General features: G+C 40.7%; 3 protein-coding genes and 1 long non-coding RNA gene across 5 annotated transcripts; 2 read left to right on the forward strand and 2 right to left on the reverse strand.

Moving 5' to 3' along the window:
• Window positions 1–14,509: 14,509 nt before the first annotated feature.
• LOC148149114 (uncharacterized) lies at window positions 14,510–21,012 on the reverse strand. Its single transcript, XR_015758132.1, has 3 exons — window positions 20,938–21,012; window positions 18,358–18,476; window positions 14,510–15,548 (listed from the first exon to the last, which is right to left on the reverse strand). It is a non-coding gene; the product is annotated as an uncharacterized LOC148149114 (long non-coding RNA).
• Window positions 16,712–57,251, forward strand: rad54l (RAD54 like). The gene is made up of 18 exons (XM_043698970.2): window positions 16,712–17,540; window positions 18,398–18,466; window positions 21,490–21,609; window positions 22,768–22,828; window positions 27,610–27,745; window positions 29,635–29,704; window positions 31,411–31,699; window positions 32,344–32,468; window positions 36,801–36,951; window positions 37,214–37,340; window positions 37,880–37,954; window positions 38,840–38,979; window positions 40,284–40,394; window positions 42,377–42,500; window positions 46,069–46,147; window positions 48,572–48,751; window positions 48,912–49,075; window positions 55,634–57,251. Exons 1-18 carry the CDS (start codon window positions 17,538–17,540, stop codon window positions 55,833–55,835), a joined length of 2,226 nt encoding a protein of 741 aa, XP_043554905.2. The 5' UTR covers window positions 16,712–17,537; the 3' UTR covers window positions 55,836–57,251.
• Window positions 57,252–62,872: 5,621 nt separating this feature from the next.
• On the reverse strand, window positions 62,873–83,487 carry lrrc41 (leucine rich repeat containing 41). Its single transcript, XM_043698968.2, has 10 exons — window positions 83,224–83,487; window positions 80,214–80,300; window positions 78,373–78,443; window positions 75,287–76,955; window positions 72,065–72,304; window positions 71,542–71,706; window positions 71,006–71,104; window positions 69,767–69,889; window positions 65,884–65,959; window positions 62,873–63,681 (listed from the first exon to the last, which is right to left on the reverse strand). The coding sequence occupies exons 1-10, from the start codon at window positions 83,345–83,347 to the stop codon at window positions 63,441–63,443; spliced, it is 2,895 nt and encodes a 964-aa protein (XP_043554903.2). The 5' UTR covers window positions 83,348–83,487; the 3' UTR covers window positions 62,873–63,440.
• Window positions 83,488–83,569: 82 nt separating this feature from the next.
• On the forward strand, window positions 83,570–112,065 carry atpaf1 (ATP synthase mitochondrial F1 complex assembly factor 1). Of its 2 annotated transcripts, XM_043698971.2 has the most exons (9): window positions 83,645–83,898; window positions 88,425–88,533; window positions 98,405–98,461; window positions 99,172–99,234; window positions 106,606–106,656; window positions 106,748–106,795; window positions 108,197–108,292; window positions 110,397–110,504; window positions 111,601–112,065. In XM_043698971.2, the coding sequence occupies exons 1-9, from the start codon at window positions 83,660–83,662 to the stop codon at window positions 111,787–111,789; spliced, it is 960 nt and encodes a 319-aa protein (XP_043554906.2). In that variant the 5' UTR covers window positions 83,645–83,659; the 3' UTR covers window positions 111,790–112,065. The 2 variants fall into 2 exon arrangements, with proteins under 2 accessions (XP_043554907.2, XP_043554906.2); XM_043698972.2 differs by lacking the exon at window positions 108,197–108,292 and having other exon boundaries at window positions 83,570–83,898.
• The last annotated feature ends 1,108 nt before the right edge of the window (window positions 112,066–113,173 follow it).

A 113,173-nucleotide genomic window follows, 5' to 3' on the forward strand; every position in this document is an offset into this window, starting at 1 on the left:
ATCTTGTAAAAGCCTGGGGGTGTCCTTCTCACCACCTACTTACTCATTGCCATGTGATAGTGATTTTTCAGGAGCCGAACGAGGCTAAATTGTCTCTTTCATCCTTTTCCCAGATGGGACCCTTTCTAAAAGACTATTCAAGTAATTAGTCACTTAATAGCTACTTCTCCGATCCAACAACCATTTCACCACCACCTATTCCCGTTTCCCCCCACCACCACCACCTCTTCCAGGGAAGATATTTGTTCTTTTTGGTTTTTTTTTTTTAATCCCAAGAATGGTTTTAGGGTCAGGAGTGAAACCCAGCAAATTAGCCTGGATCACAGGTGAAAAATCAGGAGGATTATGGGTCCCATGCAAGCCCCATCCTCCACCTCACCATGTCTGCCCTGCTCAGGTTCCTCTCCAACACACACACTTCAACTCCTGGGTTCACTATGCCTTGTTCTCTGGGACTTGGTGAATTCCACATCTTGTTGTTGGAACAAGAACACTGCCAGCTCCTCAGATGACCATCAGTCCTTTGAGATGGGCTTCCTGTCCAGATGGAGGTTGACGCCAATGAATCTTCCGCAACGTATTAAATGGCTACAAGGCAGCTGTCAAGCCAATCTTTTCTCTGGTGGGATGGGAATTTCTGCCATTCAAAATTTCTGCCCCTTAAATAATTTGTTACATTGTGGAATGGACCAGAGAGCAAGAGAAGAAGGAAGACCTTTAGATTCCTGAAATGACCTCCACTAAAAAGGATGGCAGATGTGATTCCCAAAACTTCCAGCATTAAGTAGGTTTAGATTAGATTCGCTACAATGTGGAAACAAGCCCTTCAGCCCAACCAGTCCACACCGACCCTCCGAAGAGTAACCCACCCAGACCCATTTCCCTCTACCACTACACCTAACACTACAGGCAATTTAGCATGGCCAATTCACCAAACCTGCACATCTTTGGATTGTGGGAGGAAGATTTACAACATTGCCAGAGGTAAGAGCTGGTTAAGTATATTGGAATATAAGATGTCTCTTTCCTATCGCTGGCTATAAAAGGGACAAAAAGGCAAACAGAATTAGCTCCCCCTTCAACGTTGGACACCACCATTACTGCAGCCAATATTTGGAGCAGTGCCTTTTCTGTTGAATGGAGTCTCCAGCTGTGATGTCTACCCCACCTGCCACTAAGAGACCACTGCCATTTCACATATAAGCTCCTGATAAGATATGTATAACCTGCCCAGTCAGCGTTGGGAGAGTGCTCTTAATTGCCTTTGCCAAAGTGTCAAAGCCTACAGTTCCTCCATCGTTGGGCTGCCACTTTGTATCACTGTCATCTCAGGCATCCTGAAGACCAGTGACAGGATGAACCTCTTTCAATAACACAGCAGCTCTCAGGGAAGTTGTGAGAGGAAATGAGGAGGATGAAGAGGGGGACTGTGAAAGAAAGTGGAGAGGGGGGTTGGGAATGGGGTTGTGGGGGGGCTTGGAAAGTTGGGAGAGGGGTTTGGGTTGGGCTTTGGGAGATGGAGTGGGAAAATGGGAAGAGTTGGGAGAGGTGACAGGGAGGGGTGGGTTTGTATGAGAAAGGGCATTAGGATGAAGGGGTAGGATGGAGAATGTTGGAAGGGAATAAGGTTGAGACCGAAGGTGTTGCTTAGGTATTTAAATATGGAATGTATGCTATGGCTGATCAAATAACTATTCCAGTTGTCACTCTGACTCCTGTATAATCACACAGAAAATCTTAATGGAGCAGCTCCAAGGATTTCCCTCCTTTTTCAGACCCACACATCTGCAAAACCTCTCTTTCATCGGCCATTGAAAATACAGCACAATATCACTCTAACTTGTACAATGTACAGAAGACCCACATCTGAGCAGCACTTCCTGGATTCTGAGTCAGAAAGTTACCGCCAGTCTAGAGACTTAAGCGCATAGCTTCAAATGGCATTTCAATATAGAGGTGAGGTGCCACTTCTCAAACAAGGTGTTAAGTATAGGTCTCAAATGGATATATAGGACCTCTTGGGATAACATGAAGAATTGAAGAATTCTCCCAGTATATCCAAGCCAATATTTTTTAATTTGGTTTTTGGGCCAATGGGCTGAGGAGAGGTTAATGGAGTTTAATTTAGATAAATTAGAGGTGCTGCACTTCGGAAAGGCAAATCAGAGCAGGACCTATGCACTTAATGGGAAAGTCCTGGGGAGTGTTGCTGAACAAAGAGACCTTGGAGTGCAGGTTCATAGTTCCTTGAAAGTAGAATTGAAGATAGGTAGGATAGTGTAGAAGGCGCTTGGTATGCTTTCCTTTATTGGACAGAGCATTGAGTACAGGAGTTGGGACGTCATGTTGTTGCTGTACAGGACATTGTTTAGGCCACTTTTGGAACATTGTGTGCAATTCTGGTCTTCCTTCTATTGGAAAAATGTTGTAAAACTTGTAAGGGTTCAGAAAAGATTTACAAGGACGTTGCCAGGGTTGGAGGATTTGAGCTATAGGGAGAGGCTGGATTGGCTGGGGCTGTTTTCCTTAGAGCTTCGGAGGCTGAGGGGTGACCTTATAGAAGTTTATAAAATCATGGGGGGCATGGATAGGATAAATAGACAATGTCTTATTTCCCTGGGGTGGAGTAGTCCAGAAATAGAGGGCATAGGTTCAGGGTGAGAGGGGAAAGATATAAAAGGGACCACAGGGGCAACTTTTTCACACAGAGGATGGTGCGTGTATGGAATGAGATGCGAGAGGAAGTGGTGGAGGTTGGTTCAATTAGAACATTTAAAAGGCATCTGGATTGGTATATGAATAGAAAGGGTTTAGAGAGATATGGGAATGCTGGCAAATGGGACTAAATTAAGTTAGGATATTTGGTTGGCTTGGATGAGTTGGACCGAAGTTTCCGTGCTGTACATCTCTATTGCTCTACATTGTTTCATGGGGCGTGGATGACTTTTATTGGCCATCCTCAGTTGCCTTCAAGAAAAGAATGGTGAGTTGCCACTATGAACCACTGCAGTCCTTGGTGTCTAAGAACATCCATAGCATTTTTAGGAAAGGAGCTGCAGGACTTTGACCCCTTGACAATGAGGTGCAGCGATGTAAGTCTTGAATGAAAATTTGCTAGTAGTGGTGTTCCCATATATCGGCTGCTCTTCGCCTTTCAGGTGGTGGAGATCACATGTTTGGAAGCTGCTATCAAAGGAACTTTGGTGAATTGCTGCAGTATATATTAGACAGTACACACTGCTGCCACTGTGCGTTGGGAATGAAAAGTGAGAATATTAAAGGCGGGGACAGTCAAGCAAGCTGCTTTGACCTTGTTGCTGTCAAGCTTCCTGAGTGTCATTGGAGTTACAATCTTCCAGGCATAGGGACAGAAGTAATCATATGCCTGATCTTTACCTGCAGATGGTGGACTAGCTTTGGGGAAACGGAAGAGAGTTACCTACGTTGATTTGTTACAATTTCTGGGCAATATTGATAGTTGGAAATTCTGCCAGGTTGTTTGTTGGTGATCAAGGGGAGATGGTTAGATTGCCCCTTGTTGGAGGTGGTCACTGCCTGGCACTTAAGTGGTACAAATATTACTTGCCATTTATCAGCTCAAGCCTTAAGATTCAAAAACAGAAATTGCTGGAAAAGCTCAGCAGTTCTTGTAGAATCTGTGAAGAGAAATCAGAGTTAACGTTTTGGGTCTGCTGACCCTTCCTCAGAACTGATGATAGCTAGGAATTTGTTTTTTATGCAGAAGATGAGGTGGAAGAAGGGGATAAGGAGTAAATGAAAGGTGGTGATAGAGCCTAAAGAGAGAAAAGAATATTTGGACAGACAAAGGAGTGGGGGTACGGCTAGGAGGGTGATGTTAATGGAGACTGTTCGTGGCTGACAATATGTTTTGTGTACTTTCAGAATGTGTGATCACAGGGCCTGGTGTGTGGGGGGGTGGGGGCTGGGTTATTGAGATTTCAAGCCCTAAAGTTATTTAACCTAATATTGAGTGAAGGCTGTAGGGTCCCCAAGCAGAAAATGAGGTGTTGTTCTTCCAGCTGACACTGAGCCTCGCTGGGACACTGCAGCAAACCTGAGACAGAGAAATTGCCCAGGCAACAGGGTGGTATGTTGAAGTGGCAGGCAACTAGAGTTCTGGGTCATTTTTGAAGGCAAAATGTGGGTGTCATGCAAAGCAGTCACCCGGTCTATGCTTCATTTCCCCAATGTAGAGGAGATCACATTGTGAGCAGCGAATGCAGTAAACTAGATTGTTGTAAGTGCAGGTAAAGAGCTGCTTAATTAGAAGGTTTATTTGGGCCCTTGGATACTGAGGATGAAGAAGGTAAATGGGCAAGTATTACACTTGGGAGTGAAGGAAAAGTGGACCAGGGTGTCCCAGAGGGAACAGTCCCTGTGGAGGAAGGACAGGGCAGGGAGGGGAGGGGAATGTGTACCTGGTGGTGGCATCTCATTGGAGATGGAAGAAATGGCAGCCAATGATCTTTTGGATGTGGATGCTGGTGGGATGGTAGATAAGGATAAGGGGAACTCTATCGCTGATGTGGGAGGGAACAGATAGGGTGAGGGTTGAAGTACGTGAGTTGGGTAGGACACAGTTGATGACCTTGTCAACAATGACACTGTGAAATCCTTGGTTAAGTAAGAAGGTGGACATTTCTGAGGCTCCCTTGTTGAAGCATCATTTGAACAGAGGACCTGGGAGAATGGAGTAAAGTCTCTACAAGAAGTAGGGTAAGAGAATTTGTAGTCCAGGAAACTGTAGGAGCCATGGGTTTATAGTGGACGCCAGTCTATCCCTCGAAATAGAAACAGAGATGTCAAGGGAGGGAAGTGAGGAGTTTGAGCAAGCCTCAAGGTTGTCCTTTGCTGCATTTGGACATAGATTGCTTCAGTATCTAAGATGTGGGAAATGGTGCTGAACCTTGTGCAATCATTAGAGAATATCCCCACTTCGGGCCTTATGATGGAGCAAAGGTCTTTGATGAAGCAACTAAAGACTGTTGCACCTCGGACACTACTCTGTGGAACTCTTTCAGTGATATCCCAGGGCTGAGATGATTCATCTCCCAACAACCACAACTACTTCCTTTGTACTAGAGTCTTTTTGTACTCAAATCAGTGGAGAGATTCACCCTCGATTCCAATTTGCACCATTTTGCTAAGACTACCTGATGCCACACTCAATCAAATGATGCTTTGATGTCAAGGCACTCACTCCCACCTTACAAACACCATTGTGGTATTTTGCTATGTGAAATTGGCTGCTATATTTCCTTATATCAAAGTAGTGACCATACTTTAAAAGTAATTCATCAGTTAGATAATGTTTTAGGCTATCTGGAGGACATGGAAGATGTTATTTGGATGGGGATTCTTAATAAATTTTCATGTTATTTTTCTCTAAGTGCTCATCTGTGGAATAATTTCAAACTTAAACTACAAGCTCTGGGTTTCCGTTCACTTGTAAGATTTGCCATTTAGAAGTATACATGTAACATCCAAATCTGTGGCAGGTGTTTGATTACTGTAATATATTTGAACTTAATCATATCCTTACAGCGCATGTTATTAGTTTCAGGACATTACTTTAGGTGTTAATTTTCTTTATCCCATCTAAATGACACTCACTTGCCATTATCTACAGTTCACTTCCTTGATCTTTGTACTTGCAAATTCAGCCCCTGTCTTGTCCGGTCTGCTTACGCAGTCGTTCGTGGTACATAGGAGAGTTACATAGCATCAGTAGGCTACATTTTTTACATATTATCCACAGGAAGCTTGTGTCTCTATCCTCCACAGATAATTAAGGTTTGGTTTATTGTACATACATTTAAGGATACTTTCATAGCTCTTGTACTCCATCTAGTGTCAGGAAAAAAATGGCATCTGACAAGATAGGGTATGCCGATGACAACTTGAGATTTGAAACTCAAAAGCATTCTCTTCTCAGAAAAATGCCAAAATTTGTGGAGTCATCCAATTCAACGACAAATGGGTGTTGTTATATTGTCATCTAAGAAACATGCCATGTGTTTAGTTTGCTAATCGTGGTTCTCAGGGTTTACTTTGGGAGCAGACTTCTGCTCTGACCATTACCGAACAGTTCAGAATTCTCACAAAATCTTTTAGGTTTAGTCTTGAAATGAGGGATTATTTGTGCCAGCTTCTACGATGTTAGTGGCTAGTATGCTATTTTACTGTGTGTACACAATGCCAGTCCAGTCCCAATCTGCTCCTTACATTAGAAAGTTAGCAACTACATTTGCAGAGATTCCTTTCCATGTAAGCCACTGGCCTTGTAAGAGTAAGTTTTGTTCAGAATTAATTATTAAAAAGTTACATTGTATCTTCCCAGCTGTGACAAAGAGAAAGGGACTGGTTTTCAGCATAAAATGGGGCATAAACATAGGAATGGACCAGTTAGCCACATAAATGCAGTGGCTGCAAGAGCAGGCCAGAGGCTAGAAATATTACGGTGATTAACTCTGGCTGTAGTATGGCGTGGGCTGGTGTAGTCCAGAGCTGAGAAGGAAAAGTTGAACTCTCTTTAAGTTATCTTTCTTTATTTTATATTTTGTTTTAAGTTAATGGTGACATTACTAAAATTATTAGAAGCATTATTAAAACACTTTGCACTGTATTTTATTCTGATTAAACGTGACAATGAATGATTCAAATAAAACTCAGCTCCTGACTCGCCAAAGCCTGTTAATCATCAACGAGGCACAAGTCAGGAGTGTGATGGAATACTCCCCACTTGCCTTGATGGATGCAGATCCAACAACACTCAAGAAACTTGACACCAACCAGGATAAAGCAGCCGCTGAGTTGGCATCACATTCACAAACATCCACTCTCAGTAGCAGCTATGTGTACAATCTACAAGATGCACTGCAGAAGTTCACCAAAGATCTTTAGACCGCACCTCCCAACCCACATCCACTTCCGTGCAGTAGAACAGGGCAGCAGATATATGAGAACCCCACCACCTGCAATTTTCCCTCCAAGGCACTCACTATCATGACTTGGAAATGTATCATTATTCTTTCACTGTCACTGGGCTAAAGTCATGGAATTCCCTCGATAAAGGTGTCAAGGGTCAACCTACAGCATGTGAACTGCAAGAAGGCAGCTCACCATCATCTTCTCAAGTACAACAAGGGATGGGCATTCAAAGCTTACCAGCCAGTGATGTCCCACATATGAATAAAAAAAGTTGGCCAAATAGTCTATGATTGGTTTGTCTATTTCCCATTAAATAGGTAAAACATAAAATCGATGATTCCAATTTTGAATACCCCTAATCACATCCAGCATCAAATGGATACCAACCTGATTTACTTTTCCATTAATTAGTCACTGACAAAACTCATAGCCAACATTCATCATTGAAACATTTGTAAATTTAAAATAGAGTGCACTGGAGAAACACACATCTGGCAGTGTCTGTAGACAGCAAACAGTGTTAACATTTCAAGTCCAATACAACTCTTCTTTTGCAAAATCCCACATTGCCATTGGGAATGGAAGAAGTTATAGTAATAGATTATAAAAGACCATGGTTCATCTAATTCACTTTCAATCACCTTGAAAATTGTATGGTGTAATAACATATAAACACCACTTTCTTACATAATCAGCCTTAGGCCTAATGAATCTGGGTTGATTTTAAATAATTTATTTCCTTCTCTGGATTTTCTTTTTTCCCAATATAACTTGTTTTATAGATTCATGTTGACAAGAGACAGAAGCACTCAGGTCAATCTATTCCCCCTGTATCCCTAATGGTTATGGAAATTTAAATGTTCTTCCCTCTCTCGCAGTCATTCTTAAACTTTACACCTCATGACTCCTCTGAACAGTATTTCATATCTATCTGTCCCACAAATGTTCAACACAATCTATCCCATTGCATTTGCTTAAGGTTCAATGAAGGAGGAGCACCAGGCATACCAGAAAATGAGGTGTCAACCTGATGAAACTACAATAAAGACCTACTGTGTGCCAAACAGTGGAAGCAGCGTGCTGACAGACAGGACAAAATGATTCCACATCCGACAGATCAGTTCTAAGCACTTCAGTTCTTCTTCATCCTGTCATAGATGGTACATTGACAGTTCAACATGTAAGTATACCCTACCCCATGAATAGCGGAGTCCAATAGGTCAGTGCAAAAGATGAGGCTAAAACATTTGCAACCATCTTCATCCAGAAGTGCTGTCTAGATGATCTACCTTGGACTACTTCTGAAGTCACCAGTATCTTAAGGTACAAGCCTTCAACCAATTTAATTCACTCCAATGTGATGCTAAGAAATGGCTTAAAGCACTGGATACTGCCAAGGCTTTGGGCCTTGACGACATTCCATGAATAGGATTGAAGACCTTTGCCCCAGAATTAGCTGTGTCCCTTGCCAAGCTGTTCCTGTACAGTGATAACAATAAAATGTACTTAGAAATTTTGAAAATGGCCCAGATATTTCCTGCTCACAAAAACAGGGCAAATCCAACACAGTTATCAGAGGAGGTAATTAGTAGGAAAGATAGACATGAAATAGTGTTCAGAGGAGTCCTGAAGGGGTGGGGGCTGACGGGCAAGTTTAAGAATAACTGCTGAAAGATGGAAGAGCATTTGAATTTCCGTTAGTTTATTCCTGACAATCAGCAAAGTGGCAGAAGGCATCCTTTATATTGTTATTATTCAGCAACAACCTGCTTTTTGACACTCAGATTGAGTTCCACCATGCCACTCAACTTCTGACTCTTTGCCTTATTCTACACATGGACTAATGGGTTAAACTCTCAGGCGAAGTGAGACTGACTATGCTTGACAATAAGACAGCATTTAATGGGTATGTCATCAAACCCTAGCAAAACTAGGGTAACTTGATTCCATTCCCCATCAGGATGGTCTTTTGGCTTTCCACTTTTTTCTTGAAACAGACCCCAGCCATCACCAACTGGGTACCACCACCACCCCCCACTGTCAGCATTCCACAGGGACCATTCTTTCCGTGAAACCTCTGGCCCACTCCTCCATCACTCCCCGATGGCACTTTTGCATGTACCTCTTCCTTCACCATCCAAGGATTCAAATGCATCTTCCTGGTGAAACATTTTGCTTATACTCCTTTCAATTGAGTCTACATTTGTTGCTCACAATGCGATTCCCCTTTACATTGTAAGACCAAACACAGGCAGGACGACTATTTGGCACATAGATCCATATTCTCCACAGGAATGTTCGTGACCTTCCAGTTGTTTGTTATTTCAGTAAACCTCCTTGTTCCCATGCTAACATTTCCATCATGTGTCTACTACAGTGTTTCAACTAAGCTCAACAGAAGCTGGAAGAATGACACATCCTTTTCTGCTCAGGTACTTTATACCTGCTAAGACTCAATATTGAGTTCCACAACTTCAGAGTATGACGTTGTCCTCTATTTCCTTAAATTTCCTCATTCCTTCCCCGTCTGCGTCATGTTTGCGTTTGTTTCAGTTTTCCAGCATTTGCAGTATTTTGCTTTTGTTTGAGAACTCTCCAGCGGTTGGAATCATATCTGACAAGAACGAATGTGGATGTGAACGTTGAAGGTCAATCATCTCTCCCCAAGACATTGTTGCCAAGATTCCTCAGGGTGGTGTTCCAGGTGCAATCATCTTCAGCTACTTCTTCAATGACTTTCCTTAAAAAGGTCAGCATAGAGTCATAGAGCTGTCATGGAAACTTCAGTCCAACTCATCCATGCTGACCAGATATCCTAAAGTTATCTAGTCCCATTTGCCAGCATTTGGCCCATATCCCTCTCCCTTCCTATTCATATACCCATCCAGATGCCTGTTAAATGTTGTAATTGTACCAGCCTCCACCACCTGCTCAAGCAACTCGTTTCATTCATGCACAATCCTCTGCATGATAAAAGCTTCCCCTTTGGTCCCCTTTAAATCTTTCTCCTTTCAACCTAAACCATTGCCCTCTAGTTTCGGACTCTGCTGCCTCTGGGATAATCACCTGATGTATTCACCCTATCCATGCTTCTCATGATTTTATAAACCTCTATAAGGTCATCCCCCAGCTTCGGACGCTCCAGGGAAAATAGCCCCAGCCTATTGAGCTCAAACCCTCCAACCCTGGCAATAAAAAAGCAGGAAATTATAGACCAGTTAGTCTGACCTCAGTGGTGGGAAAGATGCTGGAGTCTATTATAAAGGATGAAATTACGGCACATCTGGATAGTAGTAACAGGATAGGACAGAGTCAGCATGGATTTATGAAGGGGAAATCATGCTTGACTAATCTTCTTGAATTTTTTGAGGATGTAACTCTGAAAATGGACGAGGGAGATCCAGTGGATGTAGTGTACCTGGACTTTCAGAAAGCTTTTGATAAAGTCCCACACAGGAGGTTAGTGAGTAAAATTAGGGCGCATGGTACTGGGGGCAAAGTGCTAGATTGGATTGAAAATTGGTTGGCTGATAGGAAACAAAGGGTAGTGATAAACGGCTCCATTTCGGAATGGCAGGCAGTGACCAGTGGGGTACCGCAGGGATCCGTGCTGGGACCGCAGCTTTTTACAATATATGTTAATGATATAGAAGATGGTATCAGCAATAACATTATCAAATTTGCTGATGATACAAAGCTGGGTGGCAGGGTGAAATGTGATGAGGATGTTAGGAGATTACAGGGTGACCTGGACAAGTTAGGTGAGTGGGCAGATGCATGGCTGATGCAGTTTAATGTGGATAAATGTATGGTTATCCACTTTGGTGGCAAGATTATTACCTCAATGGAATCAATTTATGTAAAGGGGCAGTACAGAGAGATCTGGGTGTTCTTGTACACCAGTCAATGAAGGCAAGCATGCAGGTACAGCAGGTAGTGAAGAAAGCTAATAGCATGCTGGCCTTCATAACAAGAGGAATTGAGTATAGAAGCAAAGAGGTGCTTCTGCAGCTGTACAGGGCCCTGGTGAGACCACACCTGGAGTACTGCGTGCAGTTCTGGTCTCCAAATTTGAGGAAAGACATTCTGGCTATTGAGGGAGTGCAGCGTAGGTTCACGAGGTCAATTCCTGGAATGGCAGGATTACCTTACACTGAAAGACTGAAGCGACTGGGCTTGTATACCCTTGAGTTTAGAAGACTGAGAGCGGATCTGATTGAGACGTATAAGATTATGAAAGGATTGGACACTCTGGCAGCAGGAAACATATTTCCACTGATGGGTGAGTGCCGAACCAGAGGACACAGCTTAAAAATACAGGGTAGACCATTTAGGACAGAGATGAGGAGAAACCTCTTCGCCCAGAGAGTGGTGGGTGTGTGGAATGCTGTGCCCCAGAGGGCAGTGGAGGCCCAATCTCTGGATTCATTTAAGAAAGAGTTGGATAGAGCTCTCAAAGATAGTGGAATCAAGGGTTATGGAGATAAGGCCGGAACAGGATACTGATTAGGAATGATCAGCCATGATCATGTTGAATGGCGGTGCAGGCTCGAAGGGCTGAATGGCCTACTCCTGCACCTATTGTCTACTGTATTGTCTATATCCTTGTAAATCTTTTCTGAACCCTTTCAAGTTTCACAACATCCTTCTTATAGCAGGGAGACAAGAATTGAATGCAGTGTTCCAAAAGTGGCCTAACCAGTGTCCTGAACAGGCACAAGAAAAGCTCTGCAGAGATTCAAGGTGATGGCTCAGCACCACATTCTCAACAGAAATTAATAATGGGCAAGGGCATTTTGCTTGAATTCTCTTGAGCGATCTGCTCTCCAATCCTGAACATTCAGGTTTCAAAACCTGAAGGAGGGAATTCCTGAGCTTCCCCCTCCTCCCTTTAAGGCACCTTTAAAACCTGATGAAGCTTTGGATTGCATAAGTTAGCTATGCCCAGAAATCTTGGTATTTAAAATGTTATAATCCTGACAGCCACTTAAAGGATCTACTTCAAATCTTGAAACAGTATTTTAATAAACATTTTAGTGTTGCATATTACTAATGTACATTGTAACCCAACAGCCACAATTTCAACTTGTCTATTTGTAAGGCACAGTGCATCCCCAGTTTATGTCCATCATATGAATATATTTTAACAAGGTACAATTAACACACTTTATCATTTTTGTGTACATCAGAGTTTACCTCTGCAGCTATGCCCTGTATGAGATTTTGGAATTGATTTTGAGTAATCACGAGAAATGACCAGTTCCTGTTGAATTGTCTTGTTTAGTAAGTGCTTTCTAATTGTCATGAACCTGTCATAGTCATAAAGCATGGAAACAGACTCTTCAGTTTAACCAATCCATGCCAGCCATAATGCCAATGTAAAGTAGTCCCATCTGTCTACGCTTGACCCATAACCCTCAAGGTTTCTTATTCATGTACTTACTAAATGTCTTTTAAATGTAACAACCACTTCTCCTGGAAGTTCATTCCACGCACGAACCACATTGTTTTTTTAATTTGACCCTCATGTCTTTTTAAAATCTTTCTCCTCTCACCTTAAAAAGGTACCTCCTAGTCTTGAAATACCCCACCCTAGGAAAAAGACACCTGGTGTTCACCATTTATATAATATATATATTTTATATACCTCATGATTTTGTAAACCTCTATAAGGTCAATCCTCAACATCTTCAGCTCCAGCCTCTCCTTATAACTCAAACTCTCCATTCCCAACACCATCTGATAAATCTTTTCTCAACCCTCTCCACCTTAATAACATACATTTTATATCTTGCATTCCCCCTGCTGTCCGCTGCTCTCCTCCTCCTCCGCTATGCCTTACAGTCTCTCTGTTATCTCTTTTTTGCTTAGCTCTAAGTCAATAGTTAATGTGCACTTGCTCCCCCAGATTTATCCAGTGCATCATCCAGTTTAACCATTGTAATGCATTACTAAAGGAATAATGCACTGTGCTACCATCCTTGGTAGCTGCCTATTAAACTTGTTCCATTGATTCAACTGATTAATTTATTCATGGAAGAGAGAGTTCTGAGTACTCTGGAGAATACCCCTCAACCACTTTTTAAAATAGGTTCACAGTTGTTCATTGTTGCATATTTGGAGATTTTCTCTCGTATGAATTGCATTTCCCTATAGAACACTTGGTGTAGTTATTTTTACTTAAGTATAAAGAATTCATTTGTGATTTTTGAGAAGATTTGTAGCTCAGGTTGAGGGTCATGTTGTAAGTTTGCTTGCTGAACTGGTGGATTTGGTTTTGGGACGTTTTTGTCACCATGTTAGGTAACATCATGTGTCAGCCTTCGGTGAAAAACAGCGGCGCTTCACCAGAGGCTCACTGATGTTGCCTAGCATGATGGTGAAGCATCTGAGAACAGATCTTCCAGCTCTGAGCAAACTTACAACCTGAACATAAAGAAATTATTTATAATTGGAAGTGCAGTGAACAGCAAAGAAGGTTGCCTCAGATTACAATGGGATCTTGATCAGATGGGCCAATGGGCTGAGAAGTGGCAGATGGGAGTTTAATTTAGATAAATGCGAGGTGCTGCATTTTGGGAAAGCAAATCTTAGCAGGACTTATACACTTAATGATATGGTCCTAAGGAGTGTTGCTGAACAAAGAGACCTTGGAGTGCAGGTTGATAGCTCCTTGAAAGTGGAGTTGCAGCTCGATAGAATAGTCAAGAAGGCGTTTGGTATGCATTCCTTTATTGGTCAGAGTACTGAGTACAGACGTTGGGAGGTCATGTTGCGGCTGTACAGGACATTGGTTCGACCACTGTTGGAATATTGCATTCAATTCTGTTCTCCTTCTTATCGGAAGGATGTTTGAAATTTGAAAGGATTCAGAAAAGATTTACAAGGATGTTGCCAGGGTTGGAGGATTTGATCTATAGGGAGAGGTTGAATAGGCTAGGGCTGTTTCCTGTGGAGCGTCAGAGGCGAGAAATGACCATATACAGTAGAGGTTTATAAAATCATGAGGGACATGATAGGATAAATAGACAAAGTCTTTTTCCCTGGGGTGGGTGAGTCCAGAACAAGAGGACATAGGTTTAGGGTGAGAGGAGAAAGATATAAAAGAGACCTAAGGGGCAACTTTTTCGCACAGAGGGTGGTGCGTATATGGAATGAGCTGCCGGAGGAAGTGGTGAAGGCTGGTACAATTGCAACATTTAAAGGCATTTGGATGGGTATATGAATAGGAAGGGTTTGGAGGGATATGGGCCAGTTACTGGCAGGTGGAACTAGATTGGGTTGGGATATCTAGTCGGCATAAACAAGTTGGGCCAAAGGGTCTGTTTCCATGCTGTGAATCTCTATGACTCTGATTAGACTTCGTTGGTCACCATTGCACTAATCCCATGAAAGAGATGGAGTTCTTTCTGGGAAACTGTTACACTGGGTGGGGAGGAGGACTCTCTGTGAAATGGTTAGGGGGGATGAGGGCAAGGTTTTCTCTGAAACGGTTACTCTTGGGGAGTGAGGCTCCCTGTGAAACGTTAAAAAAAAATCGCACAACACCAGGTTATCGTCCAGCAGGTTTAATTGGAAGCACACTAGCTTTAGGAGCACTGCTCCTTCATCAGGTGATTGTGGAGGGCACAAATCTAAGGCACAGAATTTATAGCAAAAATTTACAGTGTGAAGTAACTGAAATTATACATTGAAAAATACCTTGATTGTCTGTTGAGTCTTTCATCTGTTCGAATATCATGATAGTTTCACTTCTTTCAACGAGGAAATCACAAAACCTTTTTTTTTAAAAGTCACATTCTCAGCTTAGCTGTAACAATGGGTATTAGCTAGACAATATGTTGAAGATGTTAGCCCCCCGTGTGTTCTCTGTCTATGCCATGATGTTTAGATTGATTCTAATGTAAAAAGTAAGATAACGGAGTTTTACATGAATTCATGCAGTTTTTGAGCAAAGTACAATGTAATTCTGCAAGTACAAATTTACCCCACAAAATATATGGTTGCATGTGGGTCTTTGTCGGTCTGTGTGTGTGTCTGTCTGGGTTGGGGGTTGTGAGTGTGAGAGGGAGTGTATATTGTGTGTAGTAACTGTAGAGTGTCTTAGGTCTGTGAGGGGGTGGATGTGTGAGTGTGGGAGTGTGTGCGCGTGTCTGGACTGGGGGGTTGTGAGTGTCTGTGAGAGAGAGTGTATATGTGTGTGCATGAGTGTAGAGTGGTCTAAGTCTCTGAGAGGATGCCTGTGTGAGTGTGTGTGTCTGTGTATGTCTGTGTCCGTGTGTATATAGGAGTGTGTGTGTGTATGTAGGAGTGTCTGTGTGTGTATAGTGCAATGATGGTCCTGGTTGAGGCCCTCCCTAAAGGTACCGAACTTAGCTATCAGCCTCTGCTCGGCCACTTTTCGCTGCTGCCTGTCCCAAAGTCTGCCTTAGAGGATGGTCACCTGAAGGTCCGAGGTCGAATGTCCTGGACCACTGAAGTGTTCCCCAACTGGAAGGGAACACTCCTGTCTGTTAATTGTTGTGCGGTGCCCATTCATCCGTTGTCATAGCCTTTGCTCGGTTTCCCCAATGTACAATGCCTCCGGGCATCCTTGCCTGCAACGTATAAGGTAGACAACGTTGGCTGAGTCATATGAGTACCTGCCATGTACAACATGGGAGGTGTCCACACATGTAATGGTGGTATCTATGTCCACACTCTGACACGTCTTGCAGCGTCCACCGTGACAGGGTTGTATGGAGTTGTCCTGAGAGCCAGGCAGTTGGCTACGAACAACGATCTGTTTGAGGTTTGGCGGTTGTTTAAAGGCAAGTAGTGGAGGTGTGGGGAAGGTCTTGGTGAGGTGCTCATCCTCATTGATAATGTGTTGCAGGTCACAAAGAACATGGTGTCATTTTTCAGCTCCTGGGAAGTACTGAACAACAAGGGTACCCTGTCAGTTGCAGCACGAGTCTGTCTCCTGAGGAGGTCATGGTTCCTTGCTGTGGCACGTCATCCCTGTTTAACGTTTCCCTGAGGGCGGGGCTCACTGTGAAACGTTTCCCTGGGGGCGGGGCTCACTGTGAAACGTTTCCCTGGGGGCGGAGCTCCCTGAGAAACGTTTCCCTGTGGGCGGGGCTCACTGTAAGGCGTTCCCCTGTGGGCGGGGCTCCCTGTGCAACGTTTCCCCTGTCGGAGGGGCGCAGTGAGGCGTTTCCCTAGGGGCGGGGCTCACTGTAAGGCGTTCTCCTGGGAGCGGGGCTCCCTGTGAAACGTTTCCCCGGGGGCGGGGCTCACTGTGGGGCGTTTCCCTGTGGGGCGGGGCTCACTGTGGGGCGTTTCGCTGTGGGGCGGTCCCCCGGGGGCGGGGCGCACTGTGGGGCGTTTCCCTAGGGGTGGGCCTCCCTGTTTGCGTTGACTGGGGGCGGGGCTCTCAGTGAAACCTTCCCCTGGGGGCGTGCGATTCACCGTGCACGTACCTCCGGAGGCGGGACTCCCCGTTTACGTGCCCCGGAAGCGGTGCTCTGAGTCCGCGGGAACCTCTGCGGTACCCGTAGTTCGCAATGCGCAGGCGCATTGCCTGGCGGTAAATTTGAGTGCGAAGGAACGGGTGGAGAGGGATTCGAGAGAGATAGAGGAGTATTGTGATTATCTGCCAGTTTTATGGGGACTGGGGCAATACTGTAAGGGGGGGGGGCGTTGGGGTAATGAGACATTAGACATACCGTGAAAAAGAGAGGACCAGAGGAATAGGAGCGAGTGAGAGATAACCCAAGGACAGGGTCACACGGGGAGTGAGTGGGAAAGTGGGTCAGACACTGACACAGGGAAAGTGAGCTTCTCCCTATGGATTTACACAAGCGGACAACTATAATCTCGGGATTGTAACAGTCAAAATCAAATGGGAGAGGAGCTCATGTATAATCTAGATATTGGGACAGTTTGAGTTTGATACACCGCGAATTCACCGCTGCTTTGTTATGTTGAGGAATGAGGCAAATCAAGAATTTTACAGTGACCTGATCAATTAATGGATTGTGAGCTAATTATGTTATATTTGATAGTGGGTATACTATAATTGAGATTAATTATATTTATCGATAAAGAATATTTGATATCAAAATACAAAATTGAGATTGTGAAAATAAATAACACTTATTTAAAAAATAACTTATTGATGAGAGGGGGTGAAGCAGACAAGCTCGATTTTAGGTTGAAGCATTGAAATAGTATTTCTAAGGGCACTGGAGTTTAGCAGTAATTGATGTTAGTCGATGATCATCCAAAAAGACTAAGATATTAAGAGCAAAATCTGTTCGAAGTAAAATTTTATGTAGTGGAAGCTGGAAAAGCTACATAACATTAGACCTGATATTTTGACTCCCTGAAGTACTGAATCAACTTGACAATGGAATAGATGCAATGGAAGCTAAAGAAGTCTCACTGGTCAGTGATTATGACCTAGAAATTGGATGACACAAAGACTCCTGTGTTCACCTATCTCTTCAAGTAAACAACAACAACAACAAATTTTGATGAGAGAGACAAAACTAAAAACCGATTGAATAAGTTGTTGAATTGCATTGAAATCTTAGTTTCAGAAAATGGTAAGTGAGACAATGATCGGGTTGGCAGAGTATTTAAAATTTCCCTTTCAACTGCCCTGTTTTAATCTAATGTCTCAATGTGGTGGTTGTGAAAAGCGTCAGTAGCACAATTTTTTGCTGCTGCATTCATCTTTGACTCAGAGATGAGACACATAATATAGGCTGAACTTGCAGTGCAATGTTCATCCTTTAATGAATTATTAATTTAAGGGCCCATTAGACTTTTGCAGATAATATGGGTATTAAATACCTCATGTCACTATTGAGGAAGAACAAGGGTGTTTTTCCAGTGTCCTGGGCAACATTATTCCCTTAGACGCCCTGACAAAAATTGATTAGCTACAGTTGGTGATGTAGTGCAGTTGGAAGCTACATTAATCTGTATTGTGATCACTGTGGCTCAAATTAATGAATTACATATGTTATACTTAGGAATATTTCTTCTCAATGGGAGATGGTAGTATTTCTTATTATTTCAATATGTTATTTTTATAAAAATAAGAAGATTGGTTATTTATCATTTTTCAAGAGCTTCCAAACACTGACATCAGCTGAAATGTATTTTTAAACTCTGCATGCTGTAGTGATTTGAGGTTTATTGCAATTGATCTTTTCTACTATTTGATATTTCTCTTTCAATCAAATTTATTGTTTAAAAAATCAAAATCTGGTCATAATTGCGTTATTGTTTGTGGGATATATCTGTAATTAATTAGGTCACTACTTTTTCTAGAACAGAATAGTGACAAAACTTCAGAAGTATCTTATTGGTTTAAAGAGCTTTGGAATGTTATAAAAGTGTAGAAGTGTAGCCTACCTTTCTAACGTTTTGTAAATTTGTTGCTTTCATTCCATAGAGAAGAAGTCTAGCCCCGAGTCAGCTTGCCAAACGAAAGCCGGGACAACTATCTGATGATGAGGATGTGGTACGGTAATCTAATGCAAATTCAAAATGAATGAATAATTATCATATTTATGTACTTGTGTCAGCTGCACTTAGTGACATTTTTCCTGGGTGAATGCTACTGCTTCTGATTAATAATATTAATTTTAAAAACAGAATATGTATCCTTTTTAATTTATCAGTCAACATAAAATACTAGTTAAGGATTGGCAAATATAGGGATGAGGCTCACTTTTCACAAAATCAAATTTGTTGATTCTCAACTAAAATTGAAATGTTATTACAATCTTTATAGCAGATGGGACTTGAACCTAGGCCTCCTGACTCGGAGGTAGAGACGCTGCCACTGTACAATAAGAACCCCAAGAGCTACTGTACCTAGTATTCCCAGGTGGTCTCCTATTCAAAGGCCTGAGTCTGCTGAGCTTCCAAGATCGGACAAGATTGAGTGTTTTCAAAGTAATATGGTGGTAGGCTGTATGCAGTTGTGTGGTGTTGCTCCTTTAAGGGAGTAGGTCAAGTGACTGGGTGCAAGAGCTAGGGAGAAGCCGTCTAGCACCTACTGTGGAGATGAGAGGACCCACAATAATGTGTTCTCTGTTCTAGTTGATCCTCCTACATTATATTCTATTTCTGGTTCAGGGAACCATAACACAACTGGCGAAGAGGCTTGGATTCAACAAACAAACTGTGCAAATGCAATTTTGTTTTGTCGGAGGGATGACTTTGCCAGTAATTCTAAAATGGAAAGGACTTGTGGCATTCATGTTGAGGTGGCTGGGTCTGCAGTCGATACTAGGAAAGCACGATGTGCACTGAGGAGTGGGTCGAGAGTAGCAGTCGTGAGGGGATTTGGACCGCAGCTGACAGCTAAAGGGGGGTGCACTCACCCAGGATCTTACTATGGGGAGCAGTTGCAGGAGACTCAGGCTGTGGGTGATGTCAGGGAAGAGGTGGTCTGCTAACACAGTCAGTGAGGGAGTGGTTGGTGTAGAGAGTTTTCACCAAGGGGTCTCAGGCTGCAAACCAGTGGTTGATGCAAAATACTCAGCCAGGAGTCCGGTTACTAGTGGTGTGCCACAAGGATCTGTTTTGGGACTACTGCTGTTTGTCATTTTTATAAATGACTTGGATGCAGACATGGGTGGATTGGTTAGTAAGTTTGCAGATGACTCTAAAGTTGGTGGAGTAGTGGACAGTGGAAGAATGTTGCAGGTTGCAGGGGGACTTGGATAAACTGCAGAAATGAGCTGAGAGGTGGCAAATGGAGTTCAATGCAGATAAATTTGAGGCGATTCACTTTGGGAAGAATAACAGGAAGGCAGAATACTGAGTCAATGGAAAGATTCTTGGTAGTGAGGATGTGCAGAGGGATCTTGGAGTCCATGCACATAGATCCCTGAAAGTTGCCACCCAGGTAGATAGTGCTGTTAAGAAGGCTTACGGTGTATTAGGTTTTATTGGTAGAGGGATTGAGTTCCGGAGCTATAATGTCACGTTGCAACTATAAAAAACGCTAGTGCGACTGCACTTGGAATATTGTGTATAGTTCTGATCACCCCATTACAGGAAGCATTGGAAAAGGCACAGAGAAGACTTAATAGGGCATTGCGTGGTCTGGAGGGAAGGTCTTATGAGGAAAGGCTGAGAGACTTGGATCTGTTCTCATTGGAGAGATGAAGGGCAAGAGGGGATTTGATAGAGGCATACAAGATGATCAAAGGATTAGGTAGGGTAGACAGTGAAAGTCTTTTTCCTCGGGTGATGACGTCAGTTTGTATGAGGGAGCATAGCTACAAATTGACGGGTGATAGATTTAAGACAGACATCAGAGGCAGGTTCTTTATTTAGAGAGTGGTAAGAGCATGGAATGTCCTGCCTGCCAATGTCGTTAACTCAGCCACATTAGGAGCATTGAAACAATCCTTGAACAAGCACATGGATAATGATGGGATGGTGTAGGGAGATGGACTTAGATTAGTTCAAAGGCCGGCGCAACATCAAGGGCCGAAGGACCTGTTCTGAGCTGTCTTGTTCTATATTCTATATGTGGTTAGATAGATAAGAGGAGTATGGAAGTAAAGTGAGAGGCATGTCATGCATGTAGTTGTGTGGTGTTGCCCCTTTAAAAGAGCAGTCAGGGCCTGGGTGAGCTAGGAAAGGCAGTCGAGCACCAATTGTGAAGCTAAGAAGACACTTCAAGTGTTTCCTGGTATAGTTTATCCTTTGTCTACCTCTTGTTCTATTTATGGTTTTAGTGAACCGCGATCATAACAGGATGAGTTTCAGGAGGCCAATGGTTTTCCTCAATCCAAGCTTGTGCCACTAAGAATGTCACATTAAAGCTTTCAAAGAGATTGCACTTAAATTTATTCCCCACTGCTGAAGACAAACATAAATTCTTTAAATATCATAAATAGTCGTGCAAAATTAAATGAGGCAGGACAGGTAGAGTGTAGATTGGCAAAATTTGAAAGTTTTAAGCTTACTAACTTCAGATTAATTCTTGTCTTGTTTTCCCATTTGAGATTAGAGAGTCACAAATCCAAAGAGTTATTTCTGCAGCTCATGTCAGGACGTGATGCAATTCCTAATGCAAATTAGATAGATTATATTAGACTGCCTGCAGTGTGGAAACAGGCCCTTCTGCCCAACAAGTCCACACTGACCCTCCGAAGAATAACCCACCCAGACCCATTTCCCTCTGACTAATGCACCTAACACTACGGGCAATTTAGCATGGCCAATCCACCTGACCTGCACATCTTTGGACTGTGGGAGGAAACCAGAGCGCCCGGAGGAAACCCACGCAGACACGGGGAGAATGTGCAAACTTCACTCAGACAGTTGCCTGAGGCAGGAATTGGACCCGGGACCCTGGTGCTGTGAGGCAGCAGTGCTATCTATTGAGGAGCCACCGTGCCACCTATTATCTTGGTAATTCCTAATGATCTGACAGGAATGGATGGGTGATGGATGAGAAAAGCCAGCATATTTATTTTATGTAAAAGTTTTTTAAAAATGGTATTTACTTTTTTTAAACAGAGTCCAAAGCGCCGCAAGCTGGTATGTGAGCGAGACAATGGAGAAAATTTTGTGTCACCATTTCGGAAACCGCTAGCACAGCTGACTAATCGACCTGTGTGCCTTGACAGCAGCCAGCATGTGAGTGACCAGTGCTACAAGTCATTGATTATGGGGAAGCAACTTGACAGTTTGCAGTTGTCAACTTTGCTGCAATTGGAATAGAATCTATTTAACTGCACAACTATGACACTCTATCACTAACCCAAAAATATTCTCAGCTCCTAATGGCTCACTGCCCTTTCCAACAGGATAAGGCTGAACGCACACTTTCATGGTGAGAAATGAATTGGAAATTCTTCTCTTTTAACCAAGCTGGGTGAATCTTACAATCATTTATGTGTTACAAAATGTCTCTTCAATCCGAGTACAAGCTCCTGCTCGTATTTGATGTTGTATCCAACAAGATCAGCATTTCATCGAATTAGGACAGAGGACAAGCTGTTTCTATCTTTCTTATCTCTCGCATTCTCTTTTTTGCTGTCTCTATTCTCTTTCTCTTTTTTGCTGTCTCTATCTGTGACTCTCACTTTCCAAAACCTTGTAACTAGACAAAATTAGCTATCCCTTAGACTTCCAGCTCCATTCTATCTTGATATTATATACACTTTAAATTATAAACTTTTACAAGAGGTGATATATTGACATTTCCACCACACCCCTTGGAGACCAACAATCTATCCAATGTGAGCATAATTGCCATCATCGTTAACAGGATCTTGCACCTTCTTCTCACTGAGATAACGTGGGCTTCCTTTTAATAGCCATACCATCCAAACGTCTTGTCAGGTAGAATTCACAACAGGTGAAATGATCCCTTTCATTCTTCCATTTCACCTGAAATTAGAGAGTCCAAAAATATACCGGTCTCGCCAATTCATATTTGGGACACCAGAGAAGTCAATTAAGTAAAAATGAAAGTGCAAGTCAGACTGATTGCCTGGCTTTAATGCTCGAATTGTCAAAGGTGGGGAAGAGGGTATATTTTGGGCAATATTGTTCTAGTATTTGTTGTGTCAACTGATCATGGAGTGAGGTTTCCAATTGTTCGTACTGTTCTGAACTAAGTGGCAAAAAGATGGGTTGCCTAGAAAAATGTACGAGTAGCAGAAAATAAGGACAGGATTGAGTCTGGTTACAATGCATTTCAATTTCATTATATTTTGAATTTATTTATCATAAATGTATTAGTAAGATTGATACAACATTGACATTTCTTTTTTTTTAATGCTCCTACAGGAGGCTTTCATTCGTAGCATCCTGGCCAAACCTTTCAGAGTGCCTATTCCAAACTACACAGGTATAAGCTGTTTCTTGTATAGAAAGTGTGCTTTGTGTCTATGAATAACTATTGATAGTTTCAGCTAAGTGTTAGTGTGACTAGATATGATAACTAAACTTTGTATTCTAGAGCTGATGTGCATAACTGCTTCAAAAGTAGGATCTCTTAGTTGGTCTATTAACTTTAATAAATTGTAACTGAATCACTTATGAACATAAGAAGTAGGAGCAGAAAGGCCTCAACCATTCAATAAGATCTTGGCTGATCTGCGATCTCTTTCCACATATGCTCCTCGATTTTGTGCTGTCTATTGAGAGGCCTATAGTAAATACCATCAAGGTGATCATCCTCTTATTTCTGAGTTCGACTCATATAGCTTCACTCGACAATCCACCTTTAGCTGTTTCTAGATATCCAGCACTTCCTCCTCTGTAATATGGACATTTTGCAAGATGTCACCATCTATTTCCCTACAGTGTATATCTTCCATATCTTTTTCCACAGTAAATACAGATGCAAAATACTCATTTAGTATCTCTCCCATTTTATGCTGCTCCACACAAAGGCCGCCTTGCTGATCTTTAAGGGGCCCTATTTTCTCCCTAGTTACCCTGTTGTCCTTAATGTATTTGTAAAAACTCTTTTGATTCTCCTTAATTCTATTTGCCAAAGCTATCTCATGTCCCCTTTTTGTCCTCCTGATTTCCATCTTAAGCATACTCCTTTCTTTATACTCTTCTAAGGATTCACTTGATCCATCCTGTCTATACCTGACATATGCTTCCTTTTTCTTAACCAAACCCTCAATTTCTTTAGTCATCCAGCATTCCCTATACCTACCAGCCTTCCCTTTCACCCTAACAGGAATATACTTTCTCTGGATTCCCGTTATCTCATTTCTGAAGGCTTCCCGTTTTCCAGCCATTCCTTTATCTGCGAACATCTGCCCCCAATCAGCTTTCGAAAGACCTTGCTTAATACCGTCAAAATTGGCCTTTCACCAATTTCGAACTTTTAGATCTGGTCTATCCTTTTCCATCATTATTTTAAGTTTTGCACCTTCTCTAGTAGGTACATCCACATAGTTAATCAGAAAATTGTCTTGTACACACTTAACAAATTCCTCTCTATCTAAATCCTTAATACTATGGCAGTCCCAGTCTGTGTTTGGAAATTTAAAATCCCCTACCATAATCACCCTATTATTCATACAGATAGCTAAGATCTCCTTACAAGTTTGTTTCTCAAATTCCCTACGATTTTTAGGGTATCTATAATACAATCCCATTAAGGTTATCCCTTTCTTATTTCTCTGTTCCACCCAAATAATTTCCCTGGATGTATTTCTGGGAATATCCTCCCTCAGCACAGCTGTAATGCTATCCCTTATCAAAAATGCCATTCCCCCTCCTCTCTTGCCTCCCTTTCTATCCTTCCTGTAGCATTTGTAACCTGGAACAAATTTCTGATTTAGTATGTGGATGTACCTACTAGAAAAGGTGCAAACCTTGACCTACTCTTGGGAAATATCTGGTTGGCATGGATGGATTGGACCGAAGGGTCTGTTTCCATGCTGTACATTTCTATGACTATGACAATCCCTCAGATATATTCTCACTAAATACAGCAGTTATATTTTCGTTAATCAAAAACGACACTCCCCTCCTCACTTGCCTCCTTTTCTATTGTTTCTACAGCATTTTAAACCCCAGAACATTGTACTCTCCCTCCTTCAGCCACGTTTCTGAAATAGCTCTGATATTCCAGTCCCATGTTCCAATACATGCCCTGAATTCATCTGCCGTACCTATAAGACTCCTTGCATTAAAATAAATACTGTTTAATTCTTCAGAGTTACCTTGTTCTCTGATTTGCCGATGGCTGCCTTTTCTATATCACTTGCTCTTCTTTAATTAAGAATCATCCTCATCTGTCTTCTGTTCTCACCACTCCTTAAGATCCCCTCACCCCCTACTCTCTACTAATTTAAAGGCTCCCAAATAGAACTAGCAAATCTCCCCACCAGGATATTGGTCTCCGTCCAGTTCAGGTGAAACCAGTTATTTTTGAACAAGTCTTTTCAGCCCCAGAAGAGATCCCAATGATTCAAAAATCTACCTACTGCACCATATCCTCAGTTATTGATTTTTAACTGGCCTGTCTTCTTATTCCTACTCTCATTAGCACGTGGCACCAGGAGTAAGCCAGGGATTACTACCATTGAGATTCTCCTTTTCAATCTCATACTTAATTTCCTAAATTCACTCTGCAAAGCCTCAACCCTTTCCCTGTATATGTCATTCTTGCCAAAATGTACAATAATTTCCATCTTATCACACATATCAACATGTTTGACAACATGTTGCAACTTCTTTGAGACATCCTTTACCCTGGCACCAGGGAGGCAACATACCTCCTGAATTCTCACTCACGTCCACAGAATCTCCTGTCTGTGCCCTAACAAGAGAGTCCCTGAAAGTAAGTACTCTTTTGAACCTTGAAAAACCCTGCTTAACATCAGATTCATTCTTGGTGCCCAAGATCTGGCTGCAAATTCTATTTTCTTCTGAGAGATTATCCTCTCAAACAGTATCCAAAGTGTTGTATCTTTTTGAGAGAGGAATAGCCACAGGAGACTCCTGAACTACTTTCCTGCCTCTCCTGATAGATGCCTAAATATCTGACTGACTCTGCAATGTAATCACCTTTCTATATCTACTAACCATCACAGCCTGCCTCCTGTATGCTCCTCAGTGACTCTAACTGCCTCTTCAGCGGGGTCTGATATGAGACACCGATCCTGCAGACATAGTCTCCTGGGACAGTCAGCTGTTCCCTAATCTCCCACATCCGACAGGAGGAGCAAACCAGACTAGGGGCTACCATCACTGCCCACTAAATACTTGCTCACAAAGACCCACACTTTTCTCAAATCCAATGGAAAAATAGGTTTGTGACGTTTGAAGGAAAAATATTTGCCAGGACACTGCTATTAACCTTCCTGCTCTTGTTTGATATAATGTCAAAGGATGTTTTATGTCCATCTGAGAAAGCTGACAAATTCTCAGTTGAAACTTTCATCTGAAAGATGGCACTTCTATCGGTTGCAGCATTATCGCAGTATGGCCATGTAACGTCAGATTAGATTTACGTGCTCAAGTCTCTGAACCCTCGACCTTCTCACTCAGAGGCAAGAATTGAGCCACAGCATCTCTTAAGATCAATTCCTGAGTGTGAAATTTAGGAATGACTATAAATATGGGATGCAGTCTTGGATGTATAAAATGACAAAATTGAGGTCAGGGAAGGGATGCAGAAACAAAGTGAGTGTTTTTGTTTTACTTTTGTTTAAATTGAGGGTTCGTTAAATAGTTGTTTAATGGATAGGAGTGTTAAAATGGGTGGAGAAGAAAACAATAATGGAATTGTACTAGTTGGTCCATGATGCAACAGTTTATGTTCAATATGTTTGCTTACTAAAATGGCAATAAACAAGTTTATGGAGGTAAAGCGGTGGTCACTTAATTTGGGGCCTGTTTGGAAACCATGTATACAATGTCCGTCATTACACACGAGTAGTTTTAATTCAGGTTTTACCTGGGACTGTCAGTTAGAGATGCCTTATCAAGGGTAAAAACACAAGCGTATCATAACTTCTCCAAAACATGAATACATGCGTAATGTTTGAGTATTCAGTGCTATATACACATGTACAGCTGAACAAATATATCAGTTTGACTAATATTTTCATCTCTAAGTTAGAAGATGGTAAGGTTTAAGATTGTTATTTAGTCAACTAATTCAATACAATAGTAAGGAATTACAGATTGTCAGAGGAGCTATCTTCTGGTCAGATATTGAACTGTGGTTCCATCTTTTGACGTTAAAGATCCCATGGCTGTATACAGAGAGGAACAAGTTACTCATCTGGTATCCTGGCCAACATTTAATTCTCAACAAACAACTGAATATCCATTTTATTCCTAGTCATGGAATGTTGTCAGCACAGAAAGGACTAGTGTTTATATATGTAATGGTCACTGCATTCATCTTAAATTACTGAACCCAGTACTGGATGCTGGAAATTTGAAATAATATCTGATAATGCTGTAAATACTCAGAAGTTCAGAGAGCATCTATGGAGAGAAAAACAGTAATAAAGGCCAATCAACATTATAGTGTGGAAACGGGCCATTAGGCCCAGCAAGTCCATACTGACCCTCCGAAGATTATCCCACCCAGACTCATTCCCCTACCCTATTACTCTACGTTTCCCCTGACTACCTAACCAACACATCCCTGAACACAATGGGCAATTTAGCATGGCCAATTTGCCTAACCTGCACATCTTTGGACCGTTGGAGGAAACCGGAGCACCCAGAGGAAACCCGTGCAGACACTGGGAGAATGTGCAAACTCCACGCAGACAGTTGCCCAAGGCTGGAATCGAACCTGAGTCCCTAGTGCTGTGAGGTAGCAGTGCTAACCACTGAGTCGCCGTGCCATCCCCAAACGTGATGTCACTTGACATGATGTCACTAAAACATGTTATTTTTCTAAAAGTTAATTATTAAGGAGTTGTTTGGTATTTTTCTGACAATCATCCACATTTCATCACTTTCAGGATTGTTTTGTTATTAACCATAATTTCGAGGTACGTGAAGGTTGAATTTGCTCAAGGTACTGGTTGTCATTGTTCAAAGATGTTAAAGTGTATGAAAGCTTTACTTTTTTCTGTGTCAGTGTTATGTAAAATTTGTATTTTTAACTAATTTTTTGCATGCATTGTCATATTTAAGGTTCCCTTGGGCTGAAGGCATTGGGAATTAAGCGTGCAGGAGCCAGGCGATCTCTTCATGATCCATATGAAGAAGATGCTTTGGTACTTTATGAACCTCCGCCTCTGAGTGCACATGACCAACTAAAAGCTGACAAGTGAGTAACTTCATTCCTCTTTTGACAGAGAATTTAGGAGTGTGGCCATATCCTGGTAATATCATTAACATCAACCTGATTGAGAATGCTTTGTGCAAGCAATCAACAATAGTGAGTAAAATTTGTGACAATTGATTCCTTTTCCTCATTTTGGCACATGGAACCTGTTAAATAGCTTATCTTCAAAATGTCTGATCTGTAGATCCATTCTCCAACTTGACATAAAAGCAAGGAGGGTGCAACATCTGTACACGTAGCAGACTCCAAGAAGCAGCTGGTCACCAAAGTTTTAGATGTCAGGATTATAATTGTGCCTTAAACTGTACAATTTAGTTTGGGCAGACTGTTTCAACTCTTTCCAAAGAAGCATATTGTATTCTCCATTTTGCTAATAAATATTTTGGAATGTGTGACAGAAACATTTTTTTAAAATTGGTTTTGGCTAAGGAACATTTTTAAAAATTCTGTCATGAGTCAAGAGTTTTTTTTTAACCGCTACAATTAGTTTCTTATCCTAATTTTCTCAACACTATTCAGTACAAATATTACAAATTTCACTGCTTGTTTCCTTGAGAGAGGAGCCACTCTAATTCCAACTCTGCCTGTATGGTTGTTTAAGTCTGTCTAAGCCATGGGGTAAATAGCTATTTTCAAATATGGCAGACTATTCCAATCTGGAAATCCTGACAAAGTTCTTTAAATAACCCTGAAGACCAATGTTCAAACCTAATATTAAATTTTACAATTCTATAAAAAGTACCACAGCTTCCACAGTGTTAAGAAAGTCACAGAAGCAGTCCTTAAAAAGCTATCTAAAAAGAAATTAAGTAGCTTAACATTTGCATTTTAATCTTTTGTTGCTTTGGTCTCAAAGAGAAAAATAGAAGAATTACTCCTGTAAATATGTGTTGTCATTATTACAGTCTTATTCATCTTTTGTTAAATAAATTTACTTAATACTTGAAATAAAGCCGGATGTTATGATTTTTTTACAGTTTCTGGAAAGTGAAAGTTTGATCCTATGGAAGTGCATTTTAGTGGCTAAAATAACTTAATGCAGACTTTCAGATATATTAAGACCAATGTTTTTAATTTTGAAGAAACTGTTTTCAAAAGGGAGTCCTAATGTAAATATGAAGGCTGAAACTGTTGAAGTCATAATATAAAAAACCTAAAAATGTGTTGGAATTCACTACTGGATTCATGGATTTAAAATTGTCACCATGTCAGCTGTATAAATGATGGTCTTTCTTCATAAAGGACTTTAACAGTAAGAATGAAAGTAGAGAAATCTCAGATAAGGACGTTGGCCTTGTACCCAAAATCTGACTTAACATGATTGTACTGATTTTTTAAATTAAGTAAGAATGGAAAGAAAGGATTCTAAACATATTAAATGAAACCTGATCATACAGATCTGGAGACATAGCTTTGAAAATCTTTAATACAACAAATATATTTGAAGTATTGAGACAGTAAAAGAATTAAAATTGCCTTGCAGAGCCCTTCTTACTGCTAATTTTAAACATGCAAATATCATTAAGAAAAATATATAAATAGTTACAAGAAATACAATAATGACGAGTGTCTGATAAGTAAGGAAGGTTGCCATAGTCCCAGAGTGCAGCTGTCATTAGACAGAGGCAACTGGTGGTGGTTTTACCTGAGGTTCTCCACATCTCAGGCGAAGGGAGGTGTTGAAAAGGTGAGACCTTCACGGTAACCTCAGTTGGTGCGGGAATTGAATTTGTGCTGTTGGCATCACTCTGCAACTTAAACCAGCTGTCCAGCCAGCTGAGCTTTTCTTCCAATATATTGAGGAACAATATCAAAATTGTGCAACATAATTACTGAAATTCTGTTATTGTGTTTTCTCCTGCTTTTGTCAGAGAGAAGCTACCAGTACATGTGGTGGTCGATCCTATCTTATCCTCTGTTTTAAGACCACATCAGAGAGAGGTGAGGCATATTTTGATGTTAATGGCATTTGTGGATAACAAAATGTATTCTTTGAACTACCATGCACATTAACATAAAATATTTCATTGCATAAATAAATGGACAAAACCTTAAATCATGGGATACTGGCATTAATTAAGTCCATCTTAGAATTAGAATAGGCCACATGACTGTATGATCCTGGAATCAAATATCAGGAATGGTCCTGGAATAAAACAGTGAGAATGGGGGCTTCGATTAAGCAGCAAGAGCAGGAAATTGTACTAGAGTGAAAGTTGAGATGCTCGACAGTGACCACTTAATTTCCTGGAGGACACTTCAGGCTGGCCTGGCCAGCCTTTATTGCCATCCCTAACTATCCAGTGTAATGATAGATGTTCCCTGTTGGTTCTTTGACTAGTGGGTAAGATCTCCATTGGCCACATAAAATCAGGTCATTAATGTTACTTTGTGTTGAGAATCCAAGTTAAATGTTATGGTGTCTCAGATCTTTTGAAATGTCCTCCACTGCCATGAATCTGGCCATGTGCTTATAGCTTCACTGTACTGTCAGTTGTTGATATTCACTCTGTCAACAGGAAGTGCTCCCCTGCAAAGTGAAAATAAATTAACATGACTGGTCCAAACAGATTAGATTAGATTAGTTACAGTGTGGAAACAGGCCCTTCAGCCCAACAAGTCCACACCGACCCACCGAAGCACAACCCCTTCATCTAACATTACGGGCAATTTAGCTTGGCCAATTCACCTAACCTGCACATTTTTGGACTGTGGGAGGAAACCGGAGCACCCGGAGGAAACCCACGCAGACACGGGGAGAATGTGCAAACTCCACACAGTCAGTCAGTCGTCTGAGGCGGGAACTGAACCCGGGTCTCTGGCACTGTGAGACAGCAGTGCTAACCACTGTGCCACGGTATTTTTTTTTTCACTTGTTCGTGGGATGTTGGTGTTGCTGACCAGGCCACCATTTATTGCCATCCCTCGCTAACTGAAGTCAAACACTGTGCTGAGGGTGTAAAGCCGTTTGTAGGCCAGACCAGATACGAATGGCAGATTTCCTTCCCTAAAGGTCATTAGTGAACCAGATTGGTATTTACAACAATGCTGAGTCGTTACCAAGTTGTTGTTAGGCTAGCCTTTTGTTCCAGAATTTGTATTAAATTCAGATTTCACCATCTGCTGTGCTAGGATTTGAACCCATGCCTCCAGAACATTTGTCTGAAATTCTGGGTAGTTAGTCACATGACAACTACACCACATCCCTTAACATCTTACTATAACCTGATAGTAATCCATCCTATCAGCTACAGAGATTTGTTGGCATTGAGAGATGAAATGGGAAGGGGTTTGCGGGGGAGAGTCAATTAAAAGCAAAAACAAATCCTAAAAACAGCTGAATAAATCTGAATATTCTACTCCCCTCAGGCTCTGTAACAAAAATGATCGGGGTGACCTGCTCCTGAATCTCTGGTGATGCAATTAACGACCTGACTACAAGTGGGTTTATGGGCATAGAATGAAGTTGGCACTTTACACCGTTACAAAGACCAGGCCTTAACTCCATCCTCCATCAGTCAGCAGATTAAGATTTGGATTTGATTGAAACCATGAATGTAGATGTGTATCTTTTCACTTAGGATCCCAAAAATAATTTACTGCTTGTGGCTAGTGTAAAGTATTGTTAAATGATGTCTATCTTTCAGGGTGTGAAGTTCATGTGGGATTGTGTGACAGGTCGTCGTATTTCAAATGGCTTTGGCTGCATTATGGCAGATGAGATGGGACTGGGGAAGACATTACAGTGCATTTCCTTGATGTGGACGCTCTTGCGACAAAGCCCAGATGCCAAGCCGGAAATTGAGAAAGTCATTGTTGTGACTCCATCCAGTTTGGTGAAAAACTGGTATAATGAGGTTGAGAAATGGCTGGGAGGAAGGTTACACGCATTGCCTATTGACGGAGGAACTAAGACAGAGATTGACCAGAAACTCGGTGGGTAAATTTATATTTTTTTCTTTGTCAGTCAGTTGTTTGTCAAATTAGCTCAGCTTTATTTCTGGGTCAGGTTGTAACTTTGAACGGCGTATTGAATTAACTGGGGTTGGAGGACAGTCCTGAGGGTGTACTGTCTTTTAGGTGAAATGTTGAATCAAGATCCCCTCTATCCGTCAAGGTGGATTTGTTTTGAAAGCTTCAACGAGATGATGGTATTCCAGAAAGCAGCAAATATTTCCTGGTGGCTGGCTGGCATTTATTGGTTAATGAACAACTTTATTCACAGTAGGGATTTCCAGGCAAAAGGAGATTGCAAAGGTAATGAGGAATGAGGCCATGTTTACACACCAGAGTGAGGATTTTAAATTTGAGCTGCTGGCAAACTGGAGGCTGATGTTGGTGAGCAAGGTTGATGAGTAAATGGAACTTGGTGTAAGATAGGATACAAACAGCAGGGCTTTAGATTAAGTATACAGTTTTCCTCAACTAGGAGAAGTTTTTGGATGTAGCATCATACTGATAAACCTCAAAGCTTCTGAATACTCAAAGTTGACAGATCTCCATTGTCATTTCCTGCTCTAGATAGCAATTTATATCCTGACTGACTTAACTTCATTGCCATTTTTTCTTTCTTTGCACAGCCACATTCATGAACCAGCACGGGTTACGAATTCCAACTCCAATCCTCATAATTTCTTATGAGACGTTCCGGCTACATGCTGATGTGCTCTGCAAGGGTTCTGTCGGCTTGGTCATTTGTGATGAGGTAGAATACCATGTTAAATAATTTAACTTTCCAGTTATTCTACTAAAGAAGTGCTGTTGTTTTTTGTGGAATCTGTCCAATTTGGGTCTGTTTGATGCTTGATCAGCAACATTAGCTTCTTAACTTCCTATGGTAACTGTGTCTCAATGTATGTATGTGACAGAATATACATAATTCACAGACTTACAAAACAAAAGGCAAGGTTGTTTGACACACTTGAATATGTCTCAGAGAGATGGATGATGACTAATGAAGGATTTGGATGAAGGGGGCAAAGGTATGGTTGGTAAATTTGGTGATGGCATCAAGATTGGGAGGAAAGTAAATTGTGAAGAGGACCTAAGGAGTCCACTAAAGGATGTAGATGGATTAAGTGAGTTCGCAAAGATTAGGCAAATGGAATATTTTATGGGAAAATGTGAAACTGTCCATTAAGCAGGAAGATTTTTCTTTAAAAAAGCATTATTATCTAAATAAGAGATTGCAGAACTCTGATTGCAGGGAAAATTGTATGCGAAATTGTGGAAATTATGCTTCAGGTATACAGGCCAGGGAGATCACATTTGGACTACTGTATATGGTATTAATCTGTTTAATTAAGGAAAGTTATAGATTCATTGGAAGCAGTTCAGGAAAGACTTACTTTACTCATATCTGGAACAGGTAATTTGTCTTCTGAAGACAGTTTGGATAGGCCAGTCTTGCATCTGCTAAGTTTAGAGTTGTAAGAGGCAGTGCTAATATTTAGGGTGGCTCAGTGGTTAGCACTGCTGCCTCACAGCGCCAGGGACCTGGGTTCGATTCCATCCTGGGATGATTGTCTGTGTGGAGTTTGCACATTCTTCTCATGTCTGTGTGGGTTTCCTCCCACAGTCCAAAGATGTGCAAGTGAAATGGATTGGCCATGCTATATTGCCCATACTCTCCCGGGATGGGTGGGTTGGTTGGGTTAGCCATGGGAAATGCAGGGTTACAGCAATATGATAGGGGTTTGGGTCTGTGTGGGCTGCTCTTCAGGGGGTTGAATGGCCTGCTTCCATACTGTTGGGATTCTATGATTAATAATTGTAAAAGGCAAGTCCAAGATGGCGGTGGGGGCAGGGTACGAAGTGGTCAGGCTCCAGGGCCAGTCTGCTCCAGCTTGCCTGGCCAGCAACATCCTCTTTTTAAAAAGAATTTCACTTACCTTTTGTATCAAATTCAGTTATTTCCTTTGCTGTGGTGAAGGAGGGGTGTTGTGAGGAGCTGCTGTGGCAGTGGTTCGGGCCCTGTTTCCTTGTGGCCCTGGCAGCCACAGCTTGAACAATGACTTCAGCCTCCCCTTTGAAGGCAGCGTGGTGATTGCATTTCCTCAGGTATTCGGACAATCGCTTGGACAGCCCGGTCCTTCCTCCTTGTGACTTCATCCCATAACCACTTCAGAAACTCAGGAGCCAGGAAGGGAACAAAAAAAAAGAACTTTGTCTTGACTTTCTCCCAGTTGCTTATTTTTATAATTTCTGTAATTGGTGCCAGATTTGGTAACTTATACACTTTTCACTGTATTTTCACAAATACAAGTGACAGTAAATAACTATATACACTAATAACACATGTGGTCTGTAGACAAAACTGGGAGAAATGAACCACAGGACCAATCAAAAAAGAACAAATATTCCTCCCCCACCAAGAACGTGGGACAGACATTTTGAAAGATGCGATTCCTGTAATCACAGGCTGCCACTGGTGGTGAACTGTCTGGTGAAACTTTCAGTGGGGGGCAAATCTGCCAAGGTGGGAAGTAAGTCTGTCAGACGAGCTGAGGGCAGGGAAGAGTGAGTCTGCTAGTGATGGCGTAGTAAGCCTAGTGAGTGAGGCCATGTCGAGTGTAGACAATTTGCTGGGTGGGGTCAGTACAAACAAGAGTCTGCTGGGTGAGGGAAAAGGGATGGGGTGTGAGGGAAAAGGGATGGGGTAGAAGTGAATGGCTGTAAAGGGGAGGGAGGAGAACTGAGCGGTTCCAAAGGAAGAGGGAAGGGCGATGCCAAGGGGAGCCTGACTGCCAAGGGGAGCCTGACTACCAGGGAGCTAGGAAAACTTGATGCACTTTATTGTGCTTTTTATAAAGTCATTAAAAATAACTGTCACTAACTTATGACTGTTGCCTTGTGCCATTTTAAATACCGTGTCCAGGAAATTTTTAGCTTTCCTTGTCTTTTGTGTCTTTAAGTTTAATGGAAGCTTGAAGATATTGATGAATTTGGCTTCTGTGAATCCAAATAGGCCATTTGTCAACATAAATTCAGAAGATAGTCAAGGGACGTTGGTCGGGGGGAAATACTTTGGTTTCTGTTAAGAGGTGACTAAGGTTGAAATGAAAGGATATTTCCTCCTCTGGAAGAATCTAAAAGTAAGGGTCAGTGTTTGTGTGCTCTACAAAATAAGAATTGTTCATTTAAGACAAGAGAATTGTTTTTTTTTCAGGAAGGTCATGAATTCTTGGAACATTTCCTCAAACTCATGAAGGCTAGCACTGCTGCCTCACAGTGCCAGGGACCCAGGTTCGATTCCAGCCTCAAGCATCTGTGTGTGTGTTTTTTTTCTTCCAGGTGCTCCAGTTTCCTGGCCATGCTAAATTGCCCATAGTGTTCAGGACTGCGTAGGTTAGGTGCATTAGTCAGGTGTAAATGTAGAGTTATAGAGTAGGGGAATGGGTCTGGGTGGGATAATCTTCGGAGGGTGAACTGGTTGGGCCTAATGACCGGTTTCCATACTGTAGGGATTCTATGAGAAGGTAGTGGAAGCAGAGGTAGATAGATATTTGATCTTATTGAATGGTGGAGTGGGCTCCAAACACCGAGTGGTCTACGCCTGCTTCTAATTCCTATGTTTGTAATTTATCACAAATTAACAATCCTGACATGTTGTTGCATCAGGGTTTAAATGATCAAGCTATGTCAGGGTTTTTGTTCCCATTACTGTGTGTACTTTCCCATATTGATGAATTTTTGAATGCCTAACATTTCCTGGTCTTCAGCTTGTTCCCATATCGTCTACTCCAACTTGGGTAAATTTCAAGTAATTTTCTGGGTTAAAATGTACTATACCTTCAACAGTTCTGTATGCCTCTAGAACTTCACTTTGAGGTATATTTTCTATATTGTTTGCAAAGAAACAGATTTTCTATATTGATTGCAAATAAATGTAGATTTTCTGTGTTGCAGAAGGTGGCCGGTTGACCTACTGAGTCTCTAACAACTGAAAATTGCTTACTTAGCCTAATCCCAATTTATAGCTCTTAGCACGTAGCCCAGATACACGATGTTTTAATTCAATATTTTTTTTAAAACGTATGGAAGATTTATGCCTCTATCATTCTTTCTGACAGTAGGTTTCAGACTCCCACTGCTCAGCTGAAAACATTCTTCTTAACTTCCTTCTATCAATTACTTTAAATCTCTGTAATTTCCTCAGTGGGCTCTGTGTTAATAGCTGGCTCTTCCTTTCAACTATTCCTGGGCCCCTTAACATTCTGTAACATTAATTAAATCTTTTTGTTCTAGGGATATTGTTTAAACAGCACTTATTCATAACTTATTTAAGTTCTACATCCAGCTGAGAAATTCAGAAACATCACATACAACTGATTGAGTCATAATATGTGTCTCAGTATTGGTTTCTATTTAGATTAGATTACTTACGGTGTGGAAACAGGCCCTTCCTGCCAACAAATCCACACCAACCCGCAACCCACCCAGACCCATTCCCCTACATTTACCCCTGCCCCAACACAACGGCCAATTCACCTGACCCCCACATCTTTGGACTGCGGGAGGAAACCAGAGCACCCGGAGGAAACCCACGCAGACACTGAGAGAATGCGTAAACTCCACACAGTCAGTCCCCTGAGGTGGGAATTGAACCTTGGTCTCTGGCGCTGTGAGGCAGCAGTGCTAACCACTGTGCTGCCCACATTTAGTGTGCAGCAAAGCTAATGTTTCATTAAGATTTGGTATGCTGTGGGTTGTGTGCATGTGGTTTGATAGATTTTGTAAGCTGTGTGCTCATAGAAGAAATGCAGATATTTGAGAATAGATTGCAAGATGATAAGGATATCCAAGAAGTATATTGTTATATTTTGCTATATGTATGAATCATTGACCCGTGAGAAATAAGTTTGGCAACTGTTTGGGTGTACTGTAAGCTCTGTGCCTTTCTAAAATTAAACATTTCATTTGATAAGTATTAAATTATTCTATACTTTTGCAAATTCTAAAAAGTAAAAACATGTTAAAGCCTAATAGAAATGTATAAGTGAAAATTTAGCCCAGGTTTCTTTTATTCACATCACAGGGCCACAGGTTGAAGAATTCAGACAACCTGACCTACCAGGCTCTGAACGATCTAAAAGCTAAACGACGTATATTGATCTCAGGAACTCCAATTCAGAATGACCTCCTGGAGTACTTCAGTCTTGTACATTTTATTAATGCAGGAATACTCGGTATGTATTTGTTTCCATTGTATGATTTGCACAGATCCGATTCAATTGAAATTAGACCTTTAGACTTCTGTTGGTATTTTGCATAGCTGCAAAGTTCGGTCTGTGATTGGTTTGCTGGCTCACTGTGTAACTGAATGGTAGATTTCTGTGTGACTCCACATCAGAGACATTAAAGATTGCAAAATTAATCTAGTACCTGCAAATTCACCAATTTGCAAGTTCATTCCAAAGCTAGTTAATAATTGTCTGAACCTTTCTTAAGGAACTGCACAGGAATTTAAAAAGCGATTTGAATTGCCTATCTTGAAAGGCCGGGATGCTGATGCAAGTGACAGTGAAAGACAGCATGGAGAGGAGAAACTAAAGGAGCTGATCAGCATTGTAAATAGGTAAGGGAACAGATATGTAAGCAAATAATGATTTGACAAGTGAATTACTGATGTTATGTCAGGGTAACTTGTAAATTTTTGTTTGTATTTGTTCTTGTGATGTGAGTGATACTGGCAAAGTCATATTCATATCTTATCCTGTGTAGTTTGAGAAGAAGATAGTGGGTGAGTTGCAGTTCATCCATTGTTCATTCTACAATGGCATTAGAGAGTTCCTTCATTTTATTTCTGACAATGAAGTGTTGACATCAAATATCTTGCAAAGGAATTTGGAATTAATCGTGTTCTCACGATTTCTTTTTGTTTTTGTTCGTGATAGTGATAGATATTACAGAGGAAATAGGTTCTCAAGTTTATGGATATGAAATATGTTCAAATTTGTCTTTTTCATGCTTTTAAAAATTCCTTCCTCATTTTCTTGCTAATACGTATGTGTGGTCTCAGTTAATAGGTTAAATCTGGGTTAACAAACTGTGTCTTAATTTAGATATGCACTGTTTGATTGTTTATCTGACTTATTGCACAAATACACATTTTAGGTGTTTAATTCGAAGAACATCGGATATTCTTTCCAAATACCTGCCAGTGAAGATTGAGCAGATTGTCTGTTGCAGGTGATTTCTCAAATTTAATTTTTCTTTTATTTAGTTATAGTATGCTTAATCAAAATCCCTTTGTGCAAACACAGTTGACCTACTTGTATCAGTTTAAGTTCTTCACATTGACTCAGCATGTCTGAACCAGGCCAAAGAATATTCCTTAGCTTTGACAAACAAGTAAACAGCAAAGTGAGAAAAGGGTGTTTTGCAGTGACACACAGTAGTATTAGACTCCTTCTGCATGCAGTTTAAGTCAGTGAATCCAAGAAAGGTGGACTGGTTTCGGAGATGCACAACAAAGATTCACAAGGACAATTCTGCAGCTGAGAAAGTTAAATTGTGAAGCTAGTTTGCATAAGCATGATTTGTAATCCTTTGTGTTTAGAAGGTGAAAATGGTCCAATCAAGATTTCTAAAATAATCCGGAGATTTAATAGAGTAGGCACAGAGAACTTTATTTCCCTAATTTTTGGGATGGGTGTTCAAAAGTAAACAGGAATAATCTTATGGTGAGCATCGTCATAGGAATTAGTGCACTATAACAGGTACAGCTGTTCCAATCCAGTTTTTTTTTTGAACCTGCTGAATAACTTCTCTTTTGTGAATATCAAGGGAATGCTTCTATGAAAGAGAGGTTAAAGTTAATTTGAGGAAGCTCAACTCTGCTTGTATAACTCAATGTGCTCATTAAGAAGCCTTTTGCTGTAAGAACTGTAATTTGACAATTAAAATATATTTATTTCCCCCTTAAGAAGATAGCTGCTTCAGTCATTGGAGTCTGTTTTCTTCGGGACATCCTTGCCTCCAAGGGGAAAGTGTAAAAATAATTGAGTGAATCTGCATGTCTCCTGCCACATGTCCTTCAATAACTTTAATTAAACATTTTCTTGTATCCTTCAGACTCACGCCTCTGCAGTCTGAGTTGTACAAGCTGTTCCTAAAACAAGCCAAACCAGCAATAGAAATGGAACAAGCTCACAGTGGGAAGATGAGCGTCTCCTCTCTATCTTCAATTACTTCACTAAAGAAGCTTTGTAACCGTGAGCAGAAAAATTATTGGATTTTGATTTATTGTATTTCTGTTTGAATGTCTGAAAATGTTAGATTTCTGCAGCATAATTATTATGTTTCTGTTAATTGACACTCTACTAATGTATGTCTTTAGATCAATTTGCTTTTAATGAAAAGCAAAGTTTAAAAAAGATGGTTCAAACCAACCAGGTTAGCAAGGCAGTCAGTGAAAAAGACACAATTTGGACTTTGAGTTCCTTCACGAGAATGAAATATATGAAGTAATTATACAAAGATTTTGGTTTCAACATGAGGTGCAGGCAAAGAGAGTAGGAAAAGGTAACAGCTTAGCATGAATGAGGATTCAAGAGAGCACTGAACATTGTAGTAGAACACAGTCATTGTAGCATCAGAAAAATAAAGAACATCCATCACTGAGTTGAGTTCCGGAGTACTGAGGTCATGTTGCAGTTGTATAAGACTCTGGTGTGGCCGCATCTGGAGTATTGTGTGCAGTTTTGGTCGCCATACTATAGGAAGGATGTGGAGGCACTGGAACGGGTGCAGAGGAGGTTTACCAGGATGTTGCCTGGTATGGTAGAAAGATCGTATGAGGAAAGGCTGAGGCACTTGGGGTTGTTTTCATTGGAGAAAAGAAGGTTTAGGGGTGACTTGATAGAGGTGTACAAGATGATTAGGGGTTTAGATAGGGTCGACAGTGAGAATCTTTTTCCACGTATGGAGTCAGCTATTACAAGGGGGCATAGCTTTAAATTAGGGGGGGTAGGTATAAGACAGATGTTAGGGGTAGGTTCTTTACTCAGCGAGTCGTGAGTTCATGGAATGCCCTGCCAGTAGCAGTGGTGGACTCTCCCTCATTATGGGCATTTAAGCGGGCATTGGATAGGCATATGGAGGATAGTGGGCTAGTGTAGGCTAGGTGGGCTTGGATCGGCGCAACATCGAGGGCCGAAGGGCCTGTACTGCGCTGTATTCTTCTATGTTCTATGAATTTGCTACTTTTGTGTGCACCAAGGTCCTGCTTGACTGTTTGCAGATGCAACTCTTCTAAAGTTGCTGTGTTAGACTGGTGACAATAAGCTTGCTGGACATTTCAATAATCACTTATGCTACAATGTCCTGGAAGTAGTTTACCTCTGATAGTGAATGTCAAGAAGTAGAAATGAAAATTTGATAAGTAAAATTGTACAGAAATAAAGATGCAATGTGGTCACACCTTAAAGGATGAAGATAACTAATGAGTAATTATTTTCAAGTGAGGAAGACTGCCATTTCTGTTTTTTGCTAATACTCTATTGTCATTTTGGCCTAGACCCAACATTGATCTATGAAAAATGTGTGGAAGGTGAGGAAGGATTTCAGGGAGCACTCAATCTCTTTCCATCAGGATATAGCACAAAATCTGTGGAACCTCAGTTGTCTGGTAAATCTTTAAGTCTAAATCTGACTAAGTATTTTTTCAAGGAGAAAGTGAGGACTGCAGATGCTGGAGATCAGAGCTGAAAATGTGTTGCTGGAAAAGCACAGCAGGTCCGGCAGCATCCAAGGAACAGGAGAATCGACGTTTCGGGCTCATGCCTGAAACGTCGATTCTCCTGCTCCTTGGATGCTGCCTGACCTGCTGTGCTTTTCCAGCAACACATTTTCAGCTAAGTATTTTTTCACCCTATGATCTGTATGTCCTTGTTTAATATGATGTGTTTGAACTGCTCGTAAACTAAGCTTTTCACTGTATTTAAGTGCACGTGACAATAAATAAATCAAATCAGATTTTAAGCTTGGAGAAAATCTTTTCTTAACTCAGAAACTGAATGAGATGTCAGATTTCTTTTGTAGCATCTAATTTAAATAAGTTTCAAGAATTTGCTTTGTGTAAAGATTGCCATTCCTAATAATTGTCCAGTTACTATGCTGTAAAGCTTGCATGTTGAGGATCAAATAAGGATATGAATTGGCTTGATAGTTGGGCCCCAATGATTGAATGGATTGATAACAGTTTTGTTTAGAAGAAAGGTGACTTGGGCAAGATGCTTTCAGCTGTTCTGAGTGCATGGAGTCTCTCTGAATATTCTGCATATTTCTTCCATTGTCCTCCTTGGAATGTCCTGAATTCACCAGTTTTGTAAAGGAACATGTTTGGAAGCAAACTAATAGGAACTTGGCCAAGAACTTACGAGTGACTCTCTGATACAAGCCTGGCATTAAATATTGTTTCTTCATTTGACAAAAATGTTTGATGATGAATGTTTGTTGTGGATTCTTCAGTGCAATTGTGTATCCCAAAGTACTGCAGATTAATGATGTAATCACCCGTTTGAAAATAAACTACTTAAAAATACTTTATTTCCTGGTGAGAACAGGTCAGTGCAGAATAATTAGAATATTTTTCCCTCTGATTAGTTTTCTAGGATTAGTGTTATTGGGATGATCATCATCATCTGTCTTAATAAAGGCTCAAGAATTAATGTATTTAATCTTCTGTTATTTTCATGCTCTTCACCTGTGTTCTTTTTAATTTTTTTAAAATCAAATATTTAGTGAATTCCCTTTTTCAGTGCTTGACTACTTCAGTGGCCAGAAAGGCCATGGGACTTGAAACATTAACTCCTATTTGCACTTGACAGATGCTACCTGACCTGTTGAATTTCTCTCACAATGTCTGTTTTTGTTTCAGTAACCAGACAGGGAATTCATACTGTAGTAACCCCTTTGACAAAAGCTGTCTTAATTCTGATTTTCACACTTTTAATAGTGATCCTGAATATATCTTCCTTCTGTTACTGATTCAGTACTTAGTAGAAGCGATCTATGTTTATTCTCCTAAACTTTTCACATACTGTGAGCATTAGCAACTTTTCCACCCCAACTGATATTGGGGTTAGGTCCAGCTGTAGCAAGAATCCCCAATAAATATTCATTTGCAAACATTTTTGTCTAAAGTAAAAATGGTGCCCCTTTAGAATGGCTGACTTTGCTATGGTAAAACTTTATTTTTTGCACCATTTCAGCCATTGAACGCTGTTGTTTACCCACTTGCACTGTACTGAATGCTGTACCAGCCTGCAGTACACTCAGGAAAAGTGATGCACAAGTAGTGGATTCCGGGCAGAATTTTTAACGATATTCTATTTCTGAATAAACAAAACATGACCTGCACCTTTCCCATGGGAATTTCCTATAACTATTTTCAGAAAGAAAAACCCTGAATTAACTAGATTCCACCAGTTTTTCTGCCCACACTCTCCCTGGGTTACTCCCCTATGTGTGAATCTGACCTTGAGGAAAATCTGGGGCCAGATAAGCATGTATAGTATATGGGTTACTTTATTTTAGTAATTAATCCATAGAATGGAAAGTATGCTTCTAATAAAATAATGTCAATTTTTCTGTGTTTTCTCGTTTCAGGCAAGATGCTCACCCTTGATTATATTTTGGCCATGACTCGAAGTACTAGCTCTGATAAGGTGGTGCTAGTATCAAACTACACCCAGACTCTTGATTTGTTTGAGAAGCTCTGCAGAGACAGGAGGTAGGTTGTACAACATTGCAAATATTCTACGTAGCTGATGTATTGAAGCGCTTTCCATCTCTTGTGTATTGTGGATAAGAGAGGAACTTTCAAGTTTTAACCATAAGTAACCAAATCCTAGAACATTAGTCCGAGTATTCTGGAAAAAAAGCTCCTGGAATTTAGTCAGTTGACTTAGCTGAAAATGATGATTTCTGTGATTGCAAATGGTTCTTGAAACCACAAATTTCAGATTCAGAGGTGAGTTTGTTCAATTCTGCTTCCTCTCTCATACTACAAGATCATATCAAAAAATCACTTTGGTGTTTGTGATGTCAATCTTTGGACTTGTGAGTGCTGATCCCAAATTTGGCTGCCTGAATTCTAATCCTATTCACTTTACAAACTCCCTAACCTATGTTGCTGATTTTCACCCTTGTTTTCCAATCCATTCACAGCCCCTCTGCTGCCTCATTCTGTAACCTTCACAAGCCCTATAATTTTGGCAGCTGTGCATCTTATTGTCTAGACCTTAACCTCTGGAGTTTGTTCTCTCACTCTCTTGCTGTCACAGAACATTACAGCGCAGTACAGGCCCTTCGACCCTCGATGGTTTCACAGTTCAGTGTAACAATCTAAAACCCATCTAACCTACACTATTCCATTATCATCCATATATTCATCCAATTACTATTTAAATGCCCTTAATGTTGGTGAGTCCACTACTATTGCGGGTAGGGCATTCCATTCCCTTACTACTCTCTGAGTAAAGGTCCTCCCTCTGACAACTGTCCTATATGTATCACCTCTCAATTTAAAGCTATGTGCCCTTGTGCTAGCCATCTCTGTCCATCCTTTCTAATCCTCTGATCATCTGTATGCCTCTAATAAGTCACTTCTTAACCTTCTCCTCTCTAAAGAGAACAGCCTCCAGTCCTCTGGTAAATCTCCTCTGCACCATTTCCAATGCTTCCACATCCTTCCTATAATGCGGCAACCAGAGCTGTATGCAATACTCCAAGTGCAACCGCACTGGAGTTTTATACAGCTGCAACATGACCTCATGACTCAGAAACTCAATCCCTCTACCGATAAAGGTTAACACACTGTATGCCTTCTTAACAACCCAATCAACACTGGGTGGTGACTATCAGGGATCTATGCACGTGGACACTGAGATCCCTCTGCTCATACACACCATTAGCCTAGTACTCTGTATTCCTATTACTCCTTTTCCATATTAAACTCCATTTGCCACCTCTCAATCCTGCTCTGCAGCTTATCTATATCCCTTTGTAATCTGTGACATTCTTCTGTACTGTCCACAACTCCACTGACTTTCGTGTTATCCGCAAATTTACTAACCCATTCTTCTACGCTCTCATCTAGGTCACTTATAAAAATGACAAACAGCACTGGCCTCAAAACAGATCCTTGCGATACACCATTAGTAACTGAACTCCAGGATGAACTTTTCCCATCAGCCACCACCCTCTGTCATGTTATAGCTAGCCAACTTCTGATCCAAACTGCTAAATAACCCTCAATCCCATGCCTCTGTATTTTCTGCAATAGCCTACTGTGAAGAACCTTATAAAATGCTTTACTGTTGCTCTCCCTCTCTTGCTGTTTCTGTATCCAAAGGCACAATTATGTTACCAAATATGACATGCAACTATTTACATTCTAATACAAGCTACAAGGGATTCAATAAGCTTAAATACCACGGCAGGGGGTTTTGGTCTGAGAACTGAACGGACCCCCTATTACTTTGGCAGGAAGACCTTAGATGGTAATTTTCCATTGCACCAAGGCAACAGTTGGCCCTAGCTTTAGTGCAGCCCTCAACATGTAGTCCTAGACCTTAGAATGTGCCAGTCTGCAACACTTGGTCAAGGTTAACTCTTCGTATTGGAAAACCGATAGGTTCGGGCAGACCAAAGAATGTCTTCTGCCTGGCACAGTCAATGTCTGTCTTGGTGTGCGTCATGGAGCTTCTTGGGGCAAACCACAACAAAAACCACTGCATCCCTGTCCGGACCTTGCTTGCAAAGGCACATTCTAGAAGGAGATGCATGACAGTCTGTTTCCCCGCTGCCGTTTTGAGGGTAGTGTACGGTGGTGGAGAGAGTCTGGGCATACATGAAGGATTAGAGGGGTAGTGCACTTCTCACCATTTGCCAAGCTACATCTTGGTGCTTGTTGGAAAGTTCCGGTGATGAGGTGTTCTGCCAAATGATTCTGACCGTCTGCTTTTCCCACAGGGTCTCAAGGACGTTAGTGCTACTGCTGCCTGATAGATTGGAGTCAAAGACGTTTCCTTTGCTAACTTTCCCACGAGGGACAGTTGATGTAGAATGATTCAATTTCTTGGAGTGTTCTATGGCAACAAGACCAGGCCCACCCTATCCCTAATCCCAACCCTATCACATCAGGTCAGATAGAATCTCAGTACGTAGTGACAGTTAGTGTTTGTGTATTGAAGGTTTATGCACAGCTTGATGCAGCTGCACACAAAGGCAGCCATAAGAATGAAACTGTGCAAAGGACTACAAAATGCAAATTGTTTCCTCATTTATAGAAATGATAGGATTTGGATTTATAATTTTAAAATAAAATTCTGACAAAAATGGGAAAGTGAGAAGAAAAGGGGACAAGTAGGAGTTTTTAAATAAAACTGTTTCTTGTGGTAATTTAAAGATAAAATTATTATGATGAAGATTCTGAGGGGTTTTGACAGGGTGGATTCAACTATTTCTCTAATCGACCTGTTCAGAGATGTTATTGCACCCTTCTAGAGCAGGTATGACTTGAGCCCAGGCCTCCTGGTTCAGAAGTAGAGACCCTACCACTGCACCACAAGAGGGCCAAAGGAGAATCGTTTTTCTTAGTGTTTTGAGTATTTGGAATTTCCTTCCTCAAAGGGCAGTGGAAGAAGAGTCCTTGAGTATCTTTAAGGCGGAGATAGACTCCTGATTGCCAAGACGGTGAAGGGTTATCATAGGTACCAGAAATGTGAAGTAACCTGATCGGCCATAACCTTATTGAATGGTTGAGCAGGCTCTGTGGCACCCAGAAGCCTACTCCTGCTCCTAAGTTGTGTGTTTGTACATATTGCTTTGTTACGTTAATAAGAGGATTTGATTCAGCATGGAGTATTTGAGCTAAAACCTTCATGGGAGATTGAGGGATATTAAAGTTGCCAACAGTCTGAGGATTACATTGAAACAATCTATTTTGAGTGGCAAGGCAATAAAAGCAAACAAGTAATAATGGAGATTGTGATGCAGAATCTAAAGTTGTGTGGGTAACATGATATATTGTTACTAGATTACAGCTTTAGTGACAGTGACATTATATATTATACAATGTGTGTTATAAAAAGAAAAATGAGACTGAGAGTATCCCTTTGGTTTATGTCTGTTTTAGGAAAGCTGTTTTTATTTGCTATTGTTTTACAGATCACATTACAGATGTGTGTTAATACTGTAACTGAATGAGCGGTTGAATGTTTGTTTGTTGTTTAGTATGTTTTTTTTGTTTCTTTCTGAGCCAAGTATAACTTTTCAATGTGTTTTCCTTCTGTCAGATACCTGTATGTTCGATTGGACGGTACCATGACAGTGAAAAAGAGGGCTAAAATTGTGGAACGTTTTAATAATCCCACAGTAAGTAATAGCACCGTCTTTTTGCAACATTTTATTGACCCTAGGTAATTGCTGATTCCTCTGCGTGGAGCTAATGCACCATACAACTTTAAATTGAAAGCAATGTGGTAGTAACAAATTATGGAGTTGCTTTATCTAGATACAGATGTTTTGTGAGAAGATTGTGAAGTATCTATCCATTGACACTTAGTAAACCTCTGATAACAATACTTGATGCTAAATAAATATTAAGCTAACCTACATCCTGTTTCAGGCTGGTGTGGTATTAGAGATTCCGTATTTTCAAGAGATCAAGTTCCTTTATAAGGAAATGTTCTCATTAGTAAAATGGAGCTGTGGTTAAAAGTATTCATGTCATTAACATTAGTTCAAGGTCAGCCAATTCTTGTGACATCCTTACCACACTGCCAATGAGATGTTGGGTGCTAGCTAGTTTTCTTTGCAATGAAATTGGTGATTTTCCTTTATTACAAAAATTAAGTCGTGATATTTTGAATACGTTTTAGCAAGGATAAGCTTTTTTTAAAATGAGGCAACTATTGCAGACGTGATAGATTATCTAGTTAAATTTCCTAAATAATTTATCATAGGATTCTTAAATGCTACTGTGCTGAAACGTTTGGAGAGTCTGAATCAGTGCTCTTGTTTGAAATGTTGCTATTAATGTTATGGTATTCAATCTTCCTCATTATCTAGACTGACTCTTTTATATCTAATCCAACTGCCCGCAATTCTGTTCCCACACATCATTCCAAATTGCAGGAAAAGGAGTGAGGGGAACAAATATTACAGTAATAAATTAGAAATATTTATAGCTTTTTGTTTATATTTTCATGGGATCTGAACATCAGTTGGCAAAGCCAGCATTTATTTCCCATCTCTAATTGCCCTTGAGAATTTGCTGGTGAAGGCTTTCCTTGCACTGTTACAGTTCATGTGATGTATACCATCGATGTGGTATGATGCGACTGAGAAGTGTGCCAAGCTATTTCAGAGGACAGTTAAAAGTTACCCACACTTTAGTGGGTCTGGAGTCACATGCAGGCCAGACTGGGCAAGGATGAGAGTGTTCCTGCCCTGCCAGCCATTCATGAAGGAGATGAATTAATATGACAGTCCAGTGTTTTTATGATAATTATTAATGAGACTCTTATTTTATTTCAGGCTGATTTAGATAATCAAATTTAAGTTCCCCCAGCTGCCTTTGCGGAATTTGATTTCTTGTCTCCAAACAATTACTGCTGTAACTATGCTACCATTCCACTCATTGTAGAAATGGGACGAGAAATAAGACATGAAAATAAATACTAATAAAGGAAAAAAAAGTTGGAGAGGTGGAATCTCAGTGAAGGAAAAATTTAAATATCTTGCATTTATATAGCACTTTTTCACATCCTCATGACGTCTTAATTTTAAGCTGTGTCCTCTGGTTCGGCACTCACCCATCAGTGGAAATATGTTTCCTACTGCCAGAGTGTCCAATCCTTTCATAATCTTATACGTCTCAATCAGACCCCCTCTCAGTCTTCTAAACTCAAGGGTATACAAGCCCAGTCGCTTCAGTCTTTCAGTGTAAGGTAATCCTGCAATTCCAGGAATTGACCTTGTGAATCTATGCTGCACTCCCTCAATAGCCAGAATGTTTTTTCTCAAATTTGGAGACCAGAACTGCAGTACTCCAGGTGTGGTCTCACCAGGGCCCTGTACAGCTGCAGAAGCACCTCTTTGCTTCTATACTCAATTCCTCTTGTTATGAAGGCCAGCATGCTATCAGCCTTCTTCACTACCTGCTGTACCTGCATGCTTGCCTTCATTGACTGGTGTACAAGAACACCCAGATCTCTCTGTACTGCCCCTTTACATAAATTGATTCCATTGAGGTAGTAGTCTGCCTTCCTGTTCTTGCCACCAAAGTGGATAACCATACATTTATCCACATGAAACTGCATCTGCCATGCATCTGCCCACTCACTTAACTTGACAAGGTCACCCTGTAATCTCCTAACATCCTCATCACATTTCACCCTGCCACCCAGCTTTGTATCATCAGAAAATTTGCTAATGTTATTGCTGATACCATCTTGACAAATTAAGCTTAGTATTAAAATTAGTGATGTCTGCTCACATTATTTGCACATGCTGTTGTCTTCATTACCTTCTCTCAACTGGGTTTCTCCCTGTTGGGAGAGATCACTTGTGCTTTTTTGTGACTTTTGATCATTAGAACCTAATAATGTACAAATTACAGTCAAACCTTTTGACTGTTAACAATGGTTGCACAGAAGATTTTCTCATCTTTTCAAAATAACTCCAAGTAAAATGTGCACATATTCCAGCTGATAATACTTATATTATAAAATTGAATCATAAATTTTCATTTTTGGTATTAGCTTTACAGAGGTTTTGTTTAAAATTTTCTAATAGAATCCTGAGTTTATCTTCATGTTGAGTAGCAAAGCTGGTGGCTGTGGCTTGAATCTGATTGGTGCAAATCGGTTAGTCATGTTTGATCCAGACTGGAATCCAGCTAATGATGAACAAGCGATGGCTCGTATATGGCGAGATGGACAGAAGAAAATTTGCTACATCTACAGGCTTTTGTCGGTAAGATTCTGCACTTTAGGTATTGTTCACAAAATGATACATGATCCTAAAATGTTGCATTAGAGGTTGTGATATGATGAAGAATTATGTAAGTAGATTTGATCTATCAAACTGGACGAATTGTGATAACTTATCACAATAGTGTCTTGTGATATTTCAGACAGGGACAATTGAGGAGAAGATCTTCCAGCGGCAGACTCATAAAAAAGCTCTGAGTAGCTGTGTAGTGGATGAGGAGCAAGATGTGGAACGACACTTCTCCCTTGGAGAACTTAAGGAGCTCTTTACTCTAAATGAGACCACAGCCAGTGACACGCACGAAAGGTAACTATTAAACATGACATTGGCAGCAGCTATTTTCAAATCTAATTTCAAATGTAATGACTATAGGATTTGAAATGTGGTAGTGTATTGATTTGATATTGAATCTGCTGTCCTAATGTTTGAGGCCTATGAGGAGTAAGTATAGGTGACACAGATCTTCCTATAGAAAAGGTATGACCTATCCAAAAAGGTACTTAGTTAAATTAATTGCACCGAGATAACGGGAAAGATGAGCATAGAGGGGAAAATGTAAAGCACCTCAATGGAAATTTCACTATACTAATATTTCTGGATGTAAGTTTGCTTACTGAACCGGAAGGTTCATTTTTAGACATCTCATCATCATACTAGTAAAATCATTAGTGAGCCTCCAGGGAAGCATTGGTGTTTTGGCCCGCTTTCTATTTATGTGTTTAGGGTTCCAAGGGTTGGTGATGCCATTTCCTGTTCTTTTTCTCAGAGGTTGGTAAATGGGGTTCAAATCGATGTGTTTGTTGAGAGTTCCAGTTGGAATACCATGCTTCTAAGAATTCTCGTGTGTATCTCTGTTTGGCTTGTCCTAGGATGGATGTGTTGTCCCAGTCAAAGTGGTGTTCTTCCTCATCTGTATATAAAAATACTAGTGATATCTTTTTGTTCCTCGATGTTCATGTATCCTAGTGGCTAGTTTTCTGCTGTTTGTCCAATGTAGTATTTGTTACAGTTCTTGCACGGTATTTTGTAAATGACATTCGTTTTACTTGTTGGCTGTATACAGTCGTTTAAGTCCTTTAGCTGCTGCTTTAGTGTGTTGGTGGGTTTGTGGACTACCATGATGCCAAGAGGTCTGAGTAGTCTGGCAGTCATTTCTGAGATGTCTCTGTTATAGGGGAGAGTGGCTAGGGTTTCTGGACGTGTTTTGCCTGCTTGTTTAGGTTTGTTGCTGAGAAATCGACAGACTGTGTTCGTTGGGTCCCTGTTCTTTTTGAATACACTGGATAGGTGGTTTTCTGTTCTTGGTAGTTCCTCTATGCGTGGTTGCTCGTTGAAATAATGTTCTAATGCAGCTTCGTTTGTGGCTGTGGGGATGATCACTTCTGTAGTTCAGTATTTGGTCTGTATGTGTTGTTTTCCTGTCGACGCTGGTTTGAAGTTCCATTGGCTGTTCGCTCTACTGTGACATCTAGGAATGGCAGTTTGTTGTTGTTTTCCTCTTCCTTTGTGAATTTTATGCCAGTAAAGGTATTATTGATGGTCTTGAAGGTTTCCTCTAACTTGTTTTGTTTAGTGATGACAAAAGTGTCATCCATGTAGTTGGGGGAGCTACAAACCAGCGTCTACAGGAAAACAATACATACAGTCCAAATACTGAACTACAGAAGCAATCTCCAAATACCCACAAAGGAAGCTGCATTAGAACAATATTTCAACAAGCTACCGTACATTGCAGCACAGAGGAACTACGAAGAGCAGAAGAAAACCACCTATCCAGTGTATTCAAAAAGAACAGGGACCCAATGAACATAGTCCTTTGATTTCTCAGCAACAAACTCAAACAAGCAGACAAAACACGTCCAGAAACCCTAGCTACACTCCCCTACATCAGCGACATCTCGGAAATGACTGCCACTCTACTCAGACCTCTTGGCATTATGGTAGTCTACAAACCCACCAACACACTAAAACATCAGCTAATGAACTTGAAAGACCCTATACAGACAACTAGCAAAACTAATGTCATTTATAAAATACCTTGCAAGAACTGTAACAAACACTATATTGGACAAACAGACAGAAAACTAGCCACCAGGATACATGAACATCAACTAGCCACAAAAAGACATGACTCAGTATCACTAGTATCCTTACATACAGATGAGGAAGGACACCTCTTTGACTGGGACAAAGAATCCGTCCTAGGACAAGCCAAACGGACACGCACAAGAATTCCTAGAAGCACAGTGTTCCAATCGGAACTCTATCAACACATACGTCAATTTGGATCCCATTTACCACTCTCTGAGAAAAAGAACAGGAAATGACATCACCAACCCAAGGAACCCGAAACATGTAAATAGAAAGCGGGCCATAACATCAGTGCTTCAATGGAGGTTCATTGGTGATGTTATCTAGAATGGTGACAATGTCTGAAAATGAACCTTGCAGCTCAGCAAGCAAACTTACATCCAGAGCCACAACCTGAGCTACAAATCTTAGCCAAACTCACTAACTTGTATTTCTTTCCTTAGCACGTCTCTACCACGCCTTTTTTTATAACTCAAAGACAATTGTCAAGCATCCTAGTCTCTAGAGAGTTGTATTAGCATCCCAAAATGAACGTACTGTTTCCCCTTCCTTGACTATGAGAAATAACATATTATCAATCTTGAGATCCTCTGAGGTGTTCATTTGAGATCCGCAATCATAATCTGAATTTGCAACAGTGAGGTCATAGCATTTGGTAGAGTGATATTCGCCCCTTGTCAGATGTGGGAGTTTAAAGAGAGTTTGAGGGTTATTGCGGATTATATCTGCAATAAATGCTGTTGGTTGCGAATCTTATCAGATCGAATGGATCAGTTGGAGAGACAGTTAGAAGCAATGAGGAATTTGCAACAGCAACAGTATGTGATGGATGACAGTTATAGGAAGGGGGGAAAGTCTCAGATACAGTCACATAGATGGGTTAACCCCAGGAAAGGTAAAAGAGATAGGCAGCTAGTGCAGTAGCCTTCTGTAGCTATACCCATTTCAAACAAGTATGCTGTTTTGGAAAATGTAGGGGGTGATGGATTCTCAGGGCAACGTAGCACGAACAGCCATGTTTCTGGTATTGAGACTGGCTCAGATCCAATGAGGGGTACGTTGAGTTCCAAGAGGTGAATTGTGTTAGGGGATTCTGTAGTCTGAGGTACAGACACATTTCTGTGGCCAGCAGCGAAAAATCAGAATGGTGTGCTGATTCCCTGGTGCCAGGATCAAGGATGTGTCAGAGAGGGTGCAGAATGTTCTCACGGGGGAGAGGGGCCAGCAAGAGGTCATTGTCCACATTGGAATCAATGACATAGGAAGGGAAAAGGTTGAGATTCTGAAGGAAGATTACAGAGAGTTATGCAGGAATTTAAAAAGGAGGTCCTCGAGAGTAGTAATGTCTAGATTACTCCCGGTGCTGCGAGCTAGTGAGGGCAGGAATAGGAGGATAGAGCAGATGAATGCATGGCTGAGGAGCTGGTGTATGGGAGAAGGATTCACATTTTTGGATCATTGGAATCTCTTTTGGGGTAGAAGTGACCTGTACAAGGACGGATTGCACCTTGATTGGAAGGGGACTAATATACTGGCAGGGAAATTTGCTCGAGCTGTTCGGGAAGATTTAAACTAGTATGGTGAGGGGTGGGACCCAGGGAGATAATGAGGAAAGAGATCAATCTGAAACTGGTACAGTTGAGAACAAAAGTGAGTCAAACAGTCAGGGCAGGCAGGGACAAGGTAGGACTAATAAATTAAACTGCATTTATTTCAATGCAAAGGGCCTACCGGGGAAGGCAGATGAACTCAGGGCATGGTAAGGAACATCGGACTGGGATATCATAGCAATTACAGAAATATGGCTCAAGGTTGGGTAGGACTGGCAGCTTAATGTTCCAGGATACAAATGCTACAGGAAGGATAGAAAGGGAGGCAAGAGAGGAGGGGGAGCGGCGTTTTTGATAAGGGATAGCATTATAGCCATGCTGAGGGAGGATATTCCTGGAAATACATCCAGGGAAGGTATTTGGGTGGAACTGAGAAATAAGAAAGGGATGATCACCTTATTGGGATTGTATTATAGACCCCCCCAATAGTCAGAGGGAAATTGAGAAACAAACTTGTAAGGAGATCTCAGTTATCGTAACGATAATAGGGTGGTTATGGTAGGGGTTTTTAACTTTCCAAACACCGACTGGGATTGCCATAGTGTTAAAGGTTTAGATGGAGAGGAATTTATTAAGCGCGTACAAGACAATTTTCTGATTCAGTATGTGGATGTACCTACTAGAGAAGATGCAAAACTTGACCTACTCTTGGGAAATAAGGCAGGGCAGGTGACTGAGGTGTCAGTGGGGGAGCACTTTGGGGCCAGCAACCATAATTCTATTAGATTTAAATTGGTGATGGAAAAGGATAGACCAGATCAAAAGTTGAAGTTCTAAATTTGAGGAAGGCCAATTTTGATGGTATTAGGCAAGAACTTTCGAAAGCTAATTGGGGACAGATGTTCGCAGGTAAAGAGACGGCTGGAAAATGGGAAGCCTTCAGAAATGAGTTAACGAGAATCCAGAAAAAGTATATTCCTGTTAGGGTGAAAGGAAAGACTGGTAGACATAGGGAATGCTGGATGACTAAAGAAATTGAAGGTTTGGTTAGGAAAAAGAAGGAAGCATATGTAAGGTATAGACAGGATGGATCGAGTGAATCCTTAGAGTATAAAGAAAGTAGGAGTATACTTAAGAGGGAAATCAAGAGGGCAAAAAGGGGACATGAGATAGCTTTGGCAAATAGAATTAAGGAGAATCCAAAGGATTTTTAGAAATATATTAAGGACAAAAGGGTAACTAAGGAGAGAATACGGCCACTCAAAGATCAGCAAGGTGGCCTGTGTGTGGAGCCGCTGGAGTTGGGGCAGATACCTAAACGAGCATTTTGCACCAGTATTTACTGTGGAAAAGGATATGGGAGATATAGAAAATAATGACATAGATGTGACACCTTGCAAAATGCCCATAAAGAGGAGTAAGTGCTGGATGTCTTGAAAGACATAAAGGTGTATAAATCCCCAGGATCTGATCAGATGTACTCTAGAACTCTGTGGGAAGCTAGAGAAGTGATTGCTAGGCCTCTTGCTGAGATATTTGTATCATCGATAGTCACAGGTGAGGTGCTGGAAGACCTGGAGGTTGGCAAATGTGGTGCCCCTGTTTAAGAAGGGCAGTAAGGAGAAGCCAGGGAACTATAGACCAGTGAGCCTGATGTTAGTGTGGGCAAGTTGTTGGAGGGAATCCTGAGGGACAGGATATACATGTATTTGGAAAGGCAAGGATTCATTAGTAGTAGTCACCATGGCTTTGTGAGTGGGAAATCATGCCTTACAAACATGACTGAGTTTTTTGAAGAAGTAACAGAGGATTGATGAGGGCAGAACAGTAGTTGTGATCTATATGGACTTCAGTATTTGTTCGACAAGGTTCCCCATGGGAGACTGATTAGCAAGGTTAGATCTCACGGAATAAAGGGAGAACTAGCCATTTGGATGCAGAACTGGCTCAAAGGTAGAAGACAGAGGGTGATGGTGGAGGGTTGTTTTTCAGACTGGAAGCCTGTGACCAGTGGAGTGCCACAGGGATCGGTGCTGGGTCCACTACCTTTTGTCATTTACATAAATGATTTGGATGCGTGCATAAGGGGTACAGTTAGTAAGTTTGCAGATAACACCAAAATTGGCGATGTAGTGGACAGGGAAGAAGGTCACCTCAGATTACAACAGGATCTTTATCAGATGGGCCAATGGGCCGAGAAGTGGCAGATGGAGTTTAATTCAAATAAATGCGAGGTGCTGCATTTTGGGAAAGCAAATCTTAGCAGGACTTATACCCTTAATGGTAAGGTCCTAGTGAGTGTTGCTGAACAAAGAGACCTTGGAGTGCAGGTTCATAGGTCCTTCAAATTGGAGTCACAGGTAGATAGGATAGTGAAGAAGGTGTTTGGTATGCTTTCTTTTATTGGTCAGAATATTCAGTACAGGAGTTGGGAGGTCATGTTGCGGCTGTACAGGACATTGGTTAGGCCACTGTTGGAATATTGCGTGCAATTCTGATGTCCTTCCTATCAGAAAGATGTTGTGAAACTTGAAAGGGTTCAGAAAAGATTGACAAGGATGTTGCCGGGGTTGAAGGATTTGAGCTACAGGGAGAGGCTGAACAGGCTAGGGTTGTTTTCGCTGGAGCGTCAGAGGCTGAGGAGTGACCTTATACAGGTTTACAAAATTATGAGGGGCATGGATAGGATAAATAGACAAAGTCTTTTCCCTGGGGTGGGGGAGTCCAGAACGAGAGGGCATAGGTTTAGGGTGTGAGGGGAAAGATATAAAAAGGACCTAAGAGGCAACTTTTTAACGCAGAGGATAGTATGTGTATGGAATGAGCTGCCAGAGGAAGTGGTGGAGGCTTGTACAATTGCAACATTGAAAAGGCATTTGGATGGGTATATGAATAGGAAGGGTTTGGAGGGATATGAGCTGGATCCTTGCAGGTGGGACTAGATTGAGTTGGGATATCTGGTTGGCATGGACGGGTTGGACCGAAGAGTCTGTACATCTCTATGACTCTATGACATTAGCCTAAGACATTAAAATTAAATGGAGAATTCAGGACAGCTGACAAAGGATGAACTGTGCCTTGTCAGTCATTCTCCAATTCAGGGTAATGTTCTATTATTATCTTAATTTATAAACTGCAATAGCTTTGTAAATGCTTGCATATTTGATAGTTCTCTATCAGAAGCTCACCATAATGTGACTAACAGCCTGCATCTGTTCTAAAGGTTAAAATGTCGCCGTTGTGTAAATGGACACCAGGTGCGTCGTCCTCCTGAGGGCTCAGACTGTACATCCGATCTTTCTCAGTGGAATCACTGTGCAGATAAACGTGGACTACGAGACATGGTCCTACAGTCTGCTTGGGATGCTGCCATTTCCTTTGTGTTTCATCATCACTCGCATGAGCAACAGCATGGAGTTATATAAGACGGACAATTTCAGGTACAAATTGTCGTGAAAAATGACTTCTTGTTAACCAATGGCATGTGAAATTAATTTCATGTCAGCCCAGTCTGCTTGAATACAGATTTGACTGTGCTGTGCTTTCAGTGGAGCCCATGGAATTTGAATGAGCATCAGCAGGTTCCTTGGTCTAACTTCACTTCAACCTATAATTGTAAATTGAAGCGCCACTGCCTTGTGTATGTGGTTAAACTATTCACTCTTGGAAATGCTCTTGGACATTGTTTATTTTCATTTGAAATACTACTGAGACTTCTCCCCTCTAATAGAACATGAAGGACTGGACATCATATTACACAGAGGAGATATACAATCTATTGTGAATAGAGAAGTGTTTTCCTGAACTGTTTTTGTAAATATTGTTTAAGGCATTGTTACGTTTTGATCTACAGAGGAAATCAGTGGCACTAAAGTGTGGATATAGTATTTTCAGTTTCCCTTTGAGAAAATTGATTTGACAATTAAGTCAGTTTGAGTATCTAATACAATCTTTCTTGACTGTCACCTTTGCCCTTACAAAGTCAGTTTACATTATTTCCAGTGTGTTACTGAGAAACATTGGTCTCTGGAAAATGTACATTATCATTGTATTAAATATTTTCTTCATTTTGTTTTAATGAAATTGTAGTTTTTTATTATTTTTGTTTGACTTAAAGCACTATGGAGTGAACTTTCCCATTCTTTGGAGACAGGCAGAGAGACAGGAGTAGTGGCAATGTCTGGCTAAGTCTTCAGGTGATCAGTTTTCTGTCTTTCTGCACCTCATATGCTTCCTTAACCACCTACTTTATCTACCTGTCCTAGTCCCTCCAAGGATCTATGGACATGCACACCAAGGTCCCTTTGACACACTGGAAAAACAATGTGAACTCTGTTGCCTTGTTAGTCCTCCCAAAATACATCACCTCACACATTGTTAAATTCTTTATGCCACTGCTCAGAACAATATACACAGGCTGTAGTGTAAGGATCTCCTTGCTATTTACACCAGAAATGTCTCATCTGTGAACATACCGATCATATCCTCCACATTCATGTCTTTTCTTGTCATAATAAGCATCCTCCCTGGTTAACTGTAGAACAGAGCACTGCAAATTCTCCTTCACCCTATTTTAGTTGCTGAGACTGCAAGATCTGTATTACTACCAATGAAATCAGACGTCCAAAGCACAAGGCAGAAAGTTTCCTTAATTCAAAAGAAAGGTAGATTTGTACAAAGGTATAAATTCTTGAGCATCTGAAAAACTGATTGTCAAAAGAGTATTAAAGTCCATACACTAAGGCCCCATTCATCTCTCCTATGAGAATTATTACAGGGTAAATGATATTAAGATGATCAGTACAAACAACATAACCAACAGCTAAAAAATGCCCTACAACTTCTGCATTGCAGATTACCTCTCTTGGGGAAATATTGCAAATGGCCAATACGTGGAGGCCAGTTGTAAAATTTAGTTCAGAAAATTAAGGACCATTTGTGCCAAACACACACGTTCAAAGTATCCAAAGTTGATGCAGCTGCAGAAACTCCCTCAAGCACAAAAAATTAGTGTGAACTGCCAGTTCCATGGACCTCCTTGCAGTCTCCTCAGTCATGAGGACCCACAAAAAATGATCAAAGATTTTTCTCTCATTATTAATGATCCAGCCTTTTGTATAGAGGGCACAACTTTGAAATTTGAAGATGATATAAAACTTGGTATTATGAACTATGAGGAGAATGGTGATAAACTTCAGGAAGACATGGACAGGATGTTGGAATAGGTAGACATAGTGTAAATGTATGTTGGTGACGAGTTGTGTGAAATAAGAGAGTTTGGTAGGAAGAATGAAGAAAAGCAATGTAATATAAAGGATACAATTCCAAAGTGGGCATTGGAACAGCGATCTATGAATATATTCTTTAGAACAAAGTGGAAAAACCCTAACTAAAGAATGAACCGCCCTTAATGGGACACTGTAGCAAAAAAAAAACACTACAAAGAAAATATATCAAACTGAAATAATTTTGCTGGGGCTAGATCTGTGAGTGTATGTACACAAGTTATTGATGGTGCCAGGGCAGTTTGAGAATTTGGTTAAACAGACGGAAATGATCCTGAGCTTAATAAATGAAGGCACAGAGGATAAAAGTGAATTATGAACCACCTTTATAAAACATAGGTTCAGCTTAAATCTAAACAACATATTTAAGAAAGGGCATAAAGATTTTAGGAAGGATACAAAAATGATTTACAAGAATGGCTCCAGGGCTAAGAAAGTTCAGTTACAATGATAGGCTGGAGAAGCTGAAGTTGTTTTCCCGAGGGAACAGAAAACAGATTTGATAGAGGTATTCTTGAGGGTCTGGATAGAGAGAAACTAATCCCATTGGTAGAAGAACCAAAAGCCTGAGAGGACAAATTTGAAGTGATTGGGGGAATAAAGGCACAAAGGAAAATCTTCATTGCGTTGTGAATGTTTTGGAATCTGGAACAAGGGTCAAGGAGGCAGATTTAATCGTGACTTTCAAAGGGAATTGGATAAACACCTGAGAGAAAAAAAAATAAATTGCAGAGTAACTTCAAAAGATTTGAGCAAGTGGGATTAAATTGCTCTTTCAGAGAGCTAACATGGACTCAATGAGCTGAATTGTCTTGTCTTGGGCTATGACCATTCTATGGTTCTTTATTTGCAAGTGAAAGAACAAAACAAATAATTCCTATGTCTCCAAGTTAGATTTGAACTAGTTACTGCTGCTGTGAGGAACGTAGAAACAGGAGGAGGCCACTTTGGAATCACAGAAGATTTGGCCAATCACGTCTGTATTAATCAAAAAACAACCATCCAACAGAATCAGATTTAAAATCATATCAAAATACTTCTTAAAATTGAAATATTCTGTCTCTGCTACTTTTCAGGCAATGATCTCCAATCCCCGTCGCCCTCTGTGTTTAAATATTTCCCCAAGTAATGCCTCTAAACCTTTGACTGCTTACCTTGAATCTATGCCTCCTGGTCATGTGCCCCTTAGCCAAGTGAAACAAAGCCTTCCTCCAACTCTATCTAGACTATTTTTTAAAATTAATTGGGTCTTGATTCAGCTTCTGTTGAAACAAAAGAAATTAACCTTTCCATAATGTCCTCAAAGCAAGATTTTGGTGTCCAAGTAGCAACCTCCTGGATGTCCCCCACATCCCTTCTAGTACAATTGCATCTCTTCATCCTTCAAACCTGTTCCACCATTCAATGAGATAATAACTGATTTGAAACCAACTCCATATATCTGCCTTGTCACGAAGGTGTAGAAGTGTACTGTACCTTTAAGAGAGTGAAGGACTTGGCAAGCATACGGAGTGCTAGAGAATTTACAAATGTAACATTTGGTTCAGAACAGATAGCACTGGCTGAGTTGCCATGAGACAAAAATAAATTTGAATTCGGCCAATCAGTTGAATTGTACCCCGAAAATATGAAATTCCAATCAAGTTTGAATTTAGTATATTGACAATCTTAAAAGCCAATGACACAATCCAATGCTTTGGGGATATGAGACCGGGAAAAATTGAACATTTGGGAGGAGAACTGCCGAGTCAATGACATCTACAAACTGACCAGAGAATATCTCTCTTAAAGTTATCTTTATCAATCAGTAACCTGTGTAGCAAAATCCCCGAGAAGAAAAGAGAGCAATACAGAGAAGAACCGAAAGCTGCCTGGTTTTGAGATAAGTTTCGTTTTGTAAATCTTAATTGGGGTTTTATTGGATTAGTATTGTGGGGGGGGGGGGGGGGGGGGAGAGTAAAAGATAGGTTAGAGGAAGGAGTTGTAAATAGTTGTTAGTTAATTATTCTCTGTTACACTTTAAGAAATAAAATTTTTTTTTTCCTTCTTGGCTACTCAAATTTTCAGATTATTGCATGGGATAAATCTTTTCTGTGTTTCTGGGTTAAATTAAGCAGGAGGATTTACCTCGTGTCATAACAGTTAACTGTTAAATATGTTAAACAGGTAAATCCTCCTGCATAACTTAACCCAGCAACACAGAAAAGATTTATCTCGTGTAGTAATCTGTGAAAATTTGAGTGGCCAACAACTATTTAAAGTAAAAAAAATTATTTCTTAAAGTGTAACAGAGAATAATTAACTAACAACTATTTACAACTCCTTCTTCTAACCTATCTTTTACCTTCCCCCTCTACAATACTAGTCCAATAAAATCCCTGATTAAGATTTACAAAACAAAACTTCTTATCTCAAAACCAGACAGCTTTCAGTTCTTCTCTGTATTGCTGTCTTCTTGGGGATTTTGCTTCACAGGTTACTGATCGATAAAGGTATCTTTAAGAGAGCTATTCTCTGGGCAGTTTGCAGAAGTCATTGGCTTGGCCGTTCTCCTCCCAACTGTTCAATTTTCCACAGTCTTATACCCCAAAGCATTGATTGGAATTTAGTATTTTTGGGGTATAGTTTAAACTGATTGACCAAATTCAAATTTGTTTTTGTCTCAAAGTATCTCAGCCAGTGCTATCTGTTCTGAACCAAATGTTAATTGTAAATTCTCCAGCATTTGGTGTGCTTGCCAAGTCCTTCACTCTCAAAGGTACAGTACACTTTTACACTTTCATAACAACCTTTACTCTCAAACTCTGAAACTTAGGTGAACAAAAGTATACTAATCACTGATTTAAAATTAATAATTGGTCTAAAATCAACAGCTGTTCATTGAAGATTTCCTAATTCCCACTACCCTTTGTGTGGAGGAGTTTCATAATTTCATTGCTGGAAGGTGTGGCTCCAATTATTGCACTTTGCCATCTAGTCCTAGACTCCTCCAAACAGTAGAGATTTCTCACATACCTGCTCCCTTGCAATATTGCAACCTTTCATCTGATAATCACTTTCTAAATTCCAGGGATTATAACTATATGCAATCTCTCCATCTGAAATCTTGGAGTTTATGCTTCAGTCTGGTAAATATTGTGCTCTCCTCAAGGCCAACATATCCTAAAATGCCAGAATTGCTGACAGTACTCCAAACCTGTGGTGTACTAGGTTTGCAGAGAGTTGCATAGCTACTGATCCTTTATATTCTTACCTTCTTGCATCATGCTTTGTTTGTATCTTTATAAAGTATTTTGCCAATTTTCCTATCCCTGAAATTGAATTACCAGAGTTTTACCAATATACATAATATTTACACTTCTTACCATGTGTCACTGAGAAATATGATGAGACCTATCACATACTCTTAAGTGTTCATAAATACAGTGAACAGTGTGGCCCCAAGACAAATCCTTGTGAGATACCAATTAACATATCCTGAAAATTAGCACCACTGTATCCTGCCAATTTCTCAATTTACCTTCAATTCCATGAACTTCAACTTTAGCCAAGTCTTTCATAAGGGACTTTATCAAATACCTTCTGGACATCAATTAAATAAATTTGATTGCCTGTCCCTTCCAATTCAGTTATTTTCCAGACACTGCAGGCATGATATATTCTCTCCAAACCCATACTATCATCAGCCTGAAATGTTTACTGTTCCTCTCACTAAAACTTTGGCTGACGGACTCAGTATTTCCAACAATTTCAGTTTGCAAGATTATCATTTTTTAAATTAATTTCGTAAGTTCCCTGCATAAATTCAAGGTTCTAAAAGATGAGAGACTTGACAAACAATCCAGGTCTTTTTCAATATATAATTTCAGTTACATCACACTAAACTTTAGCTACAAATTCTGTGTCTTACGATCTTACACTCCACAACCACCTGATAAAGCAGCAGCATTTCAAAATCTAGTGCTTCCAAATAAATCTGTTGGATTATAATCTGGTGTTGTGCGATTTTTAACTTCCAAAATTGAATGCTTTCTTGGAATGTCTAGCATATTATCTTCTGTAAATACATATTATTCACCATTTCTTGATTTTCACTGATATCAGTTTTCAGGGGCTTATGTTGTTCATGACCATACTAGCTTTCCCCAATATTAAAAGATTTTGTTCAATTTTGATATCACTTGCAACTTACTGTTTTCACAATTTTTAACTAACTTTTTGTCACTCTCTGGTATCCTTTTATATTTCTCCCATTCAAAAAGCATGTGGGCTTTTATTTTGAATTTGTGTTTTTCTTAGTTTTACATTGCCTACTTCCCTTTTATTTGTTTATGGCATTTAAGCGTCTTCGGAAAATAATCTGATTCTGCATCAATAATTTATTGTTGAATTCCTCAGATGTTTCCGGTTCACTGTAAACTGTCTTCCTTTTATCATATTGATATGAGATTATCCAAAACCAGAATCTTTGTAACTGTTGCCCAAAATCACAATATTAACATTACAGTTGCAAAAATGAGTTATATTGGACTTAAAATGTTGACTCTGCCTCTCTCTCTCTCCAATGATACTGCCAGACCTGCTGCATTTCTCCAGCATTTTCTGTTGAATTTTGCTTTTAATTAATGATACATGGTGGATTATATTTTTTTTATTGAACCAGCTCCCTCAGAGCAAGCTGAGTGAACAGAACCTCTGACACTCCTGTTTTTTTTTCTTTTTTTTTTACACACTACCGCCTATCTGCAGTAGTGCTTATTTTACAGGATGCATTATATATTGTGATTGTCTTCCATCTCATTGGAGGAGGATGGTCAACACTCATATATATTGCCTGATGTAGTTCAGGAACCCCATTCTGGCATGGCAATCTCTACCCATTTGCTGTAGAGTAAGACAGTGGGCAGAGAAGATGCAGTGGCCTGTTTTCTCTGGGCCTGGTTTTCATTTAATTTCTGCTCCCTCTTCCACTGCCCTACTGAACAATTAGCCTCCAGAGGTCACAGCTGTCAGTGTCAAGATCCACCATCTTTGATTGCAGGGATCTCTGTTAAGGTAATGGATGCTAGAAAGCTGTGATCCAGTGATCGATTCACCATACAGGTTATACAGCCATCATAATGGCTATGTAAAGCTAAGCTTAAATCACATTCGTGTATGCAATCAAAATAAGCTACTTTTCAGAGCAAAGAACTTTATGAACAGAACAAAGTTCACAATAATTAGAATGTTAAAACATTATCTAGAAAACAATGTTAGGGGATCAGTAGAAGTTGTTTACTAACACTGTAGCTCAACATGTTGTGAAGTGGTTGTCAACCCACCCTCAACAGAGGATAGCGCACCAGCTTCTTTCAAAAACAGAAAAACTAAAATACTTTAGTACAAATTGCTACACTAAATAAATTCTAAAACAAAAACTAAGAAACAAAACCCAATTGCATCACTCATTTTCCCTCCCAAAATCATACAAAGTTATGAAGTAGCCCATTATTTATACTGCCAGTGGTGCTCTGGACCAAGTTGGATCCTAAGCCAGCCAAGCAAGAAAGAATGATGATTTCTAAGTACATGATTGGCACATTTGTTTTTCTTGGGGTTGCATTCAGTCCTGTATAAATGCATGGAGACACTCCAATTGCAATAATCAGAATGGCGCAGGATGTACGTGAAGTAAAATAATCAAACTATCTGAAGCTAGTAATTTGTAATAGTCCAGAACAAGGCCACTGGATGTTGGAATGTCTACATTACACTGATGTGGTCAGCAAATGCTTGCGATGGCTCAGTAAGAGACTGTATTGTGATGACATGACATTTGTTTTTGAAAAGTTCAAGTGCTTCCTGAGTAAGCGCTGGCTCTCTGAAGAACAAGTTCTCGCTTATGTTTAATTCCTTCAGTTTCAGCCCACCAAATTGTTCCGATTCAGAGGTCAGAAGTAGCTTTGCAAACTTGAGTAATCCATCTCCTCGAATACAATTTGCACTTTTAAAACAAAATCATAAATGAGATTTCATTCATTTGAGTCATTAACCAATAATTCATTTTGTTGGGCCTATTATGTAATAAAGAGCTTTACTAGTAGGGTTAAACATAATTAATTCAAATATCTAGTCAGCTTTGCTTCAAAAGTAACCTCAACTATGACTCAATCTCAAAATGTGGATTTGCCAATCAGACTGTCACTCTGCTCTGTTTACGACACCATTATGGAACTGGATAGCGATCCATCGCCTTTGAAATTAGCACAAAATTAAAATACTCCACTCATTTGTTATATCTTTCAAATATTTCGGAAGACATAATAACCCATTGTTTTTCTCCGTGTATTACTGAATCATGTTAAAGTCTAAATAAATGCATATACTCTTAATGGTCTCTGCAGCTTGAAGACAGAATGTAAATCTCTGCTGGGCTAGGAAACAACAGCCATCAATGGTAGTTTACGTATAAACATAATATGCTACTCTGAAAAGTGAGGTACACCTAGGTAGAATGAAGCACATCAATTTGGTGCTGAATGAAAGTACATTCAAAACTGAGATCATCCACAATCTGGGTTACTGATCTCAGCTGTAGCAAACATTGGGAGCCTAGTCCCACTTCTACTAGAACACAAATCCTGGGCTGCCTCCCTTCATTTCAAAGTAACTAATTCCAAAACAATAAAAACAGAGGCCTGAAATTAGATGACCTAGCACATAAGCTGAGAACAACAGTGGAAGGTACAGCAAAGCAGAAATTTTGGAAAAGTGAATATAGGAAACTTATTTGAGGTTGAGTGAAGAGAAATGATCATCTCTAATTTTTATCATACTGAATGGTTAGCTACCACAAAAGGAGGGGTTTTGTTTCTGGTCCTGGAATGTGAACACAAGTAATTTCATGCCATTTTTAAAAACCTGAGAACAACCTTGAACCAAGTAATTACATCTTCTCAGCCAACTGGATTGATGAGAGCAGAGCGGTGGACGTGATCTATATGGACTTCAGTAAGATGTTCGACAAGGTTCCCCATGGGAAACTGGTTAGCAAGGTTAGATCTCTCAGAATACAGGGAGAACTAGCCATTTGGATACAGAACTGGCTCAAAGGTAGAAGATGGTGGCAGAGGGTTGTTTTTCAGACTGGAGGCCTGTGACCAGTGGAGTGCCACAAGGATCGGTGCTGGGTCCATTACTTTTCATCATTTATATAAAGGATTTGGATATGAACGTAGGAGGTATAGTTAGTATGTTTGCAGATAACTCCAAAATTGGAGGTGTAGAGGACAGCAAAGAAGGTTACCTCAGATTACTACAGGATCTTGATTAGGTGGGCCAATGGGCTGAGGAGTGGCAGATGGAGTTTAATTTAGGTAATGTGAGGTGCTGCATTTTGGGAAAGCAAGTCAGAGCAGGATTTATTCGTTCAATAGTAAGGTCCTAGGGAGTGTTGCTGAACAAAGAGACCTTGGAGCGCAGGTTCATAGCTCCTTGAAATAGAGTCGCAGGGAGATAGGATAGTGAAGATGATGTTTGGTATGTTTTCCTTTATTGGTCAGAGTATTGAGTACAGGAGTTGGGAGGTCATGTTGCGGCTGTACAGGACATTGGTTCGGCCACTTTTGGAATATTGCATGCAATTCTCGTCTCCTTCCTATTGGAAGGATGTTGTGAAACTTGAAAGGGTTCAGAAAACATTTACACGGACGTTGCCAGGGTTGGATGCTGAATAAGCTGGGGCTGTTTTCCCTGGAGCGTCGGAGGCTGAGGGGTGATCTTATAGAGGTTTACAAAATGATGAGGGACATGCATAGGCTAAATAGACAAAGTCTTTTCCCTGGTGTGGAGGGAATCCAGAACTAGAGGGCATAGGTTTAGGGGAAAGGGGGAAAAATATAAAAGGGACCTAAGGGGCAATGTTTTCACACAGAGAGTGGTGCGTATATGAAATGAACTGCCAGAGGAAGTGGTGGAGACTGGTACAATTCCAACATTTAAAAGGCATTTGGATGGGTATATGAATAGGAAGAGTTTAGAGAGATATAGGCCAAGTGCTGGCAAATAGGACTAGATTAGATTGGGATATCTGGTCAGCATAGGCAAGTTGGACTGAAGGGTCCGTTTCCATGGTGTACATCTCTATGACTATATAACTACAGAATGGTGCACATGGAATGAAGAAAGATATTCTAAAAACGATTACCTGACGTTCAGGCTAGAGATGCATGACAACGAATCCTGAGTAAAGAGTTTTGCCAACGAGAGCAAACCATCATTCCCTGGTAATCACAAGAACAGCAAAGTGATATGCAAACTAATAATTAAGAACAGCCATAACTCCAGAATTTTTGACAATTTTATTTTAAAAAAGAAATTTGAAATAAACTTATCCGTTGACTTTCTGAGGAACAGTATATGCATGAGTTTGGGGGATTGGGGGGGGGGGGGGAGAAGAGGAGGAGGAAGGTGAGTTTTGGAAAGCAATTAGTTGAAAGGAGTTCAAAATTGTTCCACCTCCAAAGAGTAAGCAAACGTATTGTTAGCTTCTCTTCAAAATCAATAAGCATCGCACATCCACTGGGTTAAAAGGAACTGTATTTCAGAAACATGCCTTCAATTGTGGTTATGAACAAATAGATATTTCCTAAATTACTATCAATCCAAAAATAGAATGCGTCAAATCTATTCATATCTAGCCAAAGCTGTGAAGTCAGTTACTGAATGTAACTGATGGTCCCAAGGCCATTTCTATTTCCACTCATCATCCACCAACAAAACATGGGCATTACATATCATAAGATCAGAAGAAATAGGAGCAGAATTAGACCATTTAGCCACCTGCCCCATTCAATAAGATCAGGGCTGATCTGGTTATGGCTGTTATTCCACTCTCCCACCTACCCACCAAAAACCCTAGCTCATTTGTTAATTGAAAAGGCAGTCTGACTCAGCCTTCAATATACTACTCACTGGAAAAGGGAATTGTAGAGACTATCAATCCTCTAGAAGAGAAAAGAAAATCCTCCTTTGTCTTAAAAAAGAGACATTTTTACTGTTAAAGTGTTCCAGCTCTGGATTTTACCATGAGGGGAAATACCATTTCAGCATCTACACAGCCAAACCCCTTCAGAATATTATGTTGCAATCAGATCACTTCTCATTCTTCTGAACTCCAACAAGCACGAATCCAACCTGTTCAATCTTTCCTTGTAAGGCAACCATTTCACAGGATTGTTTAAAGTAGTGTATGTGCTATGGCTGCAGGAAGGGAAAGCTGGAAGCATGTCTGGCACTTACTTGTATGTTTTAAGCCTTATATGGTTGTAATGTTTTATATATGAAAAGCATTCCTTGTTACTATAACTGCTGATTCCTTTACATCTTCAGAGCTAAAAACAGGACCTGTTGAAGTTCCACTTGATTTCCTGTCCTTCCAAAACAAACATGTATAGTGCTGGCAGTTCACCAATTCAATGGTAATGAAGCCATAAAAATACAGTAGGCACACAGAACAGGAACAAATACAAAAACTAAAACACGTTCTATTCATAATCAGAAGAAAACTATCAAATCAAACTGATAGCTACAAAGTATCAAAGAACATTTGAGACTTTTTGGTACTGAGAATCAAGATATTTAATCTGACTGCTAGAATTGACCAGAGGGCCGAGGGGAGTGACTAAACAACAAAAAGAGATTAGAAAAGGTTGGAACTATGCAAATAGTGGTGAATGAAGGCATATTTGTTAACTAATTTCTTTACACCGGTTTTCACAAGGGAAGACTTTTGGGCAGATTCCAAAAATGGGTCGGGCCTTCATGTCATGAAGAAACTGAAATGTTTTAATGATTACAGGCACATGGAAAACACTGCAATTGTATTGTGAAAAACAGTGGGTCAGAAATTTTTTATTAGCTATTAACCAAGTAAACATTTCCATAAATGAAATGGTAACACAAGATGTGTCAGTGTATTTGAATGCATGCTATAGGACAATGTGCCCAGCCAAAGCATTATGCATCACAGTGAAAAGAATCATTGCTCCCTCACATATCTCAAAAATGTAAGAGCATAAAACAAGATTAATCAATAATCTCACTGTAAAGGTGAGATCTTACTGGGCAACAATGATCACAGTTATAACAGAATTTCACACTTGTTTTGAAGGGGAGAAATTTGGATCTGACCTTGAACAACGATTAATAAGGGCATGAAGGCAGATTTTACTAAAGTGCATTGCTTTCTGTTTTCCAGGGTTGGTTAAATCAGTTGACTGGATATTTGGTTTGTGAAGCAGAGTAATGTCAACAGAATGGCCACAATTACTGCAGTGGCTGAGGTTACCATGAAGGACCTCCCTTCTCAACCTCTTAGAATCCCCACAGTGTGGAAATTGTTGACCCTCCAAAGAGGGTCCCCAGACCCATTCCCCTACCTTATTACTCTACATTTACACCTGCCTAATGCACCTAACCTACATATCCGTGAACACAATGGGCAATTAAGCATGGCCAATTCATCTAACCTGCACATCTTTGGTCTGTGGGAGGAAACCAGAGCACCCGGAGGAAACCCACGCAGGCACAGGGAGAATGTGCAAACTCCACACAGACAGTCGCCCGAAGTGGGAATCAAACTCGGGTCCCTGGCGGTGTGAGGCAGCAATGCTAACCACTGAGCCACCATGTCGCCCATAGAGGTCACCACGCCTCTTGGAACCCCACAGCCACAATAGTGTGGGTGACTCTTAACTATCCTCTGGGCAACTGGCGATGGGCACTAAATGCTGGCCTAGCCCATGAATGAATAAAAAAATGAAAAACTTAATGATAAACCAAAACATGTAGGAAAGTAAGCTAAGGTAAAATGTCCACTAAAGTTGGCTGTAAGAATGAAAAAAAATGCAGAGTTTGCAGAAATAGGCAGTATAAAGGGATCTGGGTTAGTAAAATCAGTATGTAAGTATAACATCTGTTTAGGAAGGCAATTAGAAAGCTCATGCCTATCGCAAAAAGGAACAAAATATAAAAATAGAGAGGTTTTACAGGAGCTGCACAGAGACTCAGTAACCCCCATCAGGAATATTGTACATCGTTCTGGCCTCATTATTTGATTAACGTATCCAGGTAATTGGATTAGTTATTCAGAGAAGTCTCGCACAACTTACACTCTTATTAAGAAAGATTGGATGTTTAGAATTTAGAAGAAGGAGTAGTAATCTTCATGAAATATGCCAAATCCTGAGAAGACTTTGTATGGTGGATACGAAAAGAATCTTTTCTCTCCTGAGGGAGATGAGAATTAAGGTTCATAGATTAAGAATAAGAGGTCTTGCTTTTATGATTGAAAGGATGTTTTCTCCCCCCTCTGTGGCTTATTAGTATGTGGAATTCTCTTCCGCAGAAAGCAGTGGAGGTGAGGAAATTTATTGAATTTATTCAAGGTTGAGTAAAATAGACAAGGGAGTCAAGGCAGCTGTTGATGGAAGGGGAGGGAAGAGTGAGAGTGTGAGTGAAAAGCGGTGAACACTAAAGGTGGAATTGCAATCATAACCAAATTAGCCTGTAATCTTTTTTTAGATTCCCTAGTGTGGAAACAGGCCCTTTGGCCCAACTGGTACACACCGACCCTCCGAGAGTAACCCATCCAGACCCATTTTCCCTCTGACTAATGTACCTAACACTATGGGCAATTTATCATGGCCAATTCACCTGACCTGCACATCTTTGGATTGTGGGAGGAAACCGGAGCACCCGGAGGAAGCCCATGCAGACACAGGGAGAAAGTGCAAACTCCACACAGACAGTTGCCCGAGGCTGGAATCGAACCTGGAACCCTGATGCTGTGAGGCAGCAGTGTTAACCACTGAGCCACCGTGCCACCTGAATGGCCTATTCCTGCTCCCAAGTCCTATAATCTCTGGACAGTTTAGATTTCCTATTCTAACTGACAACTGGAAAACAGCTGAGGAATAAACGGTAGCATGATTAAAAATGCCGTTAATTTCTCTCAATATTGTTTCAAGTTATAACATGAGACCTAAACCTCAAGTCAAGTGGGTGAGAATAAACCGAGACATACCAACCTAATCGGTTCGCAGGTAAAGACAGGAATTTGAGAGATTGATTTTGTTTCAGAGCAGTGATGATTTCTGACACAGTTTCTGCTGTTTGTCTCTCAAACAAACGACAGTTATCCAAAGTTAAACCTGTGAATATAAAGTTGAAAAAGACTTTCTTATTCATTACACCAAAGGCCTTTGCTGTGATATCATACATGTCATGTTTGCAATTCCTCAAAAAGTCAAGACATAAATGAGAGGTCTTGCGTCAATATTAAGCCTTTCACAACTTGAAATATTTTATGGTCAATTAAGTAGTTCTAAAATAATCACTGTTTTGGAGAAACAAAAAAGCCAATTTGTACATTGTCACAGAAATGTGATAAAGATGTAACAACCTATTGAGTGTTGGTTGAGATATAAACATGGGTCACAACACTGGAAAAACACCTTTGCTTTTCTTCAAATAGTACCATGGGATACTTTATGAATGCCTATGGAGGTCAAACAGGGCTTTGGTTTAAAGTTTCAACTAAAAGTAGAGAAAAATTTTGCAGTGACCTAATGTGGGCCAGTAATTGTGCACTTGTATTGTTCCTAGACTAGCAATCAAAGACATAGCAATGTTCTGGGGACATGGGTACAAATCCCAGAGAAGCAGATAGTGGAATTTGAATTAAACTTCTTTTAAAAAATCTGGAATTAAAAGTCTAATGATTGCCATGAAACCATTGTCCATTGTTGAAAAAAATCACATCTGGTTCACTAACATCCTTTAGGGAAGGAAATTGCCATCCTTACCTGGTTTGATCTACATGTGACTTCAGATCCACAGCAATGTGGTTCAAATGGCCTAATTCTCCTCCAGTATCTTATGATCCATGGTCACTCCCCCATCACCAAATAAATAAGATGGACAATAAAAGCTAGCCCAGCCAGCAACACCCACACCCCATGAATAAATGTAAAAAAAAAACAGAACCGAGAACCTCTACTGACCGATAATCGCAGTATTATGTGAACTGATCACATTCGCGCCAAGAGCACAGTGAACCCAGTTCCTGCATTCCATTTCTATATTTCAGGAAAAAGCTTGAGGGAGAAGATTACTAAATTGTGATGCGTATCTTGAAGCAGTACTTACAATTTCAAATTGTATGAGAATTTAGTGCATTACGTTGTGTTACATTTAATGAAAGATAAGCACAGTTCAGACAGTAATTACAATCGGTTTTATCCACTACAGGATTTGCTTGTTCTCACCTTTAAGAGGAGCACTGCGTAAAAGATCTAGAACTTCCTTAAAGCAAACAGCAAGGTTAACGTCTTGTATGGTAACCCAATCCAATGCAGAGAGAAAGTCTAGGAGACAAATTGACCGTTACAATCACTTAAGATGCTGCTTTTCAAAGAGAAATAACAGTTCAATATTTTGACTTGTCGGTTCAATAAAAGCTTATCATCTTAGACTTTTGCCTCATAAAATATTAGGCATCTACACCAGAAAATCACTGGAATCTCCAAGCAATGGGTCATCCAAGGGGGAATAAAGATTAATGAGCTACGCATTAGGAGTATCACAGTCAACACAGAATAGTTGGAAATCATGCAGATACAGGGCTCCTCCAGAGTCAATAAGCATTTGCTTGCTATAGGGAAAATTCCAGATGCTTTATGATTGTTGAAAGCAAAGGAATCACTGGTTCACAGGATGACATAGCATTACACAAAATTGGTTAAAATTAAAACAAAACGCCTTTGGCAAACTTATCCCTTTATTAGTGTACATTACCACGCACATGTAGTCGCATGCAACAGCTTGCCAAGGTCTTCTGGAGTTGTGAATGATGTCCTGTGCAGACACAGACGTCTGAGGAATTTCAATTCTCTTAAAACAGGCAAGAGCAAGTCAACCTGGAGAGGTTTATTAGTCCAACTCAGACTCAAATCCTCCAAATAGCTCTCTGAGAAAACACAACAGCAAACAATTAAACAAAATCCAAAACTGAACATCCACATCATAACAGAACTCATCATTCTTGTTTAAAATACATTAAAACATAGTTGTGCAATTGAGGGTTAACTACCATCAAGTTGACTAAATTATGAAAATATACATTTCAACCTATCAGCTCTTCCTATTCCACCAATTCTCCTGTCGACTGTCTGTAGCCTGATCACGATTACACAGAGAGCATGATAGGCATGTTTTTAAAATCCCCAACCAATCAGATGTCAAGTAAATCAAGACTTTTCAACCACATTTCTTTTGGAAAGTGGTGCATTTATTTCATGTTTATTTTTTAAAAATGTATTTCTCACCTGTCCCCTCTTCAACAGCCATCGACATCTCTTTCTCCAGAGCTTCGTTTTGTATTTCTAGCAGGAAGCCCAGGTTGAACGTGTGCAGGCGGGGGAAGATGCTGAGCAGGATTTTAACTAGCTTTATCATGGGAAGATGAAGGATATCATCTTTTAATACAAGAGTGGAAAGACTGTTGTCATTGCATCGAGAGAGGACATAGAGTTCCTTGAGAATCAGAAAGATGGCAGGACCTAGACCTTAAAGTGGAAGCAACAACAGAGTATAACTAATGATATCTGTGTAAAGCAGACAACATGTAAGAACAAATTACTACAGATGCTGGAATCTGTAATGAAAACAACAAATGCTAGAGATCACAGCACGTCAGGCAGCATCCATGGAGAGAGAGCAAACTAACATTTCGAATCTAGATGACTCATCATCAAATCTGAAGTGAAGTGGTGGAATGGATAGCATTTATGCTATAGTTTGGGGGCAGGTGGGGTAGTGGGTGCAGGGTGCTGATCGAAAAAAGATGTCGATAGTTCAGATGAAGTGATAACAACTAAAAGGGAAGAAATGGGAGCTGGTTCACAATTTAAAGGTGGTGAACTCAATATGAAGTCCAGAAGGCAGTAAAGTACCTCGTCTGAAGATGAGATGTTCCTCCAGTTTGCACTGTGATTGATTACAACTTTGCAGCATGTCGAGGACAGACAAGTTGGGTGTGCGAGCAAGATGCTATGTTAAAATGACCGGCTATGGGAAGGTTAGGGTCCTGCTTGTGCACAAACCGGAGGTGTTCCGCAAAGCGATCACCCAGTCTGCGTTTGGTTTCTCCAATGTGGAGTTGGCCACATTGGGTGCAGCAAATACAATATACGAGATTGGAGGAGGTTCAGGTGAAATGCTGCTTCATCTGGAAAGACAGTTTCGGCCCTTGGATGGCAAGCAGGAAGGAGGTGAAAGGGCAGGTGTTTCATGGGAAGGTGCCGTGGACAGAGGGGGTTGTGTTGGTGGCTGTGAAATGGAATAGGATGACCAGGAGGGAACAATCCCTACAAAATGCTGACAAGGGTAGTAAGGGGAAGATGTGTTTGGTGGTGGCATTCTGCAGTTGTCTGAAATGGAGGAGAATGATCCTTTGAATGCGGAGGCTGATGGGATGAAAAGTGAGGACAAGGTGAACCCAATCACACTGTTGTGAGTGATGGAAAGGGGCAAACGCAGAATCAAGGGTGATAGGTTGGATGCGAAACAGAGAGGTCAAGGAAGGGAAGGGAAATGTTGGAAATGGACCATGTGAAAGTTATAGAGGGATAGAAATTGGAACCAAGATGAATGAAGGTTTCAAAGTCATGGCAGGAGCACGGAGTGGCACCGAAGCAGTTGTCGCGTAACAAAAAAAAGTTATGGGAGGGGACCATTATAAGACTGGAACGAGGATGGTTCCACATAACCATAGAGAGGCAGGCGTAACTGGGACCCACGTGGTTGCCCATAGCAACTTCTTTCCCTTGGCAGAAGTGAGATGAATTAAAAGAGAAATTGTTCAGTGAGTGAACAAGTTCAGCCATGCAGCAGAGAGTGGTGGTGGATGGGGATTATTCAGGCCGTGCTTCCACCCTTACACCAACCCACTCACTCACAACGACGTGACCGTGTTCTCACTTTTCATCTCTCCAGCGTCCACATTCCAAAGATCATTCTCTGCAGTTTCAGACAACTCCAGCAGTACGCCACCACCAAACACATTATCCCCCCCACTCCCACTGTCTGCATTTCACTGGGATCATTCTCTCTGGGACACCCCAATACATTCCACAACCTCCAACACCCTCCCCCCATTCCCCCTCCACCAACCTTCCCATGTAACTGCAGAAGGTGCAATACTTGCCCCTTCACCTCCTCCCTGCTCACCATCCAAGATCCTAAACAGTCTTTCCAGGTGAAGTAGCATTTCACGTAAACCTCCCTCAATCTTGTATTCGCTGCACCCAATGTGGTCTACTCTGCATTGTAGAAACCAAATGCAGACTGGGTGACCGCTTTGTAGAACATCTCCTGTCTGTATGCAAGCATGACCCTGACTTTCCTGTAGCCGGTCAGTTTAACACAGCATCTTGCTCTCAAGCCCACTTGTCTGTCCTCAGCATGCTGCAATGTTCCAGTGAAACAGCGCAAACTGGAGCAACAACATCTCATCTTCAGACAAGGCACTTTATAGCCTTCTGGACTTAATATTGAGCTCAACACCTTTCAATTGTAAACCAGCTCCCATTTCTTTGCTTTCTTTTAGCTTATTATCATGTCCTCTCTCCCCTCCCCCCTTCATTGTAGGGACGGTCTGTCCTCTCAAGTCTGACAGGAGAGGCACAATTGTTCTGCCATTCTCGCATTCCGATCGTTTAATCTGAACAATCAACACCTTTTCTCCATCAGCACTCTAACCCACTATCCCTCACCACCTGCCGCCAAATTACTGGATAGCATTTCATTTTAGTTTTGAAGAAGTCATCTAGACTTGAAACATTAGCTTCCTCTCTCTCCATGGATGCTGTCTGACCTTCTGTGATCTCCAGCATTTGTTGTTTTCAAAGCAGACACCATTTACATTACCATTACTTCATATGTCATAAATTTAAATTTTTGTTGATATTTCCAGCTGAGCAAACCCCAATCTACATGCTAGTTAGGAGGCCACTGACCATTACTAACAAGTGATTTGCTGATCCTATCTAGGCTGAGGAATGGGGTGGTTACTGAAACTAGTTTAAAGAAAAGCCTTCACTAGGATATTAAAATACCAACATAACAACTTGTCAGTACAAACTGGATCAGAATAATGGCAACTTCACAATTTTTATCCCAGTGATGAACTGAAGTGAGGTAAATAATTAAGAAAATTCAAACATTAAATTTGATAACATTTCTGACAAGTAGGCATTATACTTGCAAGAAATGTTTGAAAAGAAAAATCCCAGGCAAAACCTGCAATCAGGTGCTCAGAACCTAGTGTTCAATTCCATATTTTATTTTGAGAGGGAAATAGAAGAGAAATCCTTTATCTGGATATTAAACAAAGACTTATCTTTTGCTGTTACACAAACTAGCAATAGATGAAACATTAATTCAATATAATTGTGCTTAAGGTTGGTGTAGCTCCATGCTTTGAATTTGCGATAGAACCAAAACTGCGTGATGCTTTTATTTCAGCTCTACAAACCTCACAAACTAACCATTATATTCCAAGACGAGTTTCTGGAGGGTCACCCATGAACTGAGCAACTTGGACAGCATTATGGAAGACTTGTACGTCAGTGAGACTGATGTTATTTCCAGCACTGAAACACTTCTCAGGGAAAGCTCAGGAGGGTGGGAAAGAGGTGTGCTGTCCACTTGCTCTTGGTCAAAGCAATCAAAGTTATTCAAACCATTCAACAGATTGTCATTGTTTTCAGCAGTGCCTGAGGTATTCTGCTCAGTGTCTGTTTTATTTCCACCTATCATGAAAATATAATCATAGATGTCCTCTGAGTTCTCAATTACTTCAGATAAATCAGTACTCTTTGATTGTGCAGCTGACTGGATATTCAACATATCGGTCAGTCTGGGCTTCTTACATGTTTTTTGGTTTATAAAACATGACAGTCGAGCTTCTGCGGTCCATGGGCTTGAATTGAGAAGAGAAGACTCATTTGTTGATTCAAATCCTTCAGAACACATACCAGGAGATCCTAAACACTTTGAAAAACTTTCATTTAACTTAGCATAAGTTTGCAGCTTTGCGATTGCAGCACTTTGTTTATCAGCACTATGAGTACACTCACAAACGGAAACAAGTTGTTCTGAAGTCTTAGTGATCCCATTGGATGATGTTGGATCAATAAATGTTCCTCTATTAGTTCCATGGGAGTAATTTGGGTTTCCTTCAGAACCATCGTGATACTGATCAGGAGATATAGGCTCTCTCACAACTCCACTGCATGCACAAGAATACAATAAGCCATTTAAATCTTTCTGCCCTTTGCAACAATTGTTTTCATCACAAATCTTGTCAAACGAAATTGGCTGCTGGTCTAATTGACTGCTGTGTGCAGAAGAATTTGGTTCCATTAAAACCATACCATGACTTCCAGAAGAGGATAGCGTTTTACACATTGTGCCACAGGACTTGCGCTTTTTAGGATAGGTCCTATGTGTTTCACAACAACTTGACCTATTTGCCAGACAAAGTTCCTCACACGATGTTCCTTTAGAAGTTACACAATGAGCACATGTGGACAAAACATTAACAGGAGGCATGTTACCACTTCGAGGCATGATTTTCTCACCATCATCTTTTTGAGTAGTAGTAAACGACCAGTCAGATAAAGCACAGTATGCAGTATTTTTATGGTAGCAATCCAATATATTATTTTGCGTTGTTGGCTCTACTGTTTGAACACCCATCTTTAATTTGACCTCATCACAACAATAAGCATACTGATCTTCCTTCTTCCCTTTATGCCAAAATCCTGCACTTGTCCGCAGTATGAGAGATAATAATTCAGGGTGGGGCTCATTCCAATGTGACAATATCACTTCCTTCACACTGCCATGGTGAACAAGGCTATGAAGCAACTTTAACAGTGAATGCTCTAGCAATATATCCACAGAACGCAGATGTTGAAACACGAGTTTATGTACCGAGGACGTCAAACGGGCAGAAATGCTTGGATTATCAACTAGTTCTTTCACACCTTGAAGCTTGTTGCGTATGACTAGCTTGCTTACATATTGGGATCCAAGTACCAAGGCAGAAGAGCGAGAATTAATTAAACGCCTGTCATTCAAGATATCCAACGTTCCCCACAAGACTCCATGAAAGAATGTTTGTAAAAATTTTGTTCTCCAGTTAAAATGTTCCTACAGTATTGAAAAGACTGATCAGTACACAAAATTGACAACATCCCATGATGGCAAATTTAAAGTCAACTTAAATTCTTAAGAAGAATCTTTAATTCTAGAATAGTTTTTCTCAAGCAGTTTGTGTCAATTGTTATGCTAACACAACTAGAAAATTCACAAGAGAATGTTCTCTGTCTCTATTGGAAGGGACAAGAGGTGAAATTTCCATCCAGTCATTGGATCTGGTAGGCCTACTTTTTATATTGAAATAAAGCTGATTGTGTCAAGTAATTTTGAAGCACCGATACTATGGAAAATTAACACAGAAGCAGCATAATATTGAGTTACAGGTAATCCAGATGGATATTGATCTATGCTACACAATATTAACGTTTGTTTTGGGGGGGGGGGGGGGCATGTTCACTGATGTCAAATAAATTGCAAATCTTCCAGATTATGGGCGGCACGGTGGCACAGTGGTTAGCACTGCTGCCTCACAGCGCCAGAGACCCGGGTTCAATTCCCGCCTCAGGCGACTGACTGTGTGGAGTTTGCACGTTCTCCCCGTGTCTGCGTGGGTTTCCTCCGGGTGCTCCGGTTTCCTCCCACCATCCAAAGATGTGCAGGGTCAGGTGAATTGGCCATACTAAAATTGCCTGTAGTGTTAGGTAAGGGGTAAATGTAGGGGTATGGGTGGGTTTCGCTTCGGCGGGTCGGTGTGGACTTGTTGGGCCGAAGGGCCTGTTTCCACACTGTAATCTAATCTAATCTAATCTAATATTCTCAACTTGATTTCACACCTTATGAAAATATTCACTTTTCAACTCAACCACTTCAAACTGAACTCACCATAAATTACCCTAACAAGGGCGACCTAAAAGAAAAAATATATTTTTTTTACTTGTTATAAGCTTCTTCAGAATCTGGACGATTAATTGCAGAGGAAAACCAAAAGCAAATAAATAGTCCGATAACACTTTCTATCAAAAGAATAACACTTTTTGTGAGTTTATGTTTTTACAAAATATGGAAAGACAGCAAATTTTTAAAAAATTAGATTACCTAGTGCGGAAACAGGCCCTTCGGCCCAACAAGTCCACACTGACCCTCCGAAGAGTAACCCACCCAGACCCACTTCCCTCTGTCTAACACACCTAGCACTATGGGCAATTTAGCATAGCCAATTCACCTAACCTGCACATCTTTGGACTGTGGGAGGAGCACCCGGAGGAAGCCCACGCAGACACAGGGAGAACGTGCAAACTCCATATGGACAGTTGCCCGAGGCTGGAATTGAACCTGGGACCTGGTGCTGTGAGGCAGCAGTGCTAACCACTGAGCCACTGTGCTGCATCGAATTCCCGGTTTTTAATTCATAAAAACTAACAGCATAAACTATATGAAAAAAAAAACAGATAGATGAGGACAAACATACCGTTATTACTTTAGGGTTTGTCCCAATCACATCCTTCCATAGCTGTAGCCAAAGAAATTGAGTCGAAATGCCTAGAAGGTATATCGAGGCACAAAATACAAGTATACCATTGAGATTGGAAAACTGCTGCCATTGATATCACAAGCTATAGTTAACAACAGCTACAAAGGAGAGCTGGTCAGTATCAACAAATCAAGCAGGTTGATGGAGGAAAAAGAGATACACTGTATAAAAAAATGGAACCACATCAGGTTCCAGAGTTAATACTGCATAGGTCTCATTATCTGACTTATGCCTGCAGCCACTGTGGCATTGTCGCTTAAGAAGTTTTATCAGTGACGATACTGTAATTGAACTATTTTGGCTCTTGCAGGGTTACCTTTTGAGATGAATGACTGCCGTTATAATGCTGTAACGTGGAAGGGGAGGAATACCATGATCCAAACCCATTAACCTCTACAGCAAAGAATAGATGTAGGTATTTTTTAAGCAAATATGCTTCCACCAACATAGTTGCTACTCTTATTTAAACATCCCAGGATATCTTAAAGCACAAGGACCTGATTAGAATATCAAAGTGCACCTGTTATGTTGTGTCAGCAATATCCCTTGAGGACATAATAAAAGGTTAATTGTTTATGCCATAATACTGACTAATTGAAAAGGTACAGGCCAGAAAGCTGGATAATTTTCCAGTCTTTCTTTAAACGTGCTACAGGTTCTTCAATATCATCTGAACCAGCAATACAAGCAGATGGGACTTCAACTTAACAAAACATCTACATGAAAAGCAATTAAAAATTTTTCCAAATGAACATATAGGTAAAGCAATACCAATTACCACATAAACATGAACATTAGATTAGATTACTTTACAGTGTGGAAACAGGCCCTTCGGCCCAACAAGTCCACACCGACCCGCCGAAGCGCAACCCACCCATACCCCTACATTTACCCCTTATCTAACACTACGGACAATTTAGCATGGCCAATTCACCTGACCCTGCACATCTTTGTGACTGTGGGAGGAAACCGGAGCACCCGGAGGAAACCCACGCAGACACGGGGAGAATGCGCAAACTCCACACAGTCAGTCGCCTGAGGCGGGAATTGAACCCAGGTCTCTGGCGCTGTGAGGCAGCAGTGCTAACCACTGTGCCACCGTGCCGCCCACAAATATACATTAGAATTTCAGTACATCCCTTGTTCTTACTTCTGATGCAAAGGTGTAATAGATACTGAGCAGAGCAATTAATTTTTGAAACCACTTTGCTAATTGTGCATTATTCAACACAACCAGGAGTTTACAAAAGAATTCAAATGTTCAAAAACCTGATTAGATACACATATCTAAATTATCCTTCCATTTTCTGAAATATTAAGGAAAAGCCACAACATCAGATGTTGTGTTTGGACTACTTGTTCTGATTACAACCAGTCAACCAATTTGGTATATGCATCTTCAGGAGAAATCCCTCCAGATCCTTTTCTTTGATGAAGTTATGAGCATTAACAGTTAAATACATCGTCATAAAGGAAAAAAAAAGTTGATGTTCATAGATTCAAACAGTACAGAAATTCTTCAGTCCAACTTGGAATGACATCCCAACTCCTGTACTCAATGCTCTGACCAAAGAAGGCAAACATGCCAATGCCTTCTTCACCACCCTGTGTACCTGTGATACTACTTTCAAGTTAAATTTAATAATAAATTGTAAATTTTAATTTTTAAAAAATCCCAATCCACTAAACATTGCAATTTCCCAAATTCTGAGAATTTCCCAAAGAGTTGTTTAATGGCAGTTCAAAAATTGAGGATGAAATTCCTGCAGTAATTTTACCTTTCTTTACAGAAACCTCTTCAATCCTTTCCAGGTCATATATGTTAAGGTAATTCAACAACTCTCGAAGAATTGCAGTTGGCAAACCTGCGTATGTAACAAAACACAGCTTGGAGATTTAAAAAGTGGCAGTTAAAAAGCAAGTGCAAACTTTCAGATGAAATTAAATAGCTCTTAAATTTCACTGAAGATAGACTTTTGTGACCAGTGCAGTCACCAGTAAAAGCAAATCAGATTTATACACCTCCACTTGATTTTATTTATAGTAGCTTCTTTGCTTATCACCTTGTTAAAGAAAAGGTAATATGAGCAAATTTGTTTTGATCTTTCTCTCTCAGTTTGACAAAGATCATTTGTAACTTTGCTCTGACTGGCCTTATATTAAAATGTTGACATTTTGAGTAAATGAGACAAAGATATATGGAGGGGCAGATACTGTTGAAGAAATGGGGAGGCTGCAGATGGACTTGGAGACTGCGCAAAGAAATGGCAGATGGAATACAACATAGGAAAACGTGAGATCATGAAGTTAGGTAGGAAAAATACAAAGAACAAAGAAGATTTACAGCCCAGGAACCGGCCCTTCAAGCTTGAGCCGATCCAAATGTACTGTCTAAACCTGTCGGTCAATTCCTAAGCATTTGCATCCCTGTCCCGACGCATCTTAAATGAATCCACCATGCCTGCCTCGACCACCTCTGCTGGCAACGTGTTCCAAACGCCCACCACCCTCTGTGTGAAGTACTTGCCGCGTGTATCCCCATTAAACTTTCCACCTCTCACCTTGAAAGCATGACCTCTCATTATTGAATCCTTCATTCTGGGAAAAAGCTTGTCTTTATCCACTCTGTCTATATCCTTCATGATTTTGTAAACCTCAATCAGGTCCCCCCTCAATCTCCTTTTTTCTTGTGAAAATAAACCTAACCTACACAACCTCTCTTCATAGCTAGCACCTTCCGTACCAGGCAACATCCTCGTAAACCTTCTCTGCCGCCTCTCCAAAGCGTCCACATCCTTTTGGTAATGTGGCGACCAGAACTGTACACAATATTCTAAATGCGGCAGAACCAACATCCTGTACAATTTTAACATGACTTGCCAGCTCTTATACTCAATACCCTGTTCAATGAAGGCAAATATACTATATGCCTTCTTGGCCACTCTATCCACCTGTGCAGCAACCCTCAGGGTACAATGGACCTGCAATCCCAGATTTCAGATTTCTCTGCCCATCAACTTTTCCCAAGGCTCTTCCATTCATTGTATAATTCGTTCTAGAATTAGATTTGCCTAAATGCATCACCTCACATTTGTCTGGATTGAAAACCATCTGCCACTTTTCTGCACAACTCTTCAGTCTATCTATATCCTCCTGTATTCTCTGACAGTCCCTTATGCTTTCTGCTACTCCACCAATCTTTGTGTCATCTGCAAACTTGCTGATCAGACCAACAGTGCCCTCTTCTAGATCATTTATGTATATTACAAACAACAGTGGCCCCAATACTGACCCCTGAGGAACACCACTGGTCACCTTTCTCCATCTCGAGAAACTCCCTTAAACTACTACTCTCTGTCTCCTGTTGCTCAACCAGTTCTTTATCTACCTAGCTAGAACACCCTGCACACCATGTGACTTCACTTTCTCCATTAGTCTACAATGGGGAACCTTATCAAACACCTTAATAAAGTCCACGTATATGACATCAACAACCCTTCCTTCATCTAACAACTTGGTCACTTGCTCAAAGAATTCTATCAAGTTGGTAAGGCACGATCTCCCCCGCACAAAACCATGTTGCCTATCACTGATAAGCTCATTCTTTTCCAAATATAAATAGATCCTATCTCTTAGTACCCTCTCCAGCAACTTCCCCACCACCGATGTCAGGCTCACTGGTCTGTAGTTACCCAGAATATCCTTACTATCCTTCTTGTACAGCGGGACAACATAGGCTACCCTCCAGTCCTCCACCACCTCACCTGTATTTAAGGATGCCACAAAGATATCTGTCATGCCCCAGCTATTTCCTATCTCACCTCCCTCAGCAACCTGGGATAGATCTCATCCGGTCCTGGAGATTTGTCCACCTTAATAACCTCTAGCATACCCAACACATCTTCCCTACGTATGCCAATATGATCCAGACTAATCAAACTTCTATCTCTAATCTTAAGATTCATCATGTTCCTCTCCTCAGTGAACACTAATGCAAAGTAATCATTCAGAATCTCACCCATTCTCTCAGGTTTGACACACAGCCTTCCTTCATTATCTTTTAGTGGACCAATCCTTTCTCTAGTTACCCACTTGCTTCTTATATAAGAATAAAATGCTTTGGGATTTTCCTTAATTCTGCTTGCTAAAGCTATTTCATGACGTCTTTTGGCCCGCTTGATTCCTTGTTTAAGACTTGTCCTAATCTTCCGATATTCTTCCAGGGCCCGTTCTGTTCTTAGCTGCCTAGACCTTATGTACGCTTCCCTTTTCCTCTTGGTTAGTTGTACAATTTCTCCTGTCATCCACGGTTCACGAATCTTGCCCTTCCTATCCTTTGCCTTCAATGGGACATGCCTATCCTGCACTACTGTTAACCTATCTTTGAAAGCCTCCCACATCTCAAATGTGGACTTCCCTTCAAATAGCTGTGTCCAATCCACATTTCCCAGCTCCTGCCTAATTTTGAAATCATTGGTTTTGGCCCAGTTTAGTACTCTTCCCTGAGGACCACTCTCTTCTTTATCTACGAATATTCTAAAACTTACAGAAGGCTGTGGAGACCAAATAATTAAGTGTCTTTAAGACAGAGATAGGTTTTTGATTAGTAAGTGGATCAAGTGTTATAGGGAGAAGGCAAGGCAATGGGATTGAGAAATACATAATCCATGGTCGAATGATGGAGCAGACTCGATGGGCCGAATTCTGCTCCTGTATCTTATAATCCTACAAAATCTAAACCTCAGAGATTCAATAAAGTGGTGCTTTAATTACAGCTCCAAGTCTTACCGCAGACCCCCTGCTCCAGCTTGACCATGTTCTTGCTGATATTCTTTGCACAGATGTTATATAAAGTGGGCACATGGCGGCTGAGGGTCTCTTCTTCCTCCTCCTCCTGTTTGCCCGGCTCCATCCCCCTGGACCACGACCTTACACCGTCTCTACGTCGCCATTTTGAGAAGGTCACTGTCGAGCTGAGCGGCTCCAGGTTCCGTCAACTGAATGAAGTCCGTCACCTCGATATGTTTGAGACATGGGATTATTTTTAATAGCGTAGTACACACTCGCAATGTCATTCAGTAGCGGTGATAATTCACGATTACATTCCAGTGCTGTGTTTAGTCATAACTGATAAATGGTAACCACAGAAGCATTTATTTGCCCTTCATGTTCGACGTTTGGAAGGTGGAATGTTTCAGCTGGTTCTCAGTTTCCCCTCGGCCCCATGAGAAGAGCACGGGGGGAGGCGGGTAAGATGGCGGCGGTAAGAGAGCTCTGGTCTTTCACTAACCGGAGTCTGGTTGTCAGGAGCCGATGTCATCTCCCCCTCGGGCTTGGTGTAGTGTCCGATCATCTCCGCACTTTCTCCATCTCCAGCGTTTTAAACCAAGCCGAAAAAGAGCAGGAACTGCAGAAAAATCCTTTCTATTGCAAGTATAAGACCAAGATCCAGGACCTGCGGAGGTGAGGGAGACGCTGTTTTCACCTGCTCTGGTTTACTATGTGATATACATCCGCATTTACAAACTAATGCCAGATTGTGCTGGTCTGGATTAACACTAATTACCCAGTGGAGAAAGTGAGGTCTGCAGATGCTGGAGATCAAAGTTGAAACTTTATTGCTGGAACAGCACAGCAGGTCAGGCAGCATCCACTAATTACCCAGTGCCAATCTCCTGCCTTTTCCCCGAAACCTGTAAGCCATTTCTATCCAAATAGTCATCCAGTGCCCTCTTAAATCCCTCATTTGAACCTGCCCCCACCACATTTCGAGTTAATGCATTCCATATCCTAGCTACTCACTGTGTGAAAAAGTTCTTTTTTCCTCATATCACTTTGTTTACAAATTTACACTGAAACTACAGCAGACCAAGTCATTTAACCAAACTGTTCTTTGCTAGTGGAGAAAGTGAGGTCTGCAGATGCTGGAGATCAGAGCTGAAAATGTGTTGCTGGAAAAGCGCAGCAGGTCAGGGAGCATCCAGGGAACAGGAGAATCGACGTTTTGGGCATAAACCCTTCAAGGGCTTATGCCCGAAACGTCGATTCTCCTGTTCCCTGGATGCTGCCTGACCTGCTGCGCTTTTCCAGCAACACATTTTCATTTCTGTTCTTTGCTAGTGTTCATATTCCACACCTCATTGAGTCATAGTGATGTACAGCATGGAAACAGACCCTTTGGTCCAACCCGTGCATGCCAACCAGATATCCCAACCCAATCTAGTCCCACCTGCCAGCACTTGGCCCATATCCCTCCAAACCCTTCCCATTCATATACCCATGCAAATGCCTCTTAAATGTTGCAATTGTACCAGCCTCCACCACATCCTCTGGCAGCTCATTCCATACACGCACCACCCTCTGCGTGAAAAAGTTGCCCCTTAGGTCTCTTTTATATCTTTCCCCTCTCACCTTAAACCTATGTCCTCCAATTCTGGACTCCCCGACCCCAGGGAAAAGACTTTATCTATTTATCCTATCCATGCTCCTCATAATTTTGTAAACCTCTATAAGGTCACCTCTCAGCCTCCAACGATCCAGGGAAAACAGCCCAGCCTGTTCAGCCTCTCCCTGTAGCTCAAATCCTCCAACCCTGGCAACATCCTTGTAAATCTTTTCTGAACCCTTTCAAGTTTCACACATCTTTCCGAAAGGAAGGAGACCAGAATTGCACGCAACATTCCAACAGTGGCCTAACCAATGTCCTGTACAGTCACAACATGACCTCCCAACTCCTGTACTTAATACTCTGACCAATAAAGGAAAGCATACCAAACACCTTTTCACTATCCTATCTACCTGTGACTCCACTTTCAAGGACCTCCCATCTAAAACCTTCGTTCCCCCAGATCCTGTGTTTGCTTATCTTTCAGGTATTAACAATGGGTGATACTATTGACCAATAATGTAACTAGAAGAAGTTTTCCTCCTCCCTCTACAACTGCCTGACCTGCTGTGCTTTTCCAGCACCACTCTAATCTAGACTCTGGTTTCCAGCATCTGCAGTCCTTGGTTTTCCCCAATAATGTAACTAGACCACCCATAAAATACTGCATACAAGAAGATCAGAGACTGGAAATTTTATGGGTGAGAACTCTATCCTAAATCCCCAAAAACTGCCCACCATCTAAAAAGTAAAATGAAGAGTGTGATAGAATAGTGTCCACTTGTTTGGGTGAGTGCAACTCCAAGAAGCTCCTTAACAAAGCAGCTCGCTTGATTGTCACCACCTTCAACATTTATTCCCTTTCTACACGTAACTCAGTAAACGATCTGCAAGATGTGCTGTGGCAACTGACGGTAGACAAGCAGGAGGCTGGAAGAACACAGCAAGCCAGGCAGCATTAATCGAAAGCTGATTGGAGGCAAATGATCACAGGTAAAGGGACGGCTGGAAAATGGGAAGCCTTCAGAAATGAGATAATGAGAATCCAGAGAAAGTATATTCCTGTCAGGGTGAAAGGGAAGGCTGGTAGGTGTAAGGAATGCTGGATGACTAAAGAAATTGAGGATTTGGTTAAGAAAAAAAAGGAAGCATATGTCAGGTATAGACAGGATAGATCGAGTGAATCCTTAGAAGAGTATAAAGAAAGTAGGAGTAATACTTAAGAGGGAAATCAGGAGGGCAAAACGGGGACATGAGATAGCTTTGGCAAATAGAATTAAGGAGAATCCAAAGGATTTTTATAAATATATTAAGGACAAAAGGGCAACTAGGGAGAGAATAGGGTCCCTCAAAGATCAGCAAGGCAGCCTTTGTGTGGAGCCACAGAAAATGGGGGAGATACTAAATGAATATTTTGCATCAGTATTTACTGTGGGAAAGGGTATGGAAGATGTAGACTGTATAGGGAAATAGATGGTGACATCTTGCAAAATGTCCAGATTACAGAGGAGTAAGTGCTGGATGTCTTGAAACGGTTAAGGTGGATAAATCCCCAGGACCTGATCAGGTGTACCCGAGAACTATGTGGGAAGCTAGAGAAGTGATTGTTGGACCTCTTACTGAGATATTTGTATCATCGATAGTCACAGGTGAAGTGCCGGAAGACTGGAGGTTGGCAAACGTGGTGCCACTGTTTAAGAAGGGCGGTAAAGACAAGCCAGGAAACTATAGACCGGTGAGCTTGACCTCGGTGGTGGGCAAGTTATTGGAGGGAATCCTGAGGGACAGGATGTACATGTATTTGGAAAGGCAAGGACTGATTAGGGATAGTCAGCATGGCTTTGTGCGTGGAAAATCATGTCTCTCAAACTTGATTGAGTTTTTTGAAGTGTTAACAAAGAAGATTGATGAGGGCAGAGCAGTAGATGTGATCTATATGGACTTCAGTAAGGCGTTAGACAAGGTTCCCCATGGGAGACTGATTAGCAAGGTTAGATCTCATGGAACAAAGGGAGAACTAGCCATTTGGATGCAGAACTGGCTCAAAGGTAGAAGACAGTGGGTGGTGGTTTAGGGTTGTTTTTCAGACTGGAGGCTGTGACCTGTGGAGTGCTAGAAGGATCGGTGCTGGGCCCTCTACTTTTTGTCATTTACATAAATGATTTGGATGCGAGCATAAGAGGTACATTTAGTAAGTTTGCAGATGACACCAAAATTGGAGGTGTCATGGACAGCGAAGAGGGTTATCTCAGATTACAACAGGATCTGGACCAGATGGGTCAATGGGCTGAGAAGTGGCAGATGGAGTTTAATTCAGATAAATGCGCGGTGCTGCATTTTGGGAAAGCAAATCTTAGCAGGACTTATACACTTAATGGTAAGGTCCTAGGGAGTGTTGCTGAACAGAGAGAATTTGGAGTGCAGGTTCAAAGCTCCTTGAAAGTGGAGTTGCAGGTAGATAGGATAGTGAAGAAGGCATTTGGTATACTTTCCTTTATTGGTCAGAGGATTGAGTACAGGAGTTGGGAGGTCATGTACAGGACATTGGTCAGGCCACTGTTGGAATATTGCGTGCAATTCCGGTCCCCTTCCTATCGGAAATATGTTGTGAAACTTGAAAGGGTTCAGAAAAGATTTACAAGGATGTTACCAGGGTTGGAGTATCTGAGCTATAGGGAGAGGCTGAACAGGCTGGGCTGTTTTCCCTGGAGTGTCGGAGGCTGAGGGGTGACTTTATAGAGGTTTACAAAATTATGAGGAGCATGGATAGGATAAATAGATAAAGTCTTTTCCCTGGGGTCGGGGAGTCCAGAATCGGAGGGCATAGGTTTAAGGTGAGAGGGGAAAGATATAAAAGAGACCTAAGGGGCAACATTTTCACGCAGAGGGTGGTGCGTGTATGGAATGAGCTGCCAGAGGATGTGGTGGAGGCTGGTACAATTGCAACATTGAAAAGGCATTTGGATGGGTATATGAATAGGAAGGGTTTGAAGTGGTGTGGGCCGGGTGCTGGCAGGTGGGACTAGACTGGGTTGGGATATCTGGTCGGCATGGACGGGTTGGACCAAAGGGTCTGTTTCCATGCTTTACATCTCTATGCCTCTATGACTATGACTCTAAGAGGTGGAAAAGTGAACGTTTCGGGTGTAGTCCTTCTTCAGGATTGGGGGTGGGTGTAAGGGGAACTTCAGATATCGGGGGTGGGGGAGGTGTGGCCGGGTGGTGAAGTAGGAATAGGTGAACGCAGGTGGACTTCTCCATTTCCTGATGCTGCCCGGCCTGCTGTTTTCTTCTAGCCTTCTGCTCGTCTGCCGTGGATTCTGGCATAGGCAGTTTTTTTTGTCTCTAATCTAGTAACTCACCCAAACTCCTTCCAAATCCATGGCTAGAAGGACAAGGAAACAGATATATGGGAACACCACAACTTAAAAGTTCTACTCCAAGCTGCACCCTGACCCCATTCCATCCGTGTTACTGGGTCAGATTCCTGGAAGTCACTTTCTCTCGGCCAGTTAGGAATCTGTGTTGGCTCCTATCCCATAAATGTTTTTTTTAAATTATGCAATAAGGCACCTCTTTACATGTGAGTATTTTTGGATCTTAGGATGAAACCAGATGAATATGAGGCTTGTGTGGCAAAGATAGAAGAGGTGAAGAAACAGCCATTGGGACATTCAAAGCAGGGTGAATTTATCAGACTCATGGAAGAAAAGGCAAGATTCTATAAGATTTTCTTTATTAAAATATGTTTAACCGAATTGTGTTAAAAGGTAAGTTGGTTATGAACCTAATCAATTAGGTCATTAATTATAAATTTCCTGAAATTGTTTTTCACAAGTTCAGTGTTTCTATTTCCCTTGAACATTTGTAGTAGTACAGTTGCTTTTTGGGGATGTGTTTGGATGGGAATATGCAACGGAAATCCATTGCTGTGCATCACTTGAATGTTAAAGAAAAAAGTGTTCGACATCAAACTATACAAGAGAAAAAGTGAGGACTGCAGATGCTGGGGAAATCAGAGTCAAAAGGTGTGGTGCTGGAAAATCATAGCAAGTCAGGCAGTAGCTGAGGAGCAGGAGAGTCGACATTTCAGGAATAAGCCCTCCATCAGGAATGTGAGGTTGAGGGGAAAGGAGGCTGTGAGATAAATAGGAGGGTGGGAATGGGGGGAAGGTAACTGGGAATGTGATAGGTAGGTGCAGATGGGACATGGGACTGATAGGTCAGAGGGGAAGGTGGAGCAGAACGGTAGGAAGAAAGATGGACAGATAGGATAGTGCCAAGTTGGAGGGTTGGATCTGGGAGAAGGTGGGGGAGGGGAATTGACGAAACTGGTGAAGTTGACGTTGATGTCATGTGGTTGGAGGGTCCCAAGCGGATCATGAGTTCTTCCTCCAGTCGGGTAGCTTGGATTTGGCAGTGGAGACGGCCCAGGACTTGCATGTCCTCAGTGGAGTGGGAGGGGGAGTCGAAGTGGTCGGCCACAGAGCAGTGATGTTGGTTGGTGCATGTGTTCCCTGAAACATTCTGCGATTTGACATTTTGTCTCCCCAATGTAGAGGAGACCCCATTGAGAGCAACGGACATGGTAGATGAGGTGTTTCAATGTGCAGGAAATCTCTGCCGATGTGAAAGGATCCTTTGGGGCCTTGGATGGAGGTGAGGGGGAAGGTGTGGGCGCAGATTTTACACTCCTTGCAGTGGCAAGGGAAAGTGCCAGGAGCGGTGGTTTGGTGGGGGCCGTGGACCTAATGAGGCAGTCGCAGAGAGAATGGTCTCTGCGGAACATAGATATGGGTGGGGAGGAAATTATATCTCTGGTGATGGAGTAAGCGAGTTTTGACTGTAGGTGGCAGAAATGGCGGAGGATAATGTATTGTATCCAGAGATTAGTGGGGTGGAAGCTGAGGATTAGTGGGGGGATCCATCCTTGTTGTGGTTGAAGGGGTGGGATTCAAAGACGGAGGTGTGGGAAGTGGAGGAGATGCGCTGGAGGTGTCGTTGACCACGTGGGAAGGGAAATTGCGGTCCTTGAGGAAGGAGACCATCTGTGATATTCTGGAGTGGAATTGGTCCTCCTGAGAGCAGATGCGGCAGAAGTGGAGGAATTGGGAGTAAGGGATAACATTCTTACAGGAATGGGGGTGGAAGGAGGTTTGGTTAAGGTAGCTGTGGGAATCAGTGGGTTTGAAGTAGATGTCCATGTGAGTCGGTCACTGGAGACTGAGAGGTCCACCGCACTAATCACCAGATACAGTGCATTATCCTCCACCATTTCCACCACCTACAATCAGACCCCAATACTAGAGATATAGTTCCCTTCCCACCCCTTTCAGCATTCCAAGAGAGACCATTCCCTCTGCAACTCCCTCATTAGATCCATGACTCGACCAACCCACCCTTCACTCCTGGCACCTTCCGTTGACGCTGCATGAGGTGTGAAACCTCTGCCCACAGCAACCCCTCACCTCTGTCCAAGGCCCGAAAGGATCCTTTAACATCTGACAGAGATTTTCCTGCATATCGAAACATCTGATCTACCCTGTCCATTGCTCTCAATGTGGTCTCCTCTACGTTGGGGAGACAGGGTGCCAACTCGCAGAACATTTCAGGGAACATATCTGGGATACACACACCAAACCACACCACCACCCTGTGGCCAACAACTTGAACTTCCCCATCCCACTCCATCAAGGACATGCAAATCCTGGGCCTTCCACTGCCATATCCAAGCTACCTGACGACTGGAGGCAGAATGCTTCATCTTCCGTCTTGGGACTCTCCAACTACATGGCATCACCGTCAACTTCACCAGTTTCCTTATCTCCCCTCCCTCTACCTCATCCCAGATCCAACCCTCCAACTTGGCACCACTCTCTTGAACTGTCCTACCTGTCCATCTTCCTTCCCACCTATCTGCTCCACCTCCCCTCCGACCTATCACTATCACCATTTGCATCTACCTATCGCTTTCCCAGCTACCTTACCCCATCAGTACCCTCCTATTTCTCTCTGTCTCCTTTTCCAAAGCCCCCCTCCACATTCCTGACGAAGGGCTTTTGCCCGAAACATTGACTCTCCTGCTCCTAGGATGCTGCCTAACTTGCTGTGCTTTTCCAGTGCCACGCTTTTTGAATCAAATTGTTCAAGCTCTTGTTTTAAGGACCGTATGAAACTGGGAGTTGTGGTGGTGGTGCTGACACGTGATTGAAATTTTCTTAAGATTTTATTTAATTTCAGTGCCAAAACTTCAATGCTATTTGTACCTGTGAATACAGTGGTAGAGCTGAAAATGCCTCTTATGTTCTGAATGTAGAACAACATTTTAGAACATAAAGTTATTAACTTAGTAAGTACCACTTAGTTTTCTATACTTTGTTTTCTGTTTAAGATTTGATAAATATTTAACATATGGATATTTCAAATATTGTAACTTCTGTAACTTCAGTTAAATCTGTGACATTTTTAATAGCAGTTTTCACCATATTGCTAAACTACTATTGTGCTTTATTTAAATTTAATTTGTAATTCCTGTTGTAGACTTTGAACATCTCTTTGCATATTACAGATATCACTTAACAAAAGAATGAAAATTGCTCCTGTGCAGTGCCTGAAAACTGCTAGTGTTGTGTCAAGAGTAATTGAGTTATCTTGTAGATAAATAATTGGAAATATGGGCTCTGCTCCATTTTTATATAATCCAGAGCTTGTTGACATCAATTAAAGAACAGCACTTGTTGAAGGCAGTCCAGAGAGTTTGTAGATGTTTGAGTGGCAAGTTGTCATTGGCTGCCTGATCCATTGTAGCACCTTATATATTTTAGGTCAAGCTACTTTATGATTTTTCAATAGATTGAAGAATTGAGTTGCAGAATTTAAAGCAGAAATTAAATTCAATTTTATACAGAAAATTAAGACAGGAAGAATGGATTAGTGAAAGAGCTTGTTTTAGAGTCATAGAGATGTACAGCATGGAAACAGACTCTTCGGTCCAACCTGTCCATGCTGACCAGACATCCCAGACATCCCAATCTAGTTGCACCTGCCAGCACCTGGCCCATATCCCTCCAAACCCTTCCTATTCATATACCCTTCCAAATGACTCTTAAATGTTGCAATTGTACCAGCCTACACCACTTCCTCTGGCAGCTCATTCCATACATGTACCACCCTCTGCGTGAAAAGGTTGCCCCTGAGGTCCCTTTTATATCTTTCCCCTTTCACCCTAAACCTATGCTGTCTAGTTCTGGACTCCCCGACCCCAGGGAAGAGACTTTGCCTATTTATCCTATCCATGCCCCTCATAATTTTGTAAACCTCTATAAGGTCAGCCCTCAGCCTCCGACGCTCCAGGGAAAACAGCCCCAGCCTATTCAGCCTCTCCCTGTAGCTCAAATCCTCCAACCCTGGCAACATCCTTGTAAATCTTTTCTGAACTCTTTCCAGTTTCATAACATCTTTCCGATAGGAAGGAGACCAGAATTGCACGCAACATTCCAACAGTGGCCTAACCAATGTCCTGTACAGCCGCAACATGTCCTCCCAACTCCTGAACTCAATATTCTGACCAATAAAGGAAAGCATACCAAATGCCTTCTTCACTATCCTATCTACCTGCGACTCCACTTTCAAGGAGCTATGAACCTGCACTCCAAATTCTCTTTGTTCAGCAACACTCCCTAGGACTTACCATTAAGTGTATAAATCCTGCTAAGATTTGCTTTCCCAAAATGCAGCACCTCTCATTTATCTGAATTAAACTCCATCTGCCACTTCTCAGCCCATTGGCCCATCTGGTCCAGATCCTGTTGTAATCTGAGGTAACCCTCTTTGCTGACCATGACACCTCCAATTTTGGTGTCATCGGCAAACTTACTAACTGTACCTCTTATGCTCGCATCCAAATCATTTATGTAAATGACAAAAGGTAGAGGACCCAGCACCAATCCTTGTGGCACTCTATTGGCCTCCAGTCTGAAAAACAACCCTCCACCACCACCCTCTGTCTTCTACCTTTGAGCCAGTTCTGTATCCAAATGGCAAGTTTTCCCTGTATTCCTTGAGATCTAACCTTGCTAATCAGTCTCCCATGGGGAACCTTGTCGAATGCCTTACTGAAGTCCATATAGATCACATCTACTGCTCTGCCCTCATCAATTCCTTTGTTACTTCTTCAAAAAACTCAATCTTTGTGAGACATGATTTCCCATGCACAAAGCCATGTTGACTATCCCTAATCAGTCCTTGCCTTTCCAAATACATGTACATCCTGTCCCTCAGGATTCCCTCCAACCACTTGCCCACCACCGAGGTCAAGCTCACCGGTCTATAGTTCCCTGGCTTGTCTTTACCGCCCTTCTTAAACAGTGGCACCACGTTTGCCAACCTCCAGTCTTCCGGCACCTCACCTGTGACTATCGATGATACAAATATTTCAGCAAGAGGCCCAGCAATCACTTCTCTAGCTTCCCACAGAGTTCTCGGGTACACCTGATCAGGTCCTGGGGATTTATCCACCTTAACCGTTTCAAGACTCCAGCACTTACTCCTCTGTAATCTGGGCATTTTGCAAGATGTCACCATCTATTTCCCTGCAGTCTGTATCTTCCATATCCTTTTCCACAGTAAATACTGATGCAAAATATTCATTTAGTATCTCCCCCATTTTCTGTGGCTCCACATAACGGCCACCTTGCTGATCTTTGAGGGGCCCTATTCTCTCCCTAGTTACCCTTTTGTCCTTAATATATTTGTAAAAACCCTTTGGATTCTCCTTAATTCTATTTGCCAAAGCTATCTCATTTCCCCTTTTTGCACTCTTGATTTCCCTCTTAAGTATACTCCTACTTCCTTTATACTCTTCTAAGGATTCATTCGATCTATCCTGTCTATACCAGACATATGATTCCTTCTTTTTCTTAACCAAAACCTCAATTTCTTTAGTCATCCCCTATACCTACCAGCCTTCCCTTTCACCCTGACAGGAATATACTTTCTCTGGATTCTCATTATCTCATTTCTGAAGGCTTCCCATTTTCCAGCCGTCCCTTTACCTGCGAACATCTGCTTCCAATCAGCTTTCGAAAGTTCTTGCCTAATACCGTCAAAATTGGCCTTTCTCCAATTTAGAACTTCAACTTTTGATCTGGTCTATCCTTTTCCATCACTATTTTAAAACGAATAAAATTATGGTCGCTGGCCCCAAAGTGCTCCCCCACTGACACCTCAGTCACCTGCCCTGCCTTATTTCCCAAGAGTAGGTCAAGATTTGCACCTTCTCTGGCCGGTGCATCCACATACTGAATTGGAAAATTGTCTTGTACACACTTAAGAAATTCCCCTCCATCTAAACCTTTAACACTATGGCAGTCCCAGTCAATGTTTGGAAAGTTAAAATCCCTGACCATAACTACCCTATTATTCTTACAGATAGCTGAGATCTCCTTACAAGTTTGTTTCTCAATTTCCCTCTGACTATTAGGGGGTATTTAATACAATCCCAATAAGGGGATCATCCCTTTCTTATTTCTCAGTTCCACCCAAATAACTTCAGGAATATCCTCCCTCAGCACAGCTGTAATGCTATCCTTTATCAAAAATGCCACTCTCCCTCCTCTCTTGCCTCCCTTTCTATCCTTCCTGTAGCATTTATATTCTGGAACATTAAGCAGCCATGTCTCCGTAATTGCTATGATATCTCAGTCCCATGTTCCTAACCATGTCCTGAGTTCATCTGCCTTCCCTGGTAGGCCCCTTGCATTGAAATAAATGCAGGTTAATTTATAAGTCCTACCTTGTCTCTGCCTGCCCTGACTGTTTGACTCACTTTTGTTCTCAACTGTACCAGTCTCAGATTGATCTCTTTCCTCACTATCTCCTGGGACACCGCCCCCCCCCTCCCCGCCCAATCCTCCCAAGCAGTTCTAGCAAATTCCCTGCCAGTATATTAGTCCCCTTCCAATTTAGGTGCAATCCGTCCTTCTTGTACAGGTCACTTCTATCCTAAAAGAGATTCCAATGATCCAAAAATGTGAATCCTTCTCCCTTACACCAGCTCCTCATCCATGCATTCATCTGCTCTGTCCTCCTATTCCTGCCCTCACTAGCTCGTAGCACTGGGAGTAATCCAGATATTACTTGAGGATCTCCTTTTTAAATTACTGCCTGACTCTCTGTAATCTCCTTTCAGAATCTCAACCTTTTCCCTTCCTGTATCATTGTTTCTAATGTGGACAATGACCTCTTGCTGGCCCCTCTCCCCCGTGAGAACATTCTGTACCCTTTGTGAGACATCCTTGATCCTGGCACCAGGGAAACAACACACCATTCTGCTATTTCTCTGCTGGCCACAGAAACGTCTGTACCTCGGACTACAGAATCCCCTAACACAATTGATCTCTTGGAAGCCGACGTACCCCTCGTTGCATTAGAGCCAGTCTCAATACCAGAAACTTGGCTGTTCATGCTATTTCCCCAGAGAATCCATCACCCCCTACATTTTCCAAAACAGCATACCTGTTTGAAATGGGTATACCCACAAAAAACTCCTGCCCTAGGTGGCTACCTCTCTTACCCTTCAGGGAGTTAACCCATCTATATGACTGTGTCTGAGACATCCCCCCCCCATAACTGCCATCCATCATATCCTGTTGCTGTTGCAAATTCCTCATCGCTTCTATCTGTCTTTCCAACCGATCCACTCTATATGATAAGATTCGCATCCAACAGCATTTTTGGCAGATATAATCCACAGTAACCCTTAAACTCCCTTTAAACTCCCACATCTGACAAGAAGTACATATCATTTCAAAGGCCATTTTTGCTCCTTCACAATCTACAGACCCAGAAAATAACACCATCTTATTCCTCTACAAAACACTGCACCATAATAGCTGTGGCTTATATTTTGAGTTTAATCAAGTGACTTATCTCCAAAAACACATAATCAAGAAAGAACCCACTGTACTCACTAATGCAGCCTTTCTCTTGGACAGACTTAAAACAACAATTAATTTATCTTGTTCTGTGTTGTGAACTTTGGCCAAACAGGTTCCTCCAAGATTAGTTGTGAAATTCACAGTTTGTTAATTTTCCCAAATGCACTCCGATGTCCAGCGGCCCATGAATTCAAAAACAGGAAAGGCAGTAACTATGCAGGTTCTCTCTCTCTCTCTCTCTCTCTCTCTCCTGCACTGTCCTCACCATGTGCTTCCTTTGTCTGTTCTTCTCCCTTTTAAAACTGCTGTTGTTTTGACTTTTTTTTTCCCAAAGTTCCAAATCAATGCAACAGCAAATGAAACAGTAATTGCTGCCCCTGGAATTTGAGGAAATCACCTCCAGCACCTAAATCTAGTTCAGTTCTCAAGACTTGTAAAATAAAATTTTCAATGCTGTAGAGATTGTTGGACAAAGTTATGATTTAACACCTTTTTAGAAAATTATTTGTATCGGAATGCAGTGGTCCTAACTTTATTATGTGTTTCACGTCTACCTGATGGGTAGTGACTGTAACTTCACATCCTTACATGGATACAGCCTATAAAGGAGCAGAGTCACTTCGACTTCAGGATTTCTGCATTCAATTGTATGTGTTTGGATCGGAAGTTGTTATGTGTTTTACTTCATGATAATGTTGAGCAATTAGACATTATTGTCAACGTAAAATGTAGGTCTATTATTATTGATTTCGGAGAAAATCTTCCAAATTAGGTCCTCTAATGGAAATCAATGCAGCTTAAACTATATTGTAATACAATTACTTTTGTTGAGGTTAAATTTAAATGTTTTTCATAAATAACTATTTGGATGGTTCACAGGCTTTCATAGACCAACTAGCAGGCACAGTTTAGTTGTTACATCAGGACAGAGAAAGACAAAACAGTTTCGTCCATTAGTCACTTTGCATTATAGGCACAGTGGTTAGCACTGCTGCCTCACAGCGCCAGAGACCCGGGTTCAATTCCCAACTCAGGCGACTGACTGTGTGGAGTTTGTACATTCTCCCCGTGTCTGCGTGGGTTTCCTCCGGGTGCTCCGGTTTCCTCCCACAGTCCAAAGATGTGTAGGTCAGGTGAATTGGCCATGCTAAATTGCCCGTAGTGTTCGATAAAGGGGTACATGTAGGGGAATGGGTGAGTTGCGCTTCGGCGGGTCGGTGTGGACTTGTTGGGCCAAAGGGCCTGTTTCCACACTGTAAGTAATCTAATCTAATGTACCAATTCTGGACCTGTGTCATCCCGTTCCCCCCGCAGTCAAAGCAAAACGCTCGGAGGCACAGTTTTACCTCCTTCACATTTATTCTGAGCCCTGGAGGGAAATCGAGCGATCATCCATGTGCACAGGGACATGGGTTCCCGGTCTTCTCTCTCAAACAGCAGTTTCTTAATGAATTATATAGTCATTTTTCAGGGAGGAGCATCCAATAAGGCAACACAAATATTGATTGGGTGACCGTTACAATTAGCAAGTGTCAATAGCAAAGATTAAGCCACCTGCTGTTACACAATGAGTGTTCTTAACCTTCACATAATGAATGCCTTTCACCTTGTTAAACTGACCGTACATACTGAATGTTTCCAATATTGTTAAATGGTTCTACATAATGAATGCTTTTCCACCTTGTTAACCCATTACCCTTGCCTCCAGCACCCCATTGTTAACAGCACGTTCTTATCAGGTCTGAGTCATGCTCAGCTGAACCTCTTGTTCCTTAAAACTCAGAACTTAACTCTTTCCCTACCTGCTTATACCCCATACACAGTCTCATCTGCACCAGAGTTCTTCAATACAAGACAGACTTCATGCATGAAAATTACCTTTTAGAATGACTTGTTTTTGAATACAAGAATACTTTATGTGCAAATTACTTTGCAATGCTTTGTTACATGCTCTTTGAGTTTAAATTATTTTTCAGTGGAATGTGTCAGTAATTCGAAAGTGTGAAATTAAACCACTGTTTATTCTCAAGGAATCATTTGCAAGTGTGAAATTAAACCACTGTTTATTCTCAAGGAATCATTTGCAAGTGTGAAATTAAACCACTGTTTATTCTCAAGGAATTATTTGTAAGTGTGAAATTAAACCACTGTTTATTCTCAAGGAATTATTTGCAAGTGTCTTTTAATTAAAGGGCTAGATGTCTAGATTTGAGCAGCAGAGTAGATTAGATTAACTTCCCTACAGTGTGGAAAAAGGCCCTTCGGCCCAACCAGTCCACACCGACTCTCTGAAGAGTAACTCACCCAGACCCATTTCCCTCTGACTAATTGACCTAACACTATGGGGCAATTTTGCGTGGCCAATTCACCTGATCTACACATCTTTGGACTGTGGGAGGAAATCGGAGCACCCGGAGAAAACCCACGCAGACACGGAGAATGTGCAAACTTCACACAGACAGTCACCCGAGGCTGGAATCAAACCTGGTACCCTCGTGCTGTGAGGCAGCAGTGCTAACCACTGAGCCACTGTGCTGCCCCCGTCCACTGGTATCTTTGTCAAATATACGTATTTAAAAAGTGCTGGATCCTGGGAGATCCAGATCCTGGTTGTATTTGAGATTTATTGTTGATTTTTCTTTCATAGTCAAAAAGACTGGGTGAAAGAGCCACTGGAAAGAAAATTGGTTTCAGTAAGGACAAGGTAAGGGTGTCTATTTTATTGAACATTAAAAGTATTCAGTTTGACAGAGAAATATACTTATTGCTGTCATATATATTTGAACCATGAGATTAACCATTAACTATTGAATGTTTCACAGTTCTGCTTTGTAATATTTTAGCTCTGTTTAGTGAAATTGACAGATTACCACTTGTCCTTACAGAATAATGCAAAAGAATCTTGTGCAAATTAGATTAAAATGATTTTGCAATTGTAAACTTAAATTGGATTAAGTTGAATCAATGCTAATTCTATAGTTATTTATCTCAGTATATTGAACACCTCATAAATATGCAAATAATGTAGATGTTGGAATTTTCCTCCCTCCACAGTAAATAGAAGTGAATTGCTATCCAAAAGAAGGTTCAAACATTCTCTCAACTCTAGTGTACCAGTAGCCTACATCCATGAAAGAATTAAAAAAGAAACTTAGTGGAATTTGTTTATAAACCAGCAATTATTTTTAGATGGATCACTCTGTGCCACAAACCATGGAACTAGTATACATTTCAGGGAGGAAAGATAAAGATGGTTTCGTGAGAAATATAGCTTTCACTACTTCTTAAAAAAAATAATTGGTAGCAATTACTTCTTCAAACTAATATAAATTAGCTTTCTATCTTCAGTTGCCTTAATTACTTTCATTTTGAGTTGATTTGTCAGAAGTTTGTTTGTTTTTGTTTTTCATTCAGACCCTTCAGTCCATCCTAAATTTGGATATGATGAAAGAAAAGACTGCAGATGAAATCAGACAGGTAAGTATTTAAGAATTTAGATTTTCTTAAGAAAACTAAATACCAATTACTTAATGAAAGCATCTTACTTGCTTTGCCATTAACAAAGAAGCTTTGTACTTCTTATAATAAAATACAACTTTTAACATTTTTGTGAAAATACACAAGAGAACAAAATTCAATATTCAATCGATAAAAGCTAGAGTTTCTAAGCAATCTGAAATCTGGCACCTGACTGTTATCAATTCAACCCCATTATGGAAGGAAATAGAGTTTTAAAGGATCAACAAAATGTTCAGCTTTTGAAAGTTAAAGCAGGCTCATTGGACCAAGATTGTGTATGTTTTATTTTGTCTGTTTGATAGAAGAAAACATTGCTCTGCCATTAACAAATACAATATGTACTAATGTAAAAGGAGTGTTTCTAAGACTTAATTTTTTTAGTCAAAGTGTACAGTCGACTTATACTTGAGTAACATTTTGAAATGTTCAAATCCCCTCCCCTCCCATTGTTCTGCTATCAGTGTTATCACATTGAAGGTTATTCCCATCAACCTCCTGCCAAACATAGTACTAAAGGAGTCAAAGGTATTTTATTATTACATATTTACTTATATAAAATAATGACCTCCATGACATTTAGTTCACTGTGCTATAGAAATTTGTCAGATTCATCAAAAACAGAAGCCTAGACACTATTTCATTCAATTCTTTCACAGTAACAGTAGAGAGTAGAATAATACTTAGCAGAAGTGCAAAAGCAAAAAACACATTTTTCGACTTTAGAATAGACTACTGAGTCTCAATCTGCATCTTGAATGATATCATCATTTTCCTGTAGCCATCAACCATCATTCCACAAATAATCATTATCTGTGCCATCAGGTGCACTGGGCACATTACTCTTTTTTTAAAAATGATTTGACTCTCATCTCTGTTCCCATTTCCTCCTAGACTTTACAAAACAATTGACACAGGATTTCTGTTACTGTAGCCCTTTGTTTCACAGACTGACTATCTCTGTGTTGAATTAGGCAGCAAAAGACTGAGATATAGGTGCGATTGTGAATCTGTAGTGTAACACAAACTCCAGTTTGCACATTTATTCTGGAATTCTTTCCTTTTCCTAAGCCAACACCTCACTGTGAAGAACTTGTTTTTTATTCTTTTTTTAAAAGATCCATCACAAAATCCGCCAATTAACTAATTAAACAAATAAAAAATAACGAGCTGTCCTTCTGGTTCTGGTTTAAGCTTAAAGGAACTTGAATGTTTGGATGCTGTAACCCCTTGCTGAATATCTGGTATCCACCAATCATCCACACATTATTCTGTTTTTTCATTCATGCTCTCCTTGAGGGCTTGTTTAGAGAGCAATCCAGTGTTTGAACAAGGCTGGTTAGACCAGAATGAATCATTGCAATATCACTTTGTGATCTGATTTCAGCATCACTAATGTGTAATCTAAACATATCAGGGATGGATATCTTCAGCTGCCCCATCTCTGACTCTTCCCTTCCTTGACTACATTGTTTCAATTTCTGAAGATGCCACTAATACAAACCCATCAATTCCCAGTTTCCTTTACTGCACTTCCTCATACCCTGCTTTCTGTAAAGGCTCTATTCCATTCTCAGAGATTTTCCATCTGTGTCATTTCTGTTCCAAAATGTCACCTTCCACAGAAATATTTTTAAGACAAGTCCTCTTTCCTTAACTGAGGATTCCCCCATCCTCACCATAGTTCAGAGGTCCTTCAGCCATGTCTGACTCACTTGCTTTTCTGCCCTCACCTCGTCTGCTCTCTCCCAGATCAGCAATAGGATTTCCCTCCTCCTTATTTTCTACCCTGATAGTCTCTCCACCATGGCACTTTGCATTTAATCATAGAAGATGTAACACTTGTTCTTTTGCTGCTCCCCTCCTCACAGTGAAGCGTGATTTACTGTTACTACCATCAATGAAGTCTGCTGCATTCGCTGCTCCCAGTGCAATTTTTACTGTATTGGCATGTCCAAACACAGACTGAGTGACCAATTTGTGGAAAACCTCTGCTCTGTCTGTAGGAAAGTTTTTTTTCCAGTTGCTTGTCATTTTCATCCACCCTCTTGCTCTTATGTCAACATTTCCATCCAAGGCCTGCTGCAGTGTTTCAGCGAGGCCCAAACGTAAGCTGGAGGGACAACACTGAGTTTCCACCTTGGTATTTTACGACTTCCGGTCTCAATATTGAGTTCAACCACTAAGTGAACACTGCCCTCGATTTTGGTTACACCCCTTCCCCACATCTCCCCTCCCAGTGAAGTAAACCTATTTTTGACTATCCACAGAAATCATTAAAGAGATGCAAAAGAGGTGTTAGAGGATGGTGGTTGATGGAAAATGTTCATCCTGGAGTTCAGTTACTAGAGTACCACAAGGATCTGTTTTGGGGTCACTGCTGTTGGTTGTTTTTATAAACTACCTGGATGAGGGCTTAGAAGGATGGGTTAGTAAATTTGTGGATAACAGTAAGGTCAGTACAGTTGTGGATCGTGCCAAAGGGTATTGTAGGTTACAGAGGGATAAGCTGCAGAACTGGGCTGAGAGGTGGCAAATGGAGTTTAATGCAGAAAAGTGTGAGGTGAATCACTTTGGAAGGTGTAACAGAGTACTGAGCGAATGGTAAGATTCTTCATAGTGTAGATGAGCACAGAGAGATCTCAGTGTCCATGTACATAGATCCCTCAAAGTTGCCACCCAGGTTGATCGGGTTGTGAAGAAGGCATACAGTTAGCTTTTATTAGTAAAGGGATTGCATTTCAGAACCATGAGGTCATGCTGCAGCTGTACAAAGCTCTCGTGTAGTCACACTTGGAGTATTGTGTGCAGTTCTGGTCACCGCATTATAGGAAGTGTCACAAATTTGGTTCCTTTTTTCTAAATACTGTTCCTTTTCTCAAGGATATTATGTCCTTGATTTTTCTCAATGTAGTAAGCCACTCCCAGATCTGATTAGCCTAGTTTGGTATCGAGTAAAGGGTATTGAGAGACCTTTTGGTCATATGTAAACAGATGAGACTTCAGGCCAAATTGATCATGTTTTAGAAGTGACCTGTATAATGAAAGGGGAGTGGTCAGCTCTCTAGCTGAGCAGTTCCATGAGCTATGTGGACTCTCTCTTCTCTCTCTCCTCTCTTCTTTCTCTCTCCTCTCTTCTTTCTCTCTCCTCTCTTCTTCCTCTCTCTCTTGTTCCATTTGTTTACTGGTTTTTAAGGGCGTTTGCATATTTGGACTATTGTGTATATTCGGAACAGCACAGTTAAGTTTGGATAGACTGAGTTCTGTAGGCATTCTTTATTCTGTTCTTTGTGTTTCATTGTGTAATTTTGTGAATAAATTTTTGTCTGTTTTAAAACCTGGTAGTCAACCTAGCTAGCTTAACCCAGATAATTCCCACTGTACACTTACCAAAACAAATTGCAAAGTTATGGACTGGGCTGCCTGCTTAAGAATGTTTTGAGTGATCTGGCCTCGTCCATAACAGAAGGATGTGGAAGCTTTGGAAGGGGTTCAGAGGAGATTTACTAGGATGTTGCCTGGTGTAGAGAGAAGGTCTTACGAAGAAAGGTTGAGGGACTTGAGGCTGTTTTCGTTAGAGAGAAGGTTGAGAGGTGACTTAATTGAGATATATAAGTTAATCAGGGGGTGAGATAGGGTGGACAGTGATAGCTAACACAAGGGGGCATAGCTTCAAATTGAGAGGTGATAAATATAGGACAGATGTCAGAGGTAGTTTCTTTACTCGGAGAGTAGTAGGGGAGTGAAACGCACTGCCTGCAACAGCTACAGACTCGCCAACTTTACCGGAATTTAAATGGTCATTGGATAAGCATATGGACGAGAATGGAATAGTGTAGGTTAGATGGGCTTCAGATTGGTTTCACAGGTCGGCGCAACATCAAGGGCTGAAGGGCCTGTACTGCACTGTAATGTTCTATGTTCTATCAAGATTATCCCTTTATTATCATCAGCATTTCTTTGTCTTTTGGTTGAGGCATCCTCACCAGTTTTACATTCCATCTTCTTTCCCCTTTGTCAACAACATAATAGTTATTTTTCAGCCGTTTTCAGCTCTAAAGAAGAGGTGTTCTGAACTTGAAATGTTAACTCTCCATAGATGCACCATTTGCTGAGTTTCTCCAGTACTTTGGTTTTATCCAGATGGGAAGACATTTTTTTTATTAATCCTTCTGATCAAAAACTACAAACTTTGCTCAGAAATACTTTCAAGTTGCCTTCAACTGGCCATCCTTTTATTTTGAATACCCCTTTGGGGAATTGATGTCTTGCTCAATTCTTCTTTTGAATATTGCCATTGGCTCAACTGTACAACTGCGAATCCACTCCTTTCATGGATAGTTATCCTAACACTGTTTTCTCTCCAATTTTGCTCACCATTTCACTTGATAACATCTCAAAATTCACAGGAATTTTGTTCATGTTCTGAATACAGGCTAATCTGTATCCATTCTGTTGTCAGTGTTTGTATATACAGCTGCTGAAACTTGATCGTCACACCTGTCATTAGTTTCTGCAGGAAGTTGCTAGAAATCTTTGCTGTCTGAAGCATTACAAAATTGTATCTCTTCATACACTTGGTACGTCATCCAGGTTTGTTTTTGAAACCTGCAATCCCTAACTTTTTTGCTTGTTTCAGGGAAAGGATTTATATTGATCGTTGAGAAACTGAGATACTTCACTTGAGTATCTTCCAACTGTAGCGACGTGCTAAGCTTTCTTCTGTGTGTGCATTTATTCTTGGGCGTCTGCCTAAGCTTCCTCCATCTCTTATGGTGTCCGATATCTTGAATTCTTTCGTTGCTGTATAATTATTTGTCTGATCTACAATCTAAGAGAATTTAAGTTTGGGCTGTGTTTCTACTGTTTTTTTTCTTGATACCATATTGCCATATTAGAGGGTGGGATTTGCAGGACTGCATTATACACCAGTTAGGTGGTAGCTTGACATCATGTACTGATGTACAGTGACGTGAGCTGCCTTCAATGGTATGCAATTTGATGCTGGGAGAAAGTGAGGACTGCACATGCTGGAGATAAGAGTCGAAAAATGTGGTGTTAGAAAATCACCGCAGGTCAGGTAGCATCTGAGGAGCAGGAGAATGGATGGGCAATAAGCCCTTCACCAGTTTCCTCATCTGTTTGATGCTGTCAGCTTGCACCAAGGTGAGCATAACTGCAGTGGCAAGTAGGTGGGAAGTACCAAGTTTGGATTTGTTTTAGTTAAAAGACAGGTATTGACATGTTTACAACAGCAGCTTTAAAAAAGATTTCAAGCTTACAACAAAAATTGAAAGTGTTTGTGCATTTTCACTACAACTCTAGTAATGTTGTGAAGCAGTTTCACATTGAAGCAGTAAAGTTGCACTGTAAATATTGATCTGAACCTTGTGTGATGTGAAATAAGAGGCCTGTGGAAATTTGGAACTCTACCCAAAGACTCTGACTGCTGAGTTAATTAAAATTTCCAAGGCCGTATTTTGTGACAGCTGGAACTGCTGCTACTTACAAACAAAACAAATATTCATTCTTTCTAATGATCTAAATGAAGGCAATCTAAAATCTTAAGTGAATTGCAGCTGCAAGTAGCTCAGGATTACAAGAGAAGTGTAATGTTCTTACTTTCTCCTGAACAGAGATAATTTTAATCCATCACAGACTGGATCCAAATCTTTTCAGATTGTATAGCTCAGGTATAACATTGTGACAAAATGGCGCCATTTAGGACTGAGCTCTAAGAAAGCTGCCCATAAAAATTTGGCTATCTTTGTGGGGTGGTTTTTAACCATTCGCCGTTATAATTCAATTCTGAAATCCACTATAGGGGATCATTAGCCTTCAGTAATGGTAATGTCATCAAGTAGCTAAGCAGCTAGTCATGTCAAAGTTTCTCAGAAAGCAAGCAAAGTCACTTCCTTCACTTGGCAATCACTTGACAGAGAATGAGACAATGAGACGTACACATGAGATTAAGATGGAAGATGAAATTTTTAAATAAAACTAAGTCTTTGTAATCTGTTTTTCTCATAGTTGATAATTTCACATTCAACAAATATAAAACTAGTCTTTCAGGAGTAAAAAGGTTGTTCAATAATTATGGCTTAGTATAATATTAAAAACCTTGTTACACTGCATTGAAACATGAGAGATCCTGAAGGGAATTGGCAGGCTGGATACTGAGAGGATGTCTCCCCCGTTAGAGATGCTAGGTACAGTTTAAAAATCTATTGAAAAATAAATAAAATGTAATTTAAGACAGGCTTTTTTTTAAATCAATGGGGACATTGGTCTTCAGAATTCTCTTCCCCTGAGCTAATGGAGGTAGTGTCATGAGTAATTTTAAGGTGAATTAGTTTTATTCTGGATTAATAAGAGACTCATAAGATATGGAGGGGGGGGGGGGGGGGGTGGAAGTAGAATCACGGAATTCCTACAGTGCAGAAAGAGACCATTCAGCCCATCAAGTCTGCAGCGATCCTCTGAAGAGCATCCCACCCAGAGACACTCCATAACTCTGCATGGGTTTTTACCAAGGCAAAACCACCTAGTCTGCACCACTCTGGATGCTCCTGGGCAATTTAGCTTGGCCAATCCACCTAAACACATCTGTGGATGGTGGGAGTAAACTCCACACAGTCACCCAAGGCTGGAATTTAACTTAGGTCCCTAGTGCTGTGAGGCAGCAATACTAACCACTGAGCCACTGTGCTACACTTGAGGTGAAGTTGAGGCCACAGTCATATCAGCCAGGTTCTCGTCAGATGGTGGATCAGGCTCACGAGGGCAAATGGCAAGATGTAATCACATTCAGCGATTTACAACATAAATAATTAACATCTGGAAGTTCACTTCAGATGCAGTGATTTCTAATATTTCAATCTGTAGAGAATTCAATAGCATATTTGTGAAGGAGCATGACATCACTGACAGCAGTTCCTAGATTTTCACGTGTAACTGCGTGTATAGAGGCCACAGCTGCTGTCAGTTTCAGTTTTGTAATGATGGTGAAATTTAACAGTTTTGCCATCATTATAACTGCAAAATGTGGAACATTGCCTTTACATGGGAAAACATTTTTATCCTGCCTACATCTTGTGCAGATAAAGAAAAATCTTTTTTTTTCCAATGTATATATCCTGTTGACTTATTTTTTGTTTGGACTATGTAGCTGATTAGTGCAGATGTGCCATTGTGTCAGTTTCCTGGTATAGATTTTGTTGGGAGAGAATGTTGTATGTTTTGAGGAAGAGCATTTGCTTTGTTCAAAAATCTGTTTTAACCTTGGAGATATCCTTAATATGTTCCAATCACATTAATTTCTTTTTTTTCCAGATTTGGAATCAGTATTTTGCCCTGAAGAATACCATCTCTGCTGTAATTCCTGTGAGTATGGCTTAGATTTAAGCTTCATGTATGAAGATTGATTATTTTTGGCAATGTATTTACATATTTTGTGATTTTTGTTTCCTGAAAGGGTACAACATTTGATCTCATGCACAGCAGATCTCAGCAATGCCCCACTGTGAGTAAACTGTATTGTTCAGTGTCAACGTGTTGACATCTTTATTTTAAAATGATACTTGACTCTGATAAGTTGAAATTGTGAAAGAAAGCATATTGGTTTGGTGCAAATGTTGTTTATGTTTTGTATTTTTCTGATTTGGAAGCATTTAATTTGGTAAATTGGTGACAACAGTTGTTGAAACGCATCCCAAGCATGAAGGCAGAAGTATTTAAAACCTTGCATTTGACAGACATGTCTCATAATTAACATTACGTTTCTGGCACTTTTTACTGATCTGCTGTTTCTATCATACATGCTGATTATGTTTTTTTTTGTTACGATTAAATTTACCTACTGAATCCTCCAGAGGCTCTTGCCCCGAGAATCTTGAGTCCTTTTACTCCATGTTGCTTTGCAGCTAAAATTCAGTTTTGATTTGATACCGCTTGCCTCTGGAACTGTCATTCTCTCCTATTGAAAGTATTAATTAACAAATTTATTTTTGTTAGGTAAGAATATCAAGGCCCCTTGAGTTGTAAGGAAGCCATAGTCTTTTGAATGGTGGAGCTAACTCCAGGGGTGCAATAGCCTTTTTTTGTTTCTAATGTTCCACATTTAGCAGTATCTACTACTTATCATAGGTTCAACAGATTATTCCTGAGAAATATTTTCTATAGCGATGCATAAACGAAATTAGTAGTTGAAGGTTGGGGGTGGTGGGAGGAGGGGAACTGAAAAGTGAAGAAATCCACATTCTCGAGATCCTGGAAAATGAGGAAATATGTCCTGGGGATGGTTGAATGGCAGAGGAAGAACAGTGTATACACAACTGAAAAGGAACACGATGGCAAAATCCAAATAAGAATAAATCATATTAGTACTGTTCAAAGCTACTTTAGGAGAAATTTAGAGTGGGAGACTGGAATCTTCTTCAAGCCACCTGTTTTGTATTTTGCCCAAATGTATAGAATAAATCAGAAGAATCCCACCAAACGTGGGAACAGTGTTCACATGTATGAATTACTTAGTACAAAATAGGAAATCATGCTCTTGTTATCCAGTAATTAAGCAGATAGTGAGTCCAAGATATTGTCTGGGAACAATAAGGTTGACTTTCCCTTTTTATACTTCTCTTTTGCATTTCGTCTCTGTATTGCAGTCCAGGTTCAAAGCTTTAGAGATTTATGATTTTGTTTCCCAGTTTATTTGATATTTTGAAGAATCACCTGACAAAAGAGAAAATGTTCTAATGTTGCTGCCTAAATTCTACAAGGTTTTCACCCCTCGAAGCTGTGAGGCTTATCATTTATTGGTATAAATTCAGAATTCCAGGCTGTACATTATCACTTGTCCATGTTAAAAAAAAAGTAAATCTATCAGAAAAGTCCACGTGTTGATATCTATCCTGTTCTGTTCCAGTTCTTGTATGCTTTGCCAAGACAAACAGGTTATGAGTTCTTTGTGGGTCAGTGGTCTGCGACTGAACTTCACTTTTCCTCTTTAATTAATATTCAGGTATGTAACTGTAGGCAAGAACTTCCAGCCAGTAAACATGATGGAACATACCTGGCTTGGCAGTTCTTTTGTGTTGATGTGTTAATAGTTAGTCTTGATATCTATACCCGCTGTCAAATTCCCTCTATATTTAGTTACTTTAAAAAGGGGTATTGCTTTAAACTTTCTCTCTGATTAATACAATGATTATCAAATATCACATAAGAAGGGTCGAAAGTGCATTTACATTGTGCATTTGCAACCTCTCATGCTAGATGGTCAGCACAAAACAATTACAGTTAAAATATTAATTGGGAGCAAGAGTAGACCACTTATCTCATCAGCCTTCTCTGCCATTCATGGCTAATCTGATTATGGCCTCAACTCCACATTCCTGCCTACGCCAATAACATTTGTTTCCCTTGTTAGCCAAGAATCTATTTACTTGTTTAAAATGTTCAATGACCCTTCCTCTGCTGCTTTCTAGTGAGAAGAATTCCAAAGCCACTCAGTACTCAGAAATAAAGTCCCCTTTAAAATCTATATCTTACATGGAAGCCTCCTTATTCTTAAACTGTGTTCCCTCCTTGTCTCTCCCACAAGAGAACATCCATTCAGAATCTACCCTGACAAATATCCTTAGAATGTTATTGAAATATATATGACTGGCATTCCGCTGAACGCCAGTGGAAACAAACCATCCTGTCCTACCGTCCTTCTTGAGATAAACCCCACCTCCATCCCTCAGCTATCGGTTGAGAGAATTTTCTCTGTCTTATAACGCGGTGCAATCCTTACTTAAATGAGGAAATTAATATGAACATAGTAGTCCAGATATGATCTCACACATATCCTATACTGAAAATCAATATACAATTGAAGCAAAACATTCCTATTTTTATGTTCCTTACAATAAATGATAACATACAATTTGCTTTACCAATAATTTGTTCTACCTACATATTAACATTTTGTTATTTATGGGAACCGAGATTCCTCTTCACCTTTAGTTCTGCCAGCTCTGTCCACTTCCCTTGTCAGAACCATGTTGACTGTTCCTGATTACATTAAGTTTCTCTAAGTGCTTGTTATATATCCGATTCACAGAATAACAGATCTCAGCATTTTCCCAATGTAGATGTTAAGCTAACTGGCCTATAGTTTCCTGCCTTGTCTCCTTCCTTTATGAAATAGACTAGTTACACACACTATGTCAAATCTGATGGAACCTTTTACAAAATCTAGAGTATTTTGGTGAAAGAAAGATGAACCAATCTTATGTCAGCCCCTACCTCTTATTAAGATCCTAGGCTGAATTCCCATCAAAATCTGGGAAGTTGTCACCTTTTAGTTCTAATAATTATCTCCTTCCCTTTTCCTTGGTGACTTGTAACTTTCTAGTTCTTCCCTTGTTTTTATCCCCGAATCATAATTATTGATAAGAGATAATTTCTGTCTACTGTTGTGAAATTGGATGTAAAATATGCGATCAGTTCATCCATCATTCATATTAATATCTGTCTATATTTAATTCCGAGATTCGCTCTGTGTAGAACCGAAGATCACTTCACTTGCTCTTTTCAATTAAAAACAAATGCTTTGAGAAACTCTTGCCATCTGTCAAAATATTTCTAGTTTGCTTCCTTTTATTAATCTTTGAGTAGTTCTTTGCTGTTCTTTCAATTCTGTCCAATCTTCTGACCTGCCTCCTCTTTATGGAATTATACACATTTTCTTTCAATTTGGTACTGCCTTCAACTTTCTTAGTCAGCCACATATCCTTCCCTTAGAGCCATTCTTTATACATCCCAGTTGGTCCCTTAAATGGCTGCCACTGTACCTGTACTGACTATTCCTTAATCTGATTTCCCAACTTGTTTCATCCACTGGTATCTTTATGCCCTTTATAATTGTTCTCTTTAAGTTTAAAATATTAGTCTTAGATGAAGGCAATTAGGTGAGCATGCAGTACTGTATCACTGTTTAAAAATAAATCAGTATGGCCACACTAATTCCCTTTGTTTTAAATTTGTTTTTTGTTCTGCTGTTTGTCTGCAGACCTCCAATATACGACAAGCTTCTTAATCCTTTTTTTTTCCCAATGTTTTCTTTTCTTGGCTTTCAGTCTTTGGGGGAAAATTCACCAAGCCAGCTTATAATCTATCATTACCCGGATCTGCAGAAGGAGAAGGGCATTGTACTACTTACTGCAGAAATAGACACAACGTTTCTGGTAAGAAATATATTTTTAATATGCAGAAAATATGGCAATTAGCTCATTCCTAGGTATGCTGTTAAGCATTGATTGTTATAGAGTTAGGTAAATATAGAGAAAACACTGGGGCTAGAATTATCCTAAACTGATATTGGAGTTTATTATTTCAGGGTTACAGAGAAATTAATACCACTGTTCTTTTACATTAAAAAGTAGTACTCACCATTGTGTACATTCTGTTTTGGAAAGATAAAACATATACCATGACCAATTTCTTTTTAAAAATGTTAGTCTTTATCAGTGGTGCTGTACTGACTTTCAAATATATCATGAGGTGCGAATAAGTGCTCTTGTTCAATTCTGTCTGATTTAACAGTTATCTCCCACAGATGGCACTGTCAGCTATCTTTAAGAGATGCATAGTATCAACAATATATATCCCTCCAACACAAAATCAATTGGTATAACCACTTGATGTAAAATTTCATAAAATGTATTAAGGTAACCTTGGGATGCTCACGAAAGAAGCTTCAGGGAATACTTGCACTCAATTTCTTTCTCATCCTCCTGTGGTCAAGCACTTTATTAACCATTACTATGTACATTCCTGTATGCCAGCTGAGACTGGGTATACATCAGAACAAGTGAAGCAGACAATAATGCAAGTGCATGCTGTGCCACAGCATACTGGTTTTAATATGCGAGCAAAACTGTTGTGTGTAATGAAATGAAAAGCATAATTCAAGATTAAGAAGAATAAAACATGAGGGCTTGACGTTTGTTCACTTGTTGATTTCTTCAGTTGTGACAGTTAATATAAATTAATGGCAAAAAGTGTTCTTTTTAAAACTACAAAAAATTTATAGATTAGAATTTTTTTTTAAAGTTGTCTTTGTTAACGACAATACTTTGCCAGTCTGAACAATGAACATGTGTAAAACTTGCCCTGCTGAAATACCTCTGGTTGAACCCTTCTTTAATGGGAAAAAGAGGATGGGTAGGTTTTGCAATGCAACAAAATGTATAAAAGGAAGGAGCAACTGACAGCATTACAATTGAAAAAGCAAAGTCTTAATGGTAGCATTTACTGAACTTTGTGTTTTCTGACTTACAGAATGTACAAGAGGCACAGTGTCTAGCAAATGAAGCACAACTGTTTTATGCCACGGATTGCGAAAAGATCTTCAATCTGGTGGAGACATTTAATCATAAACCCAATGATTTCAAACACATGTCAGTCATAGCTGAGATTGAGCAATGTGGAATGGGAGGAACTTTGAGAAACCAGAGTGCAGAGATGTAACTTTGAAGAAGAGGATGAGACATAAATGCATATAACTTTGATATAGACCCAAAAAGATTGGCACTGACACTGTATATTGCTGCTTTTGCTCACCAGTTTTTGTGAACAACATTATCTGGAACAACATGATTGATGCAGCAACCAAAGATCTCATCTCATCCCCATTACCCACGAGTGGCAACTCCTCATTGAAATGCATAAAGTTTAGAACCTTGAATGTGGTGAAGTAATGGTTGATATTAAAGTTCCATAATACACAGCAAGCGAAGTGTTAAATATTAAGTTTTTCAATTTTCTGAAAATCTTAAAGCATAAGAAATGGGAACAGGAACAGGAATGAACTATATGCCTCCTTGACCTTTCTCAGCCATTTAATAAGACTGTGGTTGATCTGAAACCTAATTTCCACTTGTGTACCTAATTCACATATTTGTTGATCCAAAAATCTTAGCATTGCCTATACTCAACAACTTGAGTATCAACAGTCCCTGTTTGGAGAATTTGTTAGCTTCTTAACCCGCTGAGGAAGACATTCTCTTCATCATTGTCCAAATGGTCATCTCCCTCTCCTCTGAATTCCTAGCAAAGAAAGCAGCTTTTGGGCACCCATTCTGTTAGACTTTTTCATACCTTTTAAATATTTCATTTAACATTCTTCTAATTTCCAGAGGACATTGGCTAATTCAGCACAGTATTTCATCATTGATCAATCCTCACATCCCAGGAGTCAACTTGGTGAACCTTCATTTTCACCCCCTTATTAGAAAAATGTGTCTTTCCACCTGACATAGAGTCATAGAGATGTACAGCATGGAAAGTGACCCTTCGGTCAAACCCATCCAGGCCGACCAGATATCCCAACTCAATCTAGTCCCACCAGCCAGCACCCGGCCCATATCCTCATATACCCATCCAAATGCCTTTCAATGTTGCAATTGTACCAGCCTCCACCACTTCCTCTGGCAGCTCATTCCATATGCATACCACCCTCTGTGTGAAATAGTTGCCCCTTAGGTCTCTTTTATATCTTTCCTCTCTCACCCTAAACCTATGCCCTTTAGTTCTGGACTCCCTAACCCCAGGGAAAAGACTTTGCCTATTTACCCTATCCATGCCCCTCATAATTTTGTAAACCTCTATAAGGTCACCCCTCCGACGCTCCAGGGAAAACAGCCTCTCCCTGTAGCTCAAATCTTCCACCCCTGGCAACATCCTTATAAATCTTTTCTGAACCCTTTCAAGTTTCACAACATCTTTCTGATAGGAAGGGGACCAGAATTGCACGCAATATTCCAACAGTGGCCTAACCAATGTCCTGTACAGCTGCAACATGATCTCCCAACTCCTGTACTCAATACTCTGACCAATAAAGGAAAGCATACCA

This window comes from Chiloscyllium plagiosum, unplaced genomic scaffold (assembly GCF_037043375.1).
Source record: "Chiloscyllium plagiosum isolate Xiang-an unplaced genomic scaffold, Cpla_swu_hap1 HiC_scaffold_9, whole genome shotgun sequence".
Taxonomy (NCBI): domain Eukaryota; kingdom Metazoa; phylum Chordata; class Chondrichthyes; order Orectolobiformes; family Hemiscylliidae; genus Chiloscyllium; species Chiloscyllium plagiosum.

Excerpts from the sequence above, each read along its gene's own strand:
- rad54l (XM_043698970.2), top strand. Across the intron at positions 18,467-21,489 it reads TATCTGATGATGAGGATGTG|AGTCCAAAGCGCCGCAAGCT; the intron begins GTACGGTAATCT and ends TTTTTTAAACAG. Across the intron at positions 37,341-37,879 it reads CTGATCAGCATTGTAAATAG|GTGTTTAATTCGAAGAACAT; the intron begins GTAAGGGAACAG and ends TACACATTTTAG.
- lrrc41 (XM_043698968.2), bottom strand. The coding sequence starts at position 83,347 with ATGGAGCCGGGCAAACAGGAGGAGGAGGAAGAAGAGACCCTCAGCCGC. Across the intron at positions 80,301-83,223 it reads GCTGGAGCAGGGGGTCTGCG|GTTTGCCAACTGCAATTCTT; the intron begins GTAAGACTTGGA and ends TTACATACGCAG. Across the intron at positions 63,682-65,883 it reads ATCTCTAGCCTGAACGTCAG|TGCAAATTGTATTCGAGGAG; the intron begins GTAATCGTTTTT and ends TTGTTTTAAAAG.
- atpaf1 (XM_043698971.2), top strand. The coding sequence starts at position 83,660 with ATGAGAAGAGCACGGGGGGAGGCGGGTAAGATGGCGGCGGTAAGAGAG. Across the intron at positions 83,899-88,424 it reads AAGATCCAGGACCTGCGGAG|GATGAAACCAGATGAATATG; the intron begins GTGAGGGAGACG and ends TTTGGATCTTAG. Across the intron at positions 106,796-108,196 it reads GATCTCAGCAATGCCCCACT|TTCTTGTATGCTTTGCCAAG; the intron begins GTGAGTAAACTG and ends GTTCTGTTCCAG.